Below are 144,179 nucleotides of genomic sequence, written 5' to 3'. Positions count from 1 at the left end.
GCCCTCTCTCTGTCGACTCTCAGCCTGCACGGGGGCAACCGAAGAGATAAGGGAGGGAGCAACTGAAGAGATAAGGGAGAGAGGAACCGTGCGGAAGAGATAAGTGAGAGATAGATCGATCGAGTCGGACCTCAACACACAAGCCAAAACCAGAGTAAATCCAAAGTATCAGTGCCGGTTCATGGTTACTAGCCGACACTGAAGTATCAGTGCCATTTTGTGCCAAGAGCCGGCAATGATACTAAGTATAAGTGTCGGTTCATCCCAGCTCAATCATTGATCGAGTGTGGGATGTTACTGATGACCCGGTGCAGATGACCAGTTATGTTATAGTTATCTCTCTTAAATTAATGTTGACATATCTTGCTAGTTCTAAATAAATATCGTGCACCCTTTTATATATACTATAGTTATTTTATCTTTCTTTAGATGGTACTTCATGATGGTGTTTATATAGAGTCACAATAAAATCTTGAGCATTGATCTTGCATTCATTTTCTATCACACATTGGTATTAATCTCGCAATGATAAATTTTATATCTTGTAAGATCAAATGTTGTATTCTCTATTTATTTTATATTTTTTGATGTTGTATTTATTTTCTTCTCTATTGTTGCTAATGGTACTAATATAGAAAAGAAACCTTAGGCCTTTATTGAACCTTGCATTTATATTTTCTCATACATTAATGTTGATATTGAAATGTAAGATGTTATAATACCTTGTTATGTTCAAAGGAATGCCAACCTCTTGTGTTCTTTTTGTTTCCATATTCGATAGTACCTTGTGGCAACGCATGGGCACCTTGGTTCTAGTAATTGAGTAACTTCTGGACCTTAACAAGATCAGAAATAGAAATGCTCCATAGTGAGCAATGAATATTGTGTGGTAGTATGTTACATGTACCTCACACGGTATCGTTGATATTCAATGTACTGTTACATTTCTTTGTAGTGTTCATCTACCAACCAAATATGATCGATTGTGTTTGAGCCATAGATTCACCAAACTATGGGGCCACCTTTATCGCAGTCGATTGCAATTCTTGTTCCCGCACTGTCGATGTTCTCTACCGTCCAATCTCCATCCAGCTATTGTTGCACTTTCGTCTTCCTCCCGGACTCTCTCTCTCCCTCTCACCTGATGCGGCAGCGTGCGTGAGAGAGTTAGTGCGGAGGACGGCGAGGGCACTCGCCATGGCTGGCGCAACAAAGGGCTATCTGCGAGGAGTGTTCGCCATTGTTGTGAGATATCATCAAGACTAATTTTGAAGTTTCTCCTTGAAAGAGTAATGTGTGGTTGCTTATGTAACTGTTGCTGAGGTAGTGGGCTGGGAATTGGTATTGACCATGGTAGGAGGTCGCACGAACCACACTTTAGGGATGATGCGCGGGTTCGATCCACCGCATGGCTGCTTTCTTTCTTCTTTTTTTCAAATTAATACACACGAGAAGATAATAATTCACCTGGGGAAGTGGCACTACCGGAGACAGCTTCTTTGCCGAGTGCCTCAGGCACTCGGCAAAGGACGATATACACTCGGCAAAGGCTTTGCCGAGTGCTACACTCGGCAAAGGACGCTCGGTAAAAAATTTGTCGGCAAAGACCTCTTTGCCGAGTGCACTTTATCGGGCACTCGGCAAAGGCTTTGCCGAGTGCAATGCCATGACACTCGGCAAACAGGCCATCTTTGCCGAGTGCCTGTGAATCAAACACTCGGCAAACAGGCCATCTTTGCCGAGTGCCTTACCGTGGCTCTCGGCAAAGCGGAGGCCTCTTTGCCGAGTGCCTTACCGTGGCTCTCGGCAAAGCGGAGGCCTCTTTGCCGAGTGTCATGGCCATTGCACTCGGCAAAGTGACTGAAAACAACCTTTTTTTATTTGTTTTTGACATCCCATCCAAACAAACAGATATATATATATATAACAAACATCACCAACATCACATATATATCATCAACAGCACATACATATCACCAACACCACATATATATCACAAACATCACATGTCTCACAATATATAACAAATAAGTTCACAAGTAATCCAAGTGCTCCATCATCTACAACCATAATTGCAAATAGAAGTACCATTAACAACTACAAGTATCATCACCAAGATGGTCAATGAAACTGATTTCGTGAATGATTCGCTGAAGCATGAGGATCGTTCGATGCCGCCGATTGATTCTGCACAAAGGAGAAGAGATTGCATGTGTGAGACAAGATAAATATATACCATACATGAATAAAATTTTCATACTCCACTAGGTTTGACCGTAAGCATGAACATACAAACTAAAACATTTATACTCACAGGAGTAGAATAGTGAGGAGGTGGAGGTGGAGGTGGAGCGAATAGCGAAGGTGGCGGAGTCACACCCGTAGCGGCGCCAATGTACTGAAGAATCTCCACCATCCTCCGCTGCTCGGCCTCCATCGTCGCCTGCATTTGCTCCCGTATCCTCCTCTCTTGTTCCAGCTGAGCCTACAATATATTCACCCTAATGTTACAATAATGCAAAGGAAAGGTATGAAAAAACCAATGAACGACGAATAAACCAGAAATAACCTCGAGTGCCTCCACCCGGTGGTGTGAAGTGTCCTTCCGAGGTCGTATGGCCGGGCTCGTGCTCGTGCTGCTTGCTCGAATCTGGGAGAGACTGGGAGTAGCGGCCGAGTCGATTGCGCCGTCGCCAATCCAGTATCGCCCATGCTTCTTGCCTCCTCCCACCCTCATGACGACTTCTCCATCAAGGTCCTCGGTGCTCGGATCGTACTCTGGCCCATGGACCTCCCTTGCCATCGATGTGTACTCACTAAGACGGTTGTGGACAGTCGCATTGCTGTACGCCTCGGGCCCGTCCTCCGGGTTGTAGTCGACGTCGGACGTCGCCTTGCCCTTGTGGGCCATAGCAAATGCCTTGAAGATGGAGCAAGGCTGGCCACCATGTGACGCCGACTGCGAGAAAAACAGCAAGATGATTAGAAATCATGCAGAATTGAGCGTTAGAATAAATAAATGAATTCGCGTACCCATGTTTCTGCGTATCCGCTGAGGTTGCGGCTGCCTTGATGGTGTGCTACACCTGGCATCATCAAACGCCGCTCCCGGCACAAGTTGTGCGTCTCCTCCCACTCGCGTGAGCACCACTTGTCCACCATCTGTTCCCAGCACTGGGGATGCGCGGCGCACCAATAAGGAATCATCTACAGGCCATCAAGATGAAATTAAGCCTACTTAATCTCAAAAGGAATCAGTATTAATGTTCTGTATTTACCTGCAGGTACTGGTCCCGGGTCAGCGTCATGGTTCTTGCGTCCCTTTTGGTGACCTTCGTTCCAATGACGGTCCCGTGGTAAGTTACGACGGCCTGGATGCGCGCCTCGTAATGCATGTCCACGACGAGTTTTTTGCAGCATTTGGTAGCCACCGCATCCGCCCTGGCCTCATGTCCGTCCTGGCATCTAAAGAAATCCTGCATACAAACACGATGTATCCATTCATTATTTCAAGAATGTCCAATAAATACGATGTATTGAGCAATGTAGTGCGAGGAAGACTTACCCACAGCTCTTGCTTCACCCGCTCCGCCTTGTTGTTGAATACCCTGTGGGCCCGATCTGCAGCATCGGGGGCGGCGGCGTAGTGGTCAAACGAGTAGGCCGGCCCCGTCACTCCGGCGTACTCAACCAGGCCAGGGAAGTGCTCCTTGCACAGAAGACCGAGGATGCCATTGACTTGGCGTGTGTGAGCACCTCCACTCGCCACAATCGTCCAGTTCCTGCCCAAGTGATTAACAATCGTCCAATTTCTATTTTGATATTCAACATATCATATAAAGTAGTGATAACATCTAAAGTTACTTACTTTTCCCCCTCGGGTCGAATCAGCGGGCGCCTCTCACGAGGTATCGGTCGCTGAGGGAGGCTCGCGGGACCTCGCAAGTAGACGCTGGACGAACTAGAGGAAGCGGAACCCCCTGCTGTCGCCTCCTCCAGCGCGTCCTCCTGCGCCTCCTCCTGCGCGTCCTCCTGCGCCTCCTCGGCGTCCTCCTGGGGCACCTGCTCCTCCTCCTCCTCCTCACGCGACGGGGCGGCAGGCGACGACTCCCTCCTGCGGCTGCTCCTCCTTGTCCTTCGGTACAAGGACGTTAGCTTCCTCATCCCACCGCCCACCATCTTTGTTCAATCACCTGCAATTAAAAAGAGTAAACCAATAAGCACATATAAACAAGAAGTACTTAGAAAGAGATGCAAAATAAACAAAACGTAATTACAAAATAACATAGTATTACATGTATTAGAAATAATCTTCATGATCGGGATTAGCTGGATCATAAGTCTCATCATCACTATCAATCATGTCGAAATAATCAACACTATCCGAATGAGCAATGTTGCCATTGTCATTGTCTAAATGTAATCGCTCAAGCATTTGTAAGTCTTTCACATTTTGCACCTCATCTCCAACGTCCTCTTCAATAACCGTTTCATTGTCTACTTCCATTCCGATCGCTTCAGTTAAGTCTATCTCAAACCTCCCTTCTAGTCCCTCTTCTTGAAAGAACTCTCCGTCATATGTGTTTGGGTCTAAGTTGTAATCTTCATCGTTTGGGACAGGCACTTTACCGTGTGGCGATACCCTGTGCACAATATCCCAACCCTTAAGATGCCTTATGGTTTGACACGCATATGGGAGATAATAAACTTGCGTGGCCTGTTGGGCCACAATATAGACATCGTCTCCTGGTAAGACAGAATCCTGTCGAATTTCGACTAGCCCAAGATTACAATATGTCCGCCTCGTTACTTCAGGATCAAACCAATGGCATTTAAATATGACGGGATTAAAAGGTTTGGAACCATGAAACTTGAGTTCGTATATTTCTTCAATTCTTCCATAATACTCGACCTCATCAACGCCGGGCGTAAAAACTCCGGAACTTGTGGTTCTTCGATTGGGCCGACTCTGCTCGTAGCTTGTTGTGCGAAAGCGATATCCATTCACGTCAAAACCAGAAAATGACCTGACCCTATAGGCAAAGCCATCGGCAACCTGTCTCAACTCGGCACACATAGACGCATCCCTCTGGCCCTGCAAGCTCAAGCAGGATACATCGTTATATTATTCGCACGTACGAGTAACTTGGAATGTCAAACTACGTACGAGCTAAATTAGACGGTACCTTCCGTTTGAACCAAGAAATGAAATCGGGCATTCCATTTCCCGCACCCTGTCTAAGAAGGGTATCTACCTGCTGCGGGGTAGGATCCCTTGATTGACGCCAAAATTCATCCAGAAATTCCCTGTACCAACGAGAAACAAGGGGGTTGGATGCAGAATAGTGATAGCGTATTTAACAAGTTCGTTGAGAACTTACTGCATGTACGGTGCCACTTCGTCAAGGTTGGTCAACACGTATAGCATGATATGGCGCCACTCTTCATGATTCAAGGTCTTGGGGGTCGATGCACTTGCGCTTCCGAGTTGGCCTCGGAAAAGGCTGAGGTTCGATTCATTTTCGCCAGCATTGTAACGAGGGGGTGGATTATGCACGCTAGGGAGGTGGTCACCATAGTATGTTGTTGTGAAGTTCGCCACCTCCTCCAGAATGTATGCCTCTGCAATGGAAGCCTCGATTTTGCATTTATTTCTACATTTCTTTCGAAGAACCTTTAGACATCTCTCGATTGGATAGCACCAACGGCCCTGCACGGGCCCCCCCATTCGTGCCTCGTACGGGAGGTGCAAAATCAAATGCTGCATCGGATTGAAGAAGCCGGGTGGAAAGATCTTCTCCAACTTACAGAGCAACACAGGTGCCATTCTTTCCAAGTCAGCAATCACGGTCCGAGATAACTCCTTGGCACAAAGCTGGCGAAAGAAATAGCTCAACTCTGCTAGCACTAGCCAGACATGCTCAGGGACATAGCCCCGAACCATCGCCGGAAGAAGCCGCTCAATCCATATGTGGTAGTCATGACTCTTCATCCCTAAGACTCGCATAGTAGATAAGTTCACTCCCCTCCTCAGATTAGCTGCATACCCATCAGGGAACATTAACGTCTGGATCCATTCTAGTACTTCCCTCCTTTGAGGCTTGCTCAAGACAAAATCGGCCTTAGGCCTTCTCCATGTCTTGCCGCGACTAGGAGGCTTCATATGTTGGTTTGGTCTATCGCATATCGTTGCCAGATCCACTCTAGCCTTAACGTTGTCCTTTGACTTGTCAGGAATGTCCATGATTGTTGCCCAAAGTGCCTCGGCAACATTCTTTTCAGTGTGCATTACATCAATGTTGTGTGGAAGGAGAAGGTCATCAAAATAGGGGAGCCGAGTCAAGCCCGACTTATGAGTCCACATATGTTGCTCACCATATCCCACAAAACCACCTTCTGGATTGACCACGAGACCATCTATCTGTTCACGAACCGTGGCACCAGTCATTATCGGTGGTGCAGGGTCTGTCACTACGACACCTTTCGTAAAGTTCTTGATGTCTCGTCTGAATGTATGGTCAAGAGGGAGGAATTGCCGATGTTTGTCGAACGATGAATACTTGCCACCCTTCTGCAACCAAATGAACCTCAGACCTTCCTTGCATACTTGCCAGGAAGTCATGAAGGGAGTAGTGGTACCAAACATGCATTTTGAAGTTTTTCTTTGTAGCTCGGTCGTATGTCCATACCCCTTCCTCCCAAGCACGGACCAATTCATCAATCACAGGCTCCATGAACACACCCATATTATTCCCCAGGTGTCCAGGAATTATCAACGACAAGAATACGTTCTGTCGTTGAAAGCATATGCCGGGGGGGAGATTGAGGGGGATAACGAACACGGGCCAACATGTGTATGGGGCAGCCATCATTCCATAAGGATTGAACCCATCTGTTGCCAGCGCAACACGTACATTACGAGCCTCTTTAGCTTTCTCATGATGAATGCCATCGAAGTGGGTCCATGCTTCACCATCGGATGCATGTACCATCCTGTCAGGATTGTATCGTTTGCCATTTTTGTGCCATGTCATCTGTTTGCAAGCATCGTACGAAGAATCTCAGCAAGGTTTTAAGAAACTTCTTCGGAGATTCTTCGGTTTGCAAGCATCGTACGTGATAACTTGCTTAAAACCTTCTCAAATTTTTATGACAGCCTCCACATATGATATCATGATATCTTGACAAGTTTCAAGATTTTCGGACTTTGTTTGCTTTTTATACAATTTAAAAACAACTCGATCGCAAGTTCGTGGTCATGTTTCATGACCTTGATATTCGAAATTGGTGCTATGTTCCTGGATACGGTCTCACAATATACTAAATAACATGAATATCATTTTTCCATTCATTTTTTTTCATTATTCGAATGACTAGCAGTTATAATTTGAATTATCCAAGAAAATTCAATTAATTGAAATGAATTAAAGAAATATAGAAAAAATCCGAGAAATGTGCCACATTGGAACATGGAGTACCAGGTACTGTATGAGGACCGTAGAAAAAATTTGGAGGCCAAAAGGGAGGAAAAAAATTAGGGTTTGCCGAGTGTTAAAAAATTACACTCGGCAAAGACCCTCTTTGCCGAGTGCCAGATGTTTGCCGAGCGCTTGCTCTCTGGCACTCGGCAAAGATACTCCTTTGCCGAGTGTCCTATTTCTGGCACTCGGCAAAGAGGGTCTTTGCCGAGTGCCAGATGTTTGCCGAGTGCTTTACCTCTGGAACTCGGCAAAGACCTTCTTTGCCGAGTGTCCGATAAAAAGCACTCGGCAAAGTATGGGACACTCGGCAAAGACGCCGTCTCCGGTAGTGTGGGGAAAAACATAAAGTGAGCTAAAAAGCCCGTCTATTGCTACAGATAAATAATGGACATTTCGCCATTGGTTTGCACAGCCATATGACAATCCAATAAGGCATTACATTCTGTAGAAAATAACATGTTTATTGAGATTAAGGCATTACATGCATGGAATTTATTAAGCATTGCATAGCTCAAGCAGGAGAACCATCAATGAGATGGTGTTTATTTGCAGCAACACTGTGGAGGATTGGCTACATTCTTGCATGGAAGTGAAGTGAAGTAAGTCATGCCGATGCGCTCATACACCTTTGCATCCTGCATTATTGTCAACACATGCAGTGGCGGGCCTAACATTTTCATATTGGATATACGTAATTAAAAAATTGTAAATAGATTAGTGAATCACCTTTAGAATCAGTTAAAAAATAACATCTATGAACAACACAACAAATCAGTGAATCACCTTCATAATTAGAACTAACTTTGATGGGTGCCATCGTGGCCATCACGCTTGTGCCGCTGTGGCCGCATCCTGCCCGCCTACGCCACCCCGCCGAGTCATGCTTCACTACTTAAAAAAAGATCATCACTGACAGTTCAAAAACTACATTACTACTGATTTTTGAACCGGCGGTGATAATTCATGATTATCATTACCGGCTACAAGGCCAGCAACAATTGTACATATCACTGCCAGCTTATGTAACGAACCAGCAGTGATAAAAACTATCATTATCGGTTCTTAAACTGATCCTGCTAATTAATATATTTATCATTGCCAATCCCAGCTATAAACCGATAGTGCTCAATCCAGGGGAAAAATTAAAATTTAAACAGGCATGCAATAATTTAATCGAGCTTTATATTACTAATCTCCAGAATTACTTGTTGTTATCACACTAATCTAAACTTAACTCACTAATTTCATCATTGTACACTCAAAACAAAAGACATGCACGGTTGCACACCCAAAAAAACCCTAAACATGCGCGCAAAAAAACCTAAACGCATGCGTTGGCCACGACGGCGAAATAGTAGTCACCGTTGTCATCCTCATCCTCATCGTCACTGTCGTCTCCATCGTTGCCATCTCCGTCGTCGCCAGTCACCTCCCCCTCCTCCTCATGCTCTTCCTACTCCTCCTCTTCGTCCTCCTCCTCTTCTTCCTCCTCCTCATCCAAGCTCTGAGGCTCCTTCACCTTGGGTTCATCAAGCAAGCAGTCCCACATGTTGTCATCCTCGGAGGGGGGACCCCGCCAATTCGTCGGAGTCCGAGGATTACACCTTGTCCAAGCTCTCCGACCGGGCCTCCGCCTCATCATCGAAAGACGGCATGGGTGTGGGGGGCGTGGCCGGAGAAGGTGGCGGCGGAGGCGGTGGTGGAGTGGCCGAAGCGGGAGGAGAAGGCGGTGGATCCATCATGCACGGCGGCAACGGTGGATGGAAGAGGGCAGAGGGAAAAGGTCCTAGGCTCCTGGCGGCAGTCGAGTGTGAGAGCGAGGGTGATTGAGTGAAATATTTAAAGGCACTCGGGAGAAACCGAGCAGGAAAGCACGGGAATTTATATGGTTTTTGGGATATCACTGTCTGTTTTTAAATACAACTAGCAGTAATATCCATTATCACTATCGGTTTTTAAGACACATCTTTTTATGAACTGGTATATATTGATGGCAAAGAATGACAAACTAGGGGAATTATATAGCAAAATATGGCTATCTTTGATTACAGCCATTGGATCAGCCATTTGGTTTCTTCATCTCAGAATGCAGCAACAGCATTGCTTGCGTGGAAGTGTAGCACTCTGGCACGGTGTTGTAGCAATTTGCCTATTGCCGGATTTTGTTAATATGCCGGGTATTGGAGCTGGCCGGCAATATTCTTTTGCTCTATGGTAACGTCAGTTGAAATTTGGAAGATCAGCCGAAATATAGATGCTTAGTTTATTCTATGGAAGGTGTGAAATATTCGGTTTTGATTAGTTAACTGTGATTGGCATGATTCCAAATGTAAGCTGAGATTTGGAAAGTGCTCAGTTACGAAAAATATAGGCAGCGTCCAGTTTTGATATGCAGCAGGGAGTCTATGATTGGAAGGCATATCAAAAAAGAATCACAAGGGGCATGTGCAGCCGTGATAGTTTTTTTCAGTTAACCGGCTTATTAGCAATACATGAATCGGATTGCATGGTTTCAGTTTGGAAAGCACAGGATCTGCCAAATATCCTGGTGAATTCTATTCGGATACAATTTTGGCATGAATCCTAGTAGACTACTAGCAAAGACCAGGTACCGTGTGTATATATATAAACGGGATGGCCGATTCAAAAAGACACAAAAATCAGTAGTCTTGGATCGCTCTTTTGTTTCTAAGATTTAGTTTTGTTTAGCTACTTCACCATCTTTATCGATTTGCTTGTAAATCGTCCAGTACATCTCGCCATCGAAGAAACGATTTGTTACTTGCGACCTCCGCAACGTCTTTGTGTTGCCGGGCAGATTTTTGCCACCAACAATATCGTTATCAGTTCATGTTACGAACCGACAGTGATATATCACTGCCGGTTCTAACAAAGAATTGAGAGTGCTAATTTGAATATCATTGTCTATTCGTAACAAGAACTCACAGTGATAATCACTATCACTGATTGTTCTTGTTGACTTAGCCTTTTATGTGCACTTAAACTTACGAACTAACATTGATAATTATTATTGTCGGTTATTATCGAACCGACAGTGAAAAAAAAGGTATGGATGATCTATTAGTGCATGTGACGATGCATGCGCCACCCCGACTAGCTATGCTCGCGCAGCCGCTGCGTCGCACTTGTGCTGCCACCCTTCATCTCTATTCTCAACTCATCACTCATGCATGCGTTTGCCATATGGGGCTTTGGGAATTGGATCAATGAATTGGCCAACTGGGGATTGGGTCGGTGGCCAATATAGGACACGTGAACCAATATAGGTCGGGACGGTTGGGAGCTGGGCTAGGGCGGTTTGGCTGTCAAGAGTTAGGTTTGGTCACTAGAGAATACATATAATTAATTTTAGAAAAAATGGATGTACATGTGTACACCCTTAATCCTTCATGGACCCGCCCCCTGAACACAGGGATCATGAGTCTCGCACTTCTCTGGATTGACAGATTCTACAAGTGCAATATGTACACACAGATCAAACAAGATGTATATCTGATAGGTTAAATTAATTTAAACATTTGGAAAATAGGGAGCAAAATAGTGAGATATAATTGACACATATGAGTGCGCGCATGGCAGGGTGGCATGTGAGAAGACACCATCGCAAGCACCAGGAAAGCTACAACCATGGTGTACACTAGGATCCTCGTTGTACTGCTCTTGATGAGTGCCATGAGAACAAGGAGATTACTTCTATTCTATTCATCCTTCTGTTTTCATGTGTTCACTGTCAATAACCACCTCCATTTGCTGGTATTTATAGAGAGGCACAATAAGATCTTAGATATTGATATTGAATTGCCATTAGGGGGAGAGAAACTATTCTCTACAAAGAGAGTTTGCTCTACGGTCTAGGTTTAGAAAAGTATGGACGTATCAGTATACAAATAAATAGTAAATATGAACACAGAGATACTAGGAAACATTGCCTTATTCATTCATTTTTTAATTACAAAGTACTATTTCCCACCCATTACTTATTGAGTTGCGCCAACTACATATGACTACTGAACTCCTGACCATTGCATAGTCCTTGGTTCCCATGGCTTCGTGAAACCGTCAGTTAATTATATCTGCAGTGGTTGACTACAGAATACATCCGATTAAGTTGTGCTGATGTTTGTTGTCTCCAAGTAAAAGTTATCTCCGAAGCTACCTAAACACAATAAATAACGGAAAGAAATTTGAAGTGCCAGAGCCTCATCGGCTGCTAGCAAAAGGTATCTGGCTTCGTCGTGCAGATCCCATTATGAAGTCTTGAAAAGTGTTCAACCTCGTCAGTCGCAAACAAAGAACTTCCAGCCTCGTCGGTCAGGGAAAAGAAAAAGTCCCAGCCTTGCCGATTAGGGAAAAGGAAAAGATTTCAAGTGGTAGACCGACCTTGATGGTACGAACAAACAGATGTGTGATAGTATTAGAATTGTGCTCATGCAACAACTTGGAGATTTCTCTCTGTGTAGGCTTCTGTGATCACCGGCACGACACTTAGTCGGATGACAGTTTAGCTTCTTTTGATGGCATGTATGCGCGTGTGCTTGGTGCCAGCTTTGTCATGTATGCCCATTATTGGGCAGCAAGCAGACGAGCTCACAGGCAGATTATTCGGTGCACGGAACGAATTATTTGCAACATTTCGCTCAAGTAAAGTACGCGGCTATGGCCGGGGGTGTTCCGAGCCTTACCGAACAAACGTAAGGGAAGTCCCACGCGCGGGCATCAACACTATACAGCTTCTTTGCTTCTGAAACTTTCACATAGCAGTGCTGGGCAAATATATTCCATCTCGGAAAATTAGGAGACTCAAACTCCTCTTATACTGGGCATAACAAACCTCTAAATACAAGTATGCCGGTTCTAAAATTATCTGCGCTGCCCATAACTGTGCTAATTATTTGGGGGGTCTCTATGCACCTTTGCCTCTGAAATTTCCATGGAATAGTTCTGGGCGCATCTACTGTGCCTCAGAAAATTCCTGGATCAAAACACATTCTACTCTGCCCAGGATGATCTTCTATGTATGGCACTGAAGGTTCTGCAAAACTGTGTGCCACCGGCTGCTGTTCTAGCTTCTTGGAGGCCCTCCTGTGTTCTATCTGAGCTCAAACATATATAGCACGTCTGTGATGGAGTATGCAGCACCTCATCTGGATGTACTGAAAACAAATCGCCGAAACCATGTATATATGCTGATTCAACGGCAACATATACTGTTGAACACCTTGTCGCTGCTACTGCTTGTGCTCCTTGCTTGAATAACATCTTGTGTGCCTCCGATTGAGTCATTGCTTGGCTGAAGTCTCAACTACAAAAGGGCATATACGAAGACAGAGCCCATCTTTGGCGCTGCCTCCTCTTAATCTGCCTTCTAATTTTGGACTTTCTGCTGCCATCATTCTAGCCTATTTTCTAATCTTGCTTCTTGCACGCTGGTTACATCAACAAGGGTTGCATCGCCGCCGGTGTGTATCTGGACCTCGATCTTCACCTGAACTGAACTGCTCACCATCGGGAGGTTGCTATTTGCTTGTCTCCTCTGTGTACTGCTGCTACCTAGCCTTCTCAGGTTTGTAGGTGGCTGCGCTAAGTACTGCTAGACGGATGAATGTCAAGAACAAGATCATGCATGCACTGTCAGGCCAATGCATCACTATCACGGAGCTTATCACTTAACCGAGGCAACGATTTTGGGACTGGCAAACCAACCCCATGCATCCGAGAGGCAGCGGTTCGATTGGAAAGAGATCTTTTATCCAAGGCAGCAAGTTTGATCGGCGAAAGATCTTTATCCGAGGCAGCAAGTTTGATCGGCAAGCGATCCTTTTTCCCGAAGCAACATTAGATCGATGATTCGATCTTTATACAAGGCAACAAGCAACAGGGAGGAAGAGAGGAGAAGGAATTATACGCGGCAATCATGGTGGCGAAGTGGCACGTCATGATCTCCGATGAGCAGCTGCAGAGGGGCGTCATCTCTCTCAACGTATTCATTCGGCGACGCTATCATGACATATCTACATCTATATAACTTAAGTTTATACTTGATATTACTGCATCTAAAATTTATATATTTTTATTGTAACATACGAATACTTAGCTAGTATATAATAATACCCAACAAGAGTTATTTTGATCTACAGATCTACTCGTGCATTTATCACACACTTGTGCTTTGCTGGTCCGTCGATGGCCACGCCGCGATGGAGCGGGTGCAAAGTCACCATCACCCAATAAGGCCAATGTGCAGTATCTATGGCGACAGAAACCAAACAGGTTATTGTTGAGATCACTACCGGAGACGGCTTCTTTGCCGAGTGTCCCAGACTTTGTCACGTGTTTTTTATCGGACACTCGGCAAAGAGGCTATTTGCCGAGTGCCAGAGAGAAAGAACTCGGCAAACATCTGGCACTCGGCAAAGAGGCTCCTTTCCCGAGTGTCATTTTTTGACACTCGGCAAACCCTATTTTTTTCACTTTTGACCTCCAAGCTTTTTCTGCAGTCCTCATACAAGAGGCTATTTGCCGAGTGCCAGAGAGAAAGAACTCGGCAAACATCTGGCACTCGGCAAAGAGGCTCCTTTCCCGAGTGTCATTTTTTGACACTCGGCAAACCCTATTTTTTTCACTTTTGACCTCCAAACTTTTTCTGCAGTCCTCATACAATACCTGGTACTACATGTTCCAATGTGGCACATTTCTCGGACTTTTTCTATATTTCTTTAATTTATTTCAATTAATTGAATTTTCTTGGATAATTCAAATTATAACTGTTAGTCATTCGAATAATGAAAAAAATGAATGGAAAAATGATATTCATGTTATTTAGTATAATGTGAGGCCGTATCCAGGAACAGACCACCAATTTCGAATATCTTGTTCACGAAACATGACCACGAACTTGCGGTCGAGTTGTTTTTAAATTGTATAAAAAGCAAACGAAGTCCGAAAATCATGAAACTTGTCAAGATGTCATGATATCATATGTGGAGACTGTGATAAAAATTTGAGAAGGTTTTGCGCAAGTTGTCACGTACGATGCTTGCAAACCGAAGATGCAACGAAGAAGTTTACCGCAAGTTCGTGGTCATGTTTCGTGAGCAAGATGTTCGAAATTTGTGGTCTGTTCCTGAATACGGCCTCACATTATACTAAATAACATGAATATCATTTTTTCATTCATTTTTTTTTCATTATTCGAATGACTAGCAGTTATAATTTGAATTATCCAAGAAAATTCAATTAATTGAAATAAATTAAAGAAATATAGAAAAAGTCCGAGAAATATGCCACATTGGAACATGGAGTACCAGGTATTGTATGAGGACTGCAGAAAAAGTTTGGAGGTCAAAAGTGAAAAAAAATAGGGTTTACCGAGTGTCAAAACATGACATTCGGCAAAGGAACCTCTTTGCCGAGTGCCAGGACGTCTGGCACTCGGCAAAGAATTTTAATTTTTTTAAAAAAAAACCCTCTTTGCCGAGTGCCAGATCGGGGGCACTCGGCAAAGGGGGGATTTAACCCCCGGCCCAGCCGGCCCACACACACCGCACACACGCACCCGCCCCCGCCCGCGCCAGCGCCAGCGCCGCCGCCGCCCCCGCCCCCACGCCCGCGCCACCGCCGCCGCCGCCCACTCCCGCGCCCGCGCCGCCCCCAACGCCGCGCCGCCGGAGGAGTAGGAGAGGAGGAAGAAGGAGGAAGAGAAGGAGGAGGAAGAAGGAAGAAGGAGGAAGAAGGAGGAGGAGGAGGAGGCGCCCCGGCCGCCGTTGCCACGTCCCTGACGCTTCCCCAGCCGTCGCCTTGTCCACCGGCGCCCTGGGCCCTTCACCACCGCCGCCCTACGACGCCCACTAGGTATGATATCACTACTTTATATGATATGTTGAAAATCAAAATAGAAATTAATAATTTTTCTTAATCACTTGGGCAGGAACTGGACGATTGTGGCGAGTGGAGGTGCTCACACACGCCAAGTCAATGGCATCCTCGGTCTTCTGTGCAAGGAGCACTTCCCTGGCCTGGTTGAGTACGCCGGAGTGACGGGGCCGGCCTACTCGTTTGACCACTACACCGTCGCCCCCGATGCTGCAGATCGGGCCCGCAGGGTATTCAACAACAAGGCGGAGCGGGTGAAGCAAGAGCTGTGGGTAAGTCTTCCTCGCACTACATTGCTCAATACATCGTATTCATTGGACATTCTTGAAATAATGAATGGATACATCGTGTTTGTATGCAGGATTTCTTTAGATGCCAGGACGGACATGAGGCCAGGGCGGATGCGGTGGCTACCAAATGCTGCAAAAAACTCGTCGTGGACATGCATTACGAGGCGCGCATCCAGGCCATCGTAACTTACCACGGGACCGTCCTTGGAACGAAGGTCACCAAAAGGGACGCAAGAACCATGACGCTGACCCGGGACCAGTACCTGCAAGTAAATACAGAACATTAATACTGATTCCTTTTGAGATTAAGTAGGCTTAATTTCATCTTCTGATATGTCATGTACTTGATGGCCTGTAGATGATTCCTTATTGGTGCGCCGCGCATCCCCAGTGCTGGGAACAGATGGTGGACAAGTGGTGCTCACGCGAGTGGGAGGAGACGCACAACTTGTGCCGGGAGCGGCGTTTGATGATGCCAGGTGTAGCACACCATCAAGGCAGTCGCAACCTCAGCGGATACGCAGAAACATGGGTACGCGAATTCATTTATTTATTCTAACGCTCAATTCTGCATGATTTCTAATCATCTTGCTGTTTTTCTCGCAGTCGGCGTCACATGGTGGCCAGCCTTGCTCCATCTTCAAGGCATTTGCTATGGCCCACAAGGGCAAGGCGACGTCCGACGTCGACTACAACCCGGAGGACGGGCCCGAGGCGTACAGCAATGCGACCGTCCACAACCGCCTTAGTGAGTACACATCGATGGCAAGGGAGGTCCATGGGCCAGAGTACGATCCGAGCACCGAGGACCTTGATGGAGAAGTCGTCATGAGGGTGGGAGGAGGCAAGAAGCATGGGCGATACTGGATTGGCGACGGCGCAATCGACTCGAGCAAGCAGATTCGAGCAAGCAGCACGAGCACGAGCAAGCAGCACGAGCACGAGCCCGGCCATACGACCTCGGAAGGACACTTCACACCACCGGGTGGAGGCACTCGAGGTTATTCCTGGTTTATTCGTCGTTCATTGGTTTTTTCATACCTTTCCTTTGCATTATTGTAACATTGGGGTGAATATATTGTAGGCCCAGCTGGAACAAGAGAGGAGGATACAGGAGCAAATGCAGGCGACGATGGAGAGGGTGGAGGCCGAGCAGCGGAGGATGGTGGAGATTCTTCAGTACATGCAAAGTCTTGGCGCCGCTACGGGTGTAGCTCCGCCACCTTCGCTATTCGCTCCACCTCCACCTCCACCTCCTCACTATTCTACTCCTGTGAGTATAAATGTTTTAGTTTGTATGTTCATGCTTACGGTCAAACCTAGTGGAGTATGAAAGTTTTATTCATGTATGGTATATATTTATCTTGTCTCACACATGCAATCTCTTCTCCTTTGTGCAGAATCAATCGGCGGCATCGAACGATCCTCATGCTTCAGCGAATCCTTCACCAAATCAGTCTCATTGACCATCTTGGTGATGATACTTGTGGTTGTTAATGGTACTTCTATTTGCAATTATGGTTGTAGATGATGGAGCACTTGGATTACTTGTGAACTTATTTGTGATATATTGTGAGACATGTGACGTTTGTGATATATATGTGGTGTTGGTGATATATATGTGCTGTTGATAATATATATGTGATGTTGGTGATGTTTGTTTGGATGGGATGTAAAAAACAAATAAAAAAGGCTGTTTTCAGTCACTTTGCCGAGTGCAATGGCCATGACACTCGGCAAAGTGACAACATGCTTTGCCGAGTGCAAAGGCCATTGCAGTCGGCAAACATCACAGATTTGCCGAGAGCCACGGTCCAGGCACTCGGCAAAGATGGACTGTTTGCCGAGTGTCCTCCCGGTGGCACTCGGCACAGACGCCACATTTGCCGAGTGTTTGATTCACTGGCGCTCGGCAAAGCGGAGACCTTTGCCGAGTGTCAGATTAGCACTCGGCAAAGCCTTTGCCGAGTGCCCGATAAAGTGCACTCGGCAAAGAGGTCTTTGCCGACAAACTGTTTACCGAGCGCCCTTTGCCGAGTGTATATCGTCCTTTGCCGAATGCCTGAGGCACTCGGCAAAGAAGCTGTCTCCGGTTGTGGATGGGACTTATCATCTGATCGAGTAGGCCACACAATCATACCACCATTATTATTAACCACAAATAATTGCAGTCCATTTTGGCATTGGACCGAGCCTATAAAACCCGCCCAGTCATACTAACTTGCTAAGTTCCGTCAAAAAATACTAGCTTCCTAATAGTTAGCCATGGACTTGTTCCAACACAAGAAGGACGACGAGAACAATAATCTGGCACGCACGGAGGCGGCGGATACCGGCAAGAAGAAGCACGGGAAGGAGGAGAAGCAGCACAACCACAGCCCCATGGAGCACGTCGGCGGGAGGGAGATTGACGTGAAGGAGTACATCGAAATTGACGCCATGTCCGCTGCAACGTCCATTCTCGTACGCATCATATATATACTAGTACTGGCTTAATTACTCTGACGTACGTTTCTGTATGCAGCTTACCAGTTTACTCTCCATGCAGCACAGGAAGTACGAGGCGGCGACCAAGGAGAAGATGGTGGACAAGGTGGTCCGATTGATCGGCGCGGAGGAGGCCAACAAGGAGCACAAGGAGGAGGAAGCCGGCTGGGAGAAGAACAAGGGCGTCTACCAGTTCTGATCAATCATAGCGCACATACGCCAGAGGCTGAGACGTGCATGCGTTCAGCTGTGCTCGGTTGTCCCTCCTAGCGCACGTCGTACGTGTTTTGAATAAGTGGCAGTACTGTGTCTACTTTTTATCTGTGTAACTTCATTACATCGCATTTAGACAATTTCCCGTACGGTTGCATGATGCTAAATTGCATCCGCATCTATCTTAATTCGCGGCCTATCTTATATAGCTAAGAAAATATTAATGCGATTCTAGAGCTAGCCCAAAGAGTATGGAAGAACTGGGATGGTGGACCTTGAAGAATGTCGGACTCTGAATCAACTTTTGTAGAGGATGTAATTAGTATTTGATAATAAAAGGTTACCCGGTTTAAAGGAAAAAGAAACTAATTTTGAAATTGAGTTGCAAGTTTTAAGACTTAAGAGGCAAGTGGAAAGATTAGTGGGTTTCCTGCTGATGCATAAACTCGCTGCCCTGAATTTTTGGCTGGAAACCGAATAGGCCAAACTAACAAATTAATATATCTGTGCATTTCTAAATTATTTTAAAAAATTAACAGCCTTTCATGTTTGATCCTACACGAGAAGACCATTTTGCCCCGACCAAGCCCAAACCAATGGGTTGTGTAGTTCAGAGCCTTTGTTAGGCATACCAAAAGTTGGCGTTGCCCATAATGATTGGCTAACGTAATATGGAGATGGTTAGTTGTTTCTGAGGTGGGGAAATGATGTATCATAGTTTTGATCGTGCGAAAGATGACCCCTGTAACTACTACTCTTGGAATTCTTTAACTCTCTAACCTCTAGCAGGCTGCCTTCGCACGTGTTGAAGCTCAAGATTAATGCCCTGTCATATTGCTTAGAACCCCCCCCCCCCCACACACACACACACACACAACAGACTTTGCAACGATCAAAGCAGATTGTTTAAGTAGCTTTATATTCAAATTGTTATATCAAGTCATTCTTGATCATGTCTAGGCATGTCCTTATCTATCTTCTTTGCATTTACGTTCCACTTGCAACCCAATGCTAATTTAAAATACATTGCACAGCAGGAGAATTCAATTAAGAGCAATCTCAGCAATTTCTTCCTATACTCAAATTTTCAAGAACGGATGTAACAACAGACTGATGTAAGGAATAGACTGATGTACATTCTTTAAACTCACTCCATTCAGTTCATGACATTGTAATTGCATAGACTCATGTACATGCTTTTGTCAGTAGGAGATCTTGCACAGCTCCAGATTCTGAAATAAACTTACAACGGCTCCTGAGCTCGTTTTCCCCTCAGTGCACAGGCTCTAATTTATTTTTCAGTCACCAGTATGACAACAATTTACCTGTTGCAGGCCTAAAGGAAAAGGAGAATGAACAGAAATTAAAATAAACAAATATTTGAGGCTACTGATACTAACAGGCACTACTACTAGAAAACATCATCACTGCCGGTTCAAAAACTACATTACTGCTAGTTTTTGAACCGACAGTAATAATGCATGATTATCACTGCCAGTTACAGAACCAGCAGTGATTGTTTATATCTCTGCCGATTCATGTAACGATCTAGCAATGATACTGTCATACCCTAAAACCCTAATCCAATCATTAAGCATGCATACGTATCATGACATCATGCTTCATGTTGTTGATTTTGATTTAAAGTATTTAAACATGTTTCAAAGTTATACGTAATCGGTCAATACGTGTTTCCATCATATATGTATTATGAGTGAAAATCGTTTAGAGATAGTTAGGAAAACCCTAAGGTCGTTTAAGAAGGAGAAGAAAAAGAAAATGAAGAAATGGGGAAAAGAACGAAGGCTTCTAGCACGTGGACCCTTCCTGCGGTCTGACCGCCAGAGCGCAGAGGTTACACTTAAAACTATCGATTAACTCTCTCGTTCTCACTCACTCACTCCCCTTCACCAAATCGAGAGAGAGAGAGAGGATCACCTAAATGGCCAAAGATCGACGAAGAGGACTTCTCTGAGTTCCCCGAAGGCTTCCCCGAGCCCTTCCCCATCCTCTTCTTCGCCAGAGACGCTTCCACATGATTCTCCCACCTCAATGCCAAACCCCACTCTGAAGCCCGATCTTCGAATCGATGCTTCCCCAGAGTTGATCAACCCCCTAGAAAGTTTCCCCATGCCAAGGTGAGACTTCCCCTACCATTTCCCTGTCGTTCCCAAGCTCAAACCGGTCCCCATTTCATTTAGACCCGAGCTCCACCCTAGCCATAAACTTCATCCATGAGGTCATCGAGTTTGGCCATGTGCATGTTGCCTAAGACACCCAAGAAGCACTTCTCTAGCATTATTGAGTATTTTGGTACCCTTCATGGTCCAAGGCATCACCGGAGTCTTCGCCCGTGACCTCGTCGAGAGAGCGTCGGCCAGGCCAACGGTATGACCGCTGTTGAGGCCAATCTGATTGCCAAGTTGTGACTTGGCCGGTCAAACTTCCAATCAAACTCCCTAGTCAAGAGTCAGACCGTCACTAAGGTCGGTCTAACCACTAGGTCTACTCAGTACCATTTTCTTCACTATTTGACCACACCATGGTCTGACCAACACCTGGGCTGGTCTGACCACCAGCTACTCAGTACATTATGACCTAGGTTTTCTTATACAAGGTTCAAACATTTTTTAATCCAATCGCTTAGGCGTTCTTTTGCAAATATTTTCATAACATGGTGTATTTCATCTCGTTCACGATCATGCTCATAAGCATACATTTTTCATATGTTCATTTGTTTATTCGATGCATTCTTAATCTATCTAAAGAGTGACGCATTGACGGTTCAAGTGGTCAAGGCTGACACCAAACTGGAGCTATACGTAAGCGAAGCGCCAGAGCTACAAGGAAAGCATCTAAACATATTTCACATTTTACCTTGGATCGTGTGGTGTCTAATTTAATAAATTATTGCTTTATGTATGTTATGCATGTTAGCAAGTCGATGTCGGGAATCATGGGTAGAACCTATGTTGATACATTGTTCCTACCTTGAACTATTGATGATCCCTATCCTTGTAACTTGGGTATAACCATGTTGATGTCTAACTTAAAAGATATTCGAGATGCTTAGAAATGTATAGGTCATCGATAGAAGTCGAGTGATGGTTCGACCATCGTTCGCAAGCAACATGGCTTAATTATTGCTTCACAATGAAAATGATTTTGGGATGTATGAGTTGTGAGAATGAGACAAGATGTGAGCGGTGTCAGGGGTAGTTTGGGAGAGGAACCCGAATGTCATAGACCGCTTGCATCGATTAAGCACCAACTGTTATTTGTTGTTGACTTAAGCACTTTCCATACTTCTCCATATTCAATAAATGTACGAATGAGCCGATTATCATACGTTGTGCTGACGCTTGACTTACGACCCTATGACGTGTAAGAGAGAGAAAAAAATGAGGATAAGCAAGGTGGCGAGGAGTCAGAGGTGTCTGAGACATGCTCACAGTATCCCCGGTGCCATATGGGCATGTGCAAGTGGGTAGTTCCGGGTATAAGAAAGGTTGTCTCAGGGGCCAAGAGGATGAACTCGAGTCATGTGGGTAAAGATGTACCCCTGCAGAGTGTAAGATCAATTTGAATTGCCGCGCTCTCGGTTATGAGCATGATTATGTCCATCCGCATCAATCGTAGAGTTCCGAAGTTGGGATGTTGTTGTATGTTGGGAAGTGACTAGTGTTGGTTATGTTGGAGAGAATATGATCAAGTGACGGATATGTTAATGGTTATTATCTCATGTTGGGAAGGTATGAGTTGTTAAGATGTAGATGCTATCACACTTGATTCGATAAAATACTTTTGCATATAAATTAATTTAAGCTTGTGGCCAATTCCTTGCTATGCATCCTCAAATGTATAATCCTTGGAGTTGGGTTATTATATGTACCCAATATGGATTAAGTCTTCCTTGAAGTAGTGTACGATTACTTCATGCCCATCGATGTTGGCGGTGGGCAAGAGTGGTGTGAGCTACTCATGTTGTTTTGGGGTGTGACTCAAGGCAAATGTCGCCACCTATCTTTTGTTGTTATGAACTTTAATTTCGCTACGTAGTAACTCTAACCAGCTAGGAGATGAAACTGTTATATTTTGTTCTCCTAGCATTTGTCATTCTGTAAATTGTTAAACTTGTAATAACTTAAAAACTTATAATATAATCGCATTACTTTCTTTTTATTGCGTCTTGATACGATGAAGCTACTTGTAAAGGCATGTGTTCTGATCTTGGACATAAAACACATGTCGAAACTATCAGAATGGGATTTGGGTTAATCGTTGTTGGTCGCGATCGTTGTAATGAGATATGGGATAGCATGTGGCATGTCAAAATACGGGTGTGTGCTACTTCTCATCTTATTAAATGATCACCCTAATGATTAATCCGAATAATATTTGGACGGTTCCTCACATATGTAAACTATCATTGTCGGTTCTTGAGCTTATTTTGTTGATTTGTGTACTTATCACTGCTAGTTCCAATTATGAACCAGCAGTGATACTCAAACTAGGACAAAAATATTTAAGCAATCAGGCAATAATTAAATCGGGCTTTATATTACTAATCTCTATAATATTAGGGTTTACATTACACTAATATATAATTAACTCACCAAATCTATTATTGTATACTAAAAACAGAAGTCATATGTGGCAACATGCAAAAAAACCTAAACCCACCTACGCAAAAAAAAAACCCTAATCACGACTACTGGCGGTCGGCCACGAGGCCAACGCAAAAAAACACTAAACACGACTATGCTCATGCGGCCACGACGACGAAGAAGTAGACTTCATCATCGTCCTCATCATTGTCGTCATCCTCCTCATCCTTGTCCTCGCCTTCGCCGTCGTCGTCACCAGCCTCCTCCTCCTCCTCATCGAAGCTCGACCAGGGCTTCTTCGCCTTCAGCTCGTCAATGAAGAAGTCCCACATGTCATCCCAGGAGAGGGACCCAGCCAACTCACTTGAGTTTGAGGTCTCTGCCTCGTCCGACGACCGTGGTGGTGGGGCCTCCTCCTCCTCAGATGATGGCACAGGTGTGGGAGGTGTGGTCGAGGAAGGCGGGGGTGGAGGCGACGGTGGAGGCAGCGACGGTGGAGGCAGCGACGGTGAATCCATCACACATCAACGGTAATAGTGGTGGAGGAGGAGGAGAGCAAGAGCAAGAAGCGAGAGAGAGAGAGAGAGAGAGAGAGAGAGAGAGAGAGAGAGAGAGAGAGAGAGAGAGAGAGAGAGAGAGAGAGAGAGAGAGCGCAAGTGAGAGCGATCGAGTGTGATTTTAAAGGTGCTCGGAAGAAGTCGAGCAAGTGGGCATGTGAGGACGTACAGATTTTTAGATATCACTACCAGTTCGGAAAATACAACTGACAATGAGACAGTGATAGTCATTAACACTACCGGCTATTAAAGGCATGCCTTTTGATAAACTAATATCAGTGATAACTACTATCACTATCGGTTCTAGCTGGCTCGGCTTTTTATATACATCTGGAGCTTACGAACCATAGTGAAAGGAGGGTAGGAATGGCCATTTCTGTAGCAGTGAGGTCAACATTGAGTTCAGTCAAAAAAACAATCTATTTATCTGCAGATTTGTACTTTCGTAATATAAAGATCACAATAAGAAACAATCTGGAAGCCTGGAAGTACACAAAGTAATAAACACAAATAGCAGCTGCAGTGGTAATAACAAGAAAGCATAGAAAGGTAAGCTCAGTCCTCCATAATAGATCTCAAGCTGCACATTACGTTTATTCGGCAGGTGATGAAACCAGATAGAGGCAATCGTAATTGGTGAAAAGAAAACACAAAAGTATTTATTTAGAAACTAAAAATTCGCTGTTACTTTCAGAACGGGACTACAGTGACACTACTTTGAAAGCTTCAAATGCAAAGAGACCGACTGCCTATTTCAGGTACAATAATTTAACCCCTTCCTCTCTTACTTGACCTCTTGTCGGCATACAACAGGCAATTGACAGACTAAACCTCTTCATGCAAAGTTTGCAGGCTGATCTTAGAGTTTGCAGAAAACTAACTCATAATTAATATAAAAGTAAAATCAAAGTGCACTGCCATGCGATTTGGCAAGAGATATGGAGATAAGCCAAATATTTGCCATCCCAGTAGCAGGATTCTATCATTATCGAAAATGCACTCTCTTTCGCACCTTATCTCTTTACAGACACGAATAATACACTGCCATATAGCCTTCAGAAAACCAAAGCTTCAAATAAAAAATCATGCAAACCTCTGACCTGCACAACCTCCTGCCCTGATCTCCAGAGATGAATACGGCGGCGGCCCGTCTCCTGCACCTGCACTACGCCGTGCACATGGAGATGAGTCAAGGAAAGCACACGATCGAGGGCGTTGACGGCTGCGATGACGCGCGGTTTGCCGGTTGCGGCCGCTGATTGGATCAGAAACGGCGCCAGGGGATGATGTGGACCAAAATTGGACTTCGAGAGGAGCGTGATGTCCTCCGTCAAGCACCCCCAGCAGCTTTGTAGCCAAAATGATTCTATTAAATTATGATTATGATTTTAGTAATTAATAATAACATAGTAAATATGACTAATATATTTGCCAAAAATATATATTAGTAGATTTTATGGATGCAATACATGAAGAATCCATCGAAAACAGGACAAAGTTTGGACTGAATTGAACAAATCCTAGGAAAATGACTACACTGGATGATCCGGTGCTCAGAACTTTGTACACACTGGAGTATTCCTTCCGGGTGTGTTATATTCACCGGATGGTCCGATGCTCAAAAGGCTATACACACCGGAGTGTTTTCACTCAGAAGAGAAAAATGAAGATCTTGTCGGATGCTTCGGTGATCAGAGTACTGCACACTGGATGCCTACACCTGGGTATTTAATAGAAGATGTGCAAAGGAGGGAACAAAAGATTTCAACTCACCAGATGGTCCGGTGATGAAGAAGTTAACACACCGGAGTGTTTTTCAGCAAGATGTCAAAGCCTCAGTGGAAGATGAAAATCAATACACCGGAAGGTCTGATGATTAGAGGGTCTACACATTGAACTAATTGCACAGAGAAAAAGTGGCTCGGCTTGGTGTAAGACAACACACCAGATAGTCCGGTGATGGAAGTGAAGGATACACCAGACAATCCAGTGTTCAGAGGAAGTTCGAGTGGAGTTCCAACTGCTAGTATACACTGATGTACACACCGGATGGTCCGGTGCTTCTACTATTATTGTCATTGGATCGTCCGGTATTCACAGTAAAGTTGAGCTAATAGAGCAACGGCTAGTTCATAGGGTTAAGGCTATAAATACCCCTCTACTCAGTTATTTGAAGCTGCTGGAGTCTAGAGGAAGCTCATACACACTTGAGAAGACATCCAAGCTACCCAAGTGCTTAAAGTGTTATCCAAGGTGATTAAGGACACCATTAGAGAATGATTAGTGTTTATAGGCCTAGAGAGAAGTGTTGTTAGGTGCTGCAACCTAAAGAGTGGATCAAGGAGTAATCTAACCATGTACCGAGAGGTACGTCGGCGCCTTGAAGTCTTGGTGACTCACCGGTAACTTGTTAACCCTCCGACTTGGTGTGGAGCGGCAGCAAGAAGATTGTGCGGGGACTCAGAGGCGCTTGTCTTTGTGACTAAAGCTCCGAAATGAAGAAAGCGTATAAGTGACCAGAAGAGAGGTTAGTGGTGAGACCTCGCCTTAGTGGCTTGGTAGCTCATCGTGCTTGAGGCTTTGTTTTGGTGACTTGATAGCTCAAAAGTCGTGACTGGAAGAGACTTGACGGCCGGGAGCATATCATTTGTGGAGCTCCAACGTGTACTAGGGGTGGCTTGTGTGCCATCGATACCACAGGATAAAAATCCCTTGTGTCGAGTTTATGTCTCTACCTTATTTATGTTTTCGCATTTACATACTTGCAATTTACATTGCTAGAGTAGGTTGTAAATCTCTAAAGCGGTAGAGTAGATACACTAGATAAACCTAAAACATATTTAGATAGAAATTGAGATATGTTTGTCTTGTGAAGTATTTGGAGCCATTAGTTTCTAGATGTCCTAATTCACTCCCGCCCCTCTTAGGACATCACCAATCCTTACAAGTGGTATCAGAGGTAGAGCTCATATTTAGCTCTACAATTGGTGTTAGAGCCTCACACCTTTCACAAGGTTTCACCAATTCAAGTGGCATTTGAGCCTTAGTCACATTGTGATCGGTTAGGCTTCACCGCCTAGTGAGTTGTGATGTTCGGGGTTGGGATGGATATTGGTAGTGCTCCACACTTTGACAGTACTAATTTTCCCCGTTGAAAAATTCTAATGACATATTATTTGGAAGCCAAAGATCTAGATGTTTGGATAGTCACCGAGGAGGGGATGAGACATCGTCTCACAAACAAGGAGAGGCAATCCAATGCTATGGAAAAGAGTATCCTTTATCATCTCTTAGCATCGATGCATTCAATAGAGTTTATTTTCTCACCAATGCACATGATATTTAGACTAGTCTCATTGAAATATATGAAGGCACAAAGGATATACGTAATGAGAAATATCATGTGCTAGTTACTAAGCTTAATGACATCAAAGTGCTAATGGCATGTGCTCACATTTAAATATTTTTTGTTAATGAGATCAATAGGCTAGGTTTGACACAAATTGAAGATGCTCAAATGGTGAGAAGAATACATCAAGCTATTCTTTCAAAGTACAACCTAATTATCTTCATCATCTACAACAACCGCAACATGAGCAAGATTACTCAAAGCCAAGTTCTAGGAAAGATCACTGCCCATGAGATGATCATGAACATGGGGGGTTAAAGCTTCTACCTCATTCGACGCCAAGAGCCTTTCCCTCACAAGCAAGCAAGCACCATATTCACACATGAAGGCAAAGATTATGAGACAAGAGCAAGAGTCAAGCTCAAGTGAAGGTGATGATGAAGAAAAAAGAGCAATGAATAAGATGAGCAAAGCACCTCAAGTGATGAAGATATTAATCCCAAAATGATCAAGCTTATGTCACAAGTGGAGAAGAACATTAAGAGGATAAATGCCAAGATTTATTATCCAATCTCCTTAAAAGACTTGGTCAAAATAATTAATCATATCAAGAAAGAGAAGAAGACCGAGAATAAGAAGGGGACAAAAGAAAGAAGCAAAGCATTTGCAAGAATGGAAAGATGGATGAGTGAAGATGAAGATTCAAGCTCAAGTGGTTCCATCCACTCCTCCAAGAGAAGCTTTTCCTCAAGGTCATCATCACGCAAGTCGTCATCACGCAAGTTATCACACAATTGCCTTATGACCAAATGTATAGAAAGAGATATAAGTGATGATAAATCCGATGAGGATTTACCCTCTCAAGAAGAAAATCTTGATTTGATCAATGAGCAACAAAGAGCCTTAAAGAAACAATCTAAAGAACTAAAGAAATTCAATGCCCTTAATGATATTTATGGTACATTTGTATCTAATTATGAATAATTATTGAGCAAATTTGAATTGCTAAATAAGGAGCTTGAAGATCTTATGGAAAAATTTGAGTGCATTGAATCTCAACCTAAGGCCCCTTTGAAGCAATCTACCGCACTCTCTAATTTCAAACCTAAGGTAGATGCTTCCACTTCTGATGAGGATTTAATTGATTTATCTAGCTCACTTCTTTGTAATGAGATTTATGTTGAGAATGTTGTTGTAGAACTACCTAACAACCTCATTGCAAAAGATAATGATGAGCTCAAGCAAGAAGTGGAGAACCTCAAGAAGGACTTGACAATATTAAAAGGTAAGAACCATGTCCAACCTCCTCAAGATAATCATGCTACCATGGTGAAGAAGCTTGCAGAGGGGTCCACAGTGACATGCTTCATGTGTCATCACGAAGGTCACAAGTCCTTCCGATGCAAGTAAGTAAAGAAGTAGATCAACAAGAAAAAGAAAATTATGAACCTCTCCAACAAGACCTCCAACATCTACATCAAACCCAACTACAAGACCAAAACCAAGAGTAACCACTATAAGCTCAAGAAGAAGGACAATGGCAAAGTGGATGCACACATGGTTGGGAGAAAGGACCGGTGTGGAACCATCCCATTTAGGTACCCAAGGAAGTCATCACCAATATGAAGGGTCTCCAATCGGTTTAGATTCCAAAGAAGACTTGAAGTCCACAAGTCGGCTCGGGGATTTGGAGATATGAAGTGAAGATTCAAGCAAAGAAACCAAGTGTACAATATTGGGTGTATTAATAAAGATCATGATCATCATATATCTAAATTCACATCCAAAGGTAAATAAGGAAAATGTACTAAATGCTAAATCCTCTAAATTGATGAATTCATTTACCTTGTGTAGGATTGTATGCTCTTAATTCAATTTATCGCAATAACTAGTGTAGGCTTTTCATATGGTAGGTTTCTTGTGTTTCTTTCTTTCTTATGAGTAATCTACATGGTTTATTAGTTGTAGGTTACTTACATGGCACTAGTTCTACATTTAGTATCCTTTATATGCCATGAACCAATCTATAGGGTACCCTCCCTATTGTTATCAATAACAAGTGCATATCTCTCACAAATATTCAACACTTGTATGCACATATTTAGGGGGAGTATATTCTATGGGTTGTGATTTGAGACTAACATGTGTTTTAAGTAATATCTTTTATAATCTTATGGAGTGATCAACAAGTCTCCAGAAGTATGTAATACTTAAAGGCTTCAATTGGTACCATTGTAATTTTTTTCTACATTTAAGCTACCTCCATGCATGATATAGCTTAAACTTACTACCTCTACTTATTGTCTAGTTGTGCATATATTGCTACATTTATACAAGTGGTATTCATAAGTGGGTCTCATTATATTTATGCACACATATAGAGGGAGTTTAGATTATATCATGTAAGTTTCATGAATTATGATCCTTGTTTGTCTTTTCCAATTGATATAAATGCCTACTGTCCTTAAAATTGGAATATCTTTTCAATTGGTATCAGTTCCTCATAATTCTTCATAAGTGGTATTATTCATATGGATCATATTTTATGAAACTCTCTCCCAAATGTTTTAATGTTTTTCTTTGAGTTCAATATGTGTTTGTAGCATTTGTGAGATTGTTGACAAAGATGGAGAATTTTGAGACCAAAGCAAGATGCAAGAGAAGCAAGCAAGATACAAGAGGTATGGTCTCGGGTAGATTATTGACAAAGGGAGATTCATCTCGGGTTGACAAAGGTGAAGAAACTCTTACATAGGTCGATCAAGGGACATAGTGACAATGGAGAAAAAGGAAGAATTATCTATATGGCAACCACAACTAAAAGGGGAACATAATGTTGAGAGAAATTGTAGCAAAAATGGGGATATAATGATGGTAAGAACATGGTTGTCTTTACAATTGGTATCATTTGTTTTCACCATGCATCCAAGCAAAGAGGTATGGTCTTGTGAACTTTTGAAATCATGTATTTTCTTAATTGATATCATTTGCCTCTTGCTTTGGTTGTGTTGTCATCAATCACCAAAAAAGTGGGAGATTGTAGCGAAAATGACCCTATTAGACCATTATTGTGATTTTGGTGATTAATGACAACATAATCAATGGGACTAACATGTTTGTCAAGAATATATGTTAGTAGGTCCCATTGATGCAATACATGAAGAAGCTACCAAAGTCGGGACAAAGTTTGGACTGAATTTGACAAGTCCAAGGACAAATGACTACACTGTATGGTCCGGTGCTCAGGACTTAGTACATACCGGAGTATTCCTCCAGGGTGTGTTATATTCACCGGATAGTCTGATGCTCAGAAGGTTATATACACCGGAGTATTTCACTCAGAAGAGGAAAATGAAGACCTCACCGAATGGTTCGGTGATCAGAGTACTACACATCGGATGCCTACACCGTAGCATTTAACAGAAGTTGTGCAAATGAGGGAAGGAAAGATTTCAACTCACCGGATGGTCCAGTGATGAAGAAGTTAACACACCAGAGTGTTTTCTAGAAAGATGTCAAAGCCTCAGTAGAAGATGAAGATCAACACACCGGAAGGTCTGGTGACCAGAGGGTCTACAAACTTGTCACGCCCCATAATATTAGTTATGTAATTAGGCATGCCTAATCATGATTGAATTATGTTTGGTGCGATTGGTTATCAATTTGAGTTTAAACGTGTTCCAAAAGTTATGAGTTTTGAATCTTCACGTATTTCCCCCACATGCACATGAGTATTTGAGAGTGAAAATGGCTTAGAAGCTAATTAGGAGAAACCCCATAGATATTAGAAAAGAAAACGAATAAGAGAAAAAGGAAAAAGAATGAGACATTCAGCACCAAACTGCTCCCGCGGTCTAACCGGGGCTCCTCGCGATATGACCGCCAGTACATAGAGCGCCCATTAAGAGGATCGATCACACTCCCTCACACTCACTCTCTCACGCACTCTTCCTCACTCAAGCCCTAAAGAGAGAAGAAGAGATCACCTCGATGGCTTCGACAACCGAAGATTGACGGAGGGGACTCCCTTGAGCTTCCTGGAGGTTTCCTTGAGCGTATCCCCTTCATCCTCTTTGTCGGGGACTTCCTATGTGAGTTCATCCAACCGCAAACCCATATGCCACCTCGGAGCTCGATCTCCAAATCGAAGCTTCTCCAGAGTGGATTGATCCGCTAGAAAGCTTCCCTACACTAAGGTGAGAGATCCCCTACCATTTCCCCATCATTCCCAAGCATGAATTGGTCCTCATTCTATTTAGACCTAAGTTCAACCCTAGACTAGAGCTTCTCCATGGGGTGTTTTGAGTTTAGCCCGGTGAATGTTGTCTAAATCGCTCTAAAAGCACTCCACTAGTCCTGTAGAGCATTTTGGTACCCTTCACGGTCGAAGGCACCACAAGAACCTTCGCTGGCGACCTCGCAAAGGTGCTGCCAGCAGGTTTTGGAGGTCCGGCCACCACGATGGTCTGTCTTTATGCCCTGAAGGTTATCGCAGTCATGGATCTCCTGAACATTCCCATCGTGTGTGAGTTTTCTGATGTCTTCCCAGAAGAACTATCAGGGATGCCCCCCGACCGAGTAGTGGAGTTCTCTATTGATCTTTTGCCTGGTACGGCCCCGATTTTGAAGAGGTCTTATCGAATGTCGCCAAATGAATTAGCAGAACTAAAGAAGCAGCTTCAGGAATTGCTCTCAAAGGGTTTCATCCGTTCGAGCTCCTCACCCTAGGGATGCCCGGCGCTCTTTGTGAAGAAGAAGGACCAAACTCTTATGATGTGTGCTGATTACCGTCCGTTGAATGAACTCATTGTCAAGAATAAGTATCTGATTCCTCATATTGATATTCTGTTTGATCAACTGACCGGTACCCGAGTTTTCTCCAAGATTGACTTGAGGTTGTGCTATCACCAAATAAAGGTCCAACTAGAGGATATTCCAAAGATGACTTTCTCTACCCGTTACGGGTTTTATGAATTCACTGTCATGTCATTTGACCTTACCAATGCACTAGCATTCTTAATGTACTTGATGAACATAGTTTTCATGGAGGAACTTGACAAATTTGTCGTGGTTTCCATCGATGATATTCTCATATACTCCAAGATGGAGGAAGAGCATGCGGAGCACCTCCGTGCTGTTCTTGGCCGACTTCGAGATCACCAACTCTATTCCAAGTTCAGCAAGTGTGAGTTCTAGCTCAGGGAAGTAACTTTTGTGGCATGTGCTATCCAAGAACAGTGTTGTCATTGATCCGAGCAAAGTGCAAGAAGTTCTCAATTGGGTTCAACCCAAGAATGTCACCGACATCAAGAGTTTTCTCGGACGTATGTGTTATTACCGCCGGTTCATCGAGAACTTCTCCAAGATTGCCAAGCCAATGACTGAGCTGTTGAAGCAAGAAAGTGTATTCAAGTGGTCGAGTGAATGTGAGTCAATTTTCCAAACCTTGAAGAAACTACTCATGACTGCTCCCGTTCTGGCTCAGCCAGAAGTAGACAAGGATTTTGATGTCTATTGTGATGCTCCCCGCATAGGCTTCGGATGTGTACTTATGCAAGAAGGTCGAGTTGTGGCATACGCTTCCCGCCAATTGAAGCGTCATGAGGAGAACTACCCAACCCACGACATAGAGCTTGTGATAGTTATGCACGCTTTGAAGATTTGGTGCCACCATCTATTGGGAAATCTTTGTCTTATCTATACGGACCACAAAAGTCTCAAATACATTTTCACTCAAGCTGATTTGAATATGGGATAGAGAAGATTGCTCGAGTTGATCAAAGACTATGATCTAGAATTTAATTATCATCCTGGCAAGGCGAATATGGTCACCGATGCACTGAGTCAAAAGGCTCGATGCAATTGTCTTATGGTCAAGCACGGAAATGCCACACTTTATGATAAATTCTGAAGACTTGGACTCAAAATGGTCCCAGAAGGATTTCTTGCAAACTTGAAGATCAAATCCACCCTCATTGATTAAATCAAAGAAGCTCAAAGGAATGATAAGGGCATGGCCCAAATCCGAGAGAAAATGAAGGAAGGCAAGGCTGCCTATTTTTTCTGGGGATGATCAGGGTATTTTGTGGTTCAAGAAGAGACTAATTGTTCCAAAGGTTGAGGCGTTGAGGAAGAAAATTCTGGATGAAGCTCATGATTGGTTGTTGTCCAATCATCCGGGAGTACCAAAATGTACAAAGACCTTAAGCCCAGATTCTGGTGGACTCACATGAAGCGAAAAATCGCTCGATATGATGTTGAGTGTGACATCTAGCCAAGAGTAAAGGCCGAGCATCTTAAGCCGATCGATACGCTCCAACCATTGCCTATTCCCTCCTAGAAGTGGGAGGAGATCGGAATGGACTTCATTACCGGATTGCCGAAGACCTTTCATGGACCGGTTGACAAAGTCCGGTTATTTCTTTCCTATCAAGACCACGTATTCGGTTAAACAATATGTGGAGTTGTACCTCACTCGGATTATTTGCCTTCATGGGATTCCGATGAAGATCATCTCCGATCGAGGCACTCAATTTACCTCACATTTTTGGAGGAGCCTTCATGAGACCATGAGAACCGAGCTCTTTCATATCACCGATTACCACCCTCAAACTGAGAGGGTGAATCAGGTTCGAGAAGATATGTTGCGAGCTTATGCTCTCACATATGGGAAGAAGTGGAAAATTTGCTTACCATTCTCCAAGTTCTCCTACAATAACAGTTATCAGTCGAGCATTGAAATGTCACCATTTGAAACTCTCTATGGCTGAAGATGTCGAACGCCGTTGAATTGGTCTGAATCTGACGAAAGGGCTTTTCTAGGCCCAGATTTGATCAAAGAGGCAGAAGAGCATGTTCTGGCTATCCGCAAGTGTCTCCTAATGGCTCAGTCCTGACAGAAGAGCTATGCTGATCGCCACCAACGAGAACTCGTGTTTGATATTGGGGACTTTGTTTATCTCAAGGTATCGCCTCTCAAAGGGGTTCGATATTTTCAAGTCCAAGGGAAGTTGGCGCCTTGTTATGTAAGGCCTTTCCAAATCATTGCTTGGCATGGACAGGTGGCCTATCAATTGGACCTACCTTCGTCCCTCTCTACTATTCACAATGTGTTCCACGTCTCACAACTGAAAAAATGTCTTCGAGTTCCAACAAATTCATTGAAGTTGCAAATCAAGAATTGCAACCAGATCTCTCATATTGCGAGCAACCAATTCGAATCTTAGATAAAGCAAAGCACAAGACTCAACGGCACTCTATTAAATTCATCAAAGTCCAATAGAGCAACCACACCGAGGATGAAGCAACTTGGGAGCGTGAGGATAAAATCCACTTGAATATCCTGAACTTTTTGAGAATGTGTAAATATCATTGTAAGTTTGCATAATTGGAGAGTCTCACATGTCTATATTTATCACCATATTGAATGGAAAATTTGTTCCTAAAGGATTGCACTTAGAAACATTTCAAACTGGAAGAACATTCTCCTAGCGGTCTGACTACTGCTGGTCTACCGATCTGACCGCCAGAGGCATGTAGAGACCAAAACCCTCTATATAGATTTCGGTCTAAACGCTGACCCTGCGGTCTAACCGAGCTTAGCTGCGGTCTGACTACCAGCTTGTGTGAAGGCCCAATGACTATCATTTTGTTCCGTCGATGAAATTCGATAAAATTCTTTTCTATTTGTGGGAGATTCCCTTCCACTTCATCATCATCACATTCTCCCTTAGTTTGCCAAATCTCGGGTCAAGATTCTTTTTAGGGGGGGGGGGTGTCACATCCCAAAATATTAATTACGTAATTAGGCATTCCTAATCATAATTACATTATGTTTTGTGCAATTGATTATCAATTTGAGTTTGAACGTGTTCCAAAAGTTATGCATTTTGAACCTTCACGTATTTCCCCCACATGCACGTGAGTATTTGAGAGTGAAAATGGCTTAAAAGCTAATTAGGAGAAACCCCATAGATATTAGAAAATAAAAAAATAAGAGAAAAAGGAAAAAGAATGAGACATTTAGCACCAAACCGCTCCCATGGTCTGACCGCCAGTACACGAAGTGCCCATTAAGAGGATCGATCACAATCTCTCACACTCACTCTCTCTTACACACTCTCTCTTACACACTCTCTCTCACTCTCTCCCTCACTTAATCCCTAGAGAGAATAAGAGATCGTCTCGATGGCTTCGACGACTTAATCAACGGAGGGGACTCCCTGAAGCTTCCCAGAGGTTTCCTCGAGCTCATCCCCTTCATCCACATCATCGAGGAGTTCCTATGCGAGTTCATCCAACCACAAGCCCATACGCCACCTCGGAGCCTGATCTCCAAAGCGGAGCTTCTCCAGAGTGAATTAATCCGCTAGAAAGCTTCCCTACACTAAGCTGAGAGATCCCCTACCATTTCCCCATCATTCCCGAGCTTGAATCGGTCCTCATTCCGTTTAGACCTAAGTTCAACCCTAGCCTAGAGCTTCTCCATGGGGTGTTTTGAGTTTAGCCCAGTGAATGTTGTCCAAATCACCCTAGAAGCACTCCACTAGTCTCGTAGAGCATTTTTATACCCTTCACGACCAAAGGCACCACCAGAACCTTCTTCGGCAACCCCGCAAAGGTGCTGCCAGTAGGTTCTGGCGGTCAACAACCACGATGGTCGATCTGACCGCCAAAATTGGTCCTCATTCCATTTAGACCTAAGTCCAACCCTAGCCTAGAAATTCTCCATGGGGTGTTTTGAGTTTAGCAGTGAATATTGTCCAAATCACCCTAAAAGCACTCCACTAGTCTTGTAGAGCGTTTCGGTACCCTTCACGGTCGAAGGCACCACCGAAACCTTCGCTAGCGACCCCGCAAGGGTGCTGCGAGTAGGTTCTGGCGATCTAACTGCCACGACAGTCGGTCTAACCGCCAGACGCTAAAACCTTCTGCATGCCACTGGTCAGACCACCACTTCCACGTCGATCTGACCGCATAGCCTCGCGGTCTGACTGCTGGTCAGTCCAATCTAACTGCCAAAGGCCAAAACCTTCTGCACGTTGGCGGTCTGACCGCCACTTCAAGGCCGATCTAACCGCCAGCCACTTAGAGCTATATGCACTTAGGTTGTCTTATCCAGGGTTTCAAACTTTGAAACCCTAATCTTTTGACGATCTTTTGCAAATATTTTCGAAACATGGCGCTCTATTAATATTCAAACATGCGTCATATGCACACTTTTCCATCATTTGACTATTTATGCAATATTTTCTTGATTCGTTTAGAGAGCATTACGTCAGCGATCCAAGCGAGTGAAGGTGCCGCCAATCTACCGGAGTTTTAATTTGTGAGTGTTGTGCCAGGAGTATCAGGCAACCACCGGAGCAGCAAGGTAAGCATCTAAGCATATTGCACCTTTATTGAATTGAATGGAGTCCAAATTGATAAGTTGTCGCTTACGTATCATTGCATGGTTAGTGAGTCGATGCGGGTTTATATGGGTAAAACCTATATTGAATTGCATTACCTCTACCTTGAGTTGTTGATTATCCATATCCTTGTAGCCTTGATAACATTGTTGATATCTAACTTAAGAGTTATTCGAAATGCTTAGCAATGCATAGGTCCACAGTAGAAGTCGAGCGATGGTGCAACCGTTGTTCGTGAGCTTAGGGCTTACTTATTGTTTACAAACACAATGATAATGATGAGGGTTGTATGAGAGGTGAGGCTGAGACGAGATATGGGCGGTGTTAGGGGTATCTTCTGCACTGGAGGAGCTCCTCGGTGTAGTTCGGGAGAGGAGCCCGGATGCCATAGACCATTTGCATCGTTTAAGCACCATCCGTCAGTGCAGTTGGCTTTAGCACTTTTCATACTTACTACATGTCGCATATGGAAACGATAAGCCAAATACCTTTGTAGTTGTGGCCTTTTGGCTTGCGAGTAGATGGTGTCGTGGGCATAATAGGCTTGTAGCGGTATCCAGTTTGCTCTGGAAGTAGTTTTGGATGACCCCTGCACCTATTGACGTATGATCAAACGGTTGAGACTTATTGGGAAAGGTTGACACGAGTAACCCCTTACGTGGGCTTATGTGGACACGTGAGCCGAATGATTCTCGAGTCGTGTAGGTAAAGAAGTACCCCTTGTAGGGTGTAAAAATAATTCAAATTGTCACGCTCTCGATCATGAGTATGCTTCTGTCCATTTGCATTGGTCATAGAGTTATGAATGTGGGATGATATGGTGTGGTATGTTGGTATGGGTTTGAGATGGTTCAACTTATAGTTAGGTTTCATGAGATGGTTCCATTTACATTTATATGCAAGTTGGTGCTTACAGGGTAGAAAGATATATGTGGTTAAGTATAGGTGCTCACACATAGGTGTTAGGTTCCTTACGCATATGAATTTACTTAACCTTGTGGCCTACTCCTTGCTAATGACTCAATTGCATAATCCTTGGAGTCGGGTTATTATATGTACCCATTATGGATTAAGTCTTGCGAGTACCTCCGTACTCACGCTGCTCTTTCAGTTTCTACCGGTGAGGAGGAGCTCTTGTTTGGCTACTTCACGCTCGCCGATGTAGGTGGTGGGAATTAGTGCAAACTACTCATGTGGCATGCTTTTGGGTGGAGCCTAAGGGCATATGGATTCACATAGCTTTTGGTGTTGATATGTTATAATCTTCCACTGCGTAGTTTCTAGTTTGGTTAGGAGGTAAATCTGTTCTTTATCCTCCTAGCTTCCTTTTGTTGTAAATTGTTGTAAATGATTAAATGCTTAAGAACTTATAATATAATTTAATTACTCTCTCTTTCTAAAGTTGTGTTGTGATGCTATATGTTAGAAAGGTTTGTGTTCCGATCTTGGATACAAAACACGTGTTGGGACTACCGAGATAGTATTCTGGTTAATCATCGTGGTCGTGATTAAGCAAATGATCATTCTGATGACTAATTAGAATACTATTTGGATGATTCCTCACAACACTGAACTAACTGCACAAAGAAGAAGTGGCTCGGCTTGGCGCAAGACAACACACCAGATAGTCCGGTGATGGAAGTGAAGGATACACCGGATAATCCGGTGTTCAGAAGAAGTTTGAGTGGAGTTCCAACAGCTAGTATCCACTGATGTACACACTGGATGATCCGATGCTTGTACTACTATTGTCATCGGATCATCCGGTGTTCACAGTAAAGTTGAGCCATTGGAGTAACGGCTATTCCGCAGGGTTAAGGCTATAAATACATCTCCACTCAATCATTTGAAGCTGCTGGAGTCCAGAGGAAACTCATACATACTTGAGAAGGCATCCAAGACACCCAAGTGCTTAAAGTGTTCATCCAAGGTGATTAAGCACACCATTAGAGAGTGATTAGTGCTTATAGGCCTAGAGAGAAGTGTTGCTAGGTGATGCAACCTAGAGAGTGGATCAAGGAGTGACCCAACCATATACCGAGAAGTACGCCGGTGCCTTGAAGTCTTGGTGACTTGCCAATAACTTGTTGATCCTCCGACTTGGTGTGGAATGGCGATAAGAAGATTGTGCGGGGATGCGAAGGCCATTGTCTTTATGACTAAAGCTCCAAAGTGAAGACGGCGTACAAGTGACCGGAAGAAAGGTTAGTGGTGAGACCTCACCTTGGTGGCTTGGTGGCTCATCGTACTTGAGGCATTGTCTTGATGATTTAGTAGCTCAAGAGCCATGACCGGAAGAGACTTGGCGACCGGGAGCATATCCTTTGTGGAGCTCCAACGTATACTAGGGGTGGCTTTTGTGCCACAAATACCACGGGATAAAAATCTCTTGTGCCAAGTTTGTCTCTCTACCTTATTTACGTTTTTGCATTTACATACTTGTAATTTACCTTGCTAGAGTAGGTTGCAGTCCTCTTGAGCGGTTGAGTAGACATACTAGATAAATCTAGAGCATATTTAGATAGAAATTGAGATAGGTTTATCTTGTGAAGTTTTTGGAGCCATTAGTTTCTAAGTGTCCTAATTCACCCCCCCCCCCCCATCTCCCTCTTAGAACGTCACTGATCCCTAAAAGCTTGCCCGATCTACGCGAACCTTCTGCACTCGATGTTCGAAGATGACTATGGTAGCGGCCCGTCTCGTGCTCCTGCACTACGACGTCATCGCGCTATGGGAGGTGACAGGAGGTCGATCCGAGACGAGCGTCGTGACGAAGACACAGCATGAGACAGTTGTAATCTATTTTGTCAACTCAAAACTTGCGTCGAAGTTTATAAAAGTTAATAAAACAAAATGCGGATGTGTCAGTATACACAGCATATACAAAAGAACAATAGAAAATATTTAACATAAACATTGAGCTTTATTCATTCGTTGTTGAATTCATAGAGTACAAGTTTCTCGGATTACAACACATTACTGCGCATATGAACGCACACGCAATCTGACTTCTGAGGTTCTGGCATTTGCGTCGTCTTGGTTCTTGTGGCCTCGTGAAACCCTCAGTTAATTACGTAAGTCTCTCGGGCTACCTCCAATTAGGCTATGCTGATGGTCGTCATCTCGAGGTCATCACTAAGTCTCCAAGGCTGAAAGCACAAACACAAAGACAAGCAAATTGGTGATGTTAGGAATAAAAGACGCTCTCATCATTGCATCATCAACCGCTAATCCGAGGCAACAAAGGGATCTTTTGCATATACTAAGTTCCTCATCATTAAAAAAACAAGTCTGGATCACAAAAACCAATATCCAGATTGCAAAAGATCAACTAAGCATATGCTATAACTAGCCTACTCTTATGCTAGCTTAGGCTTCTTCGGTGATAGGCCTTCATCGTTTGACGAAGACGACGACCACTTTGGTGGCGGCGATAGGTTGTATTTGATTGACGAAAATGATGGCAACTTCTTCGGCTTGTCATCATCGTTGTTGTTGATGATGATGGGGCCGTCGGGACCGCCAGTAGCAGCAGCCTTCTCCTCCTCCTCCTCCTCGGTACCAGCCTCCTCCTCGGTCAAGTCCTCGAGGTTGAGCATCTCCTCCTCCTTTTTCTCCTCTTCATCGTCAGTGGAAGAGTTCTCAGCATGGGCCGCGTCCTCTTGCTTCGAGCTCGTCTTCAAACAACGCTAGGGTGGAGTGCCCTCCACGAAGCGCTGTCCTCATCGCTCGAGGAGGAGGCCAAGAGGTAATCAGAAGACGATGACCCATCGAAGGGGGCCAGCATTGCCTCCTCCTTTGATTATGGCGGTTGTGACGGAGGAGAGGCCTGAGGTGGCGGCAGTGGAGGAAGAGAGTCCATAACGATGGTGTAGTTAGGATCTTAATTTGTCGGCGTGCTAGAGGAGGCCAGAGGAAGATAGTTCGTGGATGAAATGAGGAGGCCAAGGAGGGTGAGCAGTACTAGTACTTGCATTATAATGGTTGTTGTTTGAGCAAGACAAAGGGCCAGTTGCTTCATTATTTCTTACTAAGAATTTTGTTCTTCTGGTCTTAAGTTATAGTTCTTTGTTTTATGTTTGTGTTATTTTTCCATATCTACTCCTCTGTCTTATTTTAATGGCTAACTCTAGTGAAAGGATAGTTAGGGTCAGCCTAATAGTGGTTGATTAACTGGATCTCGTAGAAGGCCCTAAGGAACGATTGCTCATTGTTTAGGGGCACCAGGTTCATCCAACTCAAAGCCAGTAGATTACTGTTGTTGCTGTTGTCTAGTACACCTAGGGCCCAAACACTTCTAGGATTGTCTTTGATTCCAAAAACAACAATTGCTTTGTTCTCTATCCTTGCATCGTCATCTGTACAATGTTGATGAAGACACTATCGTCTTCACTAATATGATCCACGTCAACCTGTGCTATGAAGATCCTGAACACAGTATAAACATTAGGAGGGTTGTGTACAGAAATGTTATATATATATATATATATATATATATATATATCTAGAGAACTTAGTTGCTACAAACTTATCTATTATGTTGTTTGTATTTAATATTAAACCTAACAACTGACAACTAGTTCTTCGCAATTTGTCTGGAAGGAATCGAAGTATTCAGACAACATCAGAAGGAATGTTTGGTATTACATTTGTCTGGAAGGAAGCGAAGGCATCAAGAGATGCTGGGTTGAAAATCCAACAACACAGCACTTGACGGCAGATATAATTCAAGCATGGTCTGTATTCAGAAAACCCCAGCTGGTATTTCGTTAGTTTCCAACAAATATTTCAGGTTTTCGTTAGACGGTTGACTGGAACAAGTGGAAATCACAGCAGAGAAAAATGGGTAGTAGTACCAATGTTAACTATGTGACAACAAATTGACTCAGATATGGATCCTTTCTGAAAGCTGCCGTAATGACACGTTCTTGAATAAAAGGCAAATTATCAGAACCCCCTGTAGTTCCTACACCAGTGCATCACATATTGCATTTGAATTGAGAACCGGGATGTCTTGCAATTATTAGCACTCCATATTCAAATATTGATACAATCACCATTTCAATAAAGCAAAATCATGCTACACTCCATACAAGCCATGAAGGCAGCATGGACCTCGGTGGTTGTCACTAACTCTTCAGAGATGCAACCACATGCTTGGTGAGTTCCTGACATGGCGAGCAAACATTTAACCATTTTCTGCCCGATCGTAAGCGTTTGACTTGTGCTTTGGTGCAAAGATAAATCCTTCTGGAACTTTGCCAAGCAACATCTCAGAGATCCTTATCTGCGGACATAGAGCAGATACATTAGCTTTTCAGCCATGTCGTTAGTACTTTGTGCGACACTGAGAAAAAGAAAAGGAGTGCTTACCCAGTCAGCTGCTGAATCAGAGGCCATCAGGGTTTCAAGGTCATCACGCCCGTGGTAGCTTGGAGGCCTCCAGTTCAATCGTTGTGGGATGACATCCAACAGGCCAACCGGGATGTAGCGGCAGGTATAACTTAGCCATTCTAGTAAGAAATAGCGTGTTGTCTCCACACCTGAAAAATAACAAAACAGAACACTTAGATTCAAGAATCAACATTATTTTTACCACACAATTTCACTTCACATTGAGCATCTCAATGCATGATTCATGAGTTGATACTGTTTACATTCCACTTACCACCAAAAAAACCTGGAATCTATATAAGCATATACAGAGATGCGACCTCACCTTTGGAATCAGAGCCCCAATGTTCAAGACCAAAACGCACAAAATCTTTAAGAATGTTTAATCTCTCGCCAGATGTAATATCCCAGTGCTTTTGTTCTTTTATCTCAGTAAATATCCAAGGCTGTCAAGTGTAGATCATCATTCCTTAGCACAAAATCAGTACATAAAATGATAAAATAAGTGCATGCCAATTTAGACATAGATATTCTTGAAGGAACAACAGCATGTCACTCACAGTGACAATTAACAGTGTGACACTTATGAAACTTTTTGCACTTGAGTAAAAAGTCAAATTCTTCTTCTGTTGTAAATATGATTATTCAGATTAAGTGTACTCCAGATTACATCATTTTGAATGTGCAGTCCCGTGATGGTCAAAGTTTCCATTCCCACAAATATTGTACATTGATGTTAAGGAAGTCAACAGGAGTTGCATCAGAAATGAAAAGGAGGAAGGGAAAATTTCGTTGTCTGTTTTTCATATATATGTAAAAGCAAGTAAAAGGCTGAACACTAACCTTGATAAGTGCACCTCGAGCAATCATGCAAGTGGAAATTTTGGAGCAGCCTGAGACATGCTTGTTCCAGTCAGTAAAGGAGAATACATCACCATTTCCAATGACGTGCAAGTAGTCAGGAGCCTTCTGTGCACACTGGTAAATATAGTCCCAATCAGCGAGTTTGCTGTAGCGTTGTTGCCGTGAACGACCATGTATTGTTATAGCTGAAGCACCCCAGTCATAGATGTCTGAAACTATAGAATCAGCACGGTTCCTGCCCTCAAAGAAAGCTGTTCTTACCTGCAATTGAGCAACAGAGGTCATGGTCAGGAAAATAGTTCAAAAACAGTTCAGTTATTTCATTGAATATGTAGCACCATAACAAAATACTACATGTGAGAATGTATTGAGCAAAACATTTCATTCTCATCATGTGCTCGAAGTTACCAAAAAAAAAAATCACGCATTAACTAGCTTCTACGGGGTCCATCAACAATTGCATTGCTGCATTACCTTAACAGTTAAAGGTTTTTCAGTAACAGCAGATGCTGCTTGCACAATACTCTTAATCCTCATAGGCTTTGTGAGCAATGATGATCCAGCACCCTTGTTAACAACTATATCAATTGGGCAGCCCATATTTATGTCTATGAAGTCAACTGAACATTCGTTATCCACAAGTTCAACTGTTCGTGCTACTGTATCTGGATAGGGTCCACATATTTGCACTCCAAACAAATCCTCTGATGAATGTCGTCGTAGCAAAGCCCACTCCGAAGCTTGACCCTACATGAAGAAAATCAAACAGGTAATCTTCTAGCAAATTTTGTAATGGATATCAGAAAAACTTCACTCTAAGAAACAGAAGATGAAACAGAGTAAAGGTATTCGCCTTCTAACCTGTAAAAGATTTGTGCACATAGCCATTTCTCCACAAGTAATATCAGCTCCCATGGTTTTGCAGAGCCTCCGAAAAGGAAGATTCCCAACAGTGGTCAAGGGAGCAAGGTACAGCTTCTCTCGGAAATCTATAATTTTCTTTTCGCGTGAATGAGGTGTTGAAATTAGGTCAACCCTGCAAGAACTTTGATTATTTGAGGGCACTTCTAATCCATTGCTTAAATCAAGATCTTCAGATTCTGCCTCAATGTTATGAATACCTAATCCATAATGTGGTAAAAAAGGGTTAACCAAAGAAACAAAAAATAAGCAACAAGAGCATTTTAAATGATATCTAAGTTTGGAAATAAATTACCAGCTTCATGGTTCTGAGTTTCATCAACTTCAACCTTAGATTTTTTTAACGGTCTTGGCTCAACACATGGAACTGAGTTAACAACCAATGGTTCACCCTCTGAATTATCTATTTCTTTGCACGAAGTAGAATCAAGTTCAACACTCGCAGGAATACTGCAAAGAGTTTCAGTTTTGTCATTGCCATTTAGCTTGCATGATTCACCTGGATTATCATGATCTACCCTATGTTCATCATTTGCTGCTTTTGCTTTATTCTTGTTGACATCCTGCATCATAAATACATCAAACAGATTGAAAATAGATCAACCTATTATACTGTGGTAGTGACCAGAAAAGTAGAGGCAATGATAGATTTTAAACCAATACCACTACATGCTGCAGCAGAAACGTCGTAATACATTCCATGGCTTAGAGTAGATCCTGGACTACATACTTGCGGTACTCTAAAATAAATTCACTAAACAAACAGAGCTATGACATCTATAATTGGCCACGCGTAGAACAAATGAAATTTCCTCCAGGATCATATAACTGTATTGGGCGCATATTTGGTTTCTTTGTCCAACCTTGCCTAGCCTTGCTAATGGGCAAGGAAAACCTTGCTAGGCAATGTCATGTCCAGCCCATTAGGGCCATTTAGATTGGTCCATCACATATGTTATGTGCAGGAATTACTGTTTGGATAGATTAGTTAGTATATCTATTGGTATGTTAGGATTTGAATTGATTTGTTAGGGATAAGTTTGGTGGGAAATAAGTTAGGAATCGGATTGAATTAGAACTGCTTAGATATAAGTTTGGTAGGAGATAAGTTAGGAGTTGGAATTGAATTAGGATTGTAATTCTCCTCTCTATAATAAAGGGGCAGCCGGCACATCTTAATCAAGCAAGAGAAGAATTAATCTACGTCTCCCCCAATATTCCAAGTCTCCCCAATGTATAGTCTAATCCCTCCCCTAGCAGCCAACGCTGCCCGGCTATCCTCCCGGCGAATGTTTATCCCCCTAATGATCATAGGACCATAACAAGGAATTTGGCTCTCCCTCAAAAACAAGGAAATCCTTGCCTACCTCACCCAAATTCAAACCATGCAAGGGAACCAAATATGTTTTTTTTTCCATTAACATTGCTAGGAAAGGGTGGGCAAAGAAACCAAATATGCCCTTAACTACCAACAGCAGCAACGTACATCTGTTATGTATAGTTAAGAATACGAGATTCGGCTTTAAAAATAAACAAATCAATTTCAATTCCTGACAAAATCATGTTTGTTTGCTACCAGACGTTGATATTTTCAATTTTGACGCCCTTTTCCACCATCAAATATCCAATATGGATGGTACTAACAAAGGTTTGTTTTCCTGTTGGCAGATGCAAATACCTGCAGTAGCATACCAGCAACTCAGGCTCCTCTCCACAACTATCTTACAGGCAGAAGCACAAGCAGAAGTGGCAGCAAACAGAGTATAGAAAAAGTTGGAAAAGGCTTAGAGTAATGATGAGGGTATTCATTTTTTCCTCTTTCCTTGGACATGATAGTTGTTATCATCTGCTATGATAGTTGTTATCATCTGCTATTGGGAAAATATGACAGTTTGTTTTGCAGAATGATAATATGGTATGGTTGCCATTTTCTGGACATTAGCAGAAATATGTAAACTGTACTGTGAATTTGATTAATATAGTCATGTATCTACTGTAACACTTTCGCAATAATTGCATACATTCGTTGCAAACCACACACGCAGTAGAATGAAAACTACACCAGTTCAAGCATCAAATTTCCCTAGTTAGAAGTACATTTAGGTTGAGAACGCAATAAAACTACACCAGCATACATTCCTCTTTGCTGAAATGAGCTTACCACTACCAAATGTATTACACAACCATGGCCGAAGTATGATAATCATTAATACACAAATTTAAAACCATGAAAATAAATGCATAGTGCTCCAAGAAAATAGATTATGTAGAACATAAGGTTAGCATATTGTAGAAAACCAACATACATGAGAAAAAGGATAGCTGGGAAGAACGGAGAGATAACTAGAACTTAATAGAAGTTAACAATATACCTTGAGACCAAGAAGTTTAATCTGGGCACTGGCCTTGGGAAATTTGTAACTGCTCTTCCATAAGAGTTTTTGAATATCTTTGTTCAAAGTATTTATCTCACGGTTTCCCTCTGGACGATTTTCAGGAGCTAGGCTATCCTTATGTGTACCAAAAAATCGACAAGTTAGTCCATACGGACACAACTTCTCCGAAACGGCAAATGGGCATGTTCCTTCAAGGTCAGCTGGTTTCTGTGCATGATAAGTAATGATAAGATTAAATACAAGTTACAAAGTTCAGGGAAAACGTCCAATCGCCAATTATATAACCAAATAAAACAATACCTGAGCCAAATAAGCAGTTATGTCATGGCTGAAACGACAAGAAGCACCGTATTTGCAAGAGTCCACATTTCCACTTTTCCCTACTTCAATACAAAGATGAGAAGTAGATTTTTGTTCCTGCACAATATAATAAGCTCAGTGGAGTACAAGTGCCCAAACTAAGGTGACTAGTAATTGGAAACAATTGGCGATACTGCAAGGAATAAAGCTGTTGCCAGAACATTGGTATATACTGCATGCACAGGTGGCAGGCCATGAGCATGAACATGCACTATAAAGCATGCAGATATTAATGATCACAAAGCAAGGACGTTACAGGGAGGAACAATGCCGAAGTGCAGGTATGTGACATAAGTAGTTCAAAGATGATTACTTATAGAAAGACAGGCCAACTTGCAGGTTTTACAAGTAACATATAGGAACCCAGAATAATAAGTGCAGGATCAAACATGGTTATTTTACTGCAACCAAGCATTAGAAGAAACAAAGTACTGCAAAGTCACTCCCAACTTAGGACATAAGAATAATAAGTGCAGGATCAAACATGGTTATTTTACTGCAACCAAGCATTAGAAGAAACAAAGTACTGCAAAGTCACTCCCAACTTAGGACATAAAACAGTTGACTCGACACCAACAGAAGCAAGGATGAAGCAAAATGTTCCACCTTATACGAAATAGAGCCATAACTCGGAGAGGGAGGTCAAAAACAGATCCTTCTAACAAGAAGGCAATGGTTTTCAAGCAGCTATCCTCCACGTGATCAATACAAAATTTAATTCAAAAAAATAGTATCAACATTACAAGCAGAAACCTTGAAATGCCACAACCCACAAGTGTTTTACATCTAGCTACTAGTTGATTCTCGCTAGATGCAGGTGTTCTAAAACTTGCTCATTTGCATAAAGGATAAATCAAACAGCATATGCATCCATATGTCTCTTTTCAATTTTATTTATCCTCTCATTTACATTCAGTTTGTAGACCAGACGTTTTGTGAAAATTATCTCCAAATAGGTTGAAATTATTTTCTTATATCAATGCAAAGACACGCAATTTTCCTGCATGCTCTAGAAAGGAAAAAAAGATTCAAACTACCTGGAAACTATGCAACAACTATGGCATTGGCTCATATTCTGCATACGTTCATTGTGGTGATAATTATAGCTGAAAGCTCATTAATCTGCCAACGTTTTGATACCTAGACGCACAGACCACAGGAACGGACACAAATTTTGCTAGGTGCTAGATACAGCACAACGCAAATGGCAACCAAAAGCAGAGCAATTACACTGGTGCGCATAGGCATTACAACAAGCACCTAGCAAGCAGAGTTCCATGACGCGCTGAGGCGTTAAAGCAAACAACTTGCGCCGGCTACAGCGGTTACCTGTTTGCGCTCGCGCTTGAGCTGGCGCTTGGACTTCTTCTCCCCCGCGACGCCGGCCACGCCGCTGCCGCCGACCTTGCCCTCCTCCTTGGGGGCCTCACGGACCGGAGGCGGGCGGAGGAAGGCGGTCTTGACGGGGGCGATGGCGCGGGCCACCAGCTCCTCTGGGGTGGGCCGTGGAGGAGGGGAAGCCTCGGCTGTGACGGCGGGGGAGGAGTCCGGCAGGCCGGTGGCCGGCGCGGGCGCGGCCATGGTCGCGGTGTGGCGGCGGCGCACTGGAGAGGGCCGCTACATAAAGGCAGCAGCGAGGGTTTTATGGAACAGGATGTTTTCATTAAACCCCAAAATGGAAAGGCAATTTACTGAAAACATTGGAGTTTTGGAGAAATCCTTTTTTTCAGGAAGCGTGTAGAGAAAATAGAAACTTGGAAACTTTGTTTCAGGTAATACCAGCGACAGAAAAATTTAGCACTTGATAGAACTTGATTTGATAATAGATGAGAATTAGGATCCGAAATGTGTCTTAAATGTGCCGTAAATCACCATCAACCTCTTTGTTGTTTGTTGTGGCCTAGATATCCACATATACATATGATATTGTTTGTATTTATACTCTATAAAATAAACGGATTTTTGTAAATCTAAACGACCTTTATCATACATCTTATACAATCAAACGTCTATAATTAAGGTTGGTCTCCTGTCTCCTCCCCTCTCAATTATTTAAAAACTACTCATCAATTTAGAAACATACAATTAATAGATACTATTAACATTAAAAAGTATTAATACACTATTATTTCTTTTCATCTATAGGTGCATCATCAGCCTTTTATTTTTCAATTATTTTTTATAATTTTTTTTAACTTTTATCATTATATTATTGATTTTATGTATATAGAAAACATGTATGGTTGCTAGTTCCATTTTAGTTTCACAGTAGATGATGCATCAAGTGTCAGTAGAAAATGTGTCCTCTGCCTTTGCGCTGCAAAGGTAAAGTTTTTCGTTACTCAATCCTAGACAACCATGGCATATGAACAATTGGATTAGTTCATCACTAGTAAAATTTCTCTTCTAAACATAGGTCCATAATTCTTCTTGACATTTTTCCATTGTTGTTTCTTGGCTACATGTTAGTGGTGATTATCCCGTCTGTATGGTGCATGACTATTCCTTCCATTTTTAGCTAAGAGCATCTCCAACCGAGCCCTCTTCTCACCCTCTGTCCTATATTTGAGAAAAAAACGATAAAAATCGGTCTCCAACCGACCCCCTTTATTTGAGGAGCCCTCAAATCTCCTCCCTCACCCCCTATATCTAGCGGCTACTCATCCAACCTCTCATTTGGGAGAGAGGGGAGAGAGAGGGAGAGAGAGTTACCAGATATTAATAAAATAGAGGTGATTCGAATATAGAGGGTCAAATATGAGGGGTCGATTGGAACGCGTTGAGAAATAGGAGATAAAATCTGGATAAGGAGTCTCTAAATAAGAGGAATAAGGGGTCAAATATGAGTAGTCGGTTGGAGATACTCTTATAGTCTCCTACCCCTATCCTCATATTGTTGGCAAAGAAGTACAGTGAGGAAAGAAAATGGATAGCCATGGCGGAATCGAACGAGGCTGTCGATGGAGAAGAAAAGTGATAATTTTTAGTGATTCCAAGGTACTTTTATGATTAATAATGATACTATTTATCTAATAGTTAATACGGAATGGGCTGTTTCGAGTAAGCAACGGTAAACTTTGCCTTTATAACAAAGATAGAGGATAAGCTTCCTTTCACACAGAATCCCTTTTGCTCGATACAATTGAGTTCGACTTATTCTTTCTTATTTAAATAAATTTGTATTTGATTTAAGTGAATTAACATTCGACATATTTTGTTTGAGTGCCCTTCAAAATCGGAAGGCCTAATTGAACACTCGTAAATGTGGACCTATCATTGGCCATTGCTGAATTGCATGCTTTCGTTCATGGTCGCACTGAAACCTAGTACCTGAAAAACTCCTTGATAATCTTTGACCCTTGCTGCGATTGTCACATTGAAGCACTGGCGCTCTCGACGTGAGCTGAGCGAGATGTTCTTTCGATGTTCATGTCGAAGGCTACCCAGTTTGCATATCAAAAGGCTTAGCAGAGGGGAAGAGGCGATGCCTTCGCATGTCATGTGAGCTTGAGATGCGGGCTAAGAACATGATATGAATTGAGATACGGATGTCTATTTCACCGAGAGTATTGTACAAAAGAATATCTTCCGGTTGTTGTCTGCCTCTATGATATGAATTAATTGAACTAACCAATTCATTTAAATGTGGAGGCGTTCAAAGTTTGTCAGCCGGGCCCACCAAACCAGCTAAACCTACATCGCCTCCTCACAGATACTTAGTAAGCATGCAATATGTAACACACGTATAATTAATAAGATTATGATAAATATATACACATAAAATCAGTAATATTATAATGGGAGTCGAAATTTAAAACAAAATAGGTGTATAAGTTTACGATCATCTATTATATAATTTAAGCAAACTATAGGGTTGAAGTTTACGATCACATATTACAATTGTAAATAACCGAAGTCATGAGAAAAACTTAGGTAAAGAAAAAAATAAATGAAACAATAGTCATGAAAAAAATAATAGCATAATTAATCTCTCATTCCGAACGATACAATATCTGATGCATTTAACAAATTCTCGTATAACTTCAGAAATATTGTCTTTTGATTCATTTCCATTATATTTAAACAGGTCAACCAAAAAACCTTTTTTCTTAATTCGTACACATCATGTAAACATATTATATTTCATTGTAATTATAAAAAAAGGTATAATCATATGTCCAATTGCTTAATGTAAACTACAATATCGTTGAAAACACTCATAATGCAAATAGATGGTTATAGTTGTTTAACATTCTACGTGCACATGAAGTTAATAACAAAAACCCCTCAAGTCGAAAAATAAATAAATTGTTATATATATATGTGGATAATCTAATTGATACAACCAATATTAAAAAATTTACTAATTTTTTATCTTTGAAACATAAGTTGGTAGTATATGATATTAATCACATAGGTCATTAATCTAAGGGGTTTATTATTTTCAGAATTAGATTTAATTTATTAAAAATTTTGAGAGTTTTTAACCTATAGAAGCGAGGATAGGGAGGAGTGCGGTGCAAACGCGTGATGGAGCGCCGTGGGAAGCGGTGAGCAGTTACTATTAGATCATGTACATTGTTTGATTCTGCTAGATAAAGAAGCAACCCCCGCATCCAACGGTCGTCTTCCCCTCCTCTCCACAACTCCCGCACCGCATCTCTCTCTCTCTCTCTCTGCTCTCCGATTCGAATCCATGGCCAACGGCGGCGGCGGCGGCGCTGCGGCGCCCACGCGGGGCCAGGTCTATCTGCCCGAGTGGCGCCGCGCGTTCGACCGCCTGGTGAGGATGTTGCGCCAGACGCACGCGCAGGCCGAGGCGCTCGCGGTCGAGCGCGCGCACCTCTTGACGGAGCTCGAGTTCCAGCGCTGCGGCCGGCGCGAGCGCGAGGACATCTTCCAGGTCCGCATCCAGAAGGTAGGGGTCTCGGCCTCGGGGTTCCTCTTTGGGATCGGGGGGCTCGCTCTCCGCCGCCGCTGACGCTGGCTAGGGTTTTTGTGTTGTGCTCGGGTGTTCCAGATCTGGAGGGACGAAGCGCGCAGGAAGAGGGCCGAGAAGGCCGAGGTGGCGGAACAAATTGGGAAGAAGGAGCTGGAGGCGAGCTGCTACCAGAAGATGGCAGGTAAAAAGAGGCCCTAAGTTTCGTGGTGCTTGCCTCGCCTGTTCTTGTGGGGGAAATTTGAGGGCGGTCTCGTGGGTGAAAAATTTGCCCTTTTTCTTGGGATTCTGGGGTCCTTTTCGATGATTCCAGGTTATTGTAGCTGTAAAGCTGCGATCTTTTTCGCTTGTAGATGCTTTCCCAACGATTGTTCAATTATTTTGATCTCCTTGTTTTGGCTTATCTTCCGATGTTCTCTGTTGAAAGTGTCTTGTCAAGTGCTGGAAGTGTCTTCAATCTTCATAGTGGTGTGCGTTTCTCGGTTCTCACGTTTACTTCCACTGCTACCGGCGGAAAAGCATCATCTTTACGTTCGCTGCGCAATGCTTCCTCAAGATACCTGTGCTTCGTATTGTTGATAAAAAAGAATACTGTGCCACGGGCATTGTCTAGTGTTTCTTTTACCTACTTTTTTGTTGGTAAATTTTAGCATCGATGTGCAAAATCTGCCCTTCTCTTTGGGGGTTTGAGTTCCTCTTCGTTCTTTAATGATCAGGGGCTCTTGTAATGACGAAAAGCTGGTGTCTTTCTGTGTGTAATTGTGCACTCCCGTTGCACTCCCATGATTAGTGAAGTTAAATTGCCCTGTTTTCGTGTATACCCTTCTGTGGTGATTTCATGCTTCTGCTTTCCATGACCATTCCGTTCATCTTTAGCCTGCTTTTGCTGCCATAAGCATGATAATCCTTGATATTTATATTTGCTGTGCAATGCGAAGTTTGAAGCTGTCTTAAGGTTCTGTGGTATAACTGGCCTAACCTTATGTTGTTAAAAAACGCTACATAAATTAAACCTTTGTTCCGTGAATATAGTACCGGTTTATTGTTTTTCGGAAATTACTTCTATATTATGCCCTACACGAGGAGCTGGCACCTTGTATTTTAACTACACATCCATGTCACTGTTTGGAATTTCAATTGGGCCCCACAAACTAGTCTATTAATCAACAAATTTGAATGCTGGTTATCTTGCCCACCTAAATGGGCTTTAAAATTGTGCCGCATCAGTTAAATTTGTGCAATTTGGTCCACAGTTTTTCCAGTTTCTCTTCAAATGATAGAGTTTATGATGGCATCGCCCAAACTGTGTTTTGCTTTCCATCTCAAACAACATTTTGCAGAACATGGATATTTTATTTCTTTTTTGTCAAATCCATTCACTTGTCTTGAAGGCATTTTTATTCTGCGTTAAATGTAGATAAATTTTATAAAGGGTTGCACTCTAGAAATTTGTGTTGCTAATATATCATTACCTTGTGTGCTGAAACCAGAACTGACAGAGAATGACTTGGAGGATTTCAGAAGTTTTATATCCACTTTGGCTGCTGAAAACACCGAACTGAAGGTACTTACTGAAACATAAGTTTGTTATGGCTGGCCCATTGTGGCTTTTATAACTCACAAGCGTGTGTAGTCCGGCTTGTGCATCTCACTGATCTTCTTTATCATTGTTTTATATTTAGAAAAAACTTAAGGAGGTTGAAAGTCAGGCAGAGCTTAGTGAAAACAATGTCGATCACCAGCACAGTGCAAAAGATTTAAGGGCAGAGTTAAGGAAACTAAAGCAAGCTTACAAGACCCTGAGCTCAGAGAAGGACAAGGAAATTTCTGCATTACGTGCAGAAAGAAGTTTTGTGTGGAACCAGTTTAAGACAATGGAGCAGGAATACGGAGAGACGTGTAAGAAGAAGACCTTGGAGGCAAAGCAAGCTATTGAAGCAGCACAAAAGCTTCAGCGGAATGTAGGTGAGCTGCAAGTGGCAGCCCAAAAGAACGATGATGAAATCGACAGACTGCGAGCAGAGGCGGTTAATGCCAAAGAGAAGATGTTGATTCTTGAGGATGAGCTACAAAGATTGCGCTCCTTGGTCAAGGGTAAAGATGTTGAAACTGATAAACATAAAGATGATCAACTTGAGACTAGTCGAAAGTGCAAGAAGAATATTAATGAGACAAACAGAAAATCCAAGTCTGAAGGTCCTGTTTTAAGGGGAAAATCAAGAAATTCCCAGGTCACACCAGTTAGGAGAGATGTGAAGGCTTCCAGAAGGTGCACGCCAAGTGCAAAAGAGATACAAAGTCAATCAAGAGGGCAATCTGAGGCTAGTCAAAAGCGCAAGCGTGGCTCTTCCACATCATATGTAAGTATTTCATTTACAGGTATACAGTATGGTCATATTACACTTTATGATCTATGACTAATTTTCTGTTTAGCAAACATGTATATTTGTTATCCATGTATAGTCAATGGATAATGCTGGGCATATTAAGTAAACCTGATCTATTTTGCTTATGTGTGCCAACATATAGACTAAATTTGTTTTTACAGACCTAATTTTTTTCTCGAAAACACGTGGTGAATGGTAGGCTGTATGCATGAGTCGTGTCTTGCTGTAAATATGGATAGAGAATAAAGTGAGGAATTAGGTTTGCCTTCTATGAGTCCTAGAATATGTATATGACCATCAGAAATGTGCTGGATGGAAGTGCTAAAATGGACTGGAATGCGTATTGCTAACCAATTTGTTACTATCTGTAAATAGTAAATATGTACCTCTCGTTGCTCTTAACTTGTAATCTCCTAATTTTTGGCAGGCCGCATAAGTTGCATCTTTCTGTAAATATGGACAAAGAATAAGGTTGACGGATTTAGATGAGTATTAAGCGAGCCATAAGTTCTCATAAAGGGACCGGCACACATTCACTCACAAGATATTAGTAACAACCTGGCAGGATACATTTCTTCATTCTTGACTACCAGCTTTAACAGTTTATATCACTTGCAAACTCACTGGTAGCCTCATGCGGCTGGTACGTTTATTTATTTGTAAGAAACTGTGCAGGGTAAAATATTAATTTTTTATCGTATTGTAAAACTTTCCACACCTAAATTACAATGTCCTAATTCTTGGTAGGCCGCATGAGTTGCGTCCTGCTGTAAATATGGACAAACAATAAAGTTGATGGAATTTAGGTGAGCATTATGTGAGTCATAGATGCTCATAAAGGACCATCACATATCTACTTCAGGTACTAGAAGTAAAGATATCGTAGAACATGTAGATTATGTTTAATCACCTGAAGTGGCTAGTAAAATATTCATTTTCCTATGGTATTGTAACACTTTCTGCTCCTCCATTACAATGTCCTAATTCTTGGTAGGCCGCATGAGTTGCGTCCTGCTGTAAATATGGACAAACAATAAAATTGATGATGGAATTTAGATGAGCATTATGCGAGTCATAGATGCTCATAAAGGACCATCACACATACACCTCGTGGACTAGAAGTAAGGATATGGCAGAACATGTGGGCTATGTTTCCTCACCTGAAGTGGCTAGTTTAGTAGCTTATGTGGATAGACAATTACACAATGGCGAGCAGATCTTCTACTGTTTTGTCCCACAACTTTCAGTGTCCTAATTCTAGGCGTGCTGAATAAATCGCATCTTGTTGTAAATATGGACAGAGAATAAAATTGTGGAAACTAGGTGTAGTACTCTCTTATTTTTGTTTGGCTCACGAAGAAACTGTCAAATAGTTTGTTAGTTACTTCCTGATTTTGTAATGTTTGTGCATTGAACTGAATCATGATTGATATTTGAAATCGATCGTGAACATGCGTGATCCCTTACTTGATGTCTCTGTAACGGAGAGTGATTTTATTCATTTACCTGACCCCTTTTTATCCATGTAGCCTTGATATAGATCCTATCAAAATGGTCAAAGTGTCGCACATATAAGTTCTGGCTTCCTCATAAATTCCTTAATATAATCTATTTGTGCTGAAAGTATGTCATCATCGCGTGCAGGGTCTCCGGCGTTGTTCCTCAAGGCTGCAAGTTAGAACCACCGCGTCTCCCTCTCCCATGCTCTTCACCCCCTGTTTCACGGTTCCAAGACTGAAGGTGTCAACTCCTCCCTAGCCTGAAGCCGCTGTAGCCTGATATCCTGACTTGTGCAATTGTTCATACACAACCCTGCTCGTACAGTATTTAGGTGAGGCTAAGCTTATCAGTTGCTGCTCATGCACCTGGCTCCAACACGAAGCGGCAATGGATGGATGATTGATTGTGCTTGTAACATAATTCGTTTCGCCTCCTTGTGAGTGTGCTTGCAATGTATGTGTTGGTGCTGTGCCAATGTATCATTTCATGTGTGTTGTTTATGGATTGGTTATGGAAGACCCTGCTGGTAGAACCTAACCTCACAATTGTTTGGTTGGTTTCTGAGGGCTTCTTGAGTTGTATGTTGGTCACCATTCGCCGTGTGTACTACTATGAACGGATACTGAAGAGTGTGTGGCCTTGTGCGTTCCTACTGGTATGAATTGATCAGAAATTCGTTGAGTTTGCCGTTTTCGAATTTTTCGTGACTTGTTTCAAGGCTATATCCGCCCTTGTCGCGCCTTCGAGACGAGGATTATGTGGATTATCGATTATGATTTTTCAAGATTTGGACTCGCAACTGTAGACTGAAATTTTCATTACGGTTTCCAATTTATTGTCCATGCTCTAAGAATGGAAACGGTAAAGTTTGTGATCCGAGTTCCTTGTTGCGGCACAAGAAGAATAGGGTAGGGACAGGGACAATTTTTTCCTCACAAGGTGAGGCCCCAAGTTCATTGCGTGGTGGGGTTGAGGATAGTTTTTTCTCCACGAGCTCCATGGAGCCCTCGAAGTCTCTCCCCTCCAAAAGTTCCCTAATTGTTTCCAGTTCTTCTTCCCCATGTAAATCTCCCTTCCTCGTCATCGCCTGCACCTACTGGAAGCAACGCCTCCCCCTTGCGGTTCAACCTCATTTTCAGGTCATCGCTGTCGGCTAGCTAGCCGGAGATGGTGGCCACGTGTCGGACCACGACCTCCACCGTCATGCTCTCTGCTGCTCCTGCTTGCGATTGTGATCTCTGTCTCTTCTTCCTCTGAGTTGCACCGAGGCCAAGAAGAGGACAGATCTTCCATGCTCTAGTTCAGCAACGACGTGGACACTATCACCACGTCGCTCTTCTCATCCTCCTTAGTTCATGCACCACTCCTCCACAGAGTTTGGGAATCCAACAAGGCTAGGGACGAGACTGGTTCTTGCCCCGATCGGGGCAGGGCTCAAAGTTCGGTGGTCGGGCACGCCATTCTGATCCGTTGTCATCCCTAAATAAGCTCCCATCCTCCCGCACTCAATGACACGCGGGTCCCACCATGCAAACACCTAGACCGTCTACGGCCCAGATAAGGCCCAGCCCACCGCTCCTCCTTCCCCCCCCCCCCCCCCCCCACAACGACGAAGACAACGCAAGCCCTCGCTTCCTTCCCTCGCCGACTCAGATCCCGCCGCCGCCGCCATGCCGTTCACCCCGGGCCCCTACTCCGGCGTCAGCACCCTTGCCCTCGTAATTCCCCTCACATAACTCTTCCTGCTGTCGCTTCCGGTTTTTCCAGAAGCTTCTGCCCTGTCGATGCTTCCGGATCGGATCTGACCCTCTCACGTCTCGCCTCCTCGTCTTGTCTCTGCAGGTGGCGAGGGCGTCGGCTTTCGGTGTTGGCGTCGTCTACGGGACCGTCAAGCTCTCCATCCTCAAGGTAACTCGTCTGCAGTGCGGTGATGTGTCGATTGTCAAATCCGTGACCTCAGCTACCAATTAGCGCAATCTGGTAGCGTCGGGGCGAGATGGCTTCATTTCCCGCGTTGCTGATGCCAGATTAGGGTTTAGGGGCTGGACGCCGGCGAGGTGCAGTTCTAGGATTAGATTTTTTTTTTCCAGCTCAATTCTAGGATTAGATGTTGGTATTCGTTGTTCTGAATTATATTAACCGGGAGCTTAGTTGAGGCTGGGGAATGTTGGTGCAACTGGAGTTTCTGGTAGAACGTCTTAAATCATCCTGCTGGTTCTGCAGCTGTCACATAGATTCATGCATTATAATCCTGTTCCTATGTTGGTGTGCTTAGTTGAACTGTATTTTGTAGTGTTGTTTTACTCATGATTGAGTAGTTCCAAAAGGTATCAACTGGAAGATCCGTATTGAACATAAACTGATGAAGTGTGCATGTAAGTCAATGCTTGTTCGGTCACAACTTGGCGCATTCTTGTAGTAACCCATGGGTTTGACTGCAGTGTAGATGGTAGTACCTTTGGCTTTTGTTCGAATGGATTTCTGCTAAATTTCTTTTAATCGAATGTAGTTTACAGTTGATTCCATTTGATGGTAAGTTTTCACAGCTTGGGTGTAGCTATAATTGAAGTTTTTGGTAGAATCAGTGTTACCGGGACTCGTGAGTCCGGATTTTTTTCGCCGCGTCAACATGTTCTTGACACGGCGCGGACGCGGCATGGCTATGTCGGGAGAGGAGACAGCGGTGGCGGAAGGGGGAGAGGAGTTGGCGGTGACAGGGGGCGAGGGGGAGGCGGAGGCGGAGGCCGCGGGGCGAGTGGGTCGATTAGGACTCGGAGGGGGGGGGGGTAGGGCAATAGACAAATGGGCTGTAAAATGTCAGTTCAATACATCTAACTCTTTTTTTTATTTTCTTTTTTTCTTATTTAATATGTAATGCATTTGCTTGTAGATCTACATGGATCAGTCATGAATATGAAAAAAATAGTAGTTGCAATACAAAATTAGTTGCACAACATATTTTCTCTAATTTGAATTTCTATTTTTATTTTATAAAATAATAAAAATAAATAAATATATGATGAATCCCCGAGTCTTGTTTTTTAGAATTTGCCGAATCGGATACCCACACCCGAGTCGGACTCTGACACCCGCACCCATATCCGTGTAATACTGGGTAGAATGGCTTGATTCGTTCTGCTTATTCTGCAACTTTCACATTTTGATTGGTGGTTTAAGGCGGTGACAACTACTTTGTGCGTGCTGTTTGTCTCGTACATGTGCTTACTTGAACCTTTTTTTAAATCGATGTGTTCAGTTGAACTTATTGAGTAGTATAGGTTTATGTATGACTGAGTAGCTTCAAAAGATGTCAACTGAATTTTCCACCCTGAATACAAAGTGTGTATGTAGCTGTGCTGGTTCCATCATGAGTTGGCACATTCTGGTAGTAAGCCCATGGGCCGATAGGTTTGCATGCAGTGTTACCTGACAATGTATAAGTTTTCTCAGTTTGATGTATTTCGCTTGTCCGTGTTGCACTACTTGTATAGCCAAGCAATTCAAGAGAATGCCCTCCTAAAAGTTTTGCATTGAAGGCCAAGCATGCATCTATTCACATAGGGTTTAGGGAATCTGTTATTGCTAAAAGGTTTAGAGAATATGTTATTGCTAAAAGGTTTAGGGAATCTGTTATTGCTATCTTGTCCAGGCTTCTGATGATTGTTGGAATTCACTAGATGGCAAGCAATTTATTCATATCGTCAAGCCTTCTGCTGCCAAAGTGTTAAATCTTTTTGTTCTGCCTGCAACAGGCATCAATACTTAAAACCTGATAAGAAGCTGTTTCTTGTATCAAATTATATGTGAGTGGGCCACTTACACTTGGCATATTGGTTTCACTGCTGAATATTGTATGGGTTTAAATTTTGTTTCATTCATATGGTACAGTTATACATTATGTGTCTCACATTGAAAAGCTCAAGTTTACTTATGTATCTCTCTTTTGGAGAGTATTTTAGTAACTTGGTTGCACTATTTTTATGGATTTCCAAGGATCTAAATATCTAGTTTCTTGAAGCAAGTATGAATTATCCTGGAAAAAAAGTGTCTGGTTTTTTTATAGGAAAACAATATGTCTATTGATATTATGCTAATGTTGGGATTCATGTCTAAATTATGTTACCAATTCTTGGTCTAAAGCAGTACAATGATTTATTTGACATGTATGCTACTTTAATGTTTATCCTACTGGTCCATTCGGTCCATTGCTCTTTTACCTCTCTTGTTTGATAAATGCTGCTGCTGGTTCTTCTTAACTTTCCGTTTTGTGTAAATTCTGTACTAACAAATGATCTTAACTCATTGGCACGCCCACTTACCATGATAGTGAGCTGTGGTTTAGGTGATCTTTTTGCCATGTTTATAAATTTAACTGATCTGAACTGATGAGTTGATCATCTTGTTTAAACGATCTCCTTGTTTTTTTTACTAATTGTTCTTGAATTAGTTTCTTCAGTTGTTAGTTTTTTTGTGATACAATGTTCTTAACGTTGCACTATTTCTCTCCAGGCGACAAAACCTAAAAAAGAGGAAGCACATGCTCATCACTAGGGTCAGGAATGCAACGTGGTAGCTCAAATGGAAGGATGTCATAATTTGGCAGTGTACCCCTTGCTACGTGCATTTGGTTTGATCTGTGGACCTCTTGTCTGAAACCCATCTGGGAGTTTTTACCTTAGTTTCGGTTCGTAATAAGTCCCTGACTGAATTGACTTAAATCAGGAAGAAAGAAAGAAAGAAAGAGAGCCTCCTTTTCTGTTTTGCGAACTTGGTAACTCGACTATTTGCAGTTGTCATGAAGATCAGATGTGATGATCCAGTTTTTGTTGCGACTCAGTTGTGCAACGATGGCGAACTCTTTTCTGGAACTGGTGCGGCTAATTAATAGCCATGTTATGTTGGATGGGGCTTTTGCCTGGCCTGTGGTTTGCTGTAGCTTGATGCTGAATCGTGTGAAACTGTGCGGTGTCCCATCCGAGTAAAACTCTGCACGAGAAGACAGTAATTGCTGTCATCACTGCAAGCCATCCAAACAAGTTGATTAGCATCTCTGAACATGTTTTCTCTGGAAGCATTTTCTTTAGGATCAGGCGCAACAAATTTGAAGAAAGTTTACGTCCTACTAGCACACGACAACCTAGAAGTACCGAAATTTGTCATAGCAAAATGGGCCTCGCAGGCACGCTCAAAACAAAATGGAACATTAAAAGAATCCGAGCTATCTCTTTCCGAGGAATAGTCGACCTTTATTAGTTCGGATGATCCGAACTCAATAACTAAATCACAACACTATTACTACTTTCGTCTGGATAGCATGTTTTCCACAAAGTCTGCCAAGACCGCATCACCAGACCAGACCAGACCCCGCAAAATGTGCAACAAGACCTTCACCCTCTGAGGACACACATGATGATTCGAAGATGGTTTATTCATAGTAAGTAAAGTTTACAACAGGGGCAAATTGTGCATGCCGGTCAAAAAAACATACAACATTGCAACATGAGGGGGATCCTGATATACTACGGCCTACAGAATCAACATATCAACACTTTTTCTACATTTATCACTGCTACCACCTTAACATGGAAATGATCCTTGGCAATAGTGGATCACATTTGCATGTCCATTGCGAGAGAAGATGCAGTAGCTACCTTCTCCTGAAGGTTGAACTTCCTCGCTATATACGGCCGAACGTCTTCAACAGTAACCAGGCTTTCTAGAAACGGGAGCAAATTCAGCAGCTCCTTATCATTAGGATCATCGAACCAGCTTTCTATAGGAATGCCATTGTCTAACTGGAACCCAAAGGCCTGCAAGTAGGAAAACACTTTTAGATTCAAATCCTTCCAAGTCCAAAAATAGTGAACTGCAATCTAATTCAACATATCAAGACAAGATATACTGATATACAACTGAGCATGAACCAAAGGATTTATAATGGATAAATTTCAGAACTACAAGGCCAGTACAAAAAGATTCTATCTATTTGTTTACGTTAGTTCTCCGAATATGACAATTTCATACCAATTTATAGCATGGTGAACAGATACAATCCGAACCTTCTAAGGACAATGTATGGAGTGAATATTTACCAACAAACATGCATGTCAGTGGTGAAAACAAGTTGCCACCACTGGGCTGGATAAGATAAAGATGCTTACAGAAATCAAGATTAAATGGATAAAGTCTCTGCAAAAGGAGAAAGATATGGTAGTGTATACCTGTGGAGAATTATCAACAATCATTACACGAGTTAGGTCACGTCCAAGCACTGTCAGATCCTTTAGGTAGTTGCCCTCCACATAGACACAAGACTCACGATAAACACGATGACGGAACAGCTTTCTTTTAGGATCAAGAACATTGAGAAGTTGTTCTGCATAAATGCTTTGACTAGCAGTAAAAATAATTGTCTCAAACAAGCTGGCAACCCTCTCCAAGAACTCTTTGAGATAGGGGCGGCATCGAACATATATTGTGTGCTCTCTAAAGTTGAAATGAACTGGAAATGTGAAATCAGCATCCTCACAGTGTTCAAGAGTTGAATGCACAAGTGTTTCTGCATTGCAGCATAGATAAACACAAAATTAACATCAAAGTGGGCAAGGAATGACAATTCCAAACTTATAACCAACTGGTTATAACAGAGAACAGGCAAGCGAAACACAACAACAACAACAAAATTAACATCAAAGTGGGCAAGGAATGACGATTCCAAACTTATAACCAACTGGTTATAACAGAGAACAGGCAAGCGAAACAACAACAACAGCAAAGCCTTTATCCTAAGCAAGTTGGGGTAGGCAAGTGAAACAGAACTAAATAAAAAGCTTGGGCCAAAAGCACAGTTTAGTCAGGTTTCTGGGAGGCAACTACTAAGTGCAGGATTAAAGCCACACAGCAGGCACATGTCAATTAAAATCTAATAACCACGATCTACAACTATGTTGAATCTGAATTCTGAATGATCATGATAGTGATATAATCATGATACAAATCCATCAGTGTGCACTGTGCAAACAATAAACTTAACAGCCTTCTATTCTACCAGATTCAGACCTATCGGTAGATAAATATGTTGCAATTCATTTTGTCATCACACACACCAACCCCTAGCTGCAGGGAAGATTGTTGCAGCTACAATAGTATCAGTCCAGATGATGCTAATTTCATTCCTTCACTAATTAGTACTCTTTAAGTAAATGGATTCTCGATTTTAAAATTTGCACTCTAGAGGCAGCTACAATAGTATCAGTCCAGATGATGCTAATTTCATTCCTTCACTAATCAGTACTCTTTAAGTAAATGGATTCTCGATTTTAAAATTTGCACTCTAGAGGCAGCAGAGCATTTTGGAGTTCCGAACAATAACAAAATACGAATGAACAGCTTTCTTTGCGGTTGTTCATAGAAATGGCTAAAAAAATATAAATACAGTATTGAAGACTGTTATGTGCTTAGATAGCCAGTAGGTCTTACCATCCAAATCAAGTACAAGACTAATCATAGGGCAACTCCGGGTTTGCTTTGGAAGGAGAACAGGTCGAAACTTGGGAACCACCATAGATAGATCAGGTAGATCTTTGATAAAAGCATATGGATCAAATTCATCATACTCCTCAGTTTCCTCAGCTTCAACATCACCTTCTGTTGAGGTCGAATCTTGACTATGTTCATCAATGCACTCCAACTTAGATTGCTGCATAGCAAGATATATTGCTGACACTTCTGAAGAAAGGTTTCCCAGTTCACTGAACTCATCCACTTCAAGCAATGCGTTCTGCCCAGTTGCTTGCAAATTGAGTGTGCAAGAGTGCTCACTTGTCCCATCACGAGTGTTACATGCAAGGTTAATGCATCCGCTATAATTACTGGACCCGGATTTTAGGGTAGCTTCCTTACTACCATCACAATGTGTCGTCTGTTCTTCTAATGAGCCAGCTGAACCTAAAGGAGCACCTTTATGATCTAAGCCTGCATGATGAACAATCAAGTAATGAAGCAACACAGACTGTTAAAGAAAATGAATATCACAGACACAACTGATATCACATGCGAACACCATGCATCATGCATAAATTGTCAACATTTCTACAACATCATCATCAACAACAACAAAGCCTTTTTCCCAAGCAAGTCGGGGTAGGCTAGAGATGAAACCCACAAGATCCAACCATACATCATGCATAAATTGTCAACACTTCTACAACATCATTAACAACAACAAAGCCTTTGTCCCAACCAAGTTGGGGTAGGTTAGAGATGAAACTCACAAGATCCAATTAAAAAGATGATGAGAAAATAATAATGATAATAAAGGTACTACTAATAGTAAAAAATAAAGTAATAACGGTACAAGGAGATTGAAGTATAAGTTATGGTTCTGGCACCGTAGATTGCTAACTTCCACACGCTTCTATCTGTGGATAGTTCTTTGAGGATATTCCATTCCTTCAAATCTCTCTTTACAGACTCCTCCCATGTTAGGTTTGATCGACCCCTATCTCTCTTCACATTATCAATGCGCCTCAGTATCCCGCTATACACAGGTAACTCTGGAGTCTCCGTTGGATATGTCCAAACTATCTCAACTAAAGCTGGCCAACTGGATTGTGCCTAATGGGCTAACACGAGGCCCGCTACTGTAGGCGCAGTCGGAGGGCTAGGTGGTCTGGGCTGGCACGCCTAGCCAAGCCTGGACCTATGCTACGGCACAGCACGGCCTGGCCCGGCTAAGCACACACACCCCTGCCGCCACACCGCCGCGCCCTACTATGCCCGACACAACACGGCATGCCGCAACCGTGCCCAGGCTAGCCCGACCCGATCGCGCATGTGCCGCGCCTCTGGCACACGGGCCGACACGACACGACCCGACCCGTTTAGTTAGGCAGGACTAACGGGTCATGTCAGCCCGACCCGTCTGGCCCAATTGGCCAGGTCCGATCTCAACCGATGTTGAACAAGCTTTTCTTCAATTGGCGCTACCCCTACCTTATCACGCATATCATCATTTCGGACCTAGTCCTTTCTTGTATGGCTACAAATCCATCGCAACATATACATCTCTGCTACACTTAACTGTTGGACATATCACCTTTTAGTTGGCCAACATTCAGTACCATACAACATCACAAACATCACAGGTCAAATCGCTGTCCTGTAGAACTTACCTTTTAGCTTTTGTAGCCAACCTGTACAAATTGTCAACACTTCTACCAAAAGATTATTTAGATATACCTTTGCTTCAAAAACACAAAGAACCCGGTGACAATAAAAAGTCATGTGAAACATGCACAAATCAAGAAGCAACATTGAATGCATAAGCATAATATATGTAATTCAAAATTGCACAAATTGCAACACTTCATGGAAATAAATTAAATTTGATATTCTCAATTATTTTAAGGTGATCCTTTGTGGACAGAGAAACTTCTAGGAAGATTGAGATATCCAATTGTTCAGATGGCATATAAGATTGCATTTGCAACTGAAACAAATTATAAATTTCCTACCACAAAAGCTGGATGTCAAAACACTCCCTTGAAAAGAAATCATTCACAGATTGTTCCACAAGGATGTATCGAGAAGTTAATAACTCAGGAGTCAGGAGAAACAGTAAACAAAAATCAATGTGAGGCCAGCATCAGTAAAACACTACAAGATCACCCCTAAAGTTTGCAAAACACTTCAGAAACAGAGTACAGATATATTTTTTATATTTCCTTCATAATCTAATTAAACCAAACAACTCCAACAACTTGAACCTTCTAAAAGGCTGATAAACAACCAGAACAGGATTCAGCTGTTTTGAGGTGGCATCTTAAAATTATCATTATGGTCTATAAAGGAAGTGCCATCTAATGCAAAATTACCACTATTTTATCTGTTCGTGGCTCACCCTAAAATTTACCAATGAAGAGAAGAAGCCCTCACAACTCTCACAAAACTGTGTACTTTATAGAAAGAACTACCAATTGATATTTGATTGAAAGCATTTTGTTGAAGATACAGGCAAAGCGAAGTCATAGTGCTGAATACTGATATCGACAAGTAAATATTGCTAGCCATTAACTAGCCAAATAACAATATACTAACAGGCATCAACATTTTAACCGGAAAAGTTAGCAAAGACTTAAAGAAGTCGCTGCCTAAAAAGACCTTTGATTTAACAAAGGAAAACTATTAATATACTAAGTTGGTACAGGAATTAACTTGTTAAACGAAAAAAGTTAGCAAAGAATTTAAGAAGACACTGCCTAAAAATACCTTCAATTTTAACAGAGAAAAACTACTCTAATACTACGATGGTCAACTTGCACCAGAAAGAAGACAAGGAGCTAAGAATTTGACAGTTCTATAATTCTATCACTTCTATACCTTTCGAAAAGTTATTCAGACCACCTTCCTTGTGATGATGGTACGTAGGGGAGAATATGGTATTGCTTGGACAATCATCTGCAATGCCATCAGAGTGCTGGCCCAGGCAATAAATACAAATGCTGAGTCTGAATGTTAATAAAGAATATAAGAGAGAAGTTTGTACTCTGTTAATTGTCGGTAAAAAGAGTTCCTAACACCAGAACCATGTATATGCTAATATTACATTATTACTAAAGCAAGGGTATACATCTGTGCACCACAGGTAATCTAAAACATTTGGCCCAAAAAGACCAACTCATTAATATAGCAAACCATGTGCATAACGACAATCAGATTATCAGCAATTCTCTTCTCTTATTTGCTTGGAAGAAATTAACAATGTGGATATTGAATAAGTAGCTAAAAAGATCAGTAATTTCAGTTCAGCTTCAACCAATAACTCTACCTGCTGATCAGGAGGGATACTAGGGGCCACCTGAGGAGTTTCATTTTCAGTATCAGCTGTGTCATATGCAACTGACAGCTTCCTTCCTCCTTTAGAAAGCTTCTTGGAAGAGAAGCCAACTGCATGGTAACAAAAGAAATATAGCAATCAAATCCAGCCAATGTCTCATCCTAATAGTAAATAAACTTACTGATAAAATATCAAAAGTAACAGTTGAATGTAAAAGCAAATATTTGCAACTAGAGAGGCGATAGAATCACCTCTAACAATTTAATCATATATGTAAACCAACCTTTTCTCAAGGCACTATGTCAAAATAATTATAATGGGTAACAAGTGTCGTAGTACACTGTACAATGACTTTCTTCAGTTTAGAGACAAGATAAATCATCAGGTTAACAATAACATTCTACAAATCAAATACAATGAGAATAAAACAAAGCAATCACAGAGTTTCTACAAACTGCCTTGTATAGTATTATAATAAGTTTGTTCCTAGCTCATTTGTATAAAGCAAGTAATCAATATCTTTTTTTCTGCCTAATGAATGGTACAGAAAAGAAAAATCAGATCACAGATTTACATATAAACAATTCCACATGAAAGGTGCAACTATACCAGGCTTCTGCTTCTTGGAAGAAGACGTAATGAGATCAGTTACTTTCTTTTCAGCAGCTGCAAACTGAGTAGCTCTTCTGGATGGCCTGCTTGTTTTAGGATTGGCATGATCCCCAGCTGCATATCTTGCATCACCCTTTTTTCTTGTTTGCATTGTTAACTAAGAGGTATACCTCAAAAGCAACTGACTCATACAACAGAAAGATACAAAACACTGTAGAGCAAGTTTCCTTAAGTACTTCCAACTGAAATCAATAATAAGAGAATAAAAAACAAGTTAATGGTGGAATTGCGTCATACTAGCAATGCAAGAATTTTAATTTCATATTTAGTAGAGTCCTAATATCAGATAATCCAGAAAGAACCAAAAGTAACGGTCGACAGCAAGCATAAATAAACCACATAAGAAGACGCATTGCATTAATTGATAGTCGCAATATTTTAAATGGAGGCAACATGCCCTTAAACTTGGCATATGAACCATCATTAAGCTATGCAAATATATGCTTTGTGTCAACAAATAACAGCATAGGAAACGAAATAATAAGTGCATCTTGTCATGGGCTTATGCATATTGGGAAGGATTCGATCTTAAGTTGTAGTCATGGTGGGTGTAGGACCTGGCCCTGGACCTCATTGGCGCAGCTTGGGAGTCGTAACTGGCTACCACACCGGAGAGGCAGGGTTGCAGGAACAAGATAGAGGAGAGATGAGTTTATCTCTTGGCTCGCTTTATTCAGAAGCCAAGTCCCATTAATATAGAGCAAGGGTGGCACAAACAAACTACTAGCAGACCAATCTGTCTCTTTCACAAACCAAATCTTATCTAAGTATATATTTTCTAAGCAACCTAATTAAGTTAACCTCAAAGCAAGCATCTAACTAACTAATCTTCTCAGCACGCCGTCTATAGGTGCAGCCCACCATCCCACACCACAAATCTAATTAAGCTTCACCATACCAAAATGCTTGCACACAACTTAGGGCCTGTTTGGATGTCGTAGTTTCCAAAAACTATGGTATTGAGAAAGTGCAGTTTTAGAAAGCAGAGCCACGCAATACCATGGTTTAGAAACAAGAGCTCCGGTGTGGATTTTCAAAAAATCCAAAAATAATATAGTTTTAGCAATACTATGGTTTTCAAAACTACAAGATTTGTCGCATCCAAACACCTCCATGTTTTCCAAAACCAAAGTATTTTGTAAAACCATAGTATTTTTTCAAAAGTCCAAAGACTTTGTATCCAAACAGGGCCTTACATATTTTCCTCTTCCCTTCTGTTCAGTACTGTGTTTGAAATAGACATATTCAGTTAACACCAGAAAAACTGTGGACTTAATTATATACTTGTAGCACATTTTCCGTGACAGATTATAACTTGGGAATGTTCATCAAACTAAGTAATCATGAACTGGAAATTTAACATTTTTTCCAAACATGGTCACCTAGACATCATTCTTCAAATAATTTCAAGCACCCTACACACCAAATAGAAATCCATATAGGGTTGAACAAGCCTAACAAACGCTCATTAGAAGCAGCCTGTGGTTCATGCACAACTCTCGCGCCCTCAGTCTACACCATCCACTAAACACCAACACATAGCGTAAAAATTAGCCTTTTGCCAGGAGCAATAGAACTCGAGATGCACACAGACAACGTATGGTGACAGTAGTGGTAGACGGACCACAATGGTCAAAAACCAGGAACCAAATAAACCTCCACTATTTAGCACACGCCACCATTTTCACCTCAACGTGCTCGATTCCCCAAAATCGGCTGCACAGATGCACGCACCTCCAAAGTTCACCATTTGAGCCCCAACCGCACCCACAAGACAGCTGAAATCGCGCATGAGGGCGAGCGGAAGGACGAGGAGGACCCCTAAACCAGTAGCATTGCTCGACACCAAGCGAAAAATGGAGCGAAATGAACCGAATCGAGGAGAGCCTCTTACCCGGAGCGGAGGAGGAGAACCCCGTGAGCTCGAGCCCTCCGGCGAGTGGCGATGGTGGGGGGGGGGGGGCGGAAAACCTAACCCTAGCGGCGACGGAGCCGGAGACGAGCACCAAGGGCGGCGGCGAAGGGCAGCGGCGAGCGGGACGGGATGGCGGAGGGCGGACGGGCTCCAGCGACAGCGGGGAGAAGGCGAGCTCGGGAGTCAGGATCCACTGCCGTAGGGACTGGAGCGGCCGTGGGGATGAAACCCTAATCGCCTCCCGAGGCGGATGGGGTGCAGCCCGTGGCACTGGGGTTTTGCGGGGCACTGATCGGAGGGAGGGTTGTTGAAGCGGATGCTACCCGTTTACCATCACGGCTGTCAACCACCCGAGCCGTCCCATCGAGCTTGATAAAAACTTTTGAGCCGAGCTCGATCTAAATTAAAGATCTGCTCGGGTTTACAACTAAATTTGAGTTTGATTTATTAGGTATCGAGTCGAATTTGAATGAGCCTAAAACAAATTTAATTCGAGTAGTTTATAACCTTAAGTTTTTTAATAGTTCTATTTATGAGCCATATGTGTTGGTAGTTATATGATTTTGAGATTAGACGATTAGACTTTGGGTTAGATAGTGAGATTAAAAAAATAAATTTAGCTAAAGCGAATGGATATTGGCTTTACTTTGATAGACAACAGTTAAAGTTAGTCGAACTTTTGATGTGCTACTGGAGCTCGAGCTCGACAGGCTCGTGAACTTATGGCTAGACTTGAGCTTGGTTTGTTAGGGTCTCGAATCAAACTCGATTCGAATCTACATCGAGTTGAGTTCGAGTAGCTCGCGAGCCTTGAGCTTTTTTGACAACCTTATTTATCATATAATACCCGTTGGCTCTGCTAGTGGGCCCTCTTCTCTATGGTGCTGCGACACGCACCACGCCAAAACAGCATATTAGTGACACCATCATTAATGATAATTACCATACCCATCACTTTTATTATGTCACTAATAATAAAATATTAGTGGCGGATTAGGATCCATCACTAATGGCAATCACCAATGATATATCATAATTAAGATCCGTCACTAAAATACATCTCTTATGGCTTGATCAGGCATATTGCCTGTTACTGTGACCATCATTAGTGACATGTGTATGTATCGCTCGTCACTAATTATCAATCCTCAGTGACGGGTAGCTTTTCAACCTGTTTCTGAGACTCGGTCATTAGTGACAGGTGTTTACAACGCGTCATTGGTGACTAAGTTATTAGTGACAGATGTATTTACCATCCGTCACTAATTATCTAGAACTAGTGACAGGTAGCTACAAACTGTCACTGGTCACTGAGTTATTAGCGACGTGTTATAATTCATTAGTGACGGCTATCTTTCTAACCCGTCTCTAATGACTGAGTTCCAGAGATGGATTAGAAAGCTATCCGTCACTGGGACTTAGTCATTAGTGACCTGTCACTAATATTCTTATCCCTGAAGGGATTTACCTATTTTCTGGCTATATCTTAGAGATGGTCAAATGGGTCATTCGGGCTGACCCGGCACGGGTCCGGCTCGACACGGCCCGAACAGCCCATCTACAATAACAGGTTGTGCCGTGCTGGCCCGCGTGCCTCCCCTCGGCCCACGGCACGGCCCGTCGGTCACTGTGACGTGCCGGGCCGGGCCGGCTCGGGCACAATTCCGGTCCGGCGGCACGGTTGGCCAGCGCGGGCACGGTCGGCCCGGTGGGCACGGTGCCACGGGTGGCCCGTTGACACAGTCAGCCCGAAAACATAAAAAAATAGCCACAAAATTAAAAAATATATATAGAAAATAGATAAAAAATATATATATAAAAATAGATAAAAAAATAGTTACAAAATTAAAAATATATATAAAAAATAGAAAATAACCGGGCATATGCGTGCCGGGCCGGCCTGGGCTAGGCCGTGCCCGTGTCGACCCAACTCGGCCGGGCCGTGCCATGCCGGCCTGCCGTGCCGCGTGCTCAGTCCAGACACGGCCCGTGGCCTCATGCCGTGCCGGCCCGACCCATCTCGACTCGGGCTATGCCGTGCCTACAGTGCCGTGCCTCGGGCCGGCCTAGTAGGCACGGCCCATTTGGGCATCTTTATTGTATCTTGAAGCAATGTCAGGAGTTGGCAGTCGTATTCTCCTATGAATAAGACACATCACATTCATGTTATACCCACATTGTAGGGACCAAGTCATGAGATATGTAACCCCAAATTACATAATTAAAAGTCATTGAAATGTACAACGGCGCAAGTCCACATCAAGATAATTACAAATTACATAAATTGAAAGTGCAACCATAAATTACATAAGTCAGAGCCCTGCCTCCCTACAATAGAACTCGTCTTTCGAAAATACAACTTTGGTCATTAAGAACGAGGCGATCTATACCGTATCATTCCGTCGTTCTTACAACTCTCCTTGTGCCATCGTAACAATTGTGACTCCTTTTTGTTCTGGAACAAAGGCTTCAAACGGGGAATTACAAGGAAATACCACATCACATTTCTATGAGGCCCTTTCCTCTTGCTGCATTCCTCCACGTCGCTACCGTCATTTCTACGCTTGTATCTATGTGTTTCACAAATAGGACATTGATCTAGGTCTGCATACTCTCCACAAAACAGAATACAATACTCCTTACATGCATGTATTCTTTCTACCTCCAATCCCAAAGGCCAAACTATTTTCTTCGTGTCGTAGACGGTCTTGGGCACCTCGTTTCCCTATGGTAGCATGTCCTTTAGCAAATGCAACAATACTTTAAAGCTCCTATCAGACCAATGATGGGTTGGCTTCAATTGCAGAAGTGTAAGTACCGCAAACAACAACGTGTATTTCTCCTTACCGCTAGGATAAAATAGTGTTTTTGAGTCTCACACCAGTTCCTAGAATTTGATAAACTCACCATCACTATACTCGTCATGCCCCTCAGCATCACGCACCATTTGGTTCATATTCTCCATGAAATCCACGTAGTCATCATTGAATCCTAATATGTCTGCGCCCATGAGATAATCATCCATATCATCAGCTGACGGGAGTCCTTGATCCGTATTGTCGTCCGGGAGGACCTGATCCATTTCCCCTTCGTTAAGACCTTCCTCGACGTGTTTGTTCCAAACATGATATCTCTCTTTGAATCCACGCCTTAACAAGTGATCCTACACATTATCAAGTTTTGGAAACATCTTCTCATTCTTGCAATCACAGCATGGACACCAAATTGCCGTTTTACCCTAACTTTCCATATTCGCCACTACGACAATCAAGAAAGACTTCACCCCACTTACAAGTACGGCAATCAAGGTATACCTAACTTTAGTCCACCATCTACAAATTAAAAAAATATTAATTCTAAATAGAAATGACAAAGAAGGTAGAATAAGTATAAAAATATAACTCAATTTAACTAAATTAAGTGTGCACGTGTATTTTAGTGATATTCAAGACAACAATTAATATCCGACATGTTATCTATGATGAAGGATCCTAGATAATTTCTAATATGCAAAGATAGGTCCTAATCCCATTCGAGGATATGTGGTCCGAGTAGGTTTTTATGTTCTTGTACGGTTCTGGAGAAAATTTTGGTAGCATCTCCCCACTGTTCTCCAAATACACATCTCGACAACGAGCCGAGAGAGTGTGTATTTGGAGAACAACGTGGAGACACCACCAAAATTCTCTTTAGAACCATATAAAAGCACATAAACCTACTACTTAGGTCACATATCCTCGAATTATCCAAAGTACGCGAACTTCAGAAACATCTTCTTATAAATATGACGAGTTGCCAAGTCATATTTATAATCAAACACTCCCGAATGGGAGACGTAGGTTACGTATGTACACTAAGGGGGCAATCCACATATATCAAGATCTGAGAGAAGGAGCAAAATTATTGATTCCAACTCAAACCTTAGAATCCACCATGTGTATATGAGCACGAGGGGGAGAGGGAGGAGGCAAACCTTCAAAGACCAAGGACAAACACCAACTTCAAATCACCGAGATTTGATTGGGCCTCAACATAATCGCCAAAAAAAGCACCCATTTGCCGAGCACTAGCGTCGGGCAGACATTGTCTGGTCGTGCTGCTTGGGGAATAAAATAACAGTAAACATCACTCATTAGTGAAGGATTATAAGAACAACCGTGACTAATGAGTGAGCCATTAGTGATTGGTCTCATAATAATACGTCACTAATAAGTGGCCTCAAGAGGGAGCCGCCAAGGCTACATTCAGTGATAGGTTATAAGTACACTCATCACTAATGACTTAACATTAGTGATGAGTTATAAAGATATCTGTCACTAATTATTTAATATTAGTGATGGGTGAAAGCTAAGACCCATAGCCAATGATTTATACAAGAAAATATCAACTTTTAGAATAGAGACATGCATGCAAACAGAGAGTACTTCAATAGATCCCATTCAACAGAACTGAACTGAACTTCGATGGACAACATCCTAAAGCAATGTCAGGATTTGGCAGCCATCTTCATATTCAAGAACACCGATATACATCCAGAAACTTGAATTTAACTCAAGTCAGTCATACAATATAATTATGCATATGTTACGTACTTATCCAAATATCCATACATCATTACACTTAAGCATTTACCAGAGCACGTAACCTCTGATATTTAACATAGTTGAAATCTACAATACTGTATCCTAGTACTTCATTGATATACATGAGTGCATGAATTAGTGCACTCTCTTTCGTTTGACATGGACGACCTGATGCTTTACCATAGACAATAAATAATGTCTTATTAGCTGATTCATTTTCACTTAAATGAAACCTTATATCATCTTGGAAGTTGCCTTCACCAGTGAAGTCCACTCCCGGACCATAAAAGCTTAACCCAAGATGCTCCATGGCTTGATCTAAGATATCATAAAAGCTAATTGCCGCAAAGGTGTCACCAAAAATATCCTACAAGCAAAGAAAACAATATGAAAATAATACACGCTAACAGTCATGTATATCAAAATAATTGGATTACATATTACTATACCATATCATATTCATCGAACTAAGCAAGCCTCTCACCGATCGAAGTCAAATCCTCTTCGCCATCCTCAAACTCTTTTATTCGAAAATAGTTGTAGTCAGGCAAAAAGAACCCATGTTTCTCAAGCACCCTTCAACGGTGGTTCTTTGGAATGCAACGTAATCGGTGATGCATTGCCACATACCCTAATAGCGTTATCCTCACTACTTTCTCCCCTTGAACGTATATCAAAAGAGATAGATAGTTTCACAAAATTCCTTCCATCTAGAGTAGATTGCACCAAAGGTACAGTACCACATATCGCAGGGATTACCTCTTTGAGTCATAGGATCAGTTTCAACACCTACATGATAGGATGATATGAATTGAGCCTAATGTGCTATAAACTCAATTAAATTCTTATGTCCTAATGAGTGTTACTATGAGCCTAACAATAGAGAAGGAAAAAAAAAGGTTACTATGATCGATCTCGATTGTGGCTGATGGGAGAACGCCGCTGGGGGAACGCCTGGAGGGTAGTGTACGCCTGGAGTGTGAGCCGATGAAGGAGTTGTTAGGATCCATCCAAGTCCACCACGGCGACGGCAATAACCCCCGTCACTACCTTGATCCATTGCCCTAACCCTAGCTAGTAGAGAGGGGCGGCGGCGTACGTCAGACTGTGGTGGAGGGGGGAGGACTGGCGGCAGTGTCGGCGGCGAGGTGCGAATGATGGCGACAACGGGAGGAGGAGGCGAGCGAACGTGAGCGGAGATGAGAGTGGTCGAGAGAGAGAAATGAGCGAATAAGAGTGGTTGAGTAGATAGAGTGGTCGGCGAAGAAATTAGTGATGGATGATAATGACACCCGTCACTAATGAGCATTAGTGACGGTAACAACTATGATATGTCACTAATTACTTTAGTATTAGTGACAAGTCTTATAACAACCCGTCACTAATGAGTAGGCTATATTTAGTGACGTGTGCCCCATATACTCGCCACTAATAACTGAATTATTAGTGACGGATATTAATGTAACCCGTCACTAATATATTTAGTGACAGGTCGTTCGCTTGCCGTCACTAATGAACCCTCATTAGCGACGGGTCTTGACCGGGTCCCGGCTTGGACCACACATTAGTGACGGATCGGCATTGGATCTATCACTAATAGTGCACTAGTGACGGGTACCGATGAGCTATCACTTGACGTATCTCCTTTGATGATTTCTTACGTAGAGACATCACTTAGGATTCGGATTACATGTTTTGAATACAAATGAATTTATACAACTGTGTAATATTTCAAGGTCAAATTTTGTTTCGTTGTAAGATTTGAAGTGACAAACAACAAGGAAAATAGGGAAAAGAAGTTGGGTGAATATTGCTAATGTTATTTCATCGTTGTTTATTTCGTTTTTTTGTCAGTTTCATGTTTTACAAATGGAACTGAGTTGGTCCCAAAATTTGATGCTATCTCTTAATTACTTATGTTCCTTTTTTGACAATTTTTCAACACTTGTTGACATGTCTGTTGCAAAAAAATATTTGGACACCTGACCTGTCAGTAGTACTGCAAACCCGAGTGGCTTTGGTGTTCTAAAATTCGGTAGGCGCTGCTTACTGCCTAGGTTAATTGTCTGATATGTTGAGCCCAAAAGAAAAAGTCATTGTCACATGCATAGGTATATGTTGGTACATAAATATCGTGCGTTCTGTAAGCAAGCTGGCCCATGTCCGGATCGACCGTAGTTTGTGTGTGTGTTCTACAGGCACCCTTGCGCGTTACTCCATATGTACCCGGTCCGTCGACGTCGATCCTCTGGTGAGACGTCCCTGTCCCTTATCACGTCCACAGCACGTCGCCCACATTCCATAGCTACACGTACACGTACATTCTCTCTCTCTCTCTCTCTCTCTCTCTCTCTCTCTCTCTCTCTCTCTCTCTCTCTCTCTCTCTATCTATCTATCTATCTATATTGTATGTGTGAGATGCTGTAGGGTGTAACTTACAAAGGTGGTGGCTCATAGCTAGGTACTAGTAGATCGATCCTAGTTTCTGTGTGTGTAGGGCTCTATGGTAGAGCATGATCGGCAAGACCCATTGATAATTGATCAGGACCGTCCACCGGCAAGCGGGCCATGCCCATGCCCATGCAATCCTTCGCCAGAAGGGCGGCCGGCCGGGAATATTACAGTGAAGTGGACGCGAAGCAACGAACCCACCCTCACCAGTCACCACACCTGCATGCATGTATAGCATCATTCATTTACTACATGTTAAGCTAACATATATAGAGAGAGACAGACATAGATAGAATGCTAGAGATGTACATTCTTGCATTGTAACCCACTAGCTACCTCGACCAGCACGGTCTCGATCTCCAACGCATATATGCATGCATATGCAACTACATTCCCACTACTCCCAGCTGCACCATCGTCATACCCATCAATTATCGGTTGTTTTGTATTGTCTTGGGTCTTCATACTTGCGTGTGTCTATATATACATCATCATTCTACCTCTCCCTAGCTAATACATACATACATACATACATACATACGTGTGTGTGTATATATAGTTGCACCGAGATCCATCGAGCTCCGGAAAGCTAGCTACCTCTACAGCCAGGACCCCAGACCAAATGGGAGGAGAAGGTGACGGCGGCGGCGATGTGGTTGTCGTGGGCCGGGCGGAGATCGACACCAGGGCGCCATTCCGGTCGGTGAAGGAGGCCGTCGTCCTCTTCGGCGAGAAGGTCCTCGCCGGGGAGCTCTATGCTGGACGACGCATCACCGCCGTCACCGAGGTACGCACTATATATATTTATACGTACGCTGGATACAATTAGGGTAATATGTACATATATATAAAAGCCACTAGCACTCGCTCATCACGTTGGTCTCGGCTCTCTAATTAAAATGATTATTACAAATATAAACATTATGCGTTACATACGATCGATCTTACTTAACAGTAGAAGATTATTACGAATATAAACATTATGCGTTATATACGATCGATCTTACTTAACAGTAGAAGATTATTTTATAGATTCACAAGTACAACAACATATAGGGAAATAGTTGTTCATGTTTGCTTTCACTGCTTCTTTAGTTGATGTAACAAAAGGTTAGCTAGCTTCCTATATGTCAAAATGCATGGTTGATCATTCTATTCCTTTCTTCTGAATCAAGGAAAAAACGTGCCAGAAAAGCAGCTAGCCTTCTTTACCAATATATTTCCATGTTCCTTCTTGTAAGCATGCATGTTTCTTCTCTCTCTCCTACTTTTTTTTTGCTGCGATAGAGGTGGTTTCTCTCTCCTACCTACTAACCCACGCACTCAACAGCAAAGATACATGTGCATGTTGACATGCACCTTCCAGAACCTCATCACCAAGTATATCTACTTTACAACACTTGGATTACTTTTGATTAATTCCAGTAAAGTAGTGGCACCACTATATAGATTGGAAGTTAAAGTGTATGCCTCGAGACATTAGGATATGTTCCTAGCTTCCACCTGAATTAAGGCAGCTACAAAAGGTGCATGTACTCCATCGATCGGAACCTGCCTACAACCTCCATTTTATTTGATGATGACATACATACATACATACATACATACATACATACATACATACATACATACATACATACATACATACATACATACATATGTGTGTATATGTATATACTGTGATATTTTACACCGGGGTGGCTCAGCCCAGCCCACCCAGCCGCGCCTCGTGCCTGCCCAGCGCGTGCTCCACGCATGCCCCGTGCTCGCGCAGTGAGTGCTCCACACCACGTGGTTGCGCCCAACGAGTGCAGGCCCTACGTGCAGTGCCCGCTCCAACCGAGCATACCCGCCCAGCACGTGCGCCCGTGCGCCACATGGCTCGTCCTCGCATGTCACTCGTCCTGCGTCGCGGTTCTCGGTAGTATTCGGTAGTTTTTCGGCCGTCGTTCAGTAAAATCTTTAGTAATTTCTAAGATTTAGATGCTTTAGTATGCTAGTAGTTTTATTTAGTAGTTTCTAATCAATAGTGTTTAGTAGTTTTTTTATAGTAGTTGTCGTTTAAGTAAATCTTCAGTAATTTTTACGATTCGAATGGTTCAATATGTTAGTAGTTTTGTTTAATTAGTTCTCGCTCAGCAGTGTTCAGTAGTTTTTTAGTATGTCAGTAGTTTCAAGTTATGAAAAATTGTTCAGTAGTGTCAGTAGTTGTCGCTATTCAGTAGTGTTATTAGTTTTAATTCATAGCAAATTGTTCAGTAGTGTGTCAATAGTATTAGTAGTTGTCAGTAGTTTTTTTAGTAGTGTCGGTAGTTTTTGGTCAGTAGTGTTAGTAGTTGTTCAATAATTTTAAATTATAATAAAATTATTCAGTAGCTGCCAATCGTGTTAGTAGTATAAGTAGTTTGTTTAGTAGTGTCAGATATTTTTTATCGATAGTTATCAGTAGTTCCAAGTCATTCAGTAGCTTCAATAGCTTTATTAGTAGCTGATGTAGACAGAGGAGGGTCGAGGGTGCTGCGGCCAGGGGAGGGGCATGGCGGCCATAGCCAAGGCGACTGGGAACGGGGCGGGGGCACACGGGGCAGGGGTGAGAACACGTGACGAGGGCGGAGCAGAGGAGTGCGGGCGCGTGGGGCAGGGGTCGGAGGCGGGGACACGTGCCATGCGCAGGAGGGGTGTCGGTGGCAAGGTGTAAATAATTATTCTGCATCCTGGGTGTAGAATAGTGCTCCCATATATATGTATCTATACATTACTCCCTCCAGTCACACAATAGCTGGCAGCTCATGAAATAGACCGTCCGGAAGCTTATGAAATTACATATACTTTGGCAAAATTACCGCAAATTGCAAAATTATATATTTAAGTAACAGTTTCACAAAACTATAAATTTAGCGCTGGTTTTATCGTAAAACTGTAGATTCTATCGTATACCTATTAACCTGACGAATGGGTCCCACTTGCAGTCACATGAGCTCCCAGATGGTTCATTTCATGAGCTAGCAGCTACTGTGAGACTGCAAGTAGGGCCCGGTCATCATGGTAACGAGGCTGGGAACAACTTCTCTAGAACCCGTACTTTTGCGATAAAATCAGCGCTAAATATGTAGTTTTATGAAATTATTGCTGAAATATGTAGTTTTGCGATAATTTTACCGATGTATGTGTAGTTTTGTGATAAAATTGGCACTAAATCTGTAGTTTTGTGAAACTATTGCTTAAATATATATATTTTTACGATATTTTTATCAAAATATCTTAGTTTTGCAAAATTTACTCATTCATATATGATATTTGTTGGAAACACGGTTACCAAAAATAGGAGAGGGCCTTCAGCCCTTTAGAGGGAGCCGAAGGCTTTTCTATGTGACACGTGTTTATGGAAAATTATGCAATGTCATTAATATCAACTGTCATTTCGGGTACAATGACGTCTATTTATAGCCCATACTCAACCGCTCCCTGTTACAATTTACATCATTACCCCTCTAACTGCTATATTCCTGGCATATTAAGGAGTAATTCGGTATATTCCTAAGTACATTAGCATTTTTTACAATTCCACCCCTCATCGTCCTCAGATTCCGAAGAACGTCATTCCTTCGGTCTGGCCCCCGAAGATCTACCGCAGATGGGATCTTCGGCGCACCTGCAGCCGGCTTCGGTATGGGTTCGCAAATGGGCCTTCGGTTGACCTCCGAAGGCCCTTTGCAGGCTTCGCCTGCGGTGATGACTTAAGCGCTCCCTTCGGAGGACTTCCTGAGGGCGACGTGGGTAAGCCTTCGATCGTGGTCCGAAGGTTTGGTGCTGCCTTCACCACTTATCCGAAGGGCCCCTTCGACATTAAGCATTATCCTGAAATAACACAACTGTAATCATTAGTAATCCGCGTCTATTAGAGGTCTTCGACTCACCATCCAAAGGGGCCTATGAGGCCATTCCCTAACAGCAGCCTGTCGGAGGATTAACTCCTGTCGCAGGAATCCCGAAAGACCCCTTTTTAGAGATTCGGTCGGGGGGATGATCCTGAATAAGTTCGTCGGAGAAATAAATGGGAATGAATGCAACGGCCGGTGGTGGGGGTGTCGACCTAGTGCAAGAAGAAGTAAATGCACCGGAAATTAGACAGGTTCGGGCCGCACGGGGGCGTAATACCCTACTCCTGTATGGATGCTATAACTATCTTGAGGAAGTCCCTCGAGGATGTTGCTGGTTACAAGGATGTTGGCCTAACTAAGAGCTTGAGGCTCCTTGTTCTTCGGCTGGAACTGTGCTCAACCTTGCTCACCGTGTCTCTCTTTCTTGGTCTTGTTCGTCTTGTTCTTCAGGATGGCTCGATCCTCGCTGTGGTTGGTCTCTTTCTTGTTGGTTCGTTGTTCTTCTCTTCTGTGTTGCTGACTATTTTAAGTACTCGCCGGCCACGACATGCCCCGAACGGAAAGGAGGGGGCTCGAGTTCCGAGACGCCATAAATGGAAAGGGCGTCATCATTTCTTCTGGGTGAAGTGACCGGGGGTGGAAAATGCGTCGCACGCCCGGTCGCCCGTCACCATAAATGCCCTGGCAACGGGCGCCGTGGAGAGGGCCCACCGGGCAGCCGCAGAGCAACCCGGCGTGCTCGCCTTATCTTGTTCCCCTGCCACAGCAGTGCGGTAGACGGAACGCCTTGATCCTCACGACGTTATCCCGAGACAAGCCGGATGGCACGGGACGGGACCTGTGCAATTAATGACCCCACGCCTCTCTACCAAAACATGGCAGGAACTGACGCTGAGCACAGCGGGAGCAGTTGGAGGTGTCAGGCCACGCACGCTCATTAAATGCGGCCTCGGACCTCTGGCTGGTTGACACCTCATCGGCAGGCCCCTCGGGGGCCTTTCTGGGTTGTCGGGGTACCGAGTGCTTGGGGGTACTGTCCACATCCCCGAGCACTCACTCCCGAGCACTCTTGCACGAACCTTTGGGGAACCGAGTGCTCGGGGGCTGCCACGTGCAGCCCCGAGCACTCACTCCCGAGCACTCTTGCACGAACCTTCGGGGAACCGAGTGCTCGGGGGCTGCCACGTGCAGCCCCGAGCACTCTCTCCCGAGCAGTCTTGTACGGATCTTCGGGGAACCGAGCGCTCGGGAGCTGCCGCACGCAGCCCCGAGCACTCTCTCCCGGAACTTAGCTCTTCTGATCATAGGGGGACTAGGGTGCTCGGGGGTGACTGGGCACCTCCCCGAGCACTTTCTTCCCGGTACTCGCATTCCGTGGATCATCGGGGAACTGGGGTGCTCGGGGATCACTTACTGTGGCCCCGAGCACCTTCTCCCGGGACTTGAGCTTTTCTCATCCTATAGGAGAGATCTCGCGGGGTGGCGCCATGTGGCGGATGGCTGGCCTGGCCTCGGGATTTAGGGACCCTTGGTTCCTGATACACTGACACAGCCCCTCATGGGTAAGGTTCTTCTTCGATGGGTCGAACCCATGAATTAAACGATATGACCAAACGCCGTCCTGTTTGGCCCCGCGAAGACCTCTTGCTGCTCATCTCACCTTTTAGCATATAGCCCCCTCTGGAAATTATGCTACTTTTAGTTTACTAAGTTGACGATTTTGTCCCCGTGCTACGTTAAGGATTCACAAACGACAGTTATTGTTGGTTCGTTCTTAACCGTCATTTAGACGATGGTTCAATTTCCAACACGCTGCTTTTCGACTGCCATCAACCTTCTATTTTACTGTTATATATAATCTACCCAATGATCAACTTTTTGCCGCGCGCTCTCATTAGAACACTAGCTCTCGTACGAAGCCCTTGCTCTCTTTCCAAAGCCCTAAGAAATCTCATGGCTCCGAAAAGCAAATCCGGTAGCCTGAAGACGTACTGGATCGGACGATCCAAGGTTAACGAAGAAGTCCTAGTCAGATTAATCAAGGAAGACCTAATCAACGATGTTTTGAAGGTCAGACTTCCGAAGGACCAAGAAACTCTGGTGCCTAAAGACGGCGAAGCCATTGTTTTTGTGGATTACTTCCTAGTAGGGCTTCGCTTTCACTACGACAAGATGGTGCCAAAGGTGGTAAAGATGTTCGAAGTCTGCCTACACCAGCTAACGCCTAACGCCATTGTCCGGCTCAGCCTTTTCACTTGGGCGACATGTTCAGAAGGAGTGAAGGCCTTGGTCAGGGCCTTCTTTGCAGTGCATAAACTCCACCACTAGCCAAAGCCTATTTTCATGTCCAGCGTGCAAAATGAGGCTTCGTATGACTGCGTGAACTTCGCTTACCGCACCGGCCTAGCGACGCCTGTCGTGGCCTACAAAAATAAGTGGTCGACGGACTGGACTCAATGGTGGTTCTACCATAAGGTAGACCAAAAAAAGTACCTTGAGTAGAAATGCGAAGAGGTCTAGGGGAACCGAGCCTCAGATGTACAGCTGAAGGACTCCCATAGGGCGGCATTAGAAGCCTTCACCAGGTGTGCAAAGCACCTGAGCACGCGCGAACTCGTAGAAGAGTTTGTGATGTTCAGGGTGTGGCTCCTAAGCGAAGGCTGGTCCATCCCAACCTTCGATGCTAAAGGGCCAGAGGGACTTTGCCGCCCAGCCTGATTTCAGATTTTTCACAGGTATGCTCATTACCCTGTTTCTTAATTGTTCTTCAGCTTTCTATCTTTTCCTTACATTATGTACTTCGGGATAGACTTGACAGTGGGCGAAGTGGAGACCAAAGCCATGCTTCTCCTAGGGAAATTGACCCAAGGCGAGGCTCAACTTTGCACCGTGCGGGATTTTGGCCGTCGGCTCAATCTTATTTTTGATCTATGAGGTATTGGTTACAAGGATAGGCCAAAGCTGCCGCTGTCCTCATCGGGTCAAGCCGAAGGTGCCCGCTCCTCGAACACCGAGACCGGCGAAGCATCTTCTGCTAGAGCTTAGAAAAGGAGAAAAAATGAAGAACTTTCATCGCAAGGAGATAGAAAAAGAGAGCTCCCGCCCTGAAGAAGAGACTTTGTCAAGTGACCTTCAATGTCTTGGGCGATGAAGAGGTCCCCGAAGGCTCAGAAGCCATTCGTGTTGTGCCCCTTCAACAGGTGCCTCTGAAGGGCACACAAGAATTTCTTGGCGCTTCATCGAAGCCTACTGCTTCTGCGCAAGTGAACCTCGCCATGCTTATACTTAGCGACGACGAGGACAACGAGTCAGATCTGTATATTGTTGCTGAACCAGCGGAGGAGGGAGCCAAGAAACTCAAAAGAACAGAAGACATCGGAGGAGCTAAAGTTGAGTCATCCTCCAGCTCTTCCTCTAAGGCAAGTTCCTCTGAAGGCCATAGAGCCACAGATACTGACGGGGAGGAGAGCGCTTCACCACATTCGCCCCACCGTGGTGGCAAGGGGCTCATGTGTCATAGTGTCTTACGCGATGCTAAGGCAATCGACGCTGAAGCCCTGAAGCTTACTTCATTTGAGCCAAGTTTCGGGGAGGTTAAAGACGCAAGGAAAATGTTTGATAGCTTTGTTCTCCTCGAACTTGAGATCCCGCTGGCGCGGAAGCCTGCTTCTGAGCTTATCGATGCCTTCGATGTGGCGATCGCAAAGGTATTTTGTATTGTTATTCGGCTTTCCTTTGTATACCCGTTCTCATATTGTTGTGCTATCGCAGGTTATGCTTCTTGTGCGCTCAGCGCAACCATGCGGAGCACGTAGAGGCTCACGCAAAAAATGCAGAGGCGCAAAGGGCTCTATATCAAGGGCGGGCGAAGAAAGCCGTAGCCCAATAGAGGGATTTTGTGCAGCAGACAAAGGAGGCTGTTCTGCATTTGCAACAGCTTGAAAAAGAAGTGAGCGCCCTTCACTCAGGTAAAGAAAGCGTAGAACAAGAGGTAATTGTTCCTTGCAAGAACCTAACGGCGTCCGAAGCTGATGTGTTAGGGCTTCGAAGCCTCTATAATGCTGAAAAAACCGAAGCCCAACGACTGCGTGAAGAATTAGAGGAGGCGAAGCAACTGTCTAATGATGCCTTTAGAGTGTTGGAAGTCCTGGAGCCGAAGGTCGTTGCAGCTAGTGAAGCTATTAGCAAGACTTTTGAGAAAAGCGGTGCTTCGGCCGTGCCTCCAATGATGCTGGGCTAGGTGGCCTTCTCAGATGGATTACTGACACCAGCAACAGTCTTCTACCCACAACTCAGTTATATGGTGACTTCTGTGCCATGGTCTCAGCCAGAAGTTTAGTCTAGTCGATTGAGATGACTGGCTGCGACCATCATGCGGAGATTCAAAATACAACGTTTTGCTATCCTTCAAATATGTCGACTACAACTATGACAAAGGTGGCGAAGGCCACCGTGTGATCATTCACCACCAATTACTGGTGTAAACATGGTCACGAACTGGCCCTCTGAGAAGAGGAAATTAACTGTCAATGAGTACGCTTCTTAACTATGCCTTCGACATTTTTGTCACTTGCCTGCATATTTATGATTCTTTCGCTCTACAAGCAAAGGTGAAGGGTGGTCCCTCTTTTCCTAGAACCTCTGCCCCACCAGCCTCACAGGCTACAACTTCGTAAAACATTGGGGACACCACCAAGGTTGCCGAGGACATAGAGCATGTGTGAGGAACGAGCAAAGTGCATTTTTGGACTTAGAACGTTATGTTAACTATTGTAATATATACACTTTTATTTATTGTTAAATATTTTGATTACCTTCACTTCCTGTGCAGGTCCTCCCTTCGGACACTACGCAGGTAGTCGAAGATGCTTTTCCCATCACTATGATGCGTGATAAATTTTTTGTGACTTGGGCTTGTTGGGATTCCATAAATTTTTTGTGACTTGGGCTTGTTGGGATTCCTTCCAGCACCGCCATCCAGCCATTGGTTTTTGAAGTACTAGAGAGCAAAGGCTAGGTTGTACGAAATGAGTAAAGCCAATTCTAAAGCGTTTTGGGATTCTTTTTGCGCTTCGGTCTTAGAGATTCCAAGGGTTGAGCGAGAAACCCGCAGGATTGAGCACGGAGACTTCGTGCCTCCGCATATACTCGTCGAACCGAAACCTGAGCCAGAGGACACTTATGAACCTCCACTTGGGCACTTTCAATTTGTTATCGCCGAAGGCCTGATTGTTTGCAGATAATGCAACATGTCAAAGATAAAAGTGCTTCGCCCATAACCTCTTCGAGCAGCTATGTCAGATCTCCGCTAGATCTAACTCAACCCTTTCATGCCAGTTAAGGCATTGCTTTCCAATTTGGTCGCAGCCAATTGTATAAAGACTTTGTAGATTATGACATCGATGAATTCATTGACTAAATTTATTATTCTTTGTTATATAGCCTCGATGAGTCTTCGTCTGCAGAGCATGTGTCCTAAAGCGCCTTCTTGCACCCCACGCCCAAGACTTTTAAGCCGTAGCGACCTTCGGTAGCAACATGCATGAAGCGTCGACCGAGAAAACGCCGTCCCTTCTCCCCCCGACTTTTAAGTCATAGGGACCTTCTGTAGTAACATGCACGAAGCGTCGTTCAAGAAAACACCTCTCCCCTGACTTTTAAGTCGTAGGGACCTTTGGCAGCAACCTGCATGAAGCGTCGTCGAAGAAAACACCGTCCCCCTAACTTTTAAGCCATAGGGACCTTTGGCAGCAACATGCACAAAGCGTCGATCGAGAACCCCCCCCGACTTTTAAGCCGTAGGGACCTTCGACAGCAACGTGCATGAAGCGTCGTCCAAGAAAATGCTGCCCCCTTGACTTTTAAGCCATAGGGACCTTCAACAGCACATGCACAAAGCATCATTTGACGATGTCTACACTGTTGAGCATTGCCTCGACAAATTTATTTTTCATTTGCTCGCATACTCGTGCTCGAAGGCCTTGCATCTACGACTGATTTACCATTGACGATGTAATTATTATAAAATGGAAATGCTTAGGCGCATTCTCTGGTGAGGGTTGACCAGGCTTCGACTTTCATTTTGCCTTAGTTTTATTTTTTTTTGAAGATTTCGACAAGGTTTCGAGATCGAAGACAGGCATTCTTGGCCCTTGCCTTTTATTTCTATTTGAACATTATGATGCCTTTGTTTTTAGGTGGTGTAACACTGCATTTCTTTTATAAGGTCTCTTCTTCCTTCAGTGTGAGGGCAAACACTCTTAGCCCCTGACTTAGTCGAGAAGTGCGCCGCCTTTTTTCTGAGACCAAGTCGTACTTCAGCTTTTGTTTCGAAGGTCTCTTTTGCCTTCGGTGCGGGGCAGGCACTCTTAGCCCCCGACTTTTAGTTGAGAGATACGCCGCCTTCTTTTTGAGGTCGAGCAACACTTCAGCTTTTCTTTCCGAAGGTCTCTTTTGCCTTCAGTGCGGGGGCCAACACTCTTAGCCCCCGACTTTTAATCGAGAGGTGTGTCATCTTCTTTCTAAGGTTGGACAACACTTTGGCTTTTGTTTTCAAAGGTCTCTTTTGCCATTGGTGTGAGGGTAGACACTCTTAGCCCCCCGACTTTTAGTCGAGAGGTGCACCGCCTTCTTTCTGAGGTTGGGCAACACTTTAGCTTTTGTTTCTGAAGGTCTCTTTTGCCTTCGGTGCGAGGGCAGGCACTCTTAGCCCTCGACTTTTAGTCGAGAGGTGTGTCGCCTTCTTTCTGAGGTTGGGCAACACTTCGGCTCTTTCATGCGTTAAATAGATATGCACGGGCGTAATTGAATAACAATTATCTTACCACAAGTGCGAAAATGTTGTCGAAGGATATCTGATTTAAAATAAAGACAACTAGGAAGTAACTTATATGCTTCAGACTTTTACCGCGGGTTTGCACCCGTCTTAAGTCGAAAGGTACAGCATCTTAGAAATTCCATACCTCGACTTTTATGGCGAGGCTTCGGCATGCCTCTTCTTGTCAATTGGTGTGCTTCCTTTTACTGAAGGCTTGCATCACTTCGATGATGAATTATGCACAGATTCCAGATGTACACGCTTTCTTGGGGGTAACTACACACACACACACACATATGTATATATACATATATATATATATATAACAATGTTTACAAAGGTCACTGCCTTGTTAAAAATCTCACACCCTGACGAAGGGTTCCCCCTGTGAGGAAAAGAGTACAACACCTGCACATTGTTTGAATTAAAATGTACAATTTAAAATTACATAAATGTAAAACTTTCACAGGTGCTTCATCCATTAATACGAAGGTACCCCTTTGATCTTCGCTAGAAATAAATTTTTTGAAGGTTATCCGCATTCCATGTGCACGTAAGCTCTTCCCCTCTGATAGTAGCCAGATGATAAGACCCGAGTCTAACTGAACTCTTTACTATTAAAGGTCCATCCCACTTATTGTGCAACTTTTCCACAGTTGAAGCATTTGGGAGCCTTCGCAGTACCAGGTCTCCAGGCATGAACTCCTTTGGGGATATTTTTGTCTCTCCATCTTTTAGTTTCTTCTTGATATTTTGTCAAGTTTTTGATGGCCTGCATTCTAATCCCCTCTAGTGCATCCTTGGATATCAATTCTTCGCTTTGAGCTGATTTAGCCGTGACTCTAAATGATTTATTTTTACATTCCTCTAGAGTCATTGCCTCTTCGCCTAAGAGCAAACAAAACAGTGTGAACCTGGTTGGTCTCGTTGCCGTTGTCCTTATTGACCATAAGACCTTTGGCAATTCTTCAAACCATTTTCCTTTCGGCAGGCCTTGCAGAAGCCTTGCGACACTGGTTAGGACGATGCCATTTGCCCTCTCCATAGCTCTGTTTGACTGTGGGTGATATACTAACGCGAAGCGGACTTTGATTCCCATGTTTTCGTAGAATTGTTTGAAGCCTTCGCTGTCAAATTGCATGCCATTGTTAACCGTCACTTTGCGAGCAACGTCGAAGCGGCAGATGATGTTTTTCCATAAAAACTTTTGTACATTTCTTGATGTTATGTTCACCAGTGGCATTGCTTTCACCTATTTGGAGAAGTACTATACTGCAACAACAGCATAGCGCAAATTTTCTGGGGAAACTGGTAACTGTTCGATGATGTCAATCCCCCATCGCATTAAGGTCCAGACCGGTGGAATAAGCTATGTCTTTGTCGAAGGCCTATTTGAGCCCTTAGCCGAATATTTGCACTTCAAGCAGCTTCGTACTATGGACTCCGCATCAGAGATGGCCTTCGGCCAAAAGAACCCTTGTCTGAACGCTTTCCCGATAAGTGCTTGAGTGCCGTTATGTGAGCCACATAGTCCTTCGTGTATTTGTCTCAGTAATTCTTGCCCCTCTTCTTAGGATATGCACCAAAGCATTGGTGCACAAACACCCATATGTTACAAATCAGCCCCCACAATTTTATAGTTTCTGACTCTTTGCGCCATACGCTTCGCCTCCACATGATCTTTTGGCTCGTAGTGACCCCGAAGGTAAGCCATTATAGGGGAGCGCCAATCTTCACTCTCAATAATAGTGACACTACGTGCTACTTGCGGTGGGGCCTCAACAGCTAGCACCTTCAAGTTCTGATAAAAGACATCTGGCGGGATTGGTAGATGTTGCACTGCATCCTTGGCGAGGTTGTCGGCCTCAAAGTTGTTATTTCTTGATATGCTTTTAACTGTGAACCCCAAGAAATATTTTTTCATGCTTTGCACTACTGCCATATACTTAACTTGCTCTGACTCTTTTGTTTGGAATGTCTTGTCAATCTGATTTGCAACCACCTTAGAGTCTGTCTTGACCAGTACCCTTCGGGCGCCAAGCACTCACGCCTTACGAAGCCCAAGGAGTATTGCTTCGTATTCTATGACGTTGTTTGTCAATCGGAAATCAAGTCTAGTAGCATATCGCAGTTTCACGCATGAGGGCAAAGAAACAACTGATGCCACACCAGCACTCGAAGCCCCCCAGGCTCTGTCACAATACATGATCCATACTGGATCTAATGGGTCCTCTGGCCCTCCGGTCTGTGGCGTCCAGTCTGCCAAAAACTCTGCTAAGGCTTGAGATTTTATCGCCATTCTCGCAACAAAGGCCAATGTAAATGGTGCAATCTCTGTGGCCCATTTTCCAATTCTTCTTGTGGCTTCGCGATTTTCAAACATGTCACGAAGGGGTAAGGAGGTGGGTACTGTTATCTTGTGGGCTGTGAAATAGTGGTGACGCTTCCGTGATGCCATCACCACCACGTAAGCCATTTTATCCATCTCAAAATAGAACCTCTTTGGCCCTGCCAAGGCTTCCGAAACATAGTATACCAGAAATTGTTGCGGCTTGTCATTTACTTGCATCTCTTGCACAAGTATAGCACTTACTGCCAAAGGAGACGTCGCTATGTATAGTAACAACCCAGCCTTCAGATTTGGGCTGATTAGAGCTGTGAGTTTCGTCAGGTATTTCTTTAACTCATCGAAGGTATCTTGCTACTCCATGCCCCACTCGAAAGGGTTCGAGCCTTTAATGATTTTGAAGAAAGGAAGGCTTTGCTTAGCAGACCTGGCAATAAATTGGCTTAGAGCTGGCAATCTTCTGGCTAAGAGTTGTGCTTTTTTCCTGCTCTGAGGAGACCTCATGTAAAGTATTGCTTGTATTTTCTAGGGATCTACTTCGATTCCCCTTTTTGACACCAAGAAGCCCATCAATCTCCTGGATCGCACACCAAATGCACATTTTTTTCAGTTTAGCTTTAGCCCTGCCCTTCACAGATTATTAAAGGTTTCTCGAAGGTCATCGAGGTATTTGTCTTCCCTGACGCTTTTGACTACTATGTCATCAACATATGCAGAGAAATTTCAGCCCAACTGCGACTTCAACACTATTTGGACCAGTCTAGCAAAGTTGGCACTAGCATTCCGAAGACCGAAAGCATAGCAACGGGGATCCAGCCTGTCGAATGTTATTTCGCTACAAGCCCATCCTATCAAAAGCATCGGCAAAAATGATGTCTATCGAACTCCCACCATCTATGAGGATTCTGTGCATCTTGTTCCCTCAAATGTTTGCAGTGATGACGAAGGCATTCATATGCGGGAAATCTAGCACCCTCATGTCTTCTTGTGAGAAGGTGATTGGTTCATGAGACCACTTCGAATGGACATAAGTAGGGCCTGCACCAAAATGGTTAACCCTTCGCACATACTCTTTTCATTGTCTCTTTGATTTAGTTTCCTGATTGGATCATCCAGTGATTGCTAGCACAACATTAAATCCCCGGGCTAATATATTTACCAATCTGCTAGTTTCTGGGGGGGGGGGGGGCTTCGATTGCTGGCCTTGGCGGAGGGGGTGGGAGTGCTACTTGAAAAGCTGTTGACCTACCGATGTCTAGTCTATTAGAGCCAAAGGTGTATGAATGTATGGTTGTGCCACATCCATCGGTTGCCACTGAGTAACAAATGCCGAGGGTTTTGGGCCGTGGCTCTGATTGGATTCCTCCGTGTCGTCATGGCTGAAGTGTGTGGCGTGATGCACGCCTCTTGCAGGATCGAAGGTCTGCTTCCCTAAGCTTTCTTTCATGGCTATAACATACGGGCACTGCTTAGTCATATGACCGGAACCTTCGCCATGCAACTCACAGTATAATGTGGTTGGATCTTGCAAAGCCTGTCCGCCTCGATCGCCTCAGACTCCACGACCTCTGCCACTTCAGCCGCCTCGAGCACCCCCGCCTTGTGTTCCAACGACCTCTCGCATGACCTCGTCCGGTCCGGAGTCTATCTGATTGACTTCTTTTTGCCTTGTGTGTACTCAAATGCTTTGGATTTTTTCACACACTTCGGCTTGTCCCTCGACTAGCTAGGATTTACGTCTTTGCTTGAGTTTGGCTTCGATATTTTAAATGCTGTCAGCTCACTTTTCCTCCGAAGATGGTCCATCTGAGACCTTGCATACTCCTCCATCTTGTTGAAGAGCTCATGAACACTCTTCGGCCTCTTGCGTGTAAGCTTTCCTACCAAAAGTCCTCCTCTGATGTCGTAGATAGCGGCATCGATGATGATATCTTTGCTCAAGCCCTTCGCCTGGCAGCGAACATGCACAAAGCGATGCATATAGTTCTACAGTGTGTCCATTGGCTGTTGCTTGACTATGAAGAGGTCGTCGGCAGTAACCTTCTCTGCTTGATTGCCTTGGAAATTACTATAAAGGGCACTACACAACTTCTCCAATGAGTAAATGGATCCTAGAGGCAAAGCGGAGTACCACGACCTCGCTGTCCCCTTGACTGCCAACATAAAGGCCTTCGCCAGTGTTGTGTCGTGTCCCCAGCGGATTCAACCGCTGCCTTGAAACTCATAACAAATTCCTTTGGATCTGACTCTCCGTCAAGCATTACCACCCTCAGCATCTCGAAGCCCGAAGGCCAGGGCTGGTTTTGCAAGCCGACAGAGAGTGGTAATTCTGGATCGCCTGCACATGACCTATGTCCAAGGTCCTGCACCGGCCGTGTTGCAAATGCTGATAGAGGAGTAACCATGCGGGGGGTCTACTCACATGCTTGTTGCAACATGTTAATCTCTTCTTGCATTTTCTCCATAGTTCTTCTGGCTTTGTCGGCTCGTCGGCGGTACTCCGCGGCCTGCCGACTTGTTGTCAAGCTATCCAGCATGTGCTTTTGCCGCACAATCTGCTTCTCCAATTCTTCAGCTTCTAGCATCGCCGCTCTTTCTTCTTTAGTTTCTTCCTCTCCTTCGTACTCTTCTGAGTCATCGAAGTCGTCAAGCTCCCCAACAAGATGTGATTTCCCCCTCTCTTCCGCCGAAGGATTTGCCGAAGCCTCAAAGCGGGCCTGAAGGTTAGCTTCTACCCTTCGTATTGCTGTATTTGCATTTTGCTGGAGAGCTTCTTCTTCACGAGCCTCACCATTGCCTGGCACCATTACATTCTCACCATCCTATCCCTGTTGGTCATCGTCGCCTACACCGGTCGAAGTGTTAATCGGTTCCAGGACCACCGAAGGGGTTGTTTCGGCCAAAGCCCCCACTGGAAGCAGTTTCTTCAGCAACTGATGTATCAACATGCTTCGACTTCTTCTTGGGTGGTATGGCCTCGAAATGTTCAATCCCCACAGGCGGCGCCAACTGTTGGAAACTCGTTACCGAACACAGGGGAGGACCTTCGGCCCTTTAAAGGGAGGCGAAGGCTTTTCTATGTGACACACGCTTATGGAAAATTGTTCAATGTCATTAATGTCAACTGTCATTTTGAGTACAGTGACGACCTATTTATAGCCCATACTCAACCACTACCTGTTACAATTTACATTATTACCCCTCTAACTGCTATATTCCCGACATATTCGGGGTAATTGATACATTCCAAAGTACATTGACATTCTTACAATTTCACCTCTCACCGTCCTCAGATTTCGACGGATGTCATTCCTTCGGTCTACCCCCCCCCCCGAAAGTCTACCGCAAATGGGATCTTCGGCGCACCTTCGTCCGGCTCTAGCATGGCTTCGCGAATGGGCCCTCAGTTGACATCCGAACGACCTTCGCAGGCTTCGCCTGCGGTGACGACTTCGGCGCTCCCTTCGGAGAACTTCCTGAGGGCGACGTGGGTAAGCCTTGGTGCTACCTTCGCCACTTACCCTAAGAGCCCTTTCGGCGTTAAGCATTATTTTAAAATAGCATAACTGTAATCATTAGTAATCTGCGTCTAGGTCTTTGACTCACCATCCGAAGGGGACGTGAGGCCATTCCTCAACAATATTGTTCTATTATGAAATATGTTAATTCCTATGCATTTGCTTGTGAATGGGCACTATATTTACTGATAATGGAGTAATTTTTCTCCCCTTGAATATGTTCCCATTTTCCCAACTCGATCGATTATATTGAACAGAACCGAGCGGCGGCAACAAGGCACAATCACCACGCCGCCGTCGCCACCCCAGCCTCCACCGTCGCCGCTGTGTCACGCGACGTGCTACCGGTCACGGTGGAGTTGGCGGAGGCGAAGCAGGAGCTGGAGAAGGAGCGGGAGGAGAAGCAGAAGATGGCCGGGTGCATCCAGTCCCTGCAGCAGGAGCTGAGCCACGCCATGAGGGAGCTCAAGAGGCTCAAGGCGCGCGACGACGAGGAGGCGGCCTTCTCCAAGGTCATCGACCTGCAGGTCGACGAGGGCCTCAGCTTCATCGAGGCCGAGAAGCAGCGGGGCGCGGCCGCTGACAACAGCGGGGCCGTAGCCGCCGGGGACGGGGCCGAGCTCCAGAAGAAGAGGTACGTGAAGTTCGCCGACCCGCCGACGGCCGCCACCGCCGCGTACCGCGCGCCGCCATTGCCGGACATTGTGATGGAGCTGCAGCTCCACGCGCCGCCGCAGCCGCACTACTACCGCGAGCCGCGGTTCCAGAGGCAGATGTCGGCCGGGCCGGAGGCGGTGAAGGCGATGGCGTCAGCGGGGGAGGAGGGGAGAAAGAAGAAGAAGAAGCCGCTGATCCCGCTGGTGGGCGCGCTGTTCATGAGGAAGAAGAAGAGCAGCAGCAGCAGCAGCTGCCACGACGACTCGTTTTGATCCATGCATGCTTCCGATCGAGAGTGAATCTCCCAAGAGCATTTCAGGTTGGTTTACGTGATTGGCACTGCATATATGTCAGCAAAGTGAGGCCGTGAAGTTACACTGCTGCAAGTTGTCAGCTTTTGGTCAACAGACATCACACAACTACATACATATATGTAGATGTTTTCATTCGAATAATGCCCCATTTGTGTTTCTTTGAGTACTGCAAAGTATGAACTTGAGTATCAAATTAATATAGAGAATTTGATGTGTACTAATCTCTTGCCTAACTGTCCAGCGCAATCGATTCGAACAGTTTGAATTCATTTCAACTTGGACGAATTATTAGTCAAATTTGAATGAACTATGAGATTTCTCTTAGATTTCGAACATGTCTTTCACAGATTGATGTATATACACTGGTACACATGTATAGCTTAGGCAGCATTTGATATGCAATGCAGCACGACGCAGCTAGCTAAACTAAGTAAACAACAGGCCGAGGCATCTCGAACGCATCACTGAATTGACGAGACAAACACATACACAACACCGGACCGATCAAAACTTCAGAAGTGCGGCGGCCGTGACCTGAGGTCGACCCTGGCGGACTTGTTGAAGAACTCGACGCAGTCGGCGATGGCCTCGTCGTAGTGCGCGTTCAGCGGGTGCAGGTTGGAGCTGCTCCACGACGATCGCTTAGACTCCTCGCCTCCTCCTCCTCCGTCGCCGCCGCTGCCGCGGTGGTGGTCGTCGACGGAGAAGGTCACCTTCGGTGGCCGCGGAGGGAAGGAGAAGAATCCCACCAGCATTCTCCTGAAGCCGTCCACCAGCCTGGCCGGCCACCTCGTCGGCCTCGCCGTCTTGTGACTGTGAGATGCCGCCGCCGCTTTCCTCCTAAAGCTCTTTGCTTGCAGCCTGGACATTCTTGATGCTGCTACTTAATTGTAGCCTCAAGAATTAATTGTGTTTAGTACTGAACTAATTGATGGTGATGTGGCCTAATTGTGGTGATCTTGATCTTGTGTTGCAAGCTAAGGTTGTTAGCTAGGCACTACATACAAGTGTTCACTGATCAATCGATGATCCTATATATATGTGTAAGTGCCTACTGGTGCTTAATTATAAAATGGCAAAATATATTTAGTGTTAGTATATATATACACAATGTTTAGTTGTTGATGGAGTGATGGGGATGGGCCACAAGATTTTTGATGAGGACTGCTGTGTCTTTTTGGTAATCTTAAGGCTTTAAGGTACAAGGTTCCATGTGCAGTAATCATCACTAATTAGCTAGGGGCCCTTCCTAAGTAATTAACATATGCTTTACCTTTTCATCATTTGAATAAAAATAATTAAGAGTTTATTTAGGTGATTTTCTAACTGGATTGATTCGAAAGCACTTAGGTAAATCCGCTGAAAATTATGTGAGTAACATACATGTTATTAGTGTCTCAAAGCGTCTGATAAACAGAGGTGCCATGCCACTTAGAGTATATATTATATAAAGAGCTCTTTTATCATCCTTGGAAAGGTAACAAGAGGTATCAGAATTATAACTTGGGAGGTACCGTAAAAATTAATTCTCATATATATAAACGGCTGACAGCATTATCCTAGGAGTCTAGGACTATACATTAATGTTTTACAACATTGTCGTGATTTTTGACTTTCATATATGTATAGATCTAAAAGAACCACATACTAACTTATGTCCAATCTGAATGTGACAGTGATTAGTTCTTATGCCTATAGCTTAGGATATGACTACTTGTAGCCTTAGTAAGTGGATGATCCCAAACCAGTTTTCTGAAAGAAACCACATGGCCTACTAGTCATCTTTGCATAGGTGAAAATTATTTGGTGTTTATTAATCTCTTTGTTAAGTAGGTGGTCACTACTACTAATTGACATCATCGATGATCCATCGTCCTTGTTGGGATCTTATTTAGAAACATCTAACAAGTAGAACTAAAGAAACATGTAGAAAAATCCTACCGCGGATCATAATTTAGCTAAAGTTGCGCAACTTGATGTGGTTAGGTGACTTTAGTTCTGGATAATGTTTATCTATTCATCCCTAGTATAAGCTTAGTTGATCTTGGCTATTCTTTGGTTAGAAACATATGTATATTGCGTAGCTTGATCCGAAAAATCCACGCTTCAAAAAATAAACTTTATCTACATACAAATGTTTATGTTTAATACTCTGCTTAGAACGGATGAATTTTACAGGGATTTTGCAAAAGAAAAGGTATATTCTCCTACGAATAAATTACAAAATTACCGCATCTTGAACAGAACCTTGAACACCAAAAGTCAGAAAAACAACAAATTATATGTGTAAGTGTTGTCAGTTGGAGTTGAACTCTGTCATCTACTCCACTAATCTAAAGAAAACTGGGTGGCACGATAGTTAGACCAATTAATCGGTGAAAAAGAAGGGAGAAAAGGTGAAATTAACATATGCATGTAGGGTCCACAAAGTCACGAAAACAAATGATTAATAACACATCTCTTTGCGGCCCTCTTAATGAGTACTAGCTTAATTCAAGTACTAGAATTAAGCCGATCCACACTAGTTAACAGCTAGCACAGAGACATGGAGTAGTGCTTTTGTAAACTTAGAAATTAAGATACTTATGTTTTTAGATACTGGAATATAATTATTTCAACACCTTTTGTGATGCAGATAACCGTTCATTATTATAATGCTATGGAACATAGGTCAACACAAAACAAGGCAACAAATAGTCCTTTGAAAATGAAACCATGGAAATTATAACCTTAAGCACAAGTTCTATTACTAACTTTCACCCGACGAAAATTTCCATCACCGTTGTTTTCAAAAGATGACATCCCACCATAATGTGGTGTTTTCCTCCTTTACCATCAATGACCAGAAGCATAGAAATTCAGATACTCATAGCCACCACCATCACATAGAAAATATGGGTTTCTATTCAGAAAGTAATACAAAACGTGCGCTAATCACGAAATTATGGGCAGCCAAACATCTGTAGTTTGCTAGTCTAAAAGCGAGAGAAAAGATGCATTATTTTGACTCAATAAGACGACAAGAGCATCGTAGTCTCACGCAGAACAATTCTCATACGCCCCTGTAAACAAGTACGGTGTCAGCTGCCAGCTCCATGTACCGAACTATTAATTGTTCTCTAATACTTTGCCGTATTGTCTGTTGCATATATACTTGTATTTGTCATGTACATGTGTGGAAAACAGCTGTGTATCCATCCAAAAGTTTTGGTACTACCAACAAATGAAACAATCTTTAACACGACACCCACAAGAAATACAAAAGGTTACATGATTCTTTACGCTATACTGAAGCAATCCAAAATCTCCAATCTTCTAATTGGTCTGGTCTGCCTTTTTCATCTTCTAATCTTCGATCTTCTAATCGTGAAGATTCGGCCTACTCCATTCCGGATGAAGGCCCATCTAAAAGCCGCATGGCCCTTGCACATTGCTACGTGGACTAGTCACCACAGCAAGTTCCCTTCAGAAAAAAGTCACCACAGCAAATTCCCTTCAGAAAAAAAGTCACCACAGCAAGTCAAAGTTACATGCCTTTTAAAACCAAAGCATAAGCTCATTAAACAAGAATAGAATGTAGCATCACAGTCATCAAAAGACAGCACCGCATCTGGCATCAAAACATAGACGACACCAAAGGCAGAAACCCCACTCAATAGTTAGATTTAGAGAGAATTCCTCCTATTCTACCACGAATCTTCACGATTTCCTTAAATGCCAAAAATTTTAGTGGCATAGGAGGAATTTATCTTTAATTTACATGGTGACAGCTTTCAAACACTAAAAGCAATTCGCTCGTAGGAACTTCCTTTTGCACCAGCCACTACCCATCCTTTAAAATCAAAAGGCACATAAGTACGAAAATATGGTATGAGGGAAAATTTATAAACTTTCCCATCTAAATGGCATTCACATCATATAGCTGCTCTAGTAAAGAGAAAATTTTCTTCATACCACTAAGCTACGCACTATCAAACCAGTCATTTGAAAACTTTCACTTCTTTGATCCCTACATATTTGTTGATGACAAGATTTAGTATTTATATTAGCTATTTTACTGTAACGACTAGTTTAATAGGGGACCAAATAAACAGTACCGCGACCAGATGAATAGTACTGCGACTAGTGAATAGTAACTTCCGATCAGTAAATAGTAACTTTAAACAAGTGAACAATAACCTCCGACCAGTAAACAGTGATTTCAGACTAGTGAATATTGATTTCAGACCAGTGAACAATGATTTCAGACCAGTGAACATGATCAGTGGTCATGACAAATGACCAGACGATCAGTGATCATGGTTTGTTCCTGCAGTTAGTTTCCGGACAGATGGAAGAGTTGGTCGAATCTAAGAAGCCCAAACTACATTAAAGCGTATTCGGGTAGATATATGAGAGTTTTACGTATTCAAATAGGAAATATATGTTTGGTATAGAAAGTTTAAAGATCAGTTGGCATAGCCGAATTATATCTATAAGTCTTGTTCGGTTTGAATTAGGAGTCCTAATCTCTTACGGCTAAGACCTGCTGCCCTTTAAATATAAGAGGGTCATGGCCGATTGAGGACATCAACCAATCGATCAAACATAATTTACAATATCTTTCATCTTTTGCCTAGCTCTCGTAGTTCCGTTCTTTTTTCCCATCTATATTGCTTCCTGTTCTTGATCTCGACGACCAAGGACAAGCCGTCGGTCACCCGCACTCTGACGGGGTCCCTCCCGAGGGAGGGTGACGACGAAGGTCTGACGATGCAGCACCACGACTAGGGCATCCTAGGTGCTGCTCGCCAGATATTACACACGAGGTGCTCAGTGTGTTGGTGTAGCAACTTTTCGTGTCAACACACTTTTTGGCAACTCCACTAGGGATGAAGTTTTTCGGGTTTCTCTTAGCCGAATTCTAAAACCCTAGTCATGTCTACTTTGAAAATTGATAAAGACAACATCATTATGGTGTCGTAAGATGAGTTGCCGTAAGAGGCGCATTTGGCGATCGAAGCCGACTTGGAGCACTGTCGACAATAGTTGCTCTTGCGCTATGTGAAGACTCAGCAAGGTGTATTCAAGAAAGAAGACTCTCCACCACCCACCGACCAAAGCCCTAAGGTAACAATCAATGTGAGTTCTCAACCCTCTCTTTCTCATCAAGAGGTTGCTGTTATGATCGATCAATCTGTTAGTGCAACCATGGCTAATAGTGTTTAGAAATTGGTTAAGAATACATTGGTTGATGAGCTTCTGCCTTTAGTTCTACAAATTCATGAGAAGCAAAATCTGAAAAAAACCTGCCACTAGTAATGTTAGTGCTCCAATTTTACCTGCTATTTTTAATACATTACCTAGTGTTTCTTATGCACATAATCCTCATGATGACCGAAATATTACGGGTAGTGTTGCACCTAATTATGTCACTTCTCATACTATTAAAACTTATGTAACACAAAACCCATACCAAACACCATATGCAATGCACAAAGCTTCAACTTCGGCTCAAGCTTATAGAGCCGAAAATTATCCCAACATGTAAACACCATATTACCAAACCGTAGCGTATAGTGTTCCACTTATACCGCCGCAAGGACCGGGAATCCCTTATGGACCACAAAATTTTGCTACGCCACCTCCTGTTACTTCTCATGTGCCAAATTTGTCCACACCACCGCTCGAGCCAATAGCTAACCCTAATTGGCTTGTAGCCGATTATACTGAAATCATGCGAGAACAAGTAGCTACTGTGCTTAAAGAGCAATTCGGCTTGGAGGTTAGAAGGAAAGCTCGTGCATACCAAAAGCCATATCTCGAGCACTATGATACAATCCCATACCCCCATGGTTTCAAGGTTCTTGATTTTGTGAAGTTTACCGGGGAGGACAATAGAACAACTGGAGCATGTAGGCCAGTTTCTTGCACAATTAGGTGAAGCTAGTTCCAGTGATGTGCTAAAAATTAGATTATTTCTTTTGTCATTGTCTGGAATAACTTTTACTTAGTTTGCATCCCTTGCTCCTAATTTCGTTCATGTGTGGTCTCAATTAGAAGAGAAATTACATGAATATTTTTATAGTGTTGATACTAAATTGAGGCTTTCACATTTAACATCAGTTAAACAAAAATACAATGAACCTGTTGCTGATTTTATTAGAAGGTTTAGGGATAAAAAAACGGATGCTTTAACTTAATACTTTTTGAAGAAGACTTAGCCGAATTAGCTTATTCGGGTTTGTTGTCTCATCTTAAAGAAAAGCTAGAAGGTTTTGAATTTCAGGATGTTAACCAAGTTTTGCAAAGAGCTATGGCATTAGAAAGCCAGGCTAAAAAGTCTAGAAAATTTTTAGAACTCAAATGATAAATTTAAAGTTGATCGTCCTAATGTTCATATGCTTGAGTATGAGTCTGAGAATTCGAACGATGATGATGCCGATGTGTGTGTAGCCCAATTGGCTTGGTCTTCTAAGTCTAAAACGTTCATTTGCTCTCCTCTTAAGTTGATTCCTCCCAAAAATCAGCAAGAAGAAATTAAATTTACTTTTGATGTAGCCAAGTGTGATAGGATTTTCGATTATTTGCTGCAAGAAAAATAAATTAAGCTTCCTCATGGTCATGTAATTCCACCATTAGAAGAATTAAAGAGGCGAGCTTATTGTAAATGGCATAATTCTTACTCTCATGCTACTATAATTATAATGTTTTTCGTCGACAGATTCAATCGGCCATTAACGAAGGACAATTGAAATTCTTAGAGATGCAAGTTGACAAGTAACTGTTCCCGGTTAATGCAATTGATCTCCAGGATAAGAGTGTTCTAATTCAGCCAACTCAAGCCGAATCAGCTAAAGGAAAAAATGTGATCGTCGGTGAAGATAGGTCAAAACCTTTGGGAGAGAACAAGAATTTGCTAAGAGAAGTGCTACTTGAGAATACTCTGAAGGCAAGGAATTGATCAAAGTTGTGTTGAACACTTTGACCCCTTGGGGGCATGGCAATGCTAGGATGATCAAACCCAAAAATCTGGAGGTTGGCAGGTGGAAGATTAATAAAGACAAAGGACATGACAAGGTTGTGAAATTCAAACCCACGTTCAAGCAACTTCTGTCCAAATATGAAAAGAATAAGGCCGTCCAAACTCATACGAATCGGCCAAATAATCTCAAGCGACCAAGATCACCTTTGAAGCAAGAAGTGCATGATCATCATCAACCATAGGAGGATTGTGTTGCTGCTACTCACCCACCACTTGGGCTGGCACCATGGCCATGGATGCCTCTTCCGATGTCTTTTCCTCCTTGTCCAACATGGGGTTATAATGGTATGTGGATGCCTCCTCCAGAGCAATTAAATTATTTTCATCCGGGATGGACAACACCACGTAGGCCGGTATTTGATAGAATACTACATCCTATCCACGACTTATTATGGTGGTCTAGTGATGTTCGACATGATAGAAATGCGAAGAAGGTATACCGGGTCAAGGAAAGTGTTATTTCTATTCGAACTTTAGATTCTAGTATTGCTAAAATAAGGGCCACTGCTGCTAATATTATTGAAATAGGGTCAATGAAAGTGGTTGCTGAAGAGCTTGGTAAAGGATCGATTGTTATTAGCAATAAATCGGTCAAATCTGAAAGTATACCTACTGTTGTGTATGCTATTCCAAAGGATAATAATCATGAGGCAAGTAGCAGCCATCCGCCTTCTAAGTATCTACAGCCGAGGTGGTGTCCCTCCGGCTTATCTCACACAAAAAAGAGAAGATTGCAGCGGCTACGTAGGCAGGAATTAATGGAGTAGCAAGCTGAAAAATTGCGGGACGACTCTTCCAATGAAGTTAAGCCAATGCAACTCGCAAAGCAAGTATGGAGACCCAAGATAAATGCAATGACAACTCCTACAACAACCCCTTTTTCAGCAACCACACCAGTGCTTATGCAAGAAGACAAGGAAGATGAGGATTTGATTGATTATGATGATTCGCCGGTGCACCCTAGTGATGCTTCATCGACCGAAGTATGGATATAAATATGGTTTTTATGTTACCTTCGGAATTTCATGCTGTGGATGAAGGTGAAGTGGCTCAATTGAATTTGGGGCCAAAAGAAGCTATTTTTGAGAAGCCAAGAGAGACAGATCGGCATTTGAAGCCCTTGTATGTGAAGAGTCATATTAATGGGAAGTCGATTTTTAGGATGCTTGTTGATGGTGGGGGTTGCTGTAAACTTGATGCCATACTCAATTTTTAAGAAGCTTGGTAGAGATGATAGCGAATTAATGAAAACTAATTTGGTGCTCAATAGATTTGCGGGTGATTCTAATGAGACTAAAGGGGTTATCTCTATGGAGCTCACTATTGGAAGCAAGACATTATCCACCGCCTTCTTCGTCGTCGAGGTGCAAGGTAAGTATAGTGTTATTCTTGGGCGTGATTGGATTCATGCAAATGGTTGTGTGCCTTCCATCTTGCATCAATTTTTAATTCAATGGGTGCATGATGAGGTAGAGATAATTCATGTGGATACTTCGGTCTATGTTGCTTTGGCCGATGCTTTAGCCGATTGGAGATACGGTAATGTTGAGTGCTTGTCGGGTCTTGATTTGTCAAATTATGATTTTCTTAGTGTCTCCAAGGATGAATTTGTACCCGTGGTTGTAAAGCCGACTTATGATAATCGTTTCAATGGCATGATGTATCAATGAGTAGAGGTAGAAATTTAGAATGGTTGCACAAGCGCATGGAGCAATATCGGTCATATGAGAACGATATTTGTGAGGCCATTGAAGATTTAGATGAGTTAGATAAGCTAGGTCAAAAATTTCATCGGTTGATCCATTAGAAGAAGTTGATATAGGTGATGGTAGTATTCCAAGACCGATGTTTGTAAACAAGAATATGGAAACCGATTACAAGGCTAAAGTAATCGAGTTGCTTAAAGAGTACGTTAATTGTTTTGCTTGGGAATATCATGAGATGCCGGGACTTGAACGAGAGTTAATAGAACATTGGTTGCCTATCAAAGTGGGACTTAGACCTTATAAACAGCCACCTAGAAGGTTTAATCCTAATATGTATGATCAGATCAAAGAAGAAAGAGACCGGTTATTGAAAGCGGGATTCATTAGGCCTTACAGGTATGCTGATTGGATTTCCAACATTGTCCCAGTGGAGAAGAAGAGTAGTGGTAAGTTATGAGTTTGTATTTATTTTAGAGATTTGAATAAAGCTACTCCTAAAGATGAATATCCTATGTGTATAGCCGACATGTTAATCAATGATGCTTCAGGACATATAATAATTAGTTTTCTTGATGGTAATGCTAGTTATAATCAATTTTTTATGGCCGAGGAATATATGTCCAAAATGACTCTTTGTTGTCCTGGTTTTGTTAGTTTATTTGAGTGGGTGGTTATGACTTTTGGGTTGAAAAAGCCGGTGCTACTTATCAAAGGGCTATGAATTTAATTTTTCATGATTTGCTTGGTGTCATATTAGAAGTATATATTGATGATATAGTTGTTAAATTGGATGGCAATGATTCTCATGTAGCCGATCTACGTTTAGCCTTTGAAAGAATGCGTCGGTATGGTCTGAAAATGAATCCACTCAAATGTGCTTTTGATGTGTCGGCTAGAAAGGCATAGAGATAGATCCTAATAAAATAGAAGCTATACAAAAGGTTCAGGCGCCTACTTGTAAAAGGGATATGCAGAAATTTCTGGGCAAGGTGAATTACCTGAGAAGATTTATATCAAACTTGTCTGGGAAAATAAGTACTTTTTCACCTATACTTCAGTTGAAAAATGAGACCGATTTACTTGGGGGCAGAGCAGCAACGTGCATTTGATGAGATTAAGAAATATTTGTCTACTCCTCCGGTGCTTCAGCGCCTAAAGCCGGATTACCTTTTCGGCTATATATTGCTGTGGGAGAATGTGATTGGTGCTGTTTTGGTACAAGAAGTTGATGGTAAAGAGCATGCAATCACTTATTTGAGCCGACGTCTTTTAGAAGCGGAGACAAGGTATGTCTTTATTGAAAAATTATGCTTATCGCTATATTATGTTTGCACAAAGTTAAGGCATTATTTGCTATCCAATACTTGTGTAGTAGTATGTCAAGCCAATGTGATTAAGTATACATTGCAAAAACCAATTTTGAGTGGTAGAATTGGTAAATAGGCTTATGCACTTATAGAATATGATTTGGATTATGAATCATTGAAATCTATGAAAGTCCAAATTGTAGCTAATTTTATTGTTAACCATCGGATTGATGATAAGCATGATTTAGATATCGGTTTTATATCTATTAAACTATGGAAGCTTTATTTTGATGGTTCGGCTTGCGAAGTTGGACAAGGTGTTGGTATTGTTTTTGTGTCACCTAGATGTGCTATTTTTGAAATATTTTGTTGTCTAGAATATTTTTGTACCAATAATCAAGCTGAATATGAAGTTCTCTTATTAGGATTAGAAATTTTGAGCTCCATGGGTGTGAAGAACATAGAGGTTTTTGGTGATTCGTTGCTAGTTGTGCAGCAAGTTTTCAGTAATTATCAATGTTTTGACGGATCACTAAATAGTTATCATGATAAGTGTCTAGATATTATTGCTGTTTGGATGATTTTACTATCAATCATGTGTTTAGAGGTAATAATTTTAGGGCTAATGATTTAGCACAACAAACATCCGGTTATGAAGTTGGTAGAGGTAAATTCTTTGTGATTGAAAGACCGATGCTTGAAAGTGTTGATCCTTATATAGTCAAACATAAATTTTTGGGTTCGGTTATACCTTCTTCATTGGGAGAGAATGTTGAAGTTGCTGAAGGTGAAGATTGGAGAAAGCATCTCATTGATGACTTGAAATATCAAAGCAAGAGTGTTGATAGAAAGATTCGGCGGCAAGCTTTCAAGTATACAGTGTTGAATGATGATTTATATCGTCGGACTGTGGATGGTGTGCTTCTCAAATGCTTGGATTTTGATGAAGCTAGAATTGCTATGGGAGAAGTGCATGAAGGCACATGTGGCACGTATCAATTAGCGTGCAAGATGAAGTGGTTATTGAAGAGGGCTGGTTTTCATTGTCCTACTATGTTTAATGATTGCTTCACGTATTATAAAGGATGTGAGGTGTGTTAAAAGTTTGGTGATATCCAATTAATTCCTATTGCTATGATGCATCCTATTATCAAACCATAGCCGTTCTGAGGTTGGGGTTTGGATTTCATCAGCCAAATACATCCTCCGTCATCTAAAGGTCATCACTTTATTTTGGTGGCTACTGATTATTTTACTAAGTGGACTGAAGTTGTTCCTCTCAAGAACATGACACATAAGGAGTTAATTGACTTTATTTTGGAGCATATTGTTCATAGATTTGGCATTCCGCAGACTTTAACTACAGATCAAGGTACTTCATTCATGTCGCACCAGGTACGTGAATTTACCGAAGCATTAAAAATTAAGCTTTTTAATTCATCTCCTTATTATGCTTAGGCCAATGGTCAGACCTAGTCTAGTATTAAAATTTTGATTAAACTTATCAAGAAGAAAATAGAGAAACATCCCAGGAGATGGCATGAAGTTCTATCAGAGGCTTTGTGGGCACATTGTATATCTAGACATGGTGCCACTAAAGTAACACTGTATGAACTTGTTTATGGACCAGAAGCCATTTTACCTATTGAAGTGAATCTTAATGCTTTGAGATTGACCGAGTAGAATAACTTGTCGGCTGTGGATTATTATGATCTAATGATGGGCATGATTGGTGAAGTGACGGATTAAAGGTTGAAGGCTTTGAAAGAGATCGAGAAAGACAAGTTGAGGGTAGCCAAAGCCTATATCAGGAAGGTAAAAGCAAAGTCATTTCAGATTAGTGATCTTGTGTAGAAGACTATTTTGCCTGTAGGATTGAAGGACAACAAATTTGGTAAATGGTCTCCAAGTTGAGAAGGTCCATACAGAATTGTAAGTATTGTCCCTGAAAAATTCTTATCTGCTAGAAAGTTTGCAAGAAGAGAAACTGCCTAAAGCTATTAATAGATGATACTTGAAGAAATTTTATCCTAGTGTATGGCAAGATGCTTAGGAGAATTATGGCTGATATATTGGTTACCATTGTCCTAAGTGGTATTCATGATCAATGTCTTGATCATCGTCCTAAGAAACGTAGAAGGGAGATATGTTTTTCAGTGAGCAAGCTTCACCAAAAAATAGGGGGGCATTTATTGATGACAAGATTTGGTATTTATAGTGGCTATTGCAACAATGACTGGCTTAATGGGCGACCAGATAAACAGTACAATGACTAGTGAACAGTAAATTCAGACCAGTGAACAGTAACCTCTGACCAATAACCTCCGCCCAGTGAACAGTGATTTCAAACTAGTGAATAGTGATTTTAGAATAGTGAACACGATCAGTAGTCATGACCAATGACCAGGCGACCAGTGATCATGGTTTGTTCCTGTAGTTGGTCTCTGAACAGATGGAAGAGTTGGTCGAATCTAAGAATGTCGAACTACATTAAAGTATATTCGGATAGATATATGAGAGTTTTACGTGTTCAAATAGGAAATATATGTTTGGTATAGAAAGTTTGGAGATTAGGTAGGTATAGCTGAATTATATATGTAATTCTTATTCGGTTTGAATTATGAGTCCTGATTTCTTACGGCTAAGACCTGCTGCCCTTTAAATATGAGAGGGTCATGGTCGATTGAGGACATCAACCAATCGATCAAACACAATTTACAATATCTTTCATCTTGTGCCTAGCTCTCGTAGTCCTGTTCTTTTTTCTCATCTATATTGCTTCCTGTTCTTTATCTCGACGACCAAGGATAAGCCGCCGGTCACCCGCACTCCGACGGGGTCCCTCTCGAGTGTGGGTGACGACGAAGGTCCGACGACGCAACGCCACCACCAGGGCATCCTGGGTGCTGCTCGCCAGATATTGCACATGAGGTACTCAGTGTGTTGGCGTGAAAACTTTTCACGTCAACAATATTCTGTTAATATCTTCCTCAATTGTGCCATTTCTTGCTAGCCAAACATGCCTCATTGTCGCCGAGAGTCTAAAATGATGATTTTATTGTTCATCTCGATTCATTACTACTCTGTTCTTCACTAGCTCTTGTCAAGTGAAAAAACAACTATAATAGGCTAATGGAAATGGAGAAGTACTGTAAAATGTTGGTGCCATAGGGGATGATATATAGGGCTCTTCAATTCTTTAATGGCAAAACAAAAAATTTCTCGCGATTAAACTATGTTGCTACTTGTTGAATCTTCCCTGCTTTTCTGATTCGGGGTATCTAATCTATAACTTGTGAATTTTTGCCATGAGGATCCCTACCGATCCCTTCATGTTTATATAGAATCAAGACATTACATAGTGGTTGCATTTGAATCGGGTTAAATCAGATTACAGATGATCCTAATAGATATTGTCGAACAGCTATAGTATATGATTCAAATACAATTCCTATTGATTGGCTAAATACAAATCTTACAGATATAGCTAATCAAAACCGATCACATACCAAACTAATCTATCCCATACCAAACTAACCTCTCTGTTTAACACACTCCTCAATTTGGACGTGGTGCAGCAAGATTCAGATTGCTTCGACTCCAAACAAAAGGTTGAGTTGGTAGTGGTTTTGTTAATGAATCAGCTAGCTGATCTTTTGATGATATGAACCTAATCTCCAGAGCTTCACGTGCAACTTTCTCACAAACAATATGATAGTCCACCTCAATATGTTTTGTCCTTGCATGAAACACAGGATTAGCTGTTAAATAGACAAAGCCCAAATTATCGCACCAAAGACACGGAGGTCTAGATAGCGATCTACCAGGCTCTCCTAGCAATGCTTGTACCCACATTACTTCTGCAGTTGCATTAGCCATGGACCTATATACTCTGCTTTAGTGCTTGATCGAGAGACAGTTGGATGTTTCCGTGAACTCCAGGCGACAAGATTGCATCGAAGTAACACTGCATAACCACCAAAACTTCTTCTGTCATCAGGGCACCCAGCACAATCTTCATTAGAAAATGCACTAACCAAGCAGGAAGATGATCGTCTAATTGCTAGACCAAGTTTTGCAGTATCTTTGAGGTATCGCAAAATCCTTTTTACAGCAATCCAGTGAACATCAGTTGGAACTTGAATAAATTGACAAACCTTATTGACACTGTATGCAATATTAGGATGAGTCAAGGTCAAGTATTGCAGCGCCCCTACCATGCTTCTATATTTTGTTGCGTCCTCTTCTTTTAAAGCAGTACCAACACCTTTAGATAGTTTCTCGATCTGAAACCCCCATTGGAGTGCTAGCAGGTTTCGCCAAAGTCATATTGGTCTTTCTTAACAAATCCTTAATATACTTGTGCTGTGATACGATAGCGCCATCATCCACTTGATTCACCTCAATGCCAAGAAAATAATTAAGAGAGCCAAGATCTTTGACAACAAAGTCCTTTTGTAACTGATGTTGAAGCCTGTCTGTTGCTTGATATGAAGAGCTGACAATAATTATGTCATCAACATATATTAATATATACATGGTAATACCTCCTTTGTTGAAGATAAACAAGGACACATCAGCTTTGGATGGAGTGAACCCAAGATCTTGTATTTGGAGCTAAGTTGAGCAAACCATTCTCTGGGTGCCTGTTTCAATCCATAAAGTGATTTCCCTTGTACATAAATAATATGGATACCTTGTGCATAAATAATATGGATACCTCTTGTCCTCGTAGCCTGGTGGTTGCTTCATATAGACATCCTTATGTAAGACACCATGAAGAAATGCATTCTGTACATCTATTTGTCGCATACTCCATCCCCTTGATACAACCAGAGATAAAATAACCCGAATGGTAGTAGGTTTCACTACTGGGCTAAATATGTCCTCATAATCAATTCCTCACCTTTGCTTGAAGCCTTTTACAACCAATCGAGCTTTATAACGACCAATTGTTACATCAGCTCGGCGTTTGAGCTTGAAGACCCATTTACAATCTATAACATTGAGACCTGATTTGGGAGGTATCAAATGCCACATTTTGTTCTTCATTAAAGCTGCAAATTCTGCATCCATAGCTTCCATCCACAAGGGAATATTCATAGCATCAATATAAGATGTTGTTTCACAATCTATATCATCTACTTGTGTGTGTTCCTGCTTTAGATTGACCTCTGAACGCTCGGCGGAGTAGGCCACTATCCCGTTAGTGCGTTTCATCAGTCGTTGAATGTTATTCTGCAGCCGTGTTCCATAGTGATGTGTTGTTGTTGGAGGTTCTAACTCATCATTTACTTGTTCTATCTGCAAGGGCTCAGATGAAACGTGAGAGTGCCTATTCTCAGTTACAAGATCAATAGCACTAGAAACACTACTGCAAGGTTCAGTGGACTCGATAATGTTTGGAGCAGAGGGAACATGAAGATATGTATGAGATGATGGTGCTGTAGTGGTTGATGTGGTGACAGAATTTCTAGCAAAAGGAAAGATTTGCTCATCAAAGACAACATCCCGAGATATATATACACGGCCAAAAGACATATCGAGACATTTGAATGCTTTATGATTATGACTATATCCTAAGAACACACATTCTTTGGATCGAAAAGAGAGTTTGTGTTTGTTGTATGCACGAAGATGGGGCCAACTAGCACAACCAAAGATTCTGAGCATAGAATAATTGGGTTGAACACCAAACAACCTTTCAAGTGGCGAGATATTATCAATGACATGAGTAGGGAGATGATTAATGAGATATGTGGCAGTTCAGAAAGCTTCATCCCAGAACTTGAGCTGCATGGATGCTTGAGAAAGAAGTGCAAGGCCTGTCTCAACAATATGATGATGTTTTCTTTCAGTAGAGCCATTTTGCTGATGTGTGTGAGGACATGACATTCTGTGTTCAATGCCTATGTTTTGAATTTTTTTTGAGAGGCGTTGATATTCTCCTCCCCAATTAGATTGAACACATTTGATATTCTTTTCAAGAATTCTTTCAACACGGTTTTGGAACTGAAGGAAAATATCAAACACTTCATCTTTGGAGTGTAAAAGATAGATCCATGAAAATGTACTAAAATCATCTATAGAACTGACACAATACTTATATCCTTCAATAGATTGAACTGCTGGACCCCAAATATCGGAGAAAACAAGTTCTAAAGGAGACATGGATCTATGAACTGAACTAGTATAGGGAAGTTGATGGCTCTTTGCCAGCTGACAAGCATTACTAACATTTGTATGTTTTGAGCTAACATGCGGTAATTTATTGATATGCAAAATAGACTGGACTACTTGGTACGAGGGATGGCCAAGACAAGCGTGCCATTGCTCTTTATTGATTGATGAACTGAGCATGGCAATCTTGAAACCTCTTATGGTGGATGGCGATTGGGTAGAGGCCTGATTCACACTTGCCGCTGAATATGCTTTTCTTCGACTTCCGATCCTTTATCACAAAGTAATCAGGGTGAAACTCAAGAAATACATTGTTATCTCGGGCACATTTATGTATGGAAATTAAATTCTAATAAATTTGAGGAGCACGAAGGATATGTTTGAGAACAAGAGGTTATGCAGTAGTATTAATAGTACTATGACCGACATGAGATATGTGCAAACCTGCGCCATTGCCATCTTGAACTTGATCACCGCCATGATATTTCTCCCTGATGGTAAGACGATCAAGATCACTTGTGATGTGATCTGTTGCTCCTGTGTTAGTGTACCAGTTGGGATCAACATGGTATGACGCTATCATGGCCGTTGTTGGAACAGAGGAGGATTCTTCATTGTATGTTTCGTCAGAGCAATGCCAATACTTGATAGCCGAGTGTCCAGGTTTGCCGCACACTTGGCAGAACACACGTGGACCACGACCACCTTGACTGGAGTTACTTCCACCATGATTACAACCTTCGTGCCCACCGCGTCCACGACCACGACCCAGTCCGCCAGAGCCACAGGCTTGATGGGTGAGACTAGTGAAGTTAGCCGAGTTGTTGAAGTTGAGTTGCGCTTCTGAATTGTTGTGTTCCAAGCGACGTTCGTAGCTCATGAGGTGAGCATAAACTTCATCGAGGGTGATGTCGCTGGTGTTGGCAGTGATAGTTGTCACGAGAGAGTCGTAGTCGGGTCCAAGTCCTGCAAGAATATATGAGATTACCTCGTCATCACGTAACGACATATCGATGGCAGACATGGTGTCTGCCAAGTTCTTCATCTTCTTGAAGTAGTCGGTGCAGAGAGCTCCTTCTTCTTCAGATTGGTGAGCTGCATGCATATTTGAACAACACACGCTCGTGATTGAGAGGTAAACATCCTCTCAAGTATTTCATAGGCCTGTCGTGCGTTCGTCACATTCATGACGTGCGACAGATTATCCTCCGTTAGAGATGCGAAGATGCCACTAAGCACGATCTAGTCACGATTGAACCAAGACTTGTAGTTTGGATTCGCATCCTGACTTGCACCTTCATCTGTAGTTTGGCTTATCGTCCTTGGTGGTGGCATGGCCGAGCCATCAATGTGATCGATGAGATCATAGGCATAGCTCCTCAAATATGCGAGGAACTTGGCACGCCACAACATGAAATTGTCACGCCCAAGTTTAATGGTGAGAGAATAAGATGAGAGAGAGGCAGATGTGTTTGGGGGAGATGTGGTAGATAAGGTTGACATTGTCTGGCTCTGATATCATGTGAAATTTTGCCGTAAGGATCCTGTCGATCCCTTCATGTTTATATAGAATCAAGACATTACATAGTGGTTGCATTTGAATCAGGTTAAATCAGATTACAGACGATCCTAACAGATATTGTCAGATGGCTATAATACCCTATTCAAATACAATTCCTGTTGATCGGCTGAATACAAATCTTACAAATATAGCTAAATCAAAACCAATCACATACCAAACTAACCCCTCTGTTTAACATAACTACCACCTAAACATACACAATAATCAGATGAAGATATAGCTCGTTTTCTCCGCAAATCAATGTTTAAATTAATAGCAGTATTTGATGGAGGTTAGTTAATCGGGTGGTCGGCCTGATAATTGGGGGTCAAATTGCTGAAGGGGATCAGGAATCAAATCCTCCAAATAGGGTTCACTGATTTGGCCGCTTGCATCACATGGTCATGCATGACAGGATGATATATATATATATATATATATATATATATATATATATATATATATATATATATATATATATATATGCACCAGTGTATTAGTGGTATTTTGTAGTGTCCTGATCTGTCATTTGAATGATTGCCTGAATCAAACCTTCTAGAAAGGCACCGATGCAACTAAACATAATCTATATATGTAAATTTATTTTGTTTTGCTTCAGAAAATCCAAGGGATTCCTGCATGTTTATTGTTCAGTACATGCAGATCGCAAGTTCCTTATGAAAAAAGTTTTAAGTAGCAAATTTCCACCCTTCTCTTTTTTATATAGAAAAAAGGGAGTTTATTTTATCAATTAGACAATAATTGGTCTTTCCGTTCTCAAACAGATGGCATTTTGGGTCTTCTTCGTATTTAACGGGTTCACTTTTTCTCATGCTTGCATTTTCTTGAAGTGTTTTCATTTTACGTCTCTTAGAGATAATTTTTTTGTCCAATGTATTAAGTTGAATGCATATACCCAAAATCCTAAACTTATGAGAAAAGGTGGAAAATTCACTTTATTTTTGTATAGTTAATGCGACATTTTTTACACTGTTTGAATTTCTCTTTCTAGTTCCCGCACTTCTAGAACCCGCTGTAACTAGCATAATATACTGTCATCTGGAGGTTAGCTTAGCCACCCCACTTTGTATCGAAATTTTAAAGTTTTATTGTACGAAATATAAGACGGCATCTGTATATCCGGAGATGGAGGGAAACCTACATTTTTAGTACGGAGCATATTAAACATTTTTGATTAGTTTACAATCAATCATGCATACGGTGGAAAGATTTGCAACAGTGCTGATCTGCCGGGGAATAAGCTCTGGCCTCTGCATGCAAACATGTGAATCGATCAGCAAGTTGGGTTGCTTCGAATCTTTTTTATTTCCCCTTTCCCTTTTACTAAAATCCAGTGCTGACCGGTACAAGAAGAACCAAGTGGCTCTCATCTTCGTTGCATATAAAGCCCATGAAACATGAGACAACCAAGACATCAAGAGACGATAGCACCACAGGAGAGAGAGAGAGAGAGAGAGAGAGAGAGAGAGAGAGAGAGAGAGATCCAAAAATGAATCTACAAGGTGAGCCCCTGAACCTGAAGGAGGCCACGGTCACATGCATCCCAAGGCTGCGCGGCGGTGCCGGTGGCCGGCGATCGCGCCGAGGAGCCTCCGCATCCGCTGCCACGCCGGTGTCGGTGCTGGACCGCCTACGGGACGTCGTGCTGCGGATGGCGATGCTGTCGGCCGCCACGTCGACGACCACATCCAAGGGCGCCCTGCGGCGGACGACGGCGACAGCGACGCCGTCTAGAGCGGCGGCGCGCGTGATACCCGCGACGGCTGCATACGCGGACTCGTACCGGAGCGAGGCAGTGGACGAGTGCATCGAGTTCCTAAAGCGCTCGGCGGCTGGCGGCGCCGCCTCCGCTGTCGTGGAAGCGAGCACGGCGGCGTCACCTTTGCATGCGCCTGCAGCATGTGCCATGTGAATAACAACTAGGCGTACATGTTTTCTTTCTCATTTTTATCAAAAAAAAAAAACACGGATTCTTCGTTTCGGTGGAGGATGCAGGTGTGGTGTTTGTACATGTGGTGGGTCGATGTAGACGAGAGTTGGTACGTAGTAGCTAGCTAGGTTGATAATGCATGCATGCATGTGTTTGATGTCGTGGTGTCGTGTAAAAATAACCTGAACTTGTGAAGAGCAACATTGCATGTAATCTCTACTACTTAAAAAATATATAGTAATTTTCGTATCAGGTAGGACATCCGGCCACCCCCTCCTAAATTCTGACATGTGGTCACTCCACTCCATCTCCACACATCGCTCCCTCCCCGATCCACGCCGCGTCCTCCCGGATCCCCCCACGATCCGCACCTGCTCGCTCCCTCTCGGATCCCTAGCCTCGTATCGCCTCGACCCCTCCCTCCATGGCCGCAGCCTCCGCCTAGGGCGGAAGCCTCCTATGGGTTCCGGATACGCCGCCGCCGACGACTAAAATGTACCAGTATTTCCATCATACAATTGTTTGTGCATCGCCACAGCCAAACTATCACTGTAGGACACAACAGTGCTAAGCAGCGCTTAATTCAAAATAGTTCCTGCCTGCTATTAATTCTTATGTTTACACTCCCAAAATCACAAGCCAAAAAACTAATGACTATAAGATCTTTGTTTCACCTGGTAGTTCCTATCCATTCATCAAATATACAGCATGCACAACATAATTTACAAAGCAAACGCCCACCTAAGAAATTACAAGCTTTGATGACGCCTAGCACCTCCCCCCTCTTCGCCTGCAATCCTTAACTACATATCTTCTGACAAAGCTGAAAGAAAGGCTTGTAATTGAAGGGAAAATGAAAGAAGTAGCTATATGGAATAATTCAGATTTATGTTCAAGCTATATTTTTGGAAACAAAAGCTTTATTTAACCCTTATCGTCGCATCAAATAATACAAAATCAAAGAGCATTGCTTTCGACCTCTACATAGCTAAGATGCACACACCCGAAGAGAAATAGAAAATACCAACCCAACTCTAGAAAAAGAATACTATGAAGTGGGTCTAGAGGTTTAGTCTGTTATGCGTAATCTAGACAGCCACCCAAACTAGGTAAGAGCTCCCTGATCACCCACTCTAAGTGCGTACAGGTTGTATCCACCGAAAGTTGGCGCTCCTGACACTACAGAATAGATCACGTACGGAGCCACTGTGTATAAGAAAAGGTAACCTGTAAAAGAGAGAAACACTATTTTTTTTATTAAAGACAATATCATTTTTGCATAGCCATAGACAAACAAAAGGCAGCAACAACCGTCATTGGATCGGTCTTTCATTGTTTACATAGACTATGGAGCCAATTACCAAATATATTAGTTATGCTACGTGGTAGGTAAATATTAGAGATTACTTGAACTATAAATCATGCTGAACGGGTAAAATGACAGTTAAAGAAGAGGTGTTTAATTGTCTCATTTCCGTGACAAAAGCAATACTTTTAGCTACTTGCCATTGTCTTTTAGAAAGATTATTCTTTATTAAAAGTACTCCTTTGTATAAGTATCAGAGAAAGACTTTAATCCAAGTTTAGAAGAGACCAAAAGAAGGGCAAAAATCAGAAGTATAGCAGTGTGCAGAAAAATGAAGCGTGAATCATAACTTCAACTCAAGTTTGTTGTCACACTGAATTATTTTCTAACTGGAAGAGAATGATCTTACGCAGGCCTTAGCGATCCTGATTTGATTTCAGTTACTAAAAGGTAAAAACAAAGAAAATGAATATACACTACTACAAAAACTATTTTTAGAGTTAGATCATAACCCATTTTCACAGGTGTTTAGTTAATCCGCTTGTGATCGAAGAACTGTGAAAATAGACAATTTTGACAGGTAAAAAAAAGACCAGCTATAAAAACCTATTATCATAGACGGTTCACTTAAGGAACCATCTATGCTAATAGATATACATATATGGTTTCTTAAGTGGACCGTCTATAAAAATCAATTACTACAGGCGGTTCACTTAAGAAACTATATGTAAAAATCGATTACTACAGACGGTTCCTTAAGTAAACCGTATGTGGTAGTCGGTCCCTGAATCGATGTTTTTTTTGCTGGCAAAAAGTGATTTTTTTTCACCTGAGAAACCATCGCTATCGTGTCGTCACAAGTCACAAGCCACGTTATTTTTTTCACACTATTTTCAGCCTTTGCATTCGGTAGGAATCGAACCCAGGATCCTCCTCGCACGCGAACCTACTTACCAGCTCACCTGTCAAGTACCTATTATAGAAACTGGATAAAATATCATTTTAATTTTTTTTGCCGAAGCATTACAGTGACCCTGAGTACCTTCGGTAAAATAGGAATAAATTTTGCATACGGACTATAATTTCGATATTTTTTTGACTCTACAGACATCTACATAAAAAGTTATGCCGTTTCTCTCCAACTTTGTTGGATTTGGCGAATTTTTCAAGATAAAAAATGGATTGGAAGACTTGCTCTCAGAAGTTTTTGCACTGTTTTCGGAACGCATGTTTATATCCATAGCTATCACTTCTTACATCAAACTTAAACATAAATATATAATGGTTCCTATTCTAAGTACTACTGAGGTGAGAAAAAATAAAATAAAAATAAAAAATATTTGTGACTTTGCTGACACTTGATGACACTTGATACTATTGTTAGCACTAGTATTTCTATAAGCCAAGTCTTGTTGTTGATAGTGGGGGCCTTTGATCTTCTTCTTGTTGATCTTGTTAGAGATGTTGAAGTTAGTAGTATTTTTTCCCTTTATTCTTGATTTTACTTGTATTAATAGAACTTATGGTAACATATATGATCAAAACTTATGTATGAAACATTAACTGATTATTTAGACACCTAAATAATTTCAAATAAAAAAAATTTAACTATAAAGTTGTAGATCTAGGCGAGACTACAATTTCCATATAAAGTTTGTCCCCATCCGAGTTCGTATGAAAAGTTATGAATTTTTTAAGATAGATTATCATCTATTTTTACATACGGTTTCTTGTGTGAATCGTCTTTGAAAATGATACTCTATTTCTACATATGGTTCACATAAAAAATTCTCTATGAAAAAATTATTACCACATACAGTTTCTTATATAAACCACTTGTGTTAATCATCCTATTTCCACACGCGATCCACATAAAGAGTCATCTGTAAAAATATCATTTCTACATACGATTCCTTATGTGAATCGCCTATAGTAATAATTTTATTTTTATATACGGTTAAATAAAAAACCGTCTGTAAAAATAATCTTTTATATAGGCAGTTCATATAAAAAACTATCTTTAAAAATTAACTTATTTTTATAAACAGTTCACGTAAATAACTAACTATAAAAATTTATTTTCACGAACGATCAAAACCGTAGGAAGTCACCATAAACTGCCCAGACGAGTTTTCGTACCGCACGTGAAAAGACACTCTAAATGCCTTAAAAAATAATTTTTCTATAGTGATAGGTACAAAAGGAAGTGCCCCACGCGTTACTGTTGTCCCAGTAGCTACACAGCATGGAAAATTGCAGCGAACAATTCAGGTAGGAAAAAACGAAAGAAGATAACAGGTTGGAAAGTTAGATGTAACTGTAGTCCCAGTAGCTACTGAAAATTGCAGCGAACAATTCAGGTAGGAAAAACGAAAGAAGATTACAGGTTGGAAAGTTAGATGTATATTTGTAACATGATAGTATATTTGTAACATGATAGTATAGGATCTATTACTAACAAATTATGTAATTACATGGGGTGAATGATTGCAGAAGTCAAATTTAAATTTTAATTCATCTTAATAAAAATTCACTTTATTCTCGTAATTAATTTTGGACATATTGATATTATATCACAAAAATGATGTACAAAATGATCTGTTTATTGCCATCAAATTTTAATAGTAGAGACTTGACAATATTATAAAACTATCCTAACAATAATCAAATCAATTGGATCTCTATATCAAGAGTTATATGACTTTTATAAGCCGACTATGATAGATAGTGACAAAAATAGATTAAACCTTAATTTTATGATTATGTAAGAATTATGACAAACTTTTTAGAACCATATTTAGATGCTTATGATGATTTTTGATGGATCAAATCAAAATAAATTACGTTGACTGGCACGTCCCAAATTCTATAATCACATAATTAAGTATAATTATGCTTCTTAAGTATTATGTTTAATTTTGTGTAATTTTTGTTTTATAACTCTAGCGCAATTTGTTTCATGTCAATCGGATGAGAGAATCGAATTCGGGAGAGAAAATGATTGAATTCGCAGTCAAAATAGATTTTTTTCTCTAAAACGTGAGCCCCACATGTAGGCCAACCACCCCAACCACTCTCCCTCTCTCTTGGGCAGCCCCACCTGCCCCTCTCCCTCTCCATTCCTATGCTCCCCACCGGCCAAGGAAGCAAGGGAGCTCCCCCTCACTCTTCCTCTCACTCCCTCTCTCTTTTCTTCCAAAATTCGAGCTCAAAAGGATGATTCGATGTGAGTATGTGGTACCATTACGATCACAAGCTCACAAGCATTCCATTTCTCCAATTTGTTTGCTCATTCCCGAAGGATTTGAGCCGATTTGGATGTCTTTTGGTGTTAGGGTTGAAAAGTGAAGAACGCCGGAATTCTTCGATTTCCCACCATTTTCTTTATCACCCGACGGCCACTAACCTTCACAAGTGTCGTGGGTAAGTCTCTTAGGCTCCCCATGGCATGAATTCGTGATTCGATTGGTCGATTTCGCAAAAGAGTGAAATTCATGAGTTTTTATGAGTTTAACCCTAAATTGAGGAATTAGATGAATTTGAGTTAGGAATGGAGTTGCTATGTTGTTAAGTGAGTTCTAGAATCCTTAAACTAGCTCAAACATGTTCCCTTTTGGTTTGGAGAAGATCGCAATTCGTTTCGAGTATTTTTCCCCTCAAAACAGTCCAGTTCTAGAGGTACCTCGGAGTATCTGCCTTCCCCAGAGTCTCCGGGCGAGCCCCAGCCGAAAATAACAGAGAGGCGCTGCCGGAGAGTCTCTCGGAGTCTCCGGTACCCTGAAGTATCCGGGTGCACTGTTCATATAAGGATTTTTCTCCTATGCTGATAACTTATAAAATTCATAATTAATTCATATAAACTCCAAAAATCATAAAACTAATTTTGTTGGTTTCATAATAAACTGCTCTATCTATTAAAAATATCTCCAGCCATTAAATGTTGAATTAAATTTTTGAGGCTAATTAATTATGCTTAAACTTCATTAATTCACCATTAATTCTTTACAAGTCCAAAATAGATGAAACCAATTTTGCTATTCTTCTTATGACTTGTTCTAGCTAGGAAAAATATTTTCCTACATTTTAAAGAATATTTTCATAGCATTTTATCATTTACACCCTGTAGCTTAGATTGTTGCATTTCATTTATGCTTATCATTGCACGCGTTATGTTTCTTAGAACACGCCGATCCATCGATCCTGGAGATCGAGGTTGATCCCGAGGCACCGCACCTTTGTGAACCAGTGCATCAAGGCAAGCAACCTATTATGTTTGCATATTGCACCCGTTTAATCGAATTGAATGAAGTCTAAAATTGATAAATTATTCTGGTGTATGTTTGCATATTTAGTGAGTTATTGTCGGGTATAAATGGGTAGATCCTATGTTGAATTGCATATCCTCTACTTGAGATGTTGTTTATCAATACCCTTGTCGCCTTGAATATGCTGTTGTCTAGATTACAAATTAATCGAAATGCTTAGCAATGCATAGGTCTTTTGGTAGAAGTCGAGCGGTGAATGATTTCATCTTTCGCGAGTATTGGCGTTATTTACTTTTGTTATGATCACAATGTCGGATATGGGTTGATGATAGTTGGTTGAGTGGTGAGTATGAGATGAGATGTAGGCGGTATTAAGGGTGTCATCTGCCCTCAAAGAAAGTTCGGGGGTAGTTCAGGAAGAGAACCCGAACACCGTAGGCCGCTTGCATCGTTTAAGGCCGATCGTCGGGGTAGTTGACTTTAGCACTTATCTTACTTACCACATGCCGATCTAATGGTAAGGCGAGTCGAATACTTTCGCAGCTATGGCTTTGTGGGCGTGGACATCGACGGTGTGAGCGGGCGAGCTTGTAAGAGGTACTAGTTTGCTCCGAGAGTAGTTTTAGTATCGCCGCGTCGAGCGATGCATGCCCCACATGGTTGGGGCTGATTGGGAAAGATTGACACGGGTACCCCTTGTGTGCACTTTAGCGAGTGGCACAAGCCGTATGGTTCCCGAGTCGTGTGGGTCCAGGAGTATCCCCCTGCAGGATGTATAAATATTTCGAAATGCTGAGCTCTCGGTCATGAGCATGCTATTATTTCATTTGCATCTGGTCGTAGAGTTTCGATTGTGGTTGTGGTTGGTTATGTGGGAGATGGACGAGTTGGTTCTTGGTTACATATATACTCATGTTAGTTCTAGTTTTATGTTTATGTTGGTTACAATTACCTTTATGTTCAGTTGGTATATGCAGGGTAGAATTATGTTGTTTGTTAAGTTAGTTGCTGACACATAGATGTCTAGATTGCTTACCGCTTATGTTTAATATAACCATGTGGCTTTATCCTTGCTAATGGCTCAATGCATAATCCTTGGAGTCGAGCTATGTTTATGTGCTCTATATGGTTTAAGTCTTGCGAGTACCCTTCGTACTCATGCCTGCGTTTCAGGTGCTGCTGGTAAGGAAGATGCGGTGTTTAGCTACTTCGTGCCTACCGATCTTGATAGTGGGCAAGAGTAGTGTATCCTACTCTGAAAGTGACGCTTTTGGGATGGTGTCTAAGGGCATGTAGCGTCGTTCTCTTTTGTTGTTTATAAGTTTAACTTTTCGCTGCGTAGTTCTTTTGTGGTTAGGAGTTGAGGGGTTTTTGTCTCCTCCTAACTTACTTTTGTTGTAAATTATTGAAATTGGTTGCATGCTTAATACTTGTAATATAAATATTTATTACTCGCTCTTTATTAAGCTATGTTGTGATGTACCTGTTGGAAGGCATGTGTTCCGATCCTTAGGCACAAAACACGTGCCGGGATTACCGGGATGATACTCTGGTTAATCATCGATGTTGTGATTATGAATAATGATCCTCCTGATAATTAATTAGGATATTATTTGAACGGTTCCTTACATTAACCGAGTGATAAAAAGTCAATATCGAGAGACAAAATAAAGAACGCGGAGAAAGAACAAAATTACTGACTTATCAACTTACAAAATTTAATCTCCATTGTATAGATGAGTTCATAAGATAAATCGCTACAGTACCTAAAAGAGACTCACAAAATTCTAAACCCAAGATGGTTCTTTTTTTGTCTTAAAAAACTGACGAAACTCTCTCTGTTCGGTTTTTTTAGTCAGAACATTAGAGTTCAATTCGATCTGTTGTTCCCGTCCGAGAATTTCACGACTTCAAGCCCGGGGCACATGGTTAGAATCCTAACTTTAATTATTTTTTATATATATCGGTACTGTATAGATCAAAATCTCTAGAATACAATTATTATTGGATGGATCAGAAGATAAGTATAGATAACTTAAAGAGCCATTACATTTGTAATGTTTATGCTACTAATTATTGTAGTTGTTAAATTTAAGTGGTTTTCTATTTTTAATCTATTACCTAAGATATGTATGTATTTTAGATGTAGCCTACGTACTATTAGTAATGTTTAAATTTTATATGCCTATATCATATACATACTCTATCTTATATTCAATATGATTTTATCATTTCACTTATATATATTTATTCTATTTTCACTTAAATATTTTCTAATATTTTATTATTTTTATCCTTAAATAAATCTTAGGATTTTTATTGTTTTTATAAAAATAAAACTGGACTAACTACTCTGAGAGAACGGCAGCGCTAACCACCCCTTATGGACAGTAAGAGACCTAACTTTCCTCAGGGATGGTAAATGGTTGTGCCACCGTGATATGATTACATACTCTGGAAGGTCTACAGCTTTTTCAAAGGATGGTATGAGTCTACTCTCTTAAATCTTTTCATCAGGTATATTTTTTAAATATTTATGTTAAAAAATGTAAAAATAAAAAAACCGAGCGCGACCACCTGACCTGACCCTCTGCTCACGCGCACATGGGCCGCCTCAGCACCCGCTTAGGCTGACTCCGGCACGCCTTGGCCCATCGCGCTTGTGCGCCACCAACCGAACCACCAAGCCGCCCGCACTCTGGCCTAGGCCGACCATCTCCTGGGCTACTCCCAGTCGTGCACGCGCTTACCTTGCGCGCTCCAACCTCAACGCCCGACCGGGCCGTGCGGCTGCCACCTCCGACTGTTGGGCAACCAAGCTAAAGGCAGCCAGCACTACTGTGCACATGAGCCCTGGACCACACCCGACCGAGTGCCATCCTACCTGCCTGAGCCACAGAAAGAGTTCATACCTCCAGAGTCAAAAAAAAATTCATACCTCCTGTGCACAAACTAGGTTGCTACCTACTGCACACACCAGGTCCAACCACGATTCCACGTGATCTACAGCGTGACTGTCGATACCGGTTTAATTGCAAACCAATCTCATCTATATGAAATCAATTTTAATATATAGCAACTTCATTAATAATAATCATTACAATATTCATATCTTAATTAAATAAATCTTCTTAAAAAATGACTTTCAAGGTTGAAGAATCAAATAAACTCTAAACGAACTACGTGTACTCTAATCCTTTATGACTTCTCCACATGCACGATCGATATAGAATTCATCGTAGAATGATTCATCCCTGGCGAACTCCTCAATAACTTCTCCAACTGAGTGTTTGGTGATAACAAGAGTGAACACTTGTCGTACTCAGCAAGTTGTGAAGGAAATAATATGTATATGAAGCCTTGACAATAATACGTCAATATGGCTCTTTTACATAAATCAACATTTAATTAAAGAAAAACATTTAAAAAAGATATAGTAATTAAGTAAATAATTGTAATTAACCAACCACCTCAGGATTTCAACTTTTCCACATATCAATGAAGGTTTTCACCACCAAGGCTGAACAAATAAACCACCTCAACCAGAGTTCCCTTCACCATGATTGACAATACCTTAAATATGATTCCCATTATCATAATTGATCAAACTAACCAAACCATCAAGTTTTAATCATGGTAGATTTTTCATTTCACATGTAACCGTGAGCAAGGCTGATTAAACAATTTTATACTCTGTAGATGTCACAGACTTTACCCACAAGATGTTTCATCCTATTTTTCCGAGCATCCATTGACCGATGGAAAAACTTTTACACACTTTCGAGGTGTGTGCTAAGAATCCGCTGCAAAGCCTTTACAATACTCATCTCAGCATGTGCATACCTGCTAAGTTTTCACGACCGCGTGAATTCACCTCAACAACGTAAGCCCCCTCTTGCGCCCATGGAACACCCTATAAGTACACCCTTCAATTCCACACAACTAGATGTTCTACACTATGCTAAGATTATGCAAATTAATTAGCTAGACGCATCTTATACCGGGCTTATGGTTGCACTGTAAACAGGAAAGTGTCACACCATGAATCGGTCATTATATTATACCACTTGCTCAAATCCCTATACCACGTTGCTTCAAAAATTGTATCATCATTTTTTTTTATCATTGTTGCATAGGGCCATTATCATATTCATTGAACCATTATCATGATCACCGTCCTAAAGAAAAGCTAAGCATCATCTACCCTTCCAAAACCCAAACCATAACCAAGCTACTAGGGTAAAGTTTAACTGTTGGGATTTCTGATAAATTATTAGTATGCATATTGTAAAATAAAATATTTTAAAAACTGAGATAAATATGTTAAGAATACAATTTATCTTAAAATATACTCACTTGGATATTCAAAGTCTTTATCATGCAATCATTGTAGCTCCTCTGAAATATTGGTGTCTACTCACAACATACGTGAAAAGGCAACACATAAACACTACGATTAAAAAAGAATAAAATAGCACACAACAAATATCATCACACACAAGTTATTATTTTATAAAACAGATCAAAACAGAGCTAGGATTAACAAGTTATTATTTTATGAAGGTCAAAATAGGACAAAAAAGATTACTACAGATCAACTAATGTTGCTAGTAATTTTCTAGAATTTTTCAGAGTCATCTATGATTTTCTAGGTTTTTTCTAGATTTTTATAGTATTTATTTGAATAATAAAATTATATAACAGAATTAAATAAACCTATAAAATATTATTAAAAATTATTCTCTTAATTATTATTATTTTTTAAATTGCACCTCGTATCATCCATCTAGTCATGATCACTCAGATTAGATCGGATGGCTCACTTCGTCTCCTTCGTCCCTGACGCTGAGGACAACGACATAGAGAGGTCTCACGGTGCCGCGACACCAGAGAGCGGCGAAAAGCTCATAGTCGTGCTCCAAACCGATGAGCGACAAAACATGACCACGTGCTCACAAAGAACACGGCTGGGCTACGGGTTGACGTCGGCGATGCGCGGGTGAAGCTAGCAACGGTGAGTGGTGGCTTGAAGCTTTGGCTATCAAAAAAATAGGGCTAAGGTTGTGCTAGAGGATCAATAAGCTAGGTCAAAGCTGCGCAATGCTTTGAGTAGGATATGGGGCCGTATATTTATACATGGGTGGTTCTGCTATATGCAAATCGACTCGGATTTGAAACGAGGTGGTAGCGGCAGTCGAAACTCTAATCTGATGATTCAAACAAGCTCGACTTCCTATCTCTCGGGCAAAAGCTCGCATATTGTCCTTCTTTGGATTCTTCCTCCTTTTGATCCATAGCTTATCTCTAATTTTATAGCGCAAAATTGATCTCCTTCCCATGCATTTGGCGGATTTGTTCGTGAGGCCTTCTCAAGTTTGGCTTGGGCTTTGGAAAAACCAGCACGAGCTTGAGCTTCTAGAGACCACGACAAATCCGTTTTGGTAGTTAGGCGCGATCTTCGACTGGAACATGATGGTGTCCACGAATGCGGTGGTGGCTGCGCCTGCTGCTGAGTAGAAAGAAGGGGGAGAGAGAGAGAGAGAGAGAGAGAGAGAGAGAGAGAGAGAGAGAGAGAGAGATGGGCCTAGCTGCTCAGAGAGAGAGAGAGTGGGTTGGTCGGGTTGTCTGGCCAAACGGCCCAAGGCAAGAGAGAAGGGAGGATGGGGAGTTGGGCCAGTTGGGTTGGTTGAGGGAGTTTTGGCCCAGGTCACCTTTTTCTATTTTCTTTCTCTCACACATATACTAGTATATACATGTACATGTACATCACATACCTTCTTTGTATACATCTATATTAGCCCACATATATATATATATATATATATATATACTTTAATAAGAAAATATCCCTCAATTTATATATGTATTTATATATATAACACATATACTCTCATATATGCATATATAAACATATATACACACAAGGCGTGTCACGGGAGAGGTGCGGTTTAATTAGTACCACATAGAGTAGCTAAGCTGCAGCGTGACCGCATGGTACTATGAAATAAGGCGTGGCTTCTCATTGCAACTGATATATTTTTCAGCTTTTAGCTAAATCAAATGTAGTATCTGTTCCTATCAATTTAATATTAATATCTGATATGTGAGCTATGTGCCCACTTTGATATTAAAATTTATTTTTTATGAAAGAGGATCCACTTTATTGGCTTGCTATTGGGGGTCTTACATGTCACCTAGACGTTGCACTACAGCTTGGGGCTGGTGCACCCTAACCAAATCAAATCAATGTTGGTTAAGTAACTTGGAAGCTTAATTACGGGACCCACATGTTATAATTGTTCAGGGTGGGGTTTTCTGATACACTTATGCGGCAAATGCCGCGGGGTTATATGTCACATGCCATTTTACAAGGGTTTTTTAGACAACGACCACAAAACAGTGACTATTTACTAGGGTTTTTTTAACAACTACCACAAAACAGTGACTAGAACGCATTGTTAATGGCACGGAAGATGGGTCTATGTGTTGCTAGCGCTTCTGTGGTTTGAGCCACTTGACGTAAAATGTGACCATTATGCTCCTCTTGTCTTTGAACTGGTAATCCTCTTCACCGACCCGTTTGAGTCCATTAAAGTGAAAAAGGGAAAGAGAAGGATATGATAACCAAACCGGATGGGCCTCCCCTCTAAGGCTTCGTTTGGCTGCTGGGGAACAATATACATGGGGAAATTCATCCCAACGTGGATTGGGTGAATCCATGACAAACCCATCAATCATCGTAACGTTTGGTTAAAATGGAAAGCAACAAAGAAATCTGAAATTGAACGTACAATCACAAAGAGAGAGAGAGAGAGAGAGAGGAGGTATCCTAGGAACGAGGCGATGGGGAGGTGCGCGAGACGAAGCCGGCCACAAAAATTAGCATCAACACCGTCAATCCACCTTTTTTTTTTCTTTCATCTTCCTCCACTCCGGCTCACCACAGTAGAATTAATCCCATCCAAGGGCAGAGCTAGAATTGAACGATAAAGGGGTCGAGCATATACAAACTTGAATCGGTTCTAAAATCTATTAAATTGATCTAAATAAAAAGTACAATTTTCTGTTAATATTGGTTAATATATTTTCTATTTTTTTAAAAACAAAATATAAGTGTTGCGATGAATCCATGTTCCATTATCATTTTAAAACATCTTTTTTCTTATTTATACATAAATTCTCTCATAGTAACAAATTATAATCTTTCCTATAATAAATAATGATAGCTATCTATTCAACTCCTAATATTGCTTTTTCTAGTTCGATATTGGCTTACCATAGTAATTACAAAAAAAATCTATAGCTAAAAATAACTAGACCTCGGGTCAATAAAGAGTAGAGTAATATAACATAAATCATAATAATTAAGGACAAACACTTTAAAATTGATAAAGTTTGACAAGAAAAAATATTTCATTTAGATGATTCACAATAACTATGTGTAGTAAAATTATACTTGATGGCATCTAATACCTAAAATATGTTTAAAAAAATATAATACTCGAAACATATGTAATAGATAAAATAAGCTTATATACCAATTAGATCTTAAGTTATTTAGTTTTTATATATTGCTAATTACACACAAATACACACAAATATATATATATATATATATATATATATATATATATATATATATATATATATATATATATATATATATATATATATATATATATATATATATATATATATATATATATGTAAGCTATTCTATAGCCGGCCATAAAATATCTCATAGCTTATTCTATGGCCACCTAAATTTACGTTACTTGGATTACAGAGTTATGACATCACGACTTACTACTTCATTGATACTTACACATAGATTTACTATCGATTTATTGTAAATCACATGTCAAATTATCATAAGTATCTTTATTAAATGTCATAAATTACAATATCACGGATCACTATATAACAACCAGACACAAAATAATATCTCACTATATATAAACATAGGGGGCCAGGCCCCTAGCCGCCACCCTTGTCTCCGCACCTGCCCCTATCAAGGTGACCATGGTTTCACCGCTTTTCCCTTGAGAGTACCCAAATGTAAAGTTTTCCTTGCTTTCTGTCGTTGATTCCACATGAAGGGGGCAAGCATGTTGTGATAGTGATCGAGGAGATGAGGGTAACAACGTATGATGGTCAAGAAGAGGAAGAGAGCAGAAGCTAATGAGGCATCGGATGCGGCGCCGCGCTTCATTAGGGAAACGATCTCGACTTAAGGAGGATTTGCTCTTCTTCCCTGTGGATTGGGCCCGTATTTTCGTCACATCCTCACCCAAATGCACTCATGGGCCAGATGTGAAAAGTTCACCCATGTGTCATATCGATTTTTTTTATTTTTACAGTTTCTAATATAAATATTTACAAAAATATACCCTGCATGAATAGATTTGCGAGAATAAACACCTATCGTCCTCTCAAAGGACTGCAACCCTTTCAGAGGGTGATAAACACGTCACGGTAGCACGAGCAACCCTTATCGCACTCTCATGGGGCGATTAGGCCTACGCCACTCTTACTGCCCCTTGAAAGGTCAGTTAGATCCCACTCCGTGCTCATCATCTCTTACCGTCCTACGAGAAGGTGGTTATGAAAGCCTTGTCTCCCTGAGGGGGCGATTAGGAAGGGGCAGTGTCTAACCGCCCTCTCAGAGGATGGTAGTGCCTAACCGCCCTCTTATAGGTGGTGAGTCTGAGGGTGACCCTCTCACGGACGGTAAGGGTGACGTGAGCCTAACCGTTCCATAAGAGGATAGTAGACACCTGTTCTCATACATCTTTCTATCAAGGATATATATTTTTTAAATATTTATATTAGAAAATAAAAAAAATAAAAAATACCATTTCCCTGTCTATTGAGCCTCGATCCACGGCCTACCAAAAAAAAGGCCTAACTCGTTACGGGCTTATAAGTTCAGTCCAAACAATTATTATACGCACGCAAGGAACGGAGCTGTTTAATTAGTACCACGCACAGGAGGGGTACTATAAAACAAAACGTGGCTCCTTGTTGCAACTCATATTTCTCGTGGCTTATTGGCTAAGATCAACTACAGTATATGTTCTTGTCAGTTTAATATATGTGCATCCGTGAGCTATATATCTACTTCTATATTAAATTTATTTTCTGTGGGGGAGGACCCATTATAGTTGCTTGCCATTGGGACCCTCACTTGTCGCCTACGCCTTGCATTGCAGGCTAGGCCAGCGCACCCCCAATCAAATCAAATTCAATCATTGATTCATCGTTTAACTGGAAGAGCGGTAATTGTTTGTTGCCGCTATGAGGCCTGAACATTTGTGCTGCTTGCAACCTGTTCCTGGGCTTAGATTGCCACCCTTGGTTGGCTCTCAATTGATAGGCACGTACTATCAGTTGCTGGGCGTTTTGGAACACCCAAATTAGGCCACTTTGACGGCCCAACTGCATCCTTTATTTCCATTCCTGTTCGTTTATTTCCAAGCTCTGAATTCCAAATACTTACTCTTCTCATGAAAGAAGAGAAACTTTAAATTCTGGAACAAATAAAGCAGGACCCTGCTTCTTCAAGTCATTACTTATTGGGATTTCTTCTTGAACAGCACAGGGCTATAATTTTTTTTATCCTACAACTTTTTTTTAGCCTCAAGGGCTATTATTATATTGAAACTGAAATGGGCTGTCATCATGCATCAGGAAACACAGCAAAAGCACCAGTTTAAGTAGCTATAGATTGCGGCAAAAAAAAAAAAAAAAAAACCGGTCAATTCCTTTCAAGGTCATACAACTAACTACTGAGATCTTCACCTTCCCACTACCAAAATTATGCGTAACACTGTAATATTTTTAGCGAACTTGATATCAGTTAAGGTATTTGATTTTCTGCGTAAGATAACTCAACGAGGAGGAATTGGCAAGAAACGAAAAATGTTGATTTTGTAGTAGTAACAAAACTATTCAACATTTGTTCTATGATTGCCACTTCGCTAAGTTTATTTGGAGGACCGAACAAGTCACCTTTGGTTTACATCCTCTAAGTAGTGTTTGCAATATGTTTGGTTTATGGTTACGTAGGATTGATGTAATACTAAGAAAACAAATTTTGGTTGGTGCGGGTGCATTATGTTGGGCACATTGGCTAAGCCAAAATGATGTTTTTGACAAGAAAAAAGTTGACACTTCTATGCATGTTATCTTTAGAGCTACTTACTATATGTTGATAGCAAAAAATAACACGGCTAAGATTTTTTTTGTCAACAGCAGATGTTCCGGTGTTTAGGTCATATCGTCACCGGAATATCCGGTGGGTAGAGTAGGTTAGTGCGAGTAAATCTTGTAGATCTCCTAGAAAATAGTCTGGTGAAGCATCTGGTGAGAGCGCCTGATTATTCGGTGAACACAGATAGTTTTTGCAGAGGGATCAGATCTCTTGTAAATTGTTCCAGCGAAGCCTCCAGTGTAGACACGTTGTATGCCAGAACATCCGGTGTTCATTAAGTAGAGTTTAGGGTTTCAGCCTGGTTGATATCGCCAGATGTTCCGGTGGTCATTGTTCTAACCTGACCATCTGGTGTTCAGTCCGAGTCTGACTCGATTTTGATTTTTAGATATGTTCAAATTCTTTTGGTAGTTTTGACCAAACAAGGCTTGTGTAGGTAGGTTTTACGGATGAGAAAGAGTCATATTCCTATTTTCATAAGGCTTGTGCAATCAACAGTCAATCGTCAAATTTCTGCACCTACCTTTTGTTTTCCTTCTATTTTTGCCACCTAAGGTAGTGTAGACACCGCCATGAACACCTAGGGCTTGCCGAAGTTGGTAATTTGTTGCTTTGCTCGTAAAGCATCCGTGCTATATCATTCTAGTTCAAAATTCTTTGCTATTTTGTCTTGTAAAAGAGTCATGTGTTGCTGTGAAAAGCGATAGTTATTAATGATTTGTGTGTTGCGCGGGTTGCTAAATCTTGCGCCAACATAAGTTGGCAACTCCGCTGGGGAATGAGGCTTCTCCATCACTGCACCAAGGATTTTGGTAGGCAACTCCCTGTTGTCCGACCATAGCTAATGAGGAGGCCAAAATCAACCCCGACAACATCATTGCACCAATGCTCAAAGAACTACCTAAAGATGACCGCCGAGCTACTGAGGCTCAAAAGCGGGATGTGGAGAAGCTGATGCTTGCATTCTATCAAAAGACAAGACAAGGGGTGATTAAGAAGAGCGATCCAATGCCGATCATCTACACAAAACTAGAGGTGAAGCCCAGTGTAAGTGATTCTCCTCATGCTTTGCAAGAAAAAATCATGTATATGGTTGATCAATATGTAGGTGCTGCTATGTGTAACAAATTTGGTGCATTTGCTAAAGGTTTATATCGATCACTCAATAGCCGTTTTGAATCTATAACTCTTGAGATGCAAGGTATTAGAGATACACTAAAGCAACCCCTATCGCATGATGCTAATGCTTCAATGTCTAGAATTGATAGTAAAATTCAGCAAGACCTTTTTGATTCATCAGCAAAATTTATACAACCTATGCTTATACAACAAGGCACGCCGATGCAACAAATTCATAGCCAAACTAATACTCTAGGTTCGGCTAATATTGTGACATCACCGCTTACTACACTAAATTTTATTAAACCAAAAGTCACGTCATTTGTTTTTCCAGTGACAAATAATTCATCTAGTATAACTAACTCGGTTCCATATGCAGCTAGTCAAGGTAGCCAAGTTAATGAAACTTCAATAAGCATGCCGATAGTTCCATATAATACTGTAGCATATAGTACACCCCCTATACCTCCACAAGGCTATGACATCCCTTATGGTCCATTGCCAGAAGCTTATTATAATATGCTTCCACAAAGTACTCTATATATGTAGCCTGTAGTGTCGTATTCTCATGATACATCACAACCACAACCTTTTAGGTAGGAACAACAAATTAATGCAACTCCTACTCAGCCCACGGCCGAGAACCTTTGAAGCATGAAAGTATTAGAGATCAAATGGCTAGTCTTTTGAGGGAATATTTTAGGGTAAAACCTAAGGGTAGAGCATGTGTTTATCAAAAATCTTATCCTAGTTATTATGATACAATTCCATATCCTCGTGGGTTTGAAGTGCCTGATTTTGTTAAGTTCAATGGGGAGGATGGTAGAACCACAATAGAACATATAGGACAGTTTCTTGCACAATGTGGTGAGGCCGGTGGTAATGATGCTTTCAGGTTGAGACTATTTCCTTTATCACTTTCTGGTGATGTCTTTACTTGGTTTACTTCGTTTGCACCGAATTCTATTCATACATGGGCACAACTTGAGCAAACGTTTCATGAGTATTTTTATACCGGAGACACACAGCTGAGGTTGATACACTTAACATCAGTTACACAAAAATATAATGACTATGTCTCTGAATATATTAGAAGATTTAGAGATACTAAAACTGATGTTTTAATGTGGCGCTCTTCGATAGAGATCTTGCGGAACTAGATTTTTCTGGTTTGCTTTCACATATAAAAGAAAGGTTAGAGGGGTAAGAATTTTCAGATGCGAACCAAGCATTACAGCAGGCTCTAGCTCAAGAAAGTCATGCCAAAGAGTACAGAAAATTCTAAAAATTTAGTGAGAAGAATAAAGTTGATCATCATGGTACGAGGAGGGTGTTGATATATGTGTAGCTGAGTGGGCATGGAAGTCTAAGTTTAAACCATTTGTATGCTCCTCTTTGAAACCGACTCCATAAAAGAATTGGCAGAAAGAGACAAAATTCACATTTGGTGTTTCTACATGTGATAGGATACTTGATCTTTTGCTACAGGAAAAATAAATTAGTTTACATCATTATCATGTCATTCCACCAGTGGAAGAATTAAAGAAGCATGCATATTGCAAGTGGCACAATTCTTATTCACATGCTACTAATGATTGTAATGAAGGACGATTGAAGTTTGCTGAAAATTCAAAGATGAAGCTAGATTGTGATTCATTCCTTGTCAACATGGTGAATTTTGAAGGCAAGAAGGTCTTGATTCGGCCAACTCAAGCCAAATCAACTAAAGGCAAGGAGGTGGTTATTGGTGATATTGTGAAACCAATGATGATCAAACCGAAGAGCCCGAAGATTGATCGTTGGAAAGTGAATGAAAACAAGAGCAAAGCCATCAAGAAGCTTGAAAAGCCAAAACCCATATTCAGCCCACTTTTGGCTAAATATGAGAGTGGCAAAACCAGCCAAAGGGGAAGCAACCAGCCGAATACTTTCAAGCATCCAAGATCACCTTTGAAGCATGAGTTCAAAGGGAGAAAAAGGCAATGAAAGAATAATATTATAGCAGCTTCGTTTCCTCCTTTCGGGCCGCCAATGCCTATGATGCGGGGGCCTCCTCTTGTGATGTTTCCTCCGTGGGGTTGGTGTGGACCTTGGGCGCCACCTTCTATGCCATTTGAGTCATTTCATCTAGGGTGTACAACACCAAGGCATTCAACATTTGATAGATTATCTCATCTTAGACAAGACCAGTTTGATTCAAGAAATCGGTCAAATGATTAGAGGGATAGAAGGGATGTTAAAAAGTTGTACCATGTGAAGGATATGGGTGTTTAAAATGAAAAACCAGATCTAAATCAGAGGGGAAAACAGCTGGTTGCTGAGGAAAACAAAGTTCAAAAATAATTGGTTAATGGTAGTTTGAGTGGTAGCAACAAAGAGGAAATTGTTGGTACTGATCCTGTGAGTAAAATGGCGCCACCTACAGTAGTGCAAAATTCCATGACGCCAAAGATCAAAGGAATTGTTTCTATGGCCAAACCGATTGGTAGTTCAGATGAACAAAAGGTTGAAAGGAAAATATCCTTGCTGCTTGGAACTAAACCATAGCCCCGATGGTGTCCTCGAGGTCTCTCACACTCCCAAAAGAGAAGGTTGTAGAGATTACGCAAGCAAGAATTGGGGGAGGCTCAAACTGAAAAGGTGAGAGATGAAGTATTTAGTGAAATCAAGCCGATGATGCCTATCCGGAAAGAATGGAGAGTGAAGAAAGTTGAAGTGCCTGTGGTGACAACTAGTGATGATGAGGATGACATGCTAGAAGACTCTCCGATGATTAGAGATGATACTCCACCCTATGATGGTATGGATGTTAATATGGTTTTTGTTTTACCTTCAGAATTTTGAGCTATTGATGAGGAGGTTGCTCAATTAAATCTTGATCCGAAGGAAGCTATATTTGGGAAGGCTAAGGAATCATGCCAACACATGAAACCTGTTGTATGTTAAAGGGCATATTGAAGAAATAAGACGATTTTACTTGGGGGGAGGGTAGAACAGCAACAAGCCTTTGAGGAGATAAAAAAATACTTGTCATCACCTCCCATACTTAGGGCGCTTGAAGCTGGAACTCCATTCCAGTTACATGTTGCTGCACAAGAGACGATGATAGGTGCTATCCTCACGCAAGAAAGTGGATGGAAGGAATATGTGATAACTTATTTGAGTCGGCGTCTCTTGAAAACAGAAACAAGGTAAGTGTTTATTGAAAAATTATGTTTGTCCTTATATTATGCATGCATCAAGTTGATACATTATTTGCTTTCTAGTACTTATGTGGTTGTATGCCAAACTGATGTTATTAAATATATGTTGCAATGGCCGATTTTTAGTGGTAGAATCGAGAAGTGGGCATATGCTTTGACTGAATATGATTTGGCTTATGAACTATTAAAATCTATGAAAGACCAAACTATAGCTGATTTTATTGTTGATCATCGTATTGATAATGATATGTTGATTGGTGTTTTTGTGCGCATCCATGGATATTATGTTTTGATGGCTCGGCTTATAGAGAAGGTCGAGGTGTTCGTATTGTTTTAGTTTCACCTAGAGGTGTTGTTTTTTAAATATCAGTTCGCTTAGAGTACTTTTGTACCAATAATTAAGCCGAGTATGAAACTCTCTTGTTAGGTTTATAAATTTTAGAATCCATGGGTGTGAGAAATATAGAGGCATTTGGTGATTCATTATTAGTGGTATATCAGGTTTCGAAAGTTTTTCAATGCTTTGATGGATCACTAAATAGCTAGGATAGATGTTTAGATATTATAACAACTTTGGATGATTTTACCATCACTCACATATCTAGAGAAGAAAAAATGAGGGCAAATGACTTAGCGTAGCAAGCATCCGGTTATCGAATAAGTAGAGGGATGTTCTTCGTGTTAGAAAAACCATTGTTAGCTTGTGCTAATGCTTCTTTGCCTGAACAATAGGGGGGCGGTTTGATTTTGCCAAAAGAATCAGGTCTGTCCACACCTAGAGATTGGAGGAAGCCGCTAATCGAATATTTAGAAAATCCTAGCTCATCGGTAGATAGGAAAATTGGGTGACAAGCTTTAAAGTATTTGGTGTTGGATGGTGAATTGTATCGTCGAACCATAGATGGGTTGCTTCTAAAGTGCTTATGTTCAGAGCAAAGTAAAATTGCTACGAGTGAAGTACATGAAGGGATTTATGGTACACATTAGTCGGCTCACAAAATGAAATGGTTGTTAAAGAGGGTTGGTTTTTATTGGCCGAATATGTTAGAAGATTGCTTTAGGTATTACAAATGATGTGAAGCATGTCAAAAATTCGGTAATACACAATTAGTTGCTGCTTCTATGTTGCATCCTAACATTAAACCCTGGCTGTTTCATGAATAGGCTTTAGATTTTATCGGCTAAATTTATCATTCATCTTCCAAAAGTCACTGCTCTGTTTTGGTTGCTACGGATTATTTTACAAAGTGCACTGAGGCTGTTCCATTGAAGAATATGACACATAGAGAGGCAATCAAATTTATTTTGGAGCATATCATTTATAGATTTGGCATTCCGCAAACTTTAACTACCGATCAAGGTTCTTATTTTATTTCTCATCAAGTGCATGAATTTGTTGAATCATTTGGGTTTAAGCTTCTCAATTCCTTACCTTATTATGCTCAAGCCAATGGACATGCCGAGTCAAACAATACGACTTTGATTAAGCTCATAAAGAAGAAAATAGCGGAGTATCCAAAAAGATGGCACGAGGTTTTGAGTGAAGCATTGTGGGCTCATCGCATATCTAGATATAGTGCTACTAAAGTTACTCATTATGAACTAGTGTATGGACAAGAGGCTATTTTACCCATTAAGGTAAACCTTGGCGCTTTAAGGGTGGCACGATAAAATGACTTGTCAGTCGTGGATTATTATGATGCTATGATGGATAGGATATATGGTATCACCGAAGAAAGATTGAGAGCGTTGAGAAAGATAAGTTGAGAGTGGCCAAAGTTTATAATAAGAAGGTGAAAATATCATTTTAGATTGGGGACTTAGTATGGAAAACAAATTTTCCCAAGGGAACAAAGAGTGGTAAATTCGGAAAATGGTCTCTGAGTTGGGAAGGGCCATACAAGGTAGTAAAAATAGTTATAGAAAATTCTTATATAGTGCAGAATTCGCAGGGTGAAACATTTTCTAGAGCTCTCAATGGGAAGTACTTGAAGAAATATTATCTAAGTGTTTGGAAAGATGCTTGAGAGAGGGGATAGATATGCAAGGCTGATGTAATTTGCCATCGCCCTAAGAAGCATAATTGTACGTGGCTGATGTAGTTTATCATCGTCCTAAAAGCATACAGGTATGGTTGGTGCATTGTTTATCATCGTCCTAAGTAATAGCTGAAAATAGATAATGAGTTGTTCATGATTATTGTGCATAAAGGTGTTTTTTGGTACGCAAGCTTTATCAAGAAACAAGGGGCATGTGTTGATAGCAAAAAATAACACGGCTAAGGTTTTTTTGTGAACGCCGGATGGTCCACTGTTTAGTTCATATCATCATTGGAATATCCAACGAGTAGAGTAGATTAGTGCAAGTAAATCCTGCATATCTCCTAGAAAATAGACTGGTGAAGCATCCGGTGAGAGCGCTAGATTATCCGATGAGTTCATGTGGAAATTCTGCATAGAGTTTGGTTCTCCTAGAAACCAGTCCGGTGAAGCATCCGGTGAGTTCAAGTTGAAATTCTGCAAAGAGTTTGGTTCTCCTTGAAATTAGTCTGGTGAAGCATACGGTGAGAGCGCTAGATTATTTGGTGAACACAAATAGTTTTTGCAGTGGGCTCAGATCTCTTGGAAATTGTTCCAGTGAAGCCTCTGGTGTAGACACGTTGTACGCCTGAACATCCGATGTTCATTAAGAAGAGTTTAGGGTTTCAGCTTGGTTGACATCGCCAGATGTTCTGGTGGTCAAAATTTTATTCTCACCAAACCATCTGGCATTTAGTCTGAGTCCGACTCGATTTTGATTTTTAGATTTGTTCAGATTCTTTTGGTAGTTTCGACCGAACAAGGCATGCGCAGGTAGGTTTTACGGATGAGAAAGAGTCCTATTCCTATTTCCATAAGGCCAAGTCCAAGCCACCCTTATAAATATTTGAGGGGGTGAAGGCTGATTGCAATCAATAGTCAATCATCAAATTTCTGCATCTATTTTTCATTTTCCTTCTGTTCTTGCTACCTAGGGTAGATTAGACGCCACCATGAGTACCTAGGGCTAGCCGAAGTGCTTCACGTTGGTTCTTTGTTGCTTTGCTTGTAAAGCATCCGTGCTACATCATTGTAGTTCAAAAATCTTTGTTGTTTTGTAATGTAAAACAGTCGGGTATCACTGGGAAAAGTGATAGTTATCAAGGATTTGTGTGTTGCACGGGTTGCTAAATATTGCGCCAACATTGGATCCATTTTTTGGGCATTGCTACAAAAGGAGGAGGAGCGAGGTACTATGCACATTGCATGCCACCTTCCGGAGACTGCCACAATGAACATCTTTGCCTAGCACGGATGGAGATTTAGCAACAAAAATTATTTTTGATGTTATCTCCTTCCTTGTTTGCTAGAGGAAGAACTTTGTCATTTGTTAGTGGTTTATCTAACCAATTACAACAACTTTGTAATAAATATTGGCTATCTTTAGATGTAGAGGCTAAGTCATTTTCATTATCGTAATAAAATAAAACTCCATTTATCTAGAAAACACATGAACAAGCTAAACAACCGATGAAGATGGCAAACAAAGGCAATCAGAGGGAACTTGTGGAACATGAGAAACATGTTATGTAAAAAACCATCATTAGTGACACAATATTTGTGACGGCTAACTAGAACACGTCACTAATGCATTATTAGTGATGGGTGCAATGGTGACCCGTCACTAATGTGTGGCCAGAGCTAGGATTCGATCAAGACATGTCACTAATGAGGGGTCATTAGTGACAGTGAGATAACGTCCCGCCACTAAAGATATTAGTGACGGTCACTTCAAAGCCCGTCACCAATGATGTACTCATTAGTGATGGGTAGAGAAGACACACATCACTAAATGTAGCCTGGAGAGGTTCACTATCGGGACCACTCATTAGTGATGGGTTGTGATGAGACCTGTCACTAATGGCTCACCCATTAGTGATGGGTTGTTGAATATCTAACTATATGGTATATACGCATAAGGAGTACATCATATATGGATACGATACCTTGTTCGCATCTTTAACAACTCTGGATATTGCGGACCCAAATCTGTGGGACCTGGTATACTCGGAGATCATGAAAGCTCATACTAGGAAGGTCTCGATCAGGTTAACCAACTTGAGTACAACTAGTATCCAAACTGGATTTGACTGTCTTGCCTTGATCAACAAGATATATGACTCCACATCGATTACGGCATGATTTAGGGCAGTGCCAGGGCCTATATAAGGTGGGAACCAAGACCCTTGAAAGGGGAACTTCTACAAACCCCACAACTTCGACGACCTAGAGCAGTTCAACACAACTCAACTCAACTCAACGCAAGCACCAAGACCATAGGAGATACTCGGTGACTTCAACTCTAGTTTAGTTTAGATCCGATCTACTCCTTGAAATAGGTCTAGCCACCTTGCTTGTACTCAAGAGAATACAAATATATTAACCTCCATATAGGACGTAGGGTATTACTCCAGCTGAGGGCCCGAACCTGTCTACATCACGTGTCTTGTTTTGTGTTCGATCCCTGATCTTGAAGGTACCCTAGTCTAATTATGAAATAAATCTTTGATAGTTGGTGCGTCAGGTAGTGGACTTATTCTATTTTTCAAGATTGATCATGTCTCAAGTGCACATCCGCGTCGGATTCTCCGACATCAGTTTCTATGACCACTTTGAGTCAGCGGCAGTCATCTTCGAATCACCTCCCCTGACTCTAAATCACCTTCTAAACTATGGTTTACCACTGGGACAATCAGGGAGGACTGATCCACACTGGTATTCTCGAGTCCAACCCATTGGATGCATACCGCGTAGTGGGGGCACCTCGATGGCTATCCCAAGGAGCCTAACATTCTCCAGTTCATGGACATCGATAGCGACAATGAAAGTAAAAAAAGTGACAATGGTGGCTCCATCGATGGCCAGAGCAGTCGATCAGATCAATTCATGTTTATGACCAGAGCCGTCAAAACAACCATCGGGTAGAACACTGGAGATCAGGATACTGTGATGAACGATGATGCAGAAATCCCTGAAGACCCAGTGGTGGCAACCGCTGCTGCAGGAACCGCCGCCACGGAGGTGCCACAGCCGAGCGATGTCCCTGATACAACTCTTCATCGATGGACCATAGGAGGTCAAGTTCATCCTGGTCTTCAACGATGACTTTCTATGGATACGCCTTCACCAGCAATATCCCAAAGATCAAGGAACAAACTCCATCAAAATAGCAATCACAAGACGACATTGGCCCAACCACAGATAAGCCTGGGTAGCAGTGTTTTCAGTACCTTGGAGGTCAATGTCCAGGGCGCCCACATCATTCTAAGATATTTCCCTGAGTTGGATCTAGTGAATCCGCTGACACTGATGGTCAACCAACTTAAGACCTTGCTCGATACGACTCAATTTCATGCAGCTCGAGCAAATAACCCCAATGGCTATAGGCACTCCAATCAGCAAGGTGCCAGTTCGAGGAGCAACGAACACGGATATCCCCGAGTCGAGGGATCGCAGAAGGGAAGATCGGGTGATCGAACTTGATCGGCATTCCTCATGATCAGCATGGTCTATGAAGAGTGATAGACAACCGTCATGAGGAAAGTCGTGGGGATGATCGACAGTACAACGACCACAAATCTCCGAGACGAGATGGTCGATGTGGCTCCCCTGGTCAAAGGAATAGGCATGATAGTCCTCTGCCATCTCCTCCTGAGGAATTCGACGAAGGCTTTGAAGCTTTCGTAGATGAGCTTTAGTCGATATAATGGCCCAAGAAGTTCAAAGCAGGTCCAATTCAGAAGTATGATGGAAAACTCAACCCTAACGAGTGGTTGCAGATTATACCACTGTTATTCGAGCAATTGACGGTGACAACAAAGTGATGGCAAATTATCTATTAACCGTCCTTGATGGACCTATGAGGTCCTGGTTGCTAAACTTGCCACCTAACTCAATTCGACCATAGGCTGAGGTGAAGGCTCAATTCATCGCAAACTTCCATGGTACATTCAAGCACCTGGGGATGGAAGACGATCTTCATCAGCTGAATCAGGTTAAGGAAGAATCCCTTCGAGATTTCATTTGTAAGTCCAGTGACAGGTGTAATAAGATCCTGGACATCTTCGATGAGTCAGTCATCATCACCTTCAAGCGAGGAATCAAAAACGTGAATATGGTCGGGAAGTTGGCTACCTAGAAGATTCATATAGTTAAGCAGCTCTTCGAGTTGTCCAAGAAGTACGCAAAGAGTGCTGAAGCCCAGGTACATGCAAAGAATTCTCAGTCTAGCAAGGACAAGCCTGAGCCCTCGAAGAATAAGGGGAAGAAGAATAAACCTGGTGACAAGCACAAGGGTCCAGACACGACTGTAGCCACGGTCGATAGGAGCAAGTCGCGCAACACCGGAGATAACAAAGGCCTAAGCTGAGGTGGCAGGAAGTGGTGTCCCATCCATTAGACCAACCAGCACGACTTTGACGAATGCCATTTCATTGAAAAGAAGGTCGATGATAAGCTCAAGGCTTTAGTTATTGAGTATCATAGCAAACATGCCAAGCTAGATGCCAAAGATGATGAGCCTAAATTCCACAAGGCTAATCAGAGCTTGGAGCACATCTTCAAAGGATCTGCCTCATATGATTCCAAAAGACAGTACAAGGCAGTTGAAAGGGAGGTCAATCTAGCATCGATCGGGCCTCCTCGATACCTCAAGTGGTCGGAAGTCAATATCACCTTCTATCAAGCTAACCATCCAATTGCAGTTCCAGACCTGGGTCGGTATTCGGTTGTGGTCCACCTGACTATCCTCAACATCAAAGTTTCCGGACCTTGGTCGACGGGGGGTAGTTCGCTTAACCTCACCTTCACCAAAACCTTAGACAAGGTGGGGATCGAAAGGTCAGAGCTCAAGAAAGGAGCTGAACCCTTAGATGGTATAACTTTGAACTCATCGACCATGACTCTTGGCCAGATCGAGTTGCTGGTTATATTTGGCGAACCCGATAACTTCTGCACAAAAAAGTTAACTTTTGATGTTGCAGACTTCAAGACATCTTACAATGTGATCCTAGGCCGCCCAATACTTAGCAGGTTCATGGCTGTAGTACACTATGCATACCAGATGCTCAAGATCCCAGGTCCCAAAGGGGTCATAACCATCAAAAGAGACCAACATACAGTAGTCAAATGTGACAAGCAGTGCCTAGATATGGTCAAAAAATTATGTCGAGAGGCAACCACTTAAAAATGCATGGAGTCTAAGCACCAAAAGCATCAATCTACCACCAAGATCAAGGACTCCAAACTCGTGAGCCTCACTGAGGCCTCCCAGTCTGATGACACCGCCAAAGGATAGAACACTAACGATGCTAAGGATAAGAAGGTAGGTGGTGGTGTCAAGGTAGTTCCCCTCGACGCGTTTGAACCAGCCAAGATGGTTAAGATAGGGTGTCAACCTTGATCCGAAATAGCAACTCGAGCTCATCATTTTCCTCTAGACAAACCAAGATGTGTTTGGGTGGCAACCATACGATATGCTCGGAGTCCCTAGGGAGATGATCGAGCATCGACTAGCTGTGAAACTCGGTGCCAAACCTATTGTACAGAAGCAGCAAAGATTTGCAGAAGATAGAAAGCAAGTCATCCAGGAGGAGGTTGGCAAACTCCTAAAAGTGGGCTTCATTTGATAAGTGCGTCATCCTAGGTGGCTTGCGAAACTTGTTCTTGTAAAGCAAGCCAATGACAAGTGGAGGATGTGCGTCGATTTCACCGACATCAACAAAGCTTGTCCTAAAGTTCCTTTTCCTCTTCCTCGCATTGACCAGATTATTGACTCTACGGCGGGTTGTGAGTTGTTGTATTTTCTAGATGCCTATTCGGGGTATTACCAAATTAGCATGGGGAGAGAGGATGAAGAGAAACTGCTTTTATTACTCCTTTTGGTGTATTTTTCTGTGTAAAGATGCTTTTTGGTTTAAATAGTGATGGTGATACTTATCAACGATATATTTAGAATTGTTTACAACCTCAAATCGGGTGCACCATTGAAGCTTATGTCGATGATATTGTAGTCAAGTCTAGAACAAAAGATGCATTGATTGACGACCTCAAGAAAATATTTGACAACCTCAGGAAATACCGTATGATGCTTAACCCCGAGAAGTGCACAGTTGGCATTCCATTTGTCAAGCTTCTCGGCTTCCTGGTGTCAAGCCATAGCATTGAGGCCAATCCAGGCAAAATCGAGGCTCTCAACCAGATGCGGTCACCTCGAACACTGAAGGAAGTTCAAAAATTGACATGATGCATAGCAGCCCTTAGTCGATTCATCTCCAAGATGGGCGAGCAAGGGATGCTCTTCTGAAGAAGGACGATCGATTCGAGTGGACAAAAGAGGCAGAGAAGGCCTTTCAGGACTTAAAAAGATATTTATTATCTCTGTTGATTCTAACCCTGCCTAACAAAAAAGAGGAGCTCTTTTTGCACAATGCAGCTACCCCGCAAGTCGTAAGAACAATCCTGGTGGTCGAACGGGAATGCCCTAAGAAGAAGTCCAAGATTCAAAAGCTGGTTTACTACATGAGCAAAATCCTACATGACGCTAAACTGCGATACCCACAACTGCAAAAGTTGCTATATGCCATCCTGATGACTTCCCAAAAGCTACGACACTATTTCCAAGCGCACAAGATCACTGCATGAAGACATATCCGCTGAAGGATGTTATACGCAATATGGATTCTACTGGATAAATCGCGCAATGGGCTGTCGAGCTCAATGAGTTCGAGGTAAACTATGCTCTGCGTACAAGCATCAAGTCGAGAGTATTAGCAGAATTTATCGCTGAATGGACTAATATTGAGGAAATAAAGTCGAACATGGTCGAGGACCACTGGACGCTCTTCTTCAACAGATCGCTTACGCTTCAAGGCTCAAGGGCTAGCATCATACTCAAATCTCCAACATGCAATGAACTTAGGTATGTCATTCAATTAGAATTTAAAGCTTTCATCAATATCGCAGAGGACGAAGGACTGGTAAACGGGCTCTGCATAACTATATCGCTTGGAATCAGGCAACTACTAGTGAAACTGGACTCACAGCTAGACGTAAACTAAGTGCAAAAGGAATACTAGTGCTTAGATGATAACATGATGGCTTTTCTGAATGAGGTACGAAAGCTCGAGCAACGGTTCAAAGGGTTGGAAGTCACGCACATCCAAAGAAGTGACAATTCCATCGTTGATGAACTCGCCAGGCTCACTTCATCCCGTTCTCCAACACCTGCAGAAGTATTCGTCGAGAAAATCCTTAAACCATATGTCTAGATAGTTTTGAAATTAGATGCTTCCTAACCTCGGCAAGCAGTTTGGTCAGGTCAGCAAGGCAGGTTCTGCAAACACAGTAGCTACACTACTCGAATGCGAACCAACTTGGATGACTCCATTCTGAGCCTATCTCAAAGGTTGAGAGATCCCTAATGATGATGCGTCTGCAGAGAAAATTGCTCGTAAGTCCAAGCTATACACTTTGGTAGATGGCAAACTCCACGAAAAGGAGAGTAACGGAATCTTGATGAAGTGCATCACTCAGGAAGAGGGTAATAATATATTGTTCAATATCCATGAAGGCATGTGTGGTAATCATGCGTCTTATCGCACCTTGGTTGGAAAGATTTTCCGCCAAGGATTCTTTTGGCCGACTGCCCTCCAGGATGCTTCCGAGCTAGTCAAAAAGTGTGAAAGCTACCCATTTTTCGGAAGACAGACCACTCGAACAACCCCAGCTCTGCAAATAATTCCTCTTTCTTGGCCTTTCTATGTATAGGGCTTGGATATCCTAGGACCGTTCTCAAGGTCCCAAGGTGGTTTCAAATTCCTTTTCGTGGCTATCAGCACATTTACTAAGTGGATCGAGGTTGAACCCATGGAAAGATAACCGCAGAAGCAGCCAAGAAGTTCATGAGGAGCATAATTACTTGATACGATATTTCGTATCGTATAATTATAGATAATGGTAGCCAGTTCATAAGTGGGACATTTACTGCATTATGTGAATAATTTAGCATAAAAACTTGTTTTGCTTCAGTAGCTCACCCTCAATGTAATGGTTAGGTTGAGTGCGCCAATGATATAGTTTTGTAGGGTATCAAAACTCGTGTTTTTGACAGGCTTAAAGCTTAATTGAAACACTAGGTTAAAGAGCTTCCATCGATACTATGGGTCATTCGTACTTTGACTAATAGGGCCACTGGCGAAACTCCTTTCTTTTTAGCCTACAGAGCAGGGGCAGTGCTTTCGACTGAATTGCAGTTTGGATCGCCACGAGTGGAAAGTTACTTGGAAGAAGGGCCAGAGATGTTACGAGTGGACGATATCAATCTACTCAAGGAGTGTCATGATTGAACATCCATTCGAGTGGCCAAGTATCAACAAGTGTTGCGTAGATATCACAGTCAAAAAATCTGACCTAGGAAACTCACTATTGGGGACCTTGTTTTACGAAAGGTGCAAAAACAAGCTAAACACCATAAGTTATCACCTAAGTGGGAAAGACCCTACATAGTAGTCGAAATTACTCAACTTGGATCAGTACAATTATCTACTCCAAATGGCGAGATACTCGAACACTCGTGGAACATCGACTAACTTTTATAGCTTCATTCATAGTTAAGGTAACTTGAAGTTGGCAGAAAGGATCCGCCTAGCTCTTGCAAATAGTGAAGATCTACCACCCCAAGAGTTCTGAAGTGTGTGGACCCCTACTTGCTCTTGAACGAGTTGAGGAACCTTCTCTACTCCTCTTTGGGGTGGCAGCAAATCGCCCTGGGGATCGGCCACCGGCCAGAATAAGGGCCAAGGAGAGTGGCCGAGGTGAAGGCCCTACTGGAGTTGCTGACCGATGCTAGTGATACCAAGTGGTCCTCTGCGGGGCATGGAGATGATCTGGCGGTTGTCGACGGAGAAGACGACCGCGCTTGCTTCACCGCCGGAGGCTCGGGGGCTCCATCGCCGAAGACCTTGTTGGTAACTTGGTCGATGATCTCGTCAAGATCACCACCATTGTCATCTCCCCCTGCACGACCTACGCTGCCAATTCCTGTGCTGCTCGTTCCGTGGTGTAGTTGTCAAGGAAATGCAGGAGGTGGCAGGTGAAAGGTCAATAACCTCCAACGGACATTTTGTTCCCTCTCCTCCTAGGCATTCTACTCGATTCCTCCTCATCAGAGGAAATGATGATGACGCCGGGTGGAACCATGGTGAGAGGCCTTGGGGCAAGAAGTCCT

At 42.2% G+C, this 144,179-nt stretch overlaps 8 protein-coding genes and 6 non-coding genes across 16 annotated transcripts; 10 read left to right on the top strand and 4 right to left on the bottom strand.

Annotated features, from left to right (window-relative positions):
- The first annotated feature begins 17,879 nt into the window (after positions 1-17,879).
- LOC133889049 (uncharacterized) lies at positions 17,880-18,521 on the top strand. The gene is made up of 2 exons (XM_062329490.1): positions 17,880-18,127; positions 18,213-18,521. Exons 1-2 carry the CDS (start codon positions 17,930-17,932, stop codon positions 18,348-18,350), a joined length of 336 nt encoding a protein of 111 aa, XP_062185474.1. The 5' UTR covers positions 17,880-17,929; the 3' UTR covers positions 18,351-18,521.
- A 22,632-nt stretch (positions 18,522-41,153) lies between these two features.
- Positions 41,154-47,854, bottom strand: LOC133888556 (tRNA-dihydrouridine(47) synthase [NAD(P)(+)]-like). The gene is made up of 10 exons (XM_062328840.1): positions 47,552-47,854; positions 46,163-46,279; positions 45,839-46,069; positions 43,762-44,029; positions 43,407-43,666; positions 43,020-43,292; positions 42,525-42,806; positions 42,007-42,127; positions 41,661-41,830; positions 41,154-41,574 (listed from the first exon to the last, which is right to left on the bottom strand). The coding sequence occupies exons 1-10, from the start codon at positions 47,801-47,803 to the stop codon at positions 41,476-41,478; spliced, it is 2,073 nt and encodes a 690-aa protein (XP_062184824.1). The 5' UTR covers positions 47,804-47,854; the 3' UTR covers positions 41,154-41,475.
- Positions 47,855-50,830: 2,976 nt separating this feature from the next.
- Positions 50,831-55,729, top strand: LOC133889096 (uncharacterized). 2 transcript variants are annotated; one of them, XR_009903861.1, is made up of 6 exons: positions 50,831-51,140; positions 51,243-51,345; positions 52,652-52,725; positions 52,844-53,521; positions 53,976-54,098; positions 55,193-55,729. XR_009903861.1 is itself a non-coding variant. In XM_062329557.1 (5 exons), exons 1-5 carry the CDS (start codon positions 50,919-50,921, stop codon positions 55,304-55,306), a joined length of 1,191 nt encoding a protein of 396 aa, XP_062185541.1. In that variant the 5' UTR covers positions 50,834-50,918; the 3' UTR covers positions 55,307-55,729. The 2 variants fall into 2 exon arrangements, 1 of the variants encoding a protein (XP_062185541.1); XM_062329557.1 differs by lacking the exon at positions 53,976-54,098 and having other exon boundaries at positions 50,834-51,140.
- Positions 53,977-54,083, top strand: LOC133889889 (small nucleolar RNA snoR103). The gene has a single exon (XR_009903968.1). It is a non-coding gene; the product is annotated as a small nucleolar RNA snoR103 (small nucleolar RNA).
- Positions 54,297-54,403, top strand: LOC133889885 (small nucleolar RNA snoR103). The gene has a single exon (XR_009903965.1). It is a non-coding gene; the product is annotated as a small nucleolar RNA snoR103 (small nucleolar RNA).
- Positions 54,544-54,653, top strand: LOC133889888 (small nucleolar RNA snoR103). The gene has a single exon (XR_009903967.1). It is a non-coding gene; the product is annotated as a small nucleolar RNA snoR103 (small nucleolar RNA).
- A 922-nt stretch (positions 55,730-56,651) lies between the features above and the next one.
- LOC133887685 (uncharacterized) lies at positions 56,652-59,815 on the top strand. The gene is made up of 3 exons (XM_062327653.1): positions 56,652-56,766; positions 56,891-56,956; positions 59,558-59,815. The coding sequence occupies exons 1-3, from the start codon at positions 56,719-56,721 to the stop codon at positions 59,597-59,599; spliced, it is 156 nt and encodes a 51-aa protein (XP_062183637.1). The 5' UTR covers positions 56,652-56,718; the 3' UTR covers positions 59,600-59,815.
- Positions 59,816-60,458: 643 nt separating this feature from the next.
- LOC133887684 (uncharacterized) lies at positions 60,459-68,786 on the bottom strand. Of its 2 annotated transcripts, XM_062327652.1 has the most exons (8): positions 68,452-68,786; positions 68,292-68,378; positions 66,495-66,739; positions 65,877-65,995; positions 65,429-65,525; positions 62,528-63,022; positions 61,270-61,607; positions 60,459-60,858 (listed from the first exon to the last, which is right to left on the bottom strand). In XM_062327652.1, exons 3-8 carry the CDS (start codon positions 66,646-66,648, stop codon positions 60,658-60,660), a joined length of 1,404 nt encoding a protein of 467 aa, XP_062183636.1. In that variant the 5' UTR covers positions 66,649-66,739; positions 68,292-68,378; positions 68,452-68,786; the 3' UTR covers positions 60,459-60,657. The 2 variants fall into 2 exon arrangements, with proteins under 2 accessions (XP_062183636.1, XP_062183635.1); XM_062327651.1 differs by lacking the exon at positions 68,292-68,378.
- A 7,021-nt stretch (positions 68,787-75,807) lies between these two features.
- LOC133888993 (WEB family protein At2g17940-like) lies at positions 75,808-93,305 on the top strand. The gene is made up of 2 exons (XM_062329421.1): positions 75,808-76,293; positions 92,327-93,305. The coding sequence occupies exons 1-2, from the start codon at positions 76,129-76,131 to the stop codon at positions 92,996-92,998; spliced, it is 837 nt and encodes a 278-aa protein (XP_062185405.1). The 5' UTR covers positions 75,808-76,128; the 3' UTR covers positions 92,999-93,305.
- Positions 93,306-93,373: 68 nt separating this feature from the next.
- On the bottom strand, positions 93,374-93,999 carry LOC133888994 (uncharacterized). Its single transcript, XM_062329422.1, has one exon. It carries the CDS (start codon positions 93,907-93,909, stop codon positions 93,553-93,555), a length of 357 nt encoding a protein of 118 aa, XP_062185406.1. The 5' UTR covers positions 93,910-93,999; the 3' UTR covers positions 93,374-93,552.
- A 16,125-nt stretch (positions 94,000-110,124) lies between these two features.
- Positions 110,125-110,267, bottom strand: LOC133889879 (small nucleolar RNA Z247). Its single transcript, XR_009903959.1, has one exon. It is a non-coding gene; the product is annotated as a small nucleolar RNA Z247 (small nucleolar RNA).
- Positions 110,268-112,249: 1,982 nt separating this feature from the next.
- LOC133889799 (uncharacterized) lies at positions 112,250-112,969 on the top strand. Its single transcript, XM_062330275.1, has one exon. The coding sequence runs from the start codon at positions 112,329-112,331 to the stop codon at positions 112,749-112,751; it is 423 nt and encodes a 140-aa protein (XP_062186259.1). The 5' UTR covers positions 112,250-112,328; the 3' UTR covers positions 112,752-112,969.
- An 11,402-nt stretch (positions 112,970-124,371) lies between these two features.
- Positions 124,372-124,573, top strand: LOC133889887 (U2 spliceosomal RNA). Its single transcript, XR_009903966.1, has one exon. It is a non-coding gene; the product is annotated as a U2 spliceosomal RNA (small nuclear RNA).
- A 2,800-nt stretch (positions 124,574-127,373) lies between these two features.
- LOC133889892 (U2 spliceosomal RNA) lies at positions 127,374-127,572 on the top strand. Its single transcript, XR_009903971.1, has one exon. It is a non-coding gene; the product is annotated as a U2 spliceosomal RNA (small nuclear RNA).
- The last annotated feature ends 16,607 nt before the right edge of the window (positions 127,573-144,179 follow it).

The sequence above is a fragment of the Phragmites australis genome, chromosome 13, assembly GCF_958298935.1.
Source record: "Phragmites australis chromosome 13, lpPhrAust1.1, whole genome shotgun sequence".
Lineage (NCBI taxonomy): Eukaryota > Viridiplantae > Streptophyta > Magnoliopsida > Poales > Poaceae > Phragmites > Phragmites australis.
Note: the sequence above shows the minus strand (reverse complement) of the source record. Positions and strands in the feature narration are given on the sequence as shown.

Coding starts and splice junctions, on each gene's coding strand:
- LOC133887684 (XM_062327652.1), bottom strand. CDS start 66,648: ATGCAAACAAGAAAAAAGGGTGATGCAAGATATGCAGCTGGGGATCAT. Junction 65,526..65,876: donor GTATCCCTCCTGATCAGCAG/GTAGAGTTATTG, acceptor TGCCTGGGCCAG/CACTCTGATGGCATTGCAGA. Junction 61,608..62,527: donor TCTTGTACTTGATTTGGATG/GTAAGACCTACT, acceptor GCTGCAATGCAG/AAACACTTGTGCATTCAACT.
- LOC133889049 (XM_062329490.1), top strand. CDS start 17,930: ATGGACTTGTTCCAACACAAGAAGGACGACGAGAACAATAATCTGGCA. Junction 18,128..18,212: donor CCGCTGCAACGTCCATTCTC/GTACGCATCATA, acceptor CTCTCCATGCAG/CACAGGAAGTACGAGGCGGC.
- LOC133888993 (XM_062329421.1), top strand. CDS start 76,129: ATGGGAGGAGAAGGTGACGGCGGCGGCGATGTGGTTGTCGTGGGCCGG. Junction 76,294..92,326: donor GCATCACCGCCGTCACCGAG/GTACGCACTATA, acceptor TATATTGAACAG/AACCGAGCGGCGGCAACAAG.
- LOC133888994 (XM_062329422.1), bottom strand. CDS start 93,909: ATGTCCAGGCTGCAAGCAAAGAGCTTTAGGAGGAAAGCGGCGGCGGCA.
- LOC133889096 (XM_062329557.1), top strand. CDS start 50,919: ATGGCCAACGGCGGCGGCGGCGGCGCTGCGGCGCCCACGCGGGGCCAG. Junction 51,141..51,242: donor TCCAGGTCCGCATCCAGAAG/GTAGGGGTCTCG, acceptor CGGGTGTTCCAG/ATCTGGAGGGACGAAGCGCG. Junction 53,522..55,192: donor GTGGCTCTTCCACATCATAT/GTAAGTATTTCA, acceptor CATCGCGTGCAG/GGTCTCCGGCGTTGTTCCTC.
- LOC133889799 (XM_062330275.1), top strand. CDS start 112,329: ATGAATCTACAAGGTGAGCCCCTGAACCTGAAGGAGGCCACGGTCACA.
- LOC133887685 (XM_062327653.1), top strand. CDS start 56,719: ATGCCGTTCACCCCGGGCCCCTACTCCGGCGTCAGCACCCTTGCCCTC. Junction 56,767..56,890: donor GCGTCAGCACCCTTGCCCTC/GTAATTCCCCTC, acceptor TTGTCTCTGCAG/GTGGCGAGGGCGTCGGCTTT. Junction 56,957..59,557: donor TCAAGCTCTCCATCCTCAAG/GTAACTCGTCTG, acceptor ATTTCTCTCCAG/GCGACAAAACCTAAAAAAGA.
- LOC133888556 (XM_062328840.1), bottom strand. CDS start 47,803: ATGGCCGCGCCCGCGCCGGCCACCGGCCTGCCGGACTCCTCCCCCGCC. Junction 46,070..46,162: donor TAACTGCTTATTTGGCTCAG/GTATTGTTTTAT, acceptor TATCATGCACAG/AAACCAGCTGACCTTGAAGG. Junction 44,030..45,838: donor TTAAACTTCTTGGTCTCAAG/GTATATTGTTAA, acceptor TTTATGATGCAG/GATGTCAACAAGAATAAAGC.